Below are 143,369 nucleotides of genomic sequence, written 5' to 3'. Positions count from 1 at the left end.
ATTTACATCCCTGAAGGGGCATCCGGCAGGAGCCCAAATCCAGGGGGAGAGAAGCACTAGGAGGAGCTGAAGCTTAAAGCTACTCTACTTTTCAAAGTTAGCTGAAGAACAGACTCTGGGTGACTGGACGCCTGGGTTCAATGCCTGGCTCTAGCACTTACTTCCTGGGCAGCCCTGGAGAGAGCAGTTAATCTCTTTGGGTTTCTTTTTCCCCACGTATAAAGCAGAAATACAGATATTCACCTCAGGGATGGGCTGCTAATATTTTAACATGGGGTTCTCACAGAAATACCCCACCCCCACTTCCCCTGAGGGAAGTCTAGTGTCCAGTGGGGATCTGTCCATTTTTTCTCCCTCAGTCAAGGAGCAAGGCAGAGCCCTCTGGCAAACAGACTTGAAGTGAGTGGAACGGCTGGAAGTGTTTATACTGTACTGTGCCTCTGAGATGTGCATGAAACAGGTTCTCCTCTAACCCAGACAAGCTTGTGCCCCAGGATAGCCCCACCGGGCCCCACTCACCATTGCCAACGACCATCATTTGCACCAGTGCAAACTGGTTGGAAAGCCCTACCAGAGCAGGGCGGTAACATCTCACTTGGCAAGGTCAGGCTGAAAGAGAGTCAGCCCCATGGACTTCATTGGCATGATGCCCGATTGACACCAGGATAATTGCTGAGATCTGGACGACCATGTACAGCTCAGCTGTACCCCCCTCCATAACACACACATACATTCAGAGTGTGTGTGTGTGTTATGGAGGGGGGTTAAAGACCCTGTGGGGGGATTGGGGTATTTTTGGAGAATCCCCGACCCTTGGTGCCACCAGGCCCCTTCCGAAGGCCCAGATCTGCTCTGCAGTGTGTTTCTACAAGAAGGCCTCTCCAAAGGGCTGCAATGGCAGCCGTCATGCCATCCTAGGCAGGGGAACCCCTCTCCCAACCTTCCCTTCAGTTTGGCTGGAGAACACAGGACAGCCCAGCACCAGGGCGTCAGTGACTCACTGAGCGAGCTCTTCCATTAGCATCTCTGTGAAACTGCTTTAGACGTGACAAGCACTAGGTAGCAGTCTCTGCTTTGTTGGCCTGCCACGGGGTGGCTGGTTGGCCCCTGTGAGGAGAGTCAGGGTGATGGGTTTCATTGTGGCGAACGAGCCCATCTCAGCCCACCTGTGAGCAGCTGCCTAGGTGGCTGCTTGGCAGCTAATTAGCTGAAGAGCACCTGGGCCTGACGCAAGGCTGCCAGAGCTCAGCTGGGGCAGGGTTGCTGGTGAGGAGAGGGAGCTGCCCAGGAGCAGTGCTCCCTGGGGAAGGAGCTCCCAGAGAGCTGCAGGAGGCCCAGCCTGCGACCGAGGAAGGGACAGGAAGGCCCTGGCTCCAGGAGGGAATCCAGGTTGGGAGGGCCTTGTAAACATGGGATTGACATGCTCAGCTGGAGTCTGCCTCCCTGCTAAGAAGCCTGGGTGAGGGGCTTTCTTGTGGTGCTGCTGAATTTTCTGCTAATGACCAAGACCCTCAGAAGGGGGGCACAGTTCAATACATATCAATCTTGCTGACCTTACAGATGGCCGCATCAGGGAAATTAGGGCAGGGTCTCCCTGTAGTGCCGTGCCTGGATGCAAGAGGGTGCGGGAGACTGCGTGTACCTTTTATGCTTCCATTCGCTGTGCGCTGGCAGCAGGGAGTCCAAGCTAGGCATGTGCTTTCCCGCTAGTCGAGACTGCTTCAGCTGCAGCAGTTACACCGCTGCCTTAGCAAATCCCCCTGCCGTGCCCAGGGAAAGGCCAAGAGGCCTTCCTCTTTGTCGTCTTCCTGGAACTTTCTGTTCCATCAAACCTACTTCCCTGACAGATGCCAGCTTGCCTGAGTTAAATCCCTACCCACTTTTATTGGGGAGTCCCCATTCTCCTTTTCCAACCCTCCTGGCAGTTCCCCTGGCTTGTTCCCAGTGAATGCCCTGTTGGGGGCAGTGCAGCCTATCTGAATTCTGGGGGAGGGGTAAGATAAAAGGCCCACCCCCCAGGTGGGGGAGGGGCCACAGGACCCAGGAGCCAACTGATTGCTTGGAACAAAAATTGAAAACATGGGAAGGGGAGTGCAGATGAAAGGTGTAAAACCAGGATAGCAGAGGGGGACCCAGCAGAGAGCCCTAGGCAGCGCCCGCTGCTTGGTGAAAGAGTCCAGGGAGTTAGTGGACGTTGTCCAGAGGAACACTGTCTGTGTGTGTGATACGACCAGGAAATGAGAAAAGGCCCTGCGGTCGCAGAGCAGCCCCCTCCTCCTGTTGAACTGCCTAGTCCTGGGCTGGTGGGTGGCCAGTAAGGGCAGCGCCAGGAGGAGGCCGACGAGGAGCTCTCGTGCCTTTGTGGGACCACAGAGGGGGAGCTGCGTGCACGGAAGTAGATGTGAGGAGAAGTGCAGACAGCGCCTCAGCAGGAGGTTCTGGAGGAGCCAAAAAAGGGGTTGCATCCTGATGCACTGGTGTCAGGCATTTGCCAGGGTCTCCCTCTCGCTGCAGAAGCGACAGGTGTTGGGCACCTCTGAACCACGCCCATGCTCACAGCTCCATGCAGGAGCTACCAACTAATATCCCCAGTGGGCCGAGGTACCAGGGTGGAATAAAGACTGGCCCACGGTAGAACATCCTGCAGTTGGGTCAGGGTGGGACGTGAGGGTGAGGAAATGCATGGTATGGGGTTTGAGAGCATGGAGATGCCCCCTTGGCATGGTTCAGAGACGGACTGACTCGCTATCATTCGGCATGCTCAGGTAGCGCACTGAGCATGGCTGCTGGGGCTCACGGAGCAGGGGCCCAATGGTGAGCTCTGGAGGGTGAGGGGATAGGGGCAGGTTGGGTGCATCCTCTTGCAGGGCCTGCTCGAGATAAGTAAGAGAGGCAGGGGCAGGCAGCCCTCACCTCGTGGAGCAGATGGTGTGAGCAGCCCCACGTGCAGAGCAAGCACCCAGGGTTCAGCCAGTCCTTCCAGATGGAGCCAGGAGGTCTCTGGTCCTGGTGACACCAGCCAGGGCCAATCTCTGGTGTGCCTGCACAGGGAGCTGGGGATTGTGCAGCAGGGGCGTCAGCAGGTCTTCTGCCCCCCTCTGGGAGGCTGCCACAGGCCTGGTCATGGAGATAAGCTTGCAGGTCCTGAGGAGATTCTAGTAAGAGACCAGCAGCTCAGAGGGGCCTAGATGAGAACTCTCATGGTGAGCAGTGCAGATTGAATGCCCCTGAGACTAAAGGCCTCCCTCTGTCCTGAGAACAGGGGCAGCATGGGCAGCAAGACTCCTCCGTGGCTCACTCAATCCTTGGCCCCTGCTGAGGCTGGAACAAGAGGGCGATTAGGGTCCGTGGGCTCCCTGGTGGATGCTGAGCTGTCCTGGGAACCTGGCCCTCGGTGCCCATTGTGGCTGCCCATTTCAGTGGCATCTCCCTATTTGTGCCCCCTCCCTCTCTCATGTTCACACCTGGGCTGGTCTGATCCCACCTTCCTCTTGAGATTTCACCAGCGTCTCTCTTGTTTTGCAGGCGAGACACAGGACGCAAGGCCATGCAAGTGCTGAGTGAGAAGCTGCCACCTGCTCGCCCTACTGTTCAAGAAGTGCTGAGACAGACACATCTGCTCCCTGCCCATTCATGGAGAACACAGGTCTGTGATCACCAGCAATTTCCCTGAGCGGGTGGGCTGAGGCAGCAGGGAAAGGCAAGCTGGCCAAGGCAGCCCTATGCACTTCAGCAGAGCGAGAGGCTGGGTGAGAAATAAGTCCATCTAATGACTAGGGAGGTTGCCCTCCTGGGCTGGTACTGCTGTGGGCCCAGGGAGGAAAGATGGTGGTATGACTAAGGTGCAGGGTTGGCAGTCTAGGAGAAAGGCCGCTTGTAGGACAGGGTTCTAGTCCCATTTCCTTTCCTTTCATTGTACCTCAGTTTTCCCCTGTGTAAAGTAGAGATTACATTTACCTACCTACCTCACAGGTATTAATACACTGTGTAAGCTGTTACTATCTGTGTGGCCGTAGCACCTAGCGGCCCCAGTCGAGATCAGGACCCCATTGTGCTAGGCACACACAAACACACAGTGAGAAGGAGCCTCTGCCCTGAGAGCTCACAATGAAATAGACAAGACAGACAAAGGAAAGATTATTGTCCCCATTGTACAGATGGGGGAACTGAGGCCCAGAGAGACTAAGTGACTTGCCCAAGGTCATGCAGGAAGCCTGTGGCAGAGCAAAGGATTGAACACAGATCTCCTGAGGCCAGCTCAGTGTCTTTACAAGTCCCACTTAGATGCTTTTTTGAGGATGTAAGTGGGACTTAAGTAATTCAAGGGCCTTTTGCTGGCTCTCTGCACAGGGCTGTTTGAGCCTCCAGCTTAGATTCGCCATTCAGATTTTATGATGCTGGTTCACCCAGTGCTAGAGCTGATCACACAAAGATTGCAAACATGGATATTTGTTTATAATGACAAAAATCTCTGGGCGTTCAGAAATGGCTCAACCATTTTTGCTCAGGCTTCCTAAGAAAATTTGCTTTGGGCCCAAGACCAAACATGGAAAATTTCGGCCTGAGAGGTAAATGTTTGACAAAGTTATAAGCATCTGGGAAAGGCCCTTTAGAATGGAAAATGCAGCTTTAATGCCAGGATAGGCGTCGCTCCACACAACACCTGTAATTCAGTTACAGTAACGTGGTACGGTGCAGTTAGCGTTTAGCTATCGGTCAGTGCTATAGCTAGGACAAGGAAAACAGGGATAGAAAATACTGCATAGAGCCAGCTAGTTAATTATTGGCATATCCTTATGATTAACCGGAAAGCAAGGAGTGCACCCCACATCATCCTAGGAGGTGTAGCAACCTTACTCATCCTCCTTAATCGAGGTGTCCTTAATGCAGAACTTCTTAGCAAAGACATCCTTAGCTAAAGTTGGTTGCAGTGTTGTTGTAGCCCTGTTGGTCCCAGGATATGAGAGAGAGGTAAAATCGTTCGGGGTCTGGGGGGGCGGGGGAGGGGGGCATGCCGAGGTTGCTCAAATAGGGCAAACTGCAAAGAATGGGACAGACAATTCCCCAAACTGGTGGATATTTCAATACTTAGATTCACCAAGCCAGCAACAAAACAGCTTCTACAATACCTTATTGGCTACACAGAAGCCAAAACACAGTTCCCTTAAAGCAGGGGTGGGGAACCTTTTTTCTATCGGTGGCCAGTGACCCACAGAAAAAATCAGTTGCAGGCCACACACAGCCCTGGGGGGAGTGGGGGGGCGGAGGCTCGGGGCTTCCCCTAGGCTCCAGGGTGGGGCCAGAAATGAGGGGTTCAGAGTGCGGGAGGGGGCTCCAGGCTGGGGCTGAGGGGTTTGGAATGTGGGAGCAGGCTCAGGGCTGGGACAGGGGGTTGGGGTGCGGGCTCCGGGTAGGGATTGGGATGCGAGAGGGGGTTCCAACCTTGGGTATGGGGCTCGGGGTGGGTGTGTGGTCTCTGGGAGTGGGTTGGGGTAGAGGAGGAGGTGAGGGGTCTGGGTTCCGGCTGGGCGCTGCTTACCTCAGGCAGCTCCTGGTTGGCGGCCCAGCAGGGCTAAGGCAGGCTCCCACCCTGTCCTGGCACCGCACCGCACCGCTCCCGGAAGTGGCCACGATGTGGCCAGGCGGCTTTGCACAGTGTGCACTGCCAGCCAGAAGCGTGCCGGCAGGCGTCGCCCACGCAGCTCCCATTGGCTGCAGTTCCCAGCCGATGGGAGCTGCGGGGGCAGTGTCTGCGGGCGGGGGTAGGCGCATGTGTACTCAGAGCTTCCCTGATCACCCCTACACCTAGCCAGGGCCGCAGGGACAGCCGACCAACCGGCCTGGGACCCTAGCTTCCCCCCACAGCGGGGCAAGCCGGCGCTCGCAGCTCCAGCCCCACGGGGGGAGGGGGCACCGAGGCTCAGGGCTTCCGGATCAAGGGGGAGACTTGCCATGGGCCTGATGAAATAAAGCAGGGGGCCAGATCAGACCCACCCCACCCCTGCCTTAAAGCAACCCAGCCTTGGGCTTCCTCCCAGACAGCCAAGTCATATGTGATGGGGATTACCAAAAATCTTGTTCATCATATAAAAAGTTCTACCAATCCCAAAGGATCGGACACATTACCAACCACGTTAATGAATATTTCAAATCTTACCCAAATACATGCTTACAGCCAATCCTTTAGTATCTAATATCTAAAGGTTTATTTATAAAAAGAAAGAAAGAGGTGAGAGTTAAAATTGGTTAAAGGAATCAAATACGAACAATAATTGCAAAGTTCTTGGATCAGGCTTGGAGCAGTGATGGAATAAACTGCTGGTTTGTTAAGTCTCTGGTTGCTTCCAAATGATTTGGAAGGTCCTCAGTCCCTTGGTTAGAATGCTCCCATTAGTATAAGTCCATAGCCCAGAGCTCAGCGCAGGAAAGAGGCAAAATGGAGATGTTTCCAGGGCCTTTTATAGCTTCTGCCATGTGGAGGGAACTTCACTGTCCCAAACAAAGCCCTCAGCACAGTTTGTGGAAAAATACAGGTAACAAGATGGAATTTAATGTCACATGATCTAGTCACATGCCCTTGCATGCTTCACTGTGACCCATATTCTAGCTAGAACATCCACAGGAAGGTCCATCAGGTAGGGATAAGTCTCTTCTATGGTCCATTGTGAGTTAAGTGCTCTTTGATGGGCCATTCAACTTGAATAGTCCCTTCACAGTGTGCTGGCCAGACTAGAAGTAAGCTGCCTTGTGGGTGTGACCACAGAAGCGAACACATTTGAAATACAGATATATAGGCAATATTCATAACTTTAGATATAAAAATTATGCATGCATACAAATAGGATAATCATATTCAGCAAACAATAACCTTTTCATTGACACCTTACATGACATACTTTGTACAAGAGTTGTTGCAATTATATAACAGTGGTAGCAACAATGATCTACATGGTCGTATTTTAATCATATAACATCACATGTTTAATGAGCCAACTTCTGTTAGTGAAAGAGACAAGCTTTGGTCTTGTTGGTCCAATAACAGATACTACCTCACCTGCCTTCTCTCTCTTAGCTCAAGTGGCCTTATCAACAAAGTCCTTAATTCAAGAGGCCTTAATTCACAGAAGCATCCTTAACCGAGGTGCCCTGTAGCCACTCTGGGGTAAATGGATGGGGAAAGGAGAATGGGAATGTTTGCCAGCTGCCAATGTGGGACTGGGACACCCGATTCCCAGATATTTTATTTTCAATGGGAATTGGGCACCCAGATCCCATTAGAGAGCTTTCGAAAAACTCAGCCTGAAATGTCCAGGGATCTGACTCTCCATTAAATTAGGCTTGAATAAAGACTGGGAGTGGATGAGTCATTACACAAACTAAAAACTATTTCCCCATGCTAATTTTCCCCCTACTGTTACTCACACCTTCTTGTCAACTGTTTGAAATGGGCCATCCTGATTATCGCTACAAAAGTTTTTTTTCTCCTGCTGATAATAGTCCACCTTAATTGATTAGTCTTGTTAGAGTTAGTATGGCAACCCCCATTTTTTCATGTTCTCTCTGTGTATATATATATATTCCTACTGTATTTTCCTCTGCATGCCTCTGATGAAGTGGGTTTTAGCCCATGAAAGCTTATGCCCAAATACATTTGTTAGTCTCTAAGGTGCCACAAGTACTCCTCGTTCTTTTTGCTGATACAGACTAACACGGCTACCGCTCTGAAACCTAAATTTTAGTTAACCTAGTTATGCCACTCAGGAGGGTGAAAAATTCTCCCCCTTGAGAGATGTAGTTAAGCCGACCTACGCCCTGGTGCAGACACCACTAGGTCAACAGAAGATTTTTTTCTTTGACCTAGCTACCACCTCTCAAGGAGGTGGATTTACTACATCAATGGAAAAACCCTTTCTATCACTATAGCAAGTGTCTACCCTACAGCATACAGCGGCATAGCTGCAGTGCAGTAGTGTAAACATATCTTAAACTGATGACAGTTTGTGCGCAGACAAGGCCTATGATGAAGTCCTCAATGTACAGCACCACACTCTGCTGAATGAAGTACAAACTCTCTTCCCCACCACATTGGAGCCAGCTACATTTAGCATTTTGCCTCATTCCTTCCATTTACGAGCCATCACACCTTCCAACTGAGGTCAGGAAACCATAGCATTTTCATGCACGTACAAACCACAAATAGTTCCCTCCCCATTCACAATTCCACCACGCCGACTCTTCTTTCACAAAGCCTGTCCCAGACACTCCGTCACCATTCATTCCACATAAACCACAAAGCGCCTTCTGCTCTAAAAATTAGAAACACCACTGTCACTGTCATCTTAGTCGCCTTCCTGACATGGTTCTGAGACCATGACACCTACACCTGCACACTGTGCTCAGCCTGCCAAAATCCACTCTGCACATTTGGCAGGAAATTTGGTAATGAAGTTAATAATACAGGAAATCCCAAGAGGATGGTCAATTTTGGCCAGGTTGTGTGTATATTTCTGTTAGGAAGAAGGTGGGAATGCTACTTGCTTTCAGTCCCATAATGTAAAATATAGACCTCCAGGGTCATCACAGGCTGCAGTTCAGTCCATATCAGTGGAACTGGATGCGCATGTTATGGTCCAGGTTAAAAGAATGAAACTGTTGTATTCCGAGTCAAGGAATGTTTTGCAAACTCCCTTCTGCATCTTCCTGTAGAGAGAGAAAGTACAAAGGCCCTTTGCAAAGAATTAAACAATGCAAATCTGAATTATCTTTCATTATCTTAATGCATTATCTCTTTTTAATTAATTAATGGATTATTGTAATGAAGAGAAAGGCAAGATGCCTCTGGGGTCCTGGAGCAGGATTTTTACAGCTATGGAATAAATCAGCTTTAATTGTTTCATCTGAAGACTATTTCTCTTCTTTCTCCATGCCTGCCTTCTCCCAGCTCGCAGCAAATTGGATCTAGATATTAATGACACTCACTAAGTCCCTGGAAGCTGGTCTGCGGTTGTCAGACTGACATACTGATTTTAGAACAGCAGAGAGCTTGGGTTTTGATTGAATTTTTGCTGCTGTAGGGCCTGATTCAAAGCCCATTGAAATCAATGGGAATCTTTCCATGTTAACTCCAATGGTCTTTGAATCAGACACCTGGCCCACCCTATTACTTTTACACACTTACACAGAACAGCTGGTCCAAACTTACTATCCTCCTGGAAGTTCCTTGATTATTAACTTGATTACTAGATTTCCTGCCTAGTCTTTCTCCAGTACTTAGCTGTTTTGTGGGTTGCTCCCTACAGAGCCCCCTCTATCATGGCCCTTAGTTCTGTATGTGTCAGAGAGCTGTCCAAGGGGAATTCATTGCTTCTCTATGGTTCCTCTGTGTTTATAATCTGCCTAGGAAAATGGGGCTCTCTGAAGGTCTGAGACCAGTATGTGCAGGGTGGATGGTGCCAGGCTGAGCACAACATATAGCTGTCTGTGAGTGTCGCGGTCTCAGAAACGTGTCAGGAAGGCAACTAAGATGGTGAGGGTGATGTTTCTCGTTTTTAGAGTGGAAGGCAGTTTGTGGTTTATATGGAATGGTGACTGAACAGCTCGGACAGGCTTCGTGGAATTGTGAGTGTGGGAGGGAGTTATTTGTACATAGAGGGTAATATGTGACAGGTTTCTTGATCTCAGTCGGAAGGTGGGTCTGCAGGTTGGCGCATAAATGGAAGGAAACAGGCAATATGCTGAATGTCACTGGCTCCTATATGGTGGGCGAGAGAGTTTGTACTTCACTCAGTAGAGTGGGGCAGTACAGTGGTTATTATTATTTGTATTATTGCCTAGCAGTGCCAGCCCGTCATGGAGCAGAGCCCTGTTGTTTTAGGGGCTGTGCAAACACAGAAGAGAAAGATAGTCCTTCCCACAGAAAGCGTCCAATCTAAGTGAGGTGTGTATGTCTTTTATCTGAAGTGTAGTGGCTACACAGTGCCTGAAGGACATAGGCATAAGGGTAGGGTGAGGAGAACAGAGTTAAGATTTCCTTAACTCTAAATTTCCTGACTTTCAAATATCAAATGTGTTAACGACACCGTTCTGACAAGGTTCCCTACAATGTATTACAACCTGAACTCTGTCTGAACAACATTTTTTTGCTTGTTCCAGCCCACCCCCAAATTCTGAGCAGTTATCATGGTGACCATACTTCCTATTGCTGGCCGGCTCCTCAGCTGGTGCCAAACGGCATTGCTCCATAGAAGCTACTGCTATACCAGAATGTGAAGGAGCTTCCGTTCTTCGTTTACAGATGGTCTGTGGCCAAATCATTTCTTTCCTGCGGACTCTCAACAATTCTTTGAAGAATTTCTGTTGCAAAAACTCTGTATAGACCCTTTGCTTCTTATACTGCTGTATGGCTCAGGGAATTCACAGTGTGGATTTAGCAGTTTAGCTATAGTAACCATGTCTGAACATTTTGGCCTTAGTCTATTGAGACCATCTCTGGGGTTCCCCAGTTCCGTAACCTTTGTAAAATTGTGGCACTTTCTACCTACCCTAAACGAAGGTGATACAAAGTAAGCGCCTTATGCCTATGCAGCGAGCTGGTCTGTTCCACGTACCAGTATTTACCCAAGTATAGCAGAGCTGTGCTGGTTGCTCATATCCTTTTCCTCCCTTTGCACTAGAGGTGGAGTCGGACATTCTGCGCAGTGTGCGTGCCCTCCTTCGAGAACTCGACGGACACCATCATGCCTTCCAGGGTGAGCGAGGTAAGACAGGCCCTATCTCAGCTTCCTGGCAGTCTCTCTCCTGTTCTCTGTGCCTCAGACAAGGTCAGTGTCAGAGATTGCCCTGGCTGTTTGTTCTGATTTTGTTAGGATCAGAGGCCCCAGAACATCGTTGGCCGAGTATTCTCCCACCGCGCTCAGACTGAATCACTGGCAGATGCTCTACATCGTTCTCATCTCCTTGTGTGCACTTGGTTTGCAACGGTGGTCCCAGAGGGACTAAAATTTTCAACCAACTTTTGGTTCTGGGCACCCATTTCTCCTACTGTGAAATCTCCTTATGCCTTCACTATAGCTATTCTGTATGATGCTTCCAAAGCAGCTCTAGCCAACCTCCTCCATTCTCCTTCAGCACAAGGTCTCCAATAACCTTCATTAATCTGCAGGGCTGGATGATTAGACCAGGACACTGAGAGACAGAGATCATGGGTTTCATTCCCAGCTACGTCGCTGAGTCACTGCATGGCTTGGGCAACTCGTGGAACGTCTCCGTGCCTCAGTTTCCCCATTTGTAACATGGGAACAAAACCCTTTTTTGTAAAATGCTTTGGGCTCCTCAGCTGAATGGGGCTATTTATGTGCCCCAGTTATGGAGAGTTGAAACCCTACACTGTCAGTCAAACAACTGGGTTCCAGAGCCTTGGCAGCCTGAATTAAAATTAAAATAGATCTTGCTGGGGATGCACAATGTTACCATTAATTAAAATTAGATCTTATCCTAAATGAATCCTCAATCTCTGCAAAACTGAAAAATGTGGATTTTATCCTTGTTGCTATTGTACGTTATCAGCAGCTAGCATTTCAAAGTCTGTGTGACGTCAACCACGGTAATCTGACTGCTCGATAGACAATGAATCTGTATAGAGATGTGATGATGATAATAATAATACCCCTCCTCTGCCCTTCTGTAGCCCCTTCCTTCCAAAGATGTCAAAGGGCTTTTTACCATGAAATCATTACACACCCCATCTCCTCTGGGACGCGGGCCTGCGTTGTCATCTCTGTTTTATACCAGGGTAAAATGAAGCTTAGAGCCAGAGCACCTTGTTTGCTGTTAGAGACAGAATCAAGTATAGAACCCAGGAGTCCTGATTCACAGTGCACTGCTGTAACCACTAGGCCATGGGCCAAAGTCTAATCTGTTACTCTGTCAGTAACAGAAGTCAGCCCAGTTACTCCAGATTGGTGCTTACATGACTGAGAGTAGAATCGGGCTCCATGACTAATCGTTGCCAGCTGCTTGGAAAATGAAGACCATTACAATCTCCGCGTGCAGCTTTCACAGTGTGACCCCAGGAGTCTGTCTGTTAGTGTTTGTCAATCAAAACGGGTACATGTAATTCTGCCGCTAGATGACGCATGGGGCAGACATTCCCAGCTGCTGCTTGGGAAGGTGCACAAAGGATGCCGTCACATCTCAAGCCGGCAGTCTGAGCCAGTGGGGGCCCAATCACTGCCCTGTCTGGTGCCTTATTGATAATATTCCAGCAGCCTCATTTTCTTACACATTCCCACTGCACATTCCCATTGCCCTCATCTCTATAATGGAGACCGCAGGTCCCAGCATGCAGTGTCGCAGCTGGGTCCAGGTGGCATTCTGCTGGGATCAAGACGGAGCCCTCATGTGCCGTGACCTTTTGTCTTCTTGGATGCTGCTGCCAGTTACAGACCAGGACTGCCAGGGGGTGCCGTGTTCTGTAACACCATGGGGAGAGCCTGGCCGGCAGGCTGCTGTTGAGCCATCCCATTGTTGCTGACCAAACCCACATCTTTGCTATGCAGTGGCTTCTGCCTTGGAGCCGTGAGGAAGCAGTTTTGTTTGGCCAGCCCCATGGAGCATGTTTGATGAAGGCGAAGACTATAACAGGGTTCAAAAAAGAACTAGATAAACATAGGTGCTGGAGCTAAGGGTGTGGGGGGTGCTACCGCACCCCCTGGCTTGAAGTGGTTTCCATTATCTCCAGGGTTTACAGTTTGGTTCAACGGCTCTCAGCACCCCCACTATTCAAATTGTTCCAGCACCCTTGTAGATAAATTCATGGAGGATAGGTCCATCAATGGCTATTAGTCAGGATGTGCAGGGATAGTGTCCCTAGCCTCTGTTGGCCAGAAGCTGGGAATGGGCGACAGGATGGATCACTCGATGATTACCTGTTCTGTTCATTCCCTCAGGGGCACCTGGCACTGGCCACTGTTGGAAGACAGGATACTGGGCTAGATGGACCTTTGGTCTGACCCAGTGTGGCCATTCTTATATTCATGGATTTATCCAATCCCGTGTCAGGGATTTAATTACAATTTTTACAAAGCAAGGCACACATAGCTCCAGAGGGATAGTGGTGAGATGAGGACTCGCCTCCCTCCCCTCCCCCCCCCCCACACCCACACCCACTTTGTGCCTTGGCCCCGGTCACTCGGAGATTGGAATTAATTCCTGGAGGCAGCCTGCTGTTTCTTGGTTTCTCTGACTGGGGCTCCTCAGCCTTCATTTAAAAACCAAGACCAGACCAGCTGTAACCAAGGCGAAGTGTTAGTGCATAGTCATCTCTTCATCACTGCAGTGTTGTTGTTGTTGTTGTTGTTTTGTGTATCTGTAGCACCTATGAGCCCCAGTCATGGCCCAGGACCCCATTATGCTAGGTGCTGCACAAACCAGGGGAAGTAAAAATGACCGTGCCTGCCCCAGGCGCTTACACTCTAAAGTGTTGCCAATTCCCATGATTCTGCTTCAAGTCTCACGATATCTGTCATTTTCCTTAGAGCCCCAGCTTCTGGGATCAGGAAATGGCCATGAGACTCTCTGCTACAATTGTTTTAAAAAAGTCAGCTTCCAGCCATTACGGTGGCAGAGAAAAGGGTGGAAATGGAACCCCACTGCGAGCTAACGGCTCAAAACCCAGCAAGCAAATAAAAAGAATCCACTATTTATCCCTGGCTGAAAAATCATGTGGTTTAAAAAAAATCGGACTTTCTGATGATTTTTGATTGCTTGGGGTTGATGATACTGTCCTTGGCACGAGACTCCGCACTGCTACCAGCTCTCCGGCTCTGATGTGCACATGTACTGACAGCGCTGCCAAGGCTAAGGCGATGGCTCAGAGATAGCATCTCTCATCTCTCGCCATTGAGAAATGTGTGCAGTGTTAAGTGTGGGAGGCTTCCGTTGAAGCCCTGGGACTATAACTTCCCATCAGAGTGCTCAGGGAGGTAAGACTTATCCATGCACAGGAACTGCACTGCTGTAACTAAAGGTTTCTTGAAACTCACCACTATAATTCCAGCAGTATAGCTCCCCCAAGTGGGTTTTAGCCCATGAAAGCTTATGCCCAAATAAATGCGTTAGTCTCTAAGGTGCCACAAGGACTCCTCGTTGTTTTTGCTGATACAGACTAACACGGCTCCCGCTCTGAAACTTGTTCCAGAATAAATGTCCACATGATGAGTTCTACCAGTATAGCTATTGCGGTATATTTGTACCAGTATCTTTATGCCAGTAAACTTCCCCATGGAGGCCCTGTCTACACTTAAAAGGGTTTGCTGGTTATAGTTACAAGCTGTAAACTGGCAAAAACTCCTAGAGAAGATGCAGCTTATACCAGCAAAAATCACAGAATCATATAAACATAGGGCTGGAAGGGGCCTTGAGAAGTAATCGAGTCCAGCCTCCTGCGCTGTGGCAGGACCAAGAATGCACATGCCCTAAGTCAGTGGTGGAGCCAGGCATAGAACTCAGGTCTCATGGCTTAGTTGCCACCCCAGCTACCACGGTGCACTCCCTCCTTAGCACTGCTTTCTGCTGGATGACCTTTCCCTTGTTCTTGGTCTCACAGGGATGTTGCGCTGGACCTTGCATAAGAAAATTGATCGGAATCCCCTCAACAGCGCCATCTTGGTTAAAATCCTGGTGAAAGAGCTGGAAAGGGTAAGAAGAGAGAGCAAGGTCTGCCATCGGTGCCTGGTACCGAATCGGTCTGTGTCTAGCATACCCATCTCACTATGGCTTTATATGGCCCTCCTTAGCATGGCATCTCTGACTGGGTTGCTAGGCCAGCTCTGTGCCTGCAGCGGCCTCTTCCTGCTGTTATGGATGTTGCTGGGAAGGAAGATCCCAGCCGTCTCTGGAGCTCTGACTCTGAGCATGGAGATGTTAACTGCACAGCTCAGTGCCTGGGATGGCCGAACCAGGGGGCAGTGGAGGCTGGAATTATTGTGGAGGCTGATCTGTGTTTCTGCCCTGCAATATTTCCTCTGTTGCCAGGGAGGGTGTGTGGTCACCAGCCTCATTCCTGTAATTTGGTGGCATGCTGTGAACACCACAATTCGGGGAAGCTCTGTAAGTACTTAGCCGGGTGGGTGGGTCCAGATACCAATCCACCAACTGCCTTCCACCACGCTCCTCCCAGGGACCCCTGCTGCCCTCTCAATTACCATGGAACCTCCTCCCCAGCCCCCATGACCTATCTCCCTCTGTGGCTGGAGGAGGAGAGCAGTGGGAGAGTCACCCTTAGCAGATTCACCACACTGCCCCATCCTGGCCTCCAGTTGCTCAGCAGGTTTATCACAAGGACCTGATTTGTTTGGTGTCACCTGAATTGGGAAATACAGTGCTGTGGTTAAAGGACAAATGTCTGAATGTCTGGTAGCTTAGAATTAAGGTGCTACAAGAAGCTGTATGACTATTCTGTGTCAGGGACCACCTATGCCTAGACCACAGACCTTCCCCTCCACCCATCTGACCTACACATTACCACCTCTCCCCACAAGCAGGCTGCTGATCAGATCATAGACTGTATGCCAGTTCCCCATCCTATTGAGGTTGAGAAACCCCGATATCTCACCTCCTGTTTTTCCTCATCTCCTGTTTTTTGGGGGGTTCAAAAAAGAACTAGATAAATTCATGGAGGATAGGTCCATCAATGGCTATTAGCCAAGGTGGGCAGGAATGGTGTCCCTAGCCTCTGTTTGCCAGAAGCTGGGAATGAGCGACGGGGATGGATCACTTGATGATTACCTGTTCTGTTCATTCCCTCTGGGGCACCTGGCATTGGCCACTGTCAGAAGACAGGATACTGGGCTAGATGGACCTTTGGTCTGATCCAGTAGGGCCATTCTTATGTTCTTATATTCATCTTCTGGCACAAAGCCCAGCATACCTATAACATCTCACACTGTGACTCCCGTTTATAATCTGGCTGCTCTAAACCCTCCTGCACCCCTAGCGCGAACCCGGTCTGTCCCGCCTGCTCTCCCCAGGACTGTCTGGACCTGGCATGCTGCCCTACTATGCGGCCATTATCCTCTCTCCTTACGTTACTCAGATACCCCACCTCCAGCTCCAGGGCCTTCGCCTGCCCACTCTGTGCAGTGCTGAAGCCTCTGGGCCAGATTCTCAGTGACGCTGAGGCCTAGTCTACACACAAAAGGTGTATTGCTCTAACTAGTCCGGGGCAGTTAAAGCAGTACCACTCGCCCCAGCGCGGGTGCAGCTATACTGCTATAAAGGTGCCTTATACTGGTCTAGCTTATTTCTGTAGGGAAGACCAATAAGCAATATCAATCTAAGGTACCTTTATGCCAGTATAACTGCATCCGCACTAGGGACTGTACCAGAAAATCTGTATTGCTAAAAAAGCACCCCACTAATTGAAATAGCTATACTGGTAATAAATGTGTGTGACCAGTGTCAAGGGGTCTTAAGTGGGTGGAAATGCCCCCAGAGGTTACTCTCCCTGATGGAGCTCTCCCCAGCCAGTACAGAGCTGCTCCCAGGCCCTGGCTTGGGGGCCCCAGGGTGCTAGGGGCATGGCTGGGGGGCAGTGCTCTAGGGCTATTCCCCCTGAGCTGGGGGGCGGTGCAGGCTGCTCCCCGTGGTGTTCTCTGTCTGCTCTGCAGGCTGGTGCAGAGATGGAGTGAGGCCATAGATCCCTTCTCTTTGTTGCCCTTCTGACAGCCACAAGGCCTTAGGCACGGGGAGGAGGGGGCAGAAATCCTTTGCATCTGCTTGTCCGCCTGCACCCACCCACGCACACACCCACAGTCTGGCTCCGGGTGTTTATCTCTGTGTATAATCTCAGATTTCCGTGCCATGGTCATGTTGCGGTGGCACTGGTCAAGTGCTGCAGTCGCTTAGGCTGGCTGACTGACACTTGATGCCTTCTCTTTAGCAAGGGTTGGGTTCTGGCTCTCTGCTTATAAAATAAAGGTCTCGATCTGAAACACAAACCACCGCATGCTGCTTGCCAGAGTGAATGCAGCAGGCACCTTATCTCAGTGATCAGAGCAGAGCCCTCTCCGTTAGCAGAGGCTAGGTGTGCTTCCTGTTCCCCTCCACCACCATGGCTGAGTTGGTCTCCCAAGGGAAGGCTGGCAGGGGAAAGCAGAGAATGAAAAGGTGTGGAAATGTCTGAGAGCTGGGGAGGTGTAAAGTGAGAGGGGTCAGCTGGAGTTGTTGTACACCTGACTGTTTATGTGGCTGCAGCTGATTTTGTGCTTCTCAGCTGACACACAGAGTCACTGCTCCTTCCAGGTTATTGTGATTTGCAGCACTAGTGCAAATGGCATAGCTACCAGAGTTAGGGTGACCAGACAGCAAATGTGAAAAATCGGGACACGGGCAGGGGGGTAATAGGAGCCTATATAAGAAAAAGACCCAAAAATCGGGAATGTCCCTATAAAATCGGGACATCTGGTCACCCTAACCAGAGTTCGCAGCAAGGATCAAACCTGGGCTCTCGAGCAAGGAAAAGCACAAACTCTTGCTGTCTAAGCAAAGGTGGAACTCCTGTACCTGGCCCGTAGCAGCAGACTGGATGGTTGCTGTGGCAGGATATTAGCCAGAGACATTAGCACTCACATTAGGCCAGGGTGTTATACTTGCATTGGGCACTAGGGTCTGTGAGCCTTTCTAGGCGAAATACAGGTCTGCGATTTCAGCTTTACACGGTCGGTCGGCAAAAACAAAACAAAAACAAACAAAAAAAGAGAAAAATAACAATTTTAATACTGTACCTGTAGTGTGGGCGATTCCGCCCGCCATTACACTCAATGTAATTTTGACTATACGCGATTTTCGCTTTATGCACTGACTGCGGAACCTAACCCCAGCGTAAGATGCGACAGACCTGTAAATCTGTTTTTTTTTCTGGGGAATTTTCTCTTTTGAACCCCTGAGGGTTGGCAGCCCGGGCATTGGTTATTCAGGGCTCAGAGCTATGGTGGGTCTGTTGCGTACTGCTCTGGCCCAGCTGGCTTTGCAGGGGTTGATGCAGCGACCCGTATTCTGTTTCTGCTGTGCAGGATCAGAAACTAAAGCTAGCTGGACATTTTCCATCAAGAAGTTTTCTCAATGGGAAATGGTTATTTTTTGGTGTAAGCAGAACTTCCCATGGGAAATATCAATTTTGCATTAAGTTAGGGGGCGGAGGGGGTTGAAAAGCTAAAAAACAAAGTGCTTTGGTTTTCAGTTGCTGAAAACCCTTTTTTTTAACCAGAAATTTTACATTGTAGCCATTTTTCACTTAAAAAAAAATCCTGACCAGCTCTGTTAGAAACACTTCCCTGCTTCCTTCTTGGGGAGCAAGCTCATCATGCAAAGCTGCCTGAACCCCAATACAGTAACTCCTTGCTTAACATTGTAGTTATGTTTCTGAAAAATGCTACTTTAACAAAACGATATTAAGCGAATCCAATTTCCCCATAAGAATTAATGTAAATAGGGGGGGTTAGGTTCCAGGGAATTTTTTTTTCGCCAGACAAAATACTATATACACACACACACACACACACACACACACACACACATATACACAGTATAAGTTTTAAATAAACAATTTAATACTGTACACAGCAATGATGATTGTGAAGCTTGGTTGAGATGGTGAAGTCAGAGGGTGGAAGAGGGTGGGATATTTCCCAGGGAATGCCTTACTGCTAAATGATGAACTAGCACTTGGCTGAGCCCTCAAGGGTTAACACGTTGTTAATGTAGCCTCACACTCTACAAGGCAGCAGGAATGGAGGGAGGGGAGACAGCATGGCAGAGAGACACAGAGGCACACACTGTGTGTGTGTGTGAGAGAGAGAGAGATGCGCATTGCCCCTTTAAGTACACTGACCCCACTCTAAGTACATTGCCTTTTTAAGTAGATCAGCAAGTTGAGACAGCAGCTGCTGCCAGCAACCTTGCTCTGTCCTGAGCCCTGTTGTGTCTTTTCCCCCTCCCTCTCCCCCCGCTCTGTGGAGATCAGGTACAGGAGCAGGGGGATGTGTGTCAGGAGTGTGGGGGAAGGGAGACACCATGACATTAGCACCCTTCTTCCCCCACTCCCCCCGCACAGCAAGCAGGAGGCTCCCGGGAGCAGCTCCAAGGCAGAGGGCAGGAGCAGCACATGGCAGTGGGGGGAGGGACCGTAGACAAACCAGGCGGCTGCCAAACAACGTTATATGGGAGCATTGCGCAACTTTAAACGAGCATGTTCCCTAATTGATCAGCAACGTAACAACGAAACAACAACGTTAACCGGGACAACGTTAAGTGAGGAGCTACTGTACTGTGTTCCAAACAAAGGAAGTTCTGTCACTGGGCAGTTACAGACCTGGCACTTGAAACCCCCTTAAACAATATAGGAAGGACTGTAACACACACACTGTGTTGTGTGTCTCCTCAGACATTATCTACACTCAACTGAGCAGTGGCATGTAGGGGTCAGGTTGAGACCGACCCTGTCCCTGTCAATCTATTGAAATGTGCTTGGGGGTAGGAGCACAATTCAGTTCCTCATTAATAAAAGAAACATGAATCTCTGCAAATCCTTGGGCCTCCCAGTGACTAGAAACAAATCTGGTGACCATTAGCATCGTTGCAGACTCAGAATGTTGGCCAGCTTGCTGCTTTAAGAGTCTTCCTGTTAAACTGGCAGGCAAATGGGGACATTTATTTGGACTGAGAACTTGGACCAAGCTGGCAGGCCGCTGCATTTCTGTCTTGCTGAAATTCGGCCGTTGTGCCTTAAAAGAGCAGGGTGTGCTCAGCATTTCATTTGGGTTTCCTTCCTCTGATGCAAACACCACTCAATTGCTTCACCAGTCAGCAAGTCGTTAAGCAGCATGAGCTTTAGTTAACTGTTTGGCTTGATTTTGCAGGCAGAAAAAGGAGATTATAGACATTACATCATCCCCCTGCTTCATACATTAATGTACACGCTAATAAAGGTAAGATCTGCAGATGGTATTTAACAATCCAGGAAAATTCAAAGCTATGAGGCCTGGCCCTGAGATCACTTTCTCCCAATTTATAGCAGAATAGGTAGTGTGGCCTCATGGACACTGTCTTAGTAGGGGGCACAAGAAACCTAGGTTTAGATCCTGGCTCTGCTAGTAGGTGACTTTGGGCAAGTCATTTCCTTCTCTGTGCCTCAGTTTCTCTACCTGTAAAATGGGAATAATCATGCTGACCTCCTTTGTAAAGCACTTTGAGATCTGCAGATAACAAGCATTATATAAGAGCTAGATATTATTATTAGGTGACGTTAAAATCAGGCCCACCATTCAGTTAGCCATGTTGTACCTATTTATAGTGTTCAAATACATGTATAACTACATAGAATATTTTCAAAAACGTTGCCTGTGCAATATGGCTGGATCAGTTTTTCTGCAAGAACCTTAAATTTCCCAATGTTGTGCATTTGAATTCTCAGCTTTAACAACATGGGATGTGAAATAAATAGGGTTTAAACAGGTCACGTTGGGCCAGATTTTTAAAGGTATTTAGATGCAAAGGTATAAAAATGCAAATAGGTACATAATGGGGTTTTCTTATGTGCTTATGCACCTAAATGCCTTTAGACATCCAACCCCTGCAGCCTTGCAAGAAGGTATTTCTAGATCTCTGCAGAATTTCCATTACTTTGTCTAGTCTTAGGGTCAGATTCAGGCCTATCGAATTCAGCTAGAGTTGCATCCATTTAAACCAAGGATGAATTTGGTCCTTAACCTTGAGTCCTTGCATCCCTGGGCAGCTTGTTTCTTATGGCTCTCACATATGGTGAAGAGCTTCCCCCACAGGGCCCCTAAGTTTAGGCCGCTCCATCTCAGCTGGGATCTTGTTAACTGTTCCTTTCCCATTCCAGGCTCCCTGCATTTCAGACGATCTCTATGAAAGAGTGTATGACTTCTGTAAAAAGCTACTAACCCTGCCGAAGCCTTACTGTACCATTGGCTTGGACTACGCGTTCCGGTTAAAAATAGAAAGAGTGACACCAGGTTTGTGGAATCTCCTGTGGCGTGGGGGTGTAGCTATGAAATGGTGATGTCTTTGCTTTAGTAATTATTTAAGTCCCCAGAAGGGTGATAGGTATTTTCTGTGCACTGTGTCTTTAAATGTCTAAGAGGTCCTCTTGTAGGCAGCGAGTGCTCTCATTCTGTTCTCAGAGTGGCTGCAGCACAGGAGACCGTCACACCATGCTCTCTTCTCATGGAGACCTCAACCTCACTTTGAGTGATGTGGGGGAGGAAGCAAAAGTTCCTTCTTCACGGAAAGGAGGAGAATTGTGCTTAGAAGAGACCCTCCGTACCCAGATCTCAAGGAGACTCACCATCCCTGTGCTATAACTATTTTGGGGATTACAGTTGTGCCCAGAGGCATTCACTGAGATCAGAGCCGCATTTTGCTGTGTTATTTACTATTATCTGTATTGCCAATAGCGCCTGAGAGCTCCAGTCATGGTCCAGGATCCAGTTGCACTAGGTGCTGTACAAACCCAGAACAAAAAGACAGTCCCTGCCCCGAAGAGCTCAGAATTCCAATAGACAAGATGGAGACAAAGTGGTTTCCGTGAGGTCACAGACATGGAGTCTGGAGCAGAGCCAGGAACTGAACCCAGAACTTCTGAGTCCCATTCCCTAAAACCAGAAATTAACAATGGAAATTGGTCTGCAATGGGCACAGCAGGGCCACTCCAGTGCTCTACAATGGTTACTAGTGACAGACTGTTATTAAACCACACAGTAAAACCATTCTCCTTAGATCTGTATCCTGCCATGAGAAATCTCCATCAAACCTAATCCTGCAGCCTTCCCAATGTTTGCTCTCTCATCATCTCTTTTTATGATAAGCAGGTGCTAAATACTGAAGAGCCAGTTAGTGTCTTCTGGAGAATAGATGTGTTTAGAAACAATACTGCTGAAATCCTGTATTTTCAGTTTTCTCTGCCTTATTTGTTAAAATTCTTCTTTATGTTTTTTTGGCTTCCATCACCATATATTAGAGCACCAAACAGGCCCTCCCACCACGTAGAGGTGTATTATTCCCATTTTAACTGAGGCACAGTCTCCACTGAAGAGCTGGGAAGAGAACACAGATCTCCCAGAGCACTACTTTAACCACAAGACCACTCTCCCTTGGCAACAGTTGAATGGGACTAGGATCTCTGGGGCAGTTTCTCCATTGCCTTACAGCTTGGGTCATCATGGACACCACAGCAATGGGAGTGGAAAGCACCACCATTCCGATGTGGCAGCAGTTTGCACTGACTTTGTGTTGACACAAATGATGACACAGGGTAAAAGTCAACAGAGAATCAAGCCCTTTGTCCTGCATCTGCTTCAGAGTCCACCCTGTAACTTGTAATCTAGTCAGCAAAGTATATGAAATACAGGCAGTGTGTAGCTGGGATTATCCCTAAACAGAAGGTGTTTTCATGTGTTCTAGCCGAATTCCTTTTAGATTTTACTGTCTTTATTCTGGGCTATATGAAACTGCCTGCTTGATTCTCCTCTCACGCCTGCTTTATCGCCGTGTAGCTCCACTGATTTAGCAAAGTTACTCCTAACTCATGCCAGGATGAGAGCAGGATCAGGCCACTCTCTTGTTACTATCTGTTGCATGTGAATATTTTTATTTGTTAGGGGTGTTATACCAAAGAATGATTATTTCTGAACAAAGTCTGAAGAGTGACCCATATCCTTATCAGGAAAGGTACGTACTGCCTGTTCTAGTGTGGCTTTTAAATAGCATTTTAATCTTGCAGCAAAATCTGTGCCTTTCCTGCATACTGGACACAGCATTTAATGGCACCGGGCAATACTATCAAAAATCTAACAGCTGGTAGCACAGAACTGGAGCAAAATTGAAGCCCTGCTAGTGGTATTACAAAGCAGAATACAATAGATGTCAGTGGCATCTCAGGTTTGTTAAAACAAGCTTGGTGTTAGGAAGCCGGTGTTTTACTGAGTATTCCAGCTGGCTTTCCAGGAGCAGGGAGCTTCCCCTAGACAGGTATAGAAGCACAGGAAGTATCTGCAGCAGCTCTGTTTAATTGAGCAGAATGATGCTGACCCAAAATATTCATTCCAGTCTGAGAGTGCAAATAATTACTATGAGCCAAATTCAACTCTTGGGTAAGAGGGTGCATCTCCACTGACTTCACTTGAGTTGTATCCATGTACACCAGGGTTGAACCTGGCCCAGTGGCAGACAGTTTTCTTTTTCTCTGAATCTCTGCCTGCAGGATTAGACCCAACATGGGAATAGACCCAGCCATACCAGAAAAAGCCAATGACCCACCTAGTCTAGTGCCTTGCTCCAGATGGGGAACAATGCTGGCTTCTTCAGCAGGTTTTAATTCCTTCATTGTGCAGTGTTACACCACAGGATGAATTTCTTCCTGACACTGGCTGGTTGACAGCGTAAGCCCTGAAGCATTAAAGTGGCAGCCATGACCTTGCATGTTGGATGTACATTGGCATGCCTTACCTGCCCTCCCAGTCTTCTTTGACTCCTGCCTTTTTGCATACTCTGCTTTGATAACCATATTCATTTATTTTATGCATCTATTTTTTCAACCCTTCATTTCCACAGAGTTTTCATATTTGCAGATCCAGATGTGCTCTCCAAGGCTGTATGCAATTCACTAGTCACTGAAGCCAAAACTGCTCAGATGTATCAGAATCCCAGATCGTGCATGTGCTATGTGATAACACGTGCGGTGCAGGCGGCTCTGGGTGAGGACTGTGATGTTGAAAGTTTCCAGAGGATCCTTCAGGTAATGGCTTAGCTGCAACTTCATATCACCATGAACTTGACCCATGTTTATGTGGGGCCAGATTCTCAAAAGAGCTCTGCTCTCATTTAGGCAACTTAATGAAGCGAACAGATTCTCAGAAGCACGCAGCCCCCACTAGCTTCCACTGACATAGAAAGCAGATTTTGCTACTTTTACACACATTGAACAGCACCTTGCCGCTCAAGTAGTTCCAGTGACGATGCGTGATTTCATACGGATATACGTGTGTGCGCGGCTTAGTGTACTTTGGTAGCTGTGATCACTTCCATTGTGCATTTGAAAGTCGGACAATAGAGTTGGTCAAAACACAAACTAATTATTTTTGCAGGACACTTGCAAAAAAAATAAATGTTAGGGGGGCTTTTTTTCATTTTCATTGAAATTTCTCACATTTGACAAAAACTGAAACCCCAAATTGAATTTTTTTCAGTTTTTGAAAACTGTTTCGGTTAAAAAAAAGTTCACTTTTCATTAAAAATATTTGGTTTTCCATTTCCAGGTTTGCCTTGAAAAACCAGACAGTTGAGTTGAAATCAACAATTTTCCCTGCAACTTTTTGTTTGAAATGAAAAGCCATTTTTTGTGTGAAAAATATGTCTCGTCAGGAAAATGTCCCGCTCTCCTGAGTAGCCTTTTTAAGGGAGCTCTGGAGATCAAGCATGATAGGCGTGGCCAGTTCAGGCACATTAGTGGAGCCCGGCAAGTGCTGTTTATTTGGAGCTCTCCATCTAACATAAACCTGGAGAAGGTCTCTCGCTTAGGGGCACCATCATCCCCTACAGAACCCTCTTCCCTTCATGTCCCAAGAGTCCGTTTCCTCTGCTGCTGAGTATCTTGCGCTCAATAAGGCCTTCAGCATGAATTTCAGCAGCTGCCTCTGCCTTGCAGCCGATGGAGCGCATAGCTGGCTTAGAGTAGGACCGAACACTTTGTCTATCTTCCTCCCAACTTGGCACCCCTGCTGCATTGGGCTGTGCAGCCTGCCAGAACTGGCCCCAGTGTTAGGGCTACAGTGTGTCAAGGGGTACGTCTACATGGAGATAAAAACCCACAGCTGGCCTGGGTCAGCTGACTCAGGCTCGCAGGGCTCTCGCTTTGAGACTGAAAAATTGCTATTTAGACAGGCTCAGACTGGAGTCCAAGCTGTGGGACACTGCAAGGGGGGAGGGTCCTGTCTACACTACTATTTTTAGCCACGTAGTATGAGCCCGAGTCAGTTGAGCCGGGCTCTAAGATTTGCTGCCATAGGTCTGTTTTTGCAGTGTAGATGCACCCTGAGAGTTTAATGCTATTTAATGGTCTCTTTTATTTCAGCAGCTGTGAAATGAGGGGGTTGGGCTTCAGTCCAGCAAAACGTAGTGGATGTTTTTTAGTCTCCCCCTTCCACATGTCTCCTATTCACACCCTCGGGTTATTAATAGCACCTCTCTGTGACAGAATAAGCCCACAGATGAGCTAGAGCACTGTTTCCGGCAAGTGGTGGCAGCCGTCGAGTGTACAGGAAGTGAGACGAATGCAGACCGTGGCCGGCACGCTGAGAGGCTGGAGAAAATCTACAGCATGGTGCTGAACTCCTCAGCAGGAGGTAAATATGCTGTCTACTCCAAAAACATAGGAATCAAGGGGCTGGGAAGTCCAATGAGGGCACAAGTCCCAGGAACAGCTGTGGCTGCCGAGTTCAGGGCAATCTGAGGAGTGTCTGCAGTGGACTAAACTTTCCTGAATCCTAGCAGTGCAGGTTCACCATTTCCAGAGCGACTGGGACGCTAAGGCCTTGCGTACACACTCAAGTGGCACTGCTCTAACTATGTCAGTAGAGTTAAAGCCTACAGCCCTTCTAGTGTGGATGCAGTTCTCCGGGTATAAAGGCGTTTACACTAGTATAGCTTATCCCCGTATGGGACAGGGAATAAGGCTTTGTCTTCACTACCCGCCGATCCGGTGGGTAGCAATCGGTTTTTCGGGGATCGACTTACCGCGTCTAGTCAAGACGCGGTAAAATCGATCCCTGATCGCTCTGCCGTCGACTCCGGAAATCCACCTCGGCAGGAGGCGGCAGCGGAGTCGGCGGCAGCGCGGCAGCGGTCGACTTTCCCGCGTCCTCACCGCTAGGTAAGCCGACCTAAAATACGCAACTTCAGCTACGGTATTCACGTAGCTGAAGTTGCGTATCTTAGGTCGGAACCCCGCTGCAGTGTAGACCTAGCCTTAGATATACTCGTAGAAGGCACGTTAATACCATTAGGCCATACCTGAATCGTTCCAAGATGTACATGGGGCTCTGATGAACTGCCTGGGCATATATTTGAATGACAGTTGATTAATCGCTGTGCACGCACAGTGCTGCATTTCCAATGCATCGATGAGTAATATTTTTTAAAAGAAAGTCTTATTTAAGCCCCCGATGCCATGAGACGCTCGGTTGTTTTGAGCCTGTCTAAAGCTTTATGGAACTGGTGAGAGGGTTAAGCAGTTTTTCCCATTTATGAGTTGGGCCCCTAGACAGGTTGAGCTTTAGAATAACTCGACCTACAGCAAATCATTGGAGAGTTTTTCCAGTGCAGGTGTGTGGGAAAATTGGCTGCTCCCTCATGTTTAATGGGCAGTTTCTTTTCATCTACCACATTGCTGGCTGGGCTGCGCTAAGTGCAAATAAGGACCCCTGTTAAGCGGGTGCTTCCCCTTCCTGCAGGAGGCAGTTCACCAGGAGGGCTCCACGGCACCCCACTGCCCAACCCGAATATCAGCTTCCACTTGTGGACTGACGAAGACCAGCTTTGTGAGTGCCCTTAAGTGACTGAAATGAAACCCTGATGGTGTCTAATTTGCCAAATTAACGGGTTGTAAATTGGCTCAGATGGTTGAGAGGCAAGTTTTATTTCTCCTGGTTCCAGAGCAGGGGATTGGCAGCACAGTGTGTTGGGTTAATGCACTAAGCTTTCCTGTCACAGGGTGGGGTGGCCTTTTAAGAGAGCTGGGCTGAGCAGAGGAGGCCAACAAGCAGCTCACTTAAGGTGAGGGCTGCCAGGAGTAGAGAGGCTCCTACAGAAGAGCCTGGGTCAGGGAGGATACAGAAACGGGGTCTAGGTGGAAGACCTGGCTGGAGATACAGGCTGGGTAGGTAGTAGGATGAGCCAGGTTTACCTGCTTTGATTGATGCTGAACTGTGTGTGTGAACAGTAAAGGTATCCCTGGGGAAAGGGACTGAAATATTGACACTGATGGAGAGTCACTGACACACTGGATGTGGGCTGGCTTGCACAGGAGTGGGGTAACTGAGGCAGAGGCAGAGTCCTGTGCTGGGTTTGGGGTGGCCTTGCTCTCTTTCCTTCTTGAGGATTTGGTGAGAGGCTATTGGATCGTTGATTTTACTGGCAGATTCTGTTTGGGAAAGGCCCACAAGGGGGATAGCAGTGAGGCTCCGCAGGGCCAGATAGCATTATTGGGAGAGATGTCTGAGGGCCCAGGGCTAGAGTAGCAGGGACAGCTACAGATCAGGACTGAGGTGCATTGTCATGCCTGTGTAGGGGTAGCTGGTGTGAACCCCACTTGCCCAGTGCCTGTCTGTGCTGTATGGGGCTCCCCCTGTTTCTTTTGGCCTCTCTTCCATGACCAATGAAAGCACATGCTCCAGATGTGAAAAGCAGGGAGGCAATGGGGTTAGTGGTTGTTATAGTGGAATTTCAGCAGACAGAGGGGCCAATGTTCAGATCATTTGACCTGGCCCAAAGCCCACTGGAGCGAATGGAAAGACTCCGCAGATGTCACTGGGCTTTGGATCGAGGATGCCACTGTGGCTCCCACTGGCCTCGGCCCGGGGATGACTCCCGCCTGCGCACCTGTCCTTCATCACTTAAAGGCTTTCCTCCCCCGCGCAGGGAAGGAGCTGGTGCTGTTCGTCCGCCCGCTGTCGCAGACTTGCGAGCTGGACTGCCTGAGCCAGGAACTGGACAATTTTGAGATCCAGGACATTGTGTCTGACTGCGAATGCTGCGAGCAGACCCGCTTCTCTGTGCTCTCCACGGACAGCGGCATTGAACGGGACCTGCCTGCGGCAGGCGAGGAGCTGCTGCCGCCCAGCAGCACTGACGTGGTGCATGCCAGGCTCCAGAGGAAGGGCGGCATTAAGAAAAAGGCATGCCTTTTGGAGAGCATGGCCTTGCTGCAAAACAGCTGCAATGGCCCAGGGGCAAAGCAATGTGGGAAGCTGCACAGGAAGTCTGACAGCAACATGGTGCCCATGCCTCACTTCCACAGACTGTACACTGCCCGGATTGTGGTTCTGGGGGATGACAGGGTCTTGGGGCGACTGGCCCAAACCTATTACTCACTGAGGTAAGGCTACAGCCTCCTATGAGGGGAGGTGTTTCTATGCAGGGTGCAGTGATGGCTAATAATGGGGAGGATTGTCCGGCACAGGCTTTGCAATGGGGCAGGATAGGTACTGGCTGCTCCCACCTCACGCCACCACCTGTCATGCTGTGGGGTTAACAGAGGAAGGGAAAGAGGGAGCCCAGAATGGAAGGGGTGGGGGGTGGGCTAGTATGAGAGCTTCATGGGACTCGCCTCTCCTGTTAGGTAACACCAAAGGCTCAGGCCTCAGAGGCACCAGGTCTGTGGTGGGCCACAGCCTGGAAGGGGAAGGATGATCTGGGAGCAGCAGGAAGGGATGTGGTGGGATTCTAGCGTTAACATACCACACGCCCCTAGGAACCAGGATCGAACCTCTGGCGTTAAAAGCAGGCTCCACAGCAGCCTGAGGTGACTGGCCCAGCGCCGTTAGTTCAAAGACTACAGCAAAAACGTAAATGCGGCTGGTCAAACATTTCCATGTGAAAACTTTTTTCGATGGAAAATTGGGTTTTTGAGGCAGCAGCAACTGAAAAGTTTTCACTCCTGGCGTTTTTATTTTTTTGATGAAAAGTTGAAATTTTCCACCGGGGACAAACCAAACATTTTCCAGCTCACAGACCTCTCTGTGACCCCCCCCCCCCCCACACACACACACTAGAGAAGGCCACAGCGCCGCACGGTGAGCGTGGATTTACATTAACGTGTGGTAAGGCCCGACATGCCAGCCATCGGTGAGCCTAAAGAGCAGAGCTGGTGGGAAGAGGGGGAGGAAAGATAGTACCATGGTTAGGGCACTTGCCTGGGACTCACGACCCTGTTCCCATTCTCCCCCCCCCCCCCCCCAGGGACATCCTAAGGGACCTAAGGTACCCCACTTCCAGGTCTGTATGTTGATGACTGCACTGCCCTGCCTCACAGGGCTGCTGTAAGGGTAAATAAAGATTGTGACCTGCTCAGATGCTATGGTAACGGAGCCCAGACAAGATAGGAAAGGAGTGTGAAGAGCACAGAGCCCTGAGGGGATTAGTAGTGGAAATTGTCCCCATGCTGAGGGAGCAATGCTGTTGAACTTCAGGGCCCCCCAGGATGCAGCTGTGGGCTCCCATTCCCCTGAAGCAGTCAGCTGTGGTTGGCTTATAGCAAACACTGTAACTTTAAAAACAAATGTATTTTTTGTATTTCAAGGAAACGAGAAACCAGACGTGTTTTCCTGACGCCAAGGCTGAACCTGCAGTTTTATTATGTCCCTGTTATGGAGGGACAGCCAAACACCTGGCCCACTCAGGTGAGCGATCACATAGTGGGGACCGTACCCTCTCTCTGCTCAGTCTTGCAGAGAGGCTGCCAGGGCTCGGATTGAGCTGGTTGGAATGTTTCTCTGGGGGCCCACCAGGTTTCTATAGGATTTAAGATTTTGTGTCTAGCCCTTATGACTCTGAAAAAACCTGCCAAATGGGACCCAATGCAGGGCTGTCTGGCTGAGTCTGCAGACAACCTGAAACCATAGCTCTGAGCAAGGTATGAATGGTTCAGTTTGTCCAAATGGGGTGTTGACTCTGAAACCTAGTGATGATATTTAAGATCTCAACATGACCTATTTTGTTGCTGGTCATTTTAACGGTTGTATCCAGCTACTCTGGGACTGTAGAAGGAGCTGAGGATCATGCATAGGGCCTTTGCAGAGAAACACAGTTTTTCATTTTGGCTGATCCCTGCTTCCAATCAAACGCTACGGCAGTGAAAATGAGTCTGTTTTCCTTTTGAGAGTCTGTGCCTGTACTAGGGAAATATGTGGCATCAGAGACATAGGACCTGATTCTTGCTCTGCCACTGACATGTTGTGTGGCCGTGGGCAAATCACTTCCCTTCACTGTGCCTCAGTTTCCCCATCTATAAAATGGTGATACTATTATTATTTGTAGCACCTAGGAGCTTCAGTCATGGAGCAGGACCTCATTGCACTAGATACTGTACAAATACAGAACACAAAGGCGGTCTCTATCCAAAGACCTGTCGGTCTAACCATCTCCATGTTTGTGAAGTGCTTTGAGTTCTTTGGATGAAAATTGCTAGAAGTGAACAGCATTATTTACTGAAGGCCGGATCCTGCAACAAGCTCCACGCACCGGATCCCTGTGTCCCCACAGACTCCATTGACATCAGTGTGGTCTCTTGGAGACTCGAGGGTCTTTTGGCACAGAGCTCATGGCAGGATCAAGGTCTAAATGAGGTTAGAAGTTGGGACAGCCGGAAACAGGGAGGATACCGTTTGGATCAGCACAAGCCTGCGATGCTATCATGGTCCCCATTGGAAACCAATGAACATTTACAGCTCCTGACAGTCTAAATTTGCCCCAGAAATGGCAGTATATCCTGACAGCATGTGCACGTATTATTAGTTAACTTAATTCATTAACTGTCTTTATTCTGGAGCACCCAGAGCTGCAGAAAATGTTCTAGCTGCTCCACACCAGCAAGCAAAGACACAGACCCTGCCCCCAAAAGCTGACCATCAAAATTTGACACAACTCCATGAGGGTCATAAACCGACCAGTGAGAGTGCACAGTGGAGAGGGGGTAAGATCAGGAGGTTACTGAGGGTCTGTCTACACTGTGTTTGAAAGGTGTGACTGCAGCATGTGTAGACGTACCCGGAGCTGGCTTTGATCTAGCTAGTTCAAAGCTAGCTCGGGTAACAATAACAGCAAAGTTGCGGCAGTACGGGCAGCAGCCACTCGGATATGTACTCAGGGTCCTGTGTGGGCGGGGTTAGCCCAACAAGCTGTCCTTGTTGGCACGGCTTCACTGCTATTGTTACCTGATCTAGCTTTGATCTAGCTAGACTTGAGCTAGCTTTGATCCAGCCAGATCAGAGCTTGCTTGGGAACGTCTACACGTGCTGCAAGCACACTTTCCAATTGCAGTGTGTAGACATACCCTCCGCCAGGTGTGAACCACATGTACCTGCACTTGCATTACCCGCTCTGGTACAGCTAAAAATAGCAGTTTAGATGTAGTGGCATGGGCTTCCACACGGGCTCTACAAAGGACACTGGGTATGTACTAGCGTTGCTGAAGCCACTGCATCTACAGTCACACCTCAGATTGCAGAGTAGACATACCCACAGAGGGAGATGGTTTGGTTAATATATGGAGATATACCTATCTCATAGAACTAGAAGGGACCTTGAAAGGTCATCAAGTCCACTCCCCTGCCTTCACTAGCAGGACCAATTTTTTTTTTGCCCCAGATCCCTAAATGGCCCCCTCAAGGATTGAGCTCACAACCCTGGGTTTAGCAGGCCAATGCTCAAACCACTGAGCTCTATCCCTCCTCCCCTATAATAGCAAGATTGCATCCCAGTAAAAGCAGTCGTTTGCTTAGCTTCTGGTGTCTTTAAACCTTTTCCTTGAGGGATATTATTCTGTGCATAACAAGCAGGTGCAAGGAGCTGACTGTCCTGTGCTGTGTGTTTCTCCTCCTCCAGGATCATACTACGCCTGGCCAGATGGAGCTCTGTGAGTTGGCTGTGTATCTGGGCAAAGCTGACCCTTGGTATGAGAGCAACATCAACACACTGTGTCACATGATCCCCAAGCTGGCCACCATGGTACGTGGGGGAACCCTTCCTTTTGTGCCCTGCTCGTGCCGGGTGCTTCAGAAACCACAGTGGGGCCTCTGAGTGAACTTCTCAGAGGCTAAAAGCCCCCACCTCGTGTTTCTCGCTGAGTTCTGTACTTTCCCAGTCATGTGGAAAATACAGAGCGGCAGCGCCACACATTTTGGGGTGCACGGTTGTGATTGTGTGGGTCTGCAGGGCTGTGATTTCCCAATATTTAAGGATTTGTTCAGGTTTTTAATCATTTTTATTCCTCTAAGAATATTCCAAGAGCAGTCGTGTGGGATGGCTGAATGGTGGTGGAGAGGGGGTGGAAATGGGCTCACGTTGCCCCCACCCAGTGGGTAGACTCTATGCTCTGAAGCGGATAGGATGGAAGGATGAAGAGCAGTATCCATGCTGGGGCACTTCACTGCAGCAGATTTTCTTTGGTCAAACTTAGTAACTGGGGAGGGGGAAGCAAAATAGCGAAATGAGGCGTTTGCTGAAAAGCCTGTCTGTGTAGGGGATTTGCCGCTCTCATTGCCTGGCTTTTTCAAAACGTTGTCAGATCCCCTTTAAACAGGGGCAGTTGGGTGGGATGGCGAAGGGAGGAGACTCTCCTCCCCCATGGTCTTGCTCTGACTGATCTTCATGCAGAAATAGAGTGCTCTCAGTGTGTGTGTGTGTGTGTGTGTGGGGAGGAGGGTGCCTCATTGTGGTAACTTACCAAGAGGGAGTAAGGATCTGAGTGATGATTTCAGAGAGGTGACTGCAGATGAAGCAAACTCTGCTTTCCACACAGCCCTCCTCCCTGAGCACGCACCCCATGTCTGACCCATTCATTATTGATGTGATCGCTTACTACGTGCGCCTGGGCATCCAGCCAGTCTATTTCCAGGTCTATGCTGTTAAGGTCAGTGCCTTGTCTGTCACCCTTTTACATAACACACCAGCCGCAGCCCCAAACCACACCCTAGTTCACATCCCCGATGTGGAAGAGGGCTTGCTGGCCAAGCTGTGCAAAGCTCCCAGGTTTTCCTGGGCTTCATGCAAATATCAGCTTTAATCTACGTGGTCTCCAGCCCCCAATATTCCCTTTGAGTGCCTGGTTCTAGTGATCCTCCAAATCTCATAGGGAAGCTGAGTTGGAGCCATTGGGCTCCATCTGGGTCACCTAAGGGCCATGCAGAAGAGCTAATTTCATGTGATTTTTGGTACTGAACCATAAATCGGTCCCGGGTTCCTGTTTAACTGGACCCAAGTTTGCTCGCGAGGTGCGCGAGTTCCCTTAGTTTAGATTCAGTGATGAAATATGGAATCAGGTGACTCATGGGAGGTTTTGCCAGACTCTACCTGATTGCTGCAGGGTCTTTGGATTTCCTGAAACGTTTCATTTATTTCCTGCCGTCTTCTCTGAAACAGAATCAATGTCAGACCTGACATTCGACATGAGACCAAAACAATTAGCAAAGGACTTTAATGAGACCACCTGGTTAGATCATTAGCAGGAACTGAATCCAGGGCCTCTAGCTCCAAACACTTGAGCTGCCTTTACCACTTTACCTCAAGGACTAGATCCATCAGCTGGGAACAGAACCAGGTGTCTTGCTATTTTCTGTGGGTCAGCCCCAGAGGGGAGCCAGTAACTCATCTTGTCAGTGCCTCACAGGACTTTATCTCCTTCCTATCACTCTGGCATTGTTCCAGCCCCCACCTCACTTGATCCTCATGTCATATAGCTGGTGAGCTTGTTATTTTTAAATTATTTTTATTCCTCAGTTTTTCTCCTCCATGTTGCAGACTCATGGCCAGATGACTCTCTGGGCATTTCTGTCAGCACTCAGGTGTCACAAACAGGAATTTACATGCCTCAGAGCTAATCAGCATACTGGTACAGGGACTGGGGGTCTTGTGTGGGAGTCCACACTTCAGTCAAGATGATACCTGGTGGTGAGGTGTACAGTGCCCCAGGGGAAATCCCCCTTGTTTACATTACTGGCCAATTCCGTGTTCTCTTTCTGGAAGTTCTTGAGCTCCCTGATACTGTGTTTAGGTTCTTTGATGAAATATGGAATCAAGCAACCCTAGGGAGGTTTTCTCAGACTCTGCAGGGCCGTCCTTTCTTCCAGAGCTTAGCTTTCCCCTGTAACGAAGGAGATGTGCATGAAATCACTTTGTTATTCCTGGCGTGTACCTTGCCTCTGGTTGCTTGTTTCACATATGAAGTCACAGCCTCTTTGTGATATCACAACTGGTTGCTGCAGAGATGACTGTGATGTCACAGAGGGTCACTCTGTGGGGAGCAATCAGGAGCTGCTCCCAGAGAAGGTTTTTTCCATTTTCAGATTTTCTTCAGCAACGAGGCTCAGGAGCCAGCAGAGGACGTGTTCCTCACCGAGCTGAGTGCCAAGGTGCAAGATTGCAAAGCTCCCAAAGGTGCGTAGCGGGTTTCAGGATCTCCTCCGCCACCAGGAATTCCCCTTCATCCCTGCTTGCCTCTCTCTTTAGTAAGCTTTCCCCTTATGTAATCACACTCACTTCCATCACCCCTGCGTCCTTCCACACACAGTAACGGAAGCCACAAGGCTCCAAGAGTGTGTGTGTGTGTGGGGGGGGGAGAAATTGGAAAAAAACATTTGCAAGACATTCTGCCTCCAAGTATTGTTGGTAGGTTGGGGACACTTGGTAAAAGAACAGGAAAGGAAACCTCCTAGCTCCTAATTCTGCCGTTAGAACTAACCTACAGCAATATAGCCCAATCCTGCTCCCATTGGAGTCAATGGGTGCCTTTGCATTGCAGCTGGATGTATATGCTGAATGAGCAATGTTGCCATTCGGGCCCTCACTTCCCATTGATTTCCCTCTTCCAGACCATATGCAGACAAAGAAGAAAACAACGCTGGAAGTCCCCGGGGCAGATCTCGCAGTAACGTATCGCAAGGTAAGATGCGACTCTTTGTCCCATGGCCTCACTGCTCACAGGACTCCTTTTGGTGGATCTGGGAGCTCTCTACATGCAGGGGCTCTGGGGCAGATCGCGGCGACAAGGGAAAACTGCCTTTGCTTTTGCCCGTGAGATGCTCCTTTCAGCACGTACATTGCTTGAGGGCTGAATGTGCCAGGACATCATCGTACCTGAAAAGAGATGCCGGCTCCAGGATCAGCCTTTGTAATAATGAGCCAGCTGTTCCTGGGAAATCCGGTCCCCCCTGTCCTGGAAATATTGATTAGGACGCACAAGACCCCTTACTGGTTAACTGTAAAGTCTAGCCTATGGGATTATGACTTCTAATGGGCCCTCTTTTTTCCTCCTATTGTACATCTACAGAGGAGGGGTACTTTTCAATGAACACTTTGATCATCTATTGTAGTAATCGTTTCCCTTTGTTTTGAGTCTCTGAGCGTTGCCCGTGTCCAGCTAATGTGTTTGTAAAGGTGTTCATCCCCCAACACTAGCCCCTAAGCAGTGTTTAAAATCATGTTAGCTGACACTTTTTTCAGAACACACATCTTTTTCCTTGTCTAGACAAAGCCTACAGGCCCAGTTCTGCCACCCTTATTTAGACTGCATAGTGCTTTACTCAGCGGCCAGTCTCACTGAAATCAGTGATGCTACTCACGGAGTAAGACATTATTGAGTCTGAATTAGAGAGGCAGAATCTGGTGCTAAATACGCAGACACATGTGCAAGCGCTGGAATAAATTGCCCAGAGAGGTTGTGGAATCTCTGTTACTGGAGATTTTTAAAAGCAGGATAGACAGACACCTGTCAGGGCTGGTCTAGATAATAGTTAGTCCTGCCTTGAGTGCAGGGGACTGGATTAGAAGAACTTTCGAGGTCCCTTCGTGTCCTACGATTCTATGATTCCCTGTTCTGCCTGAGCAGCTTAGAATCTGTTTTTTTTAAACATGGCCCTTTATATTTATAATTTTCCCACCTTTTTTCCTCTCAATTTAGATGGGTTTTCCCCACTCCTAATCTTATGCTTTTTCTGTCATTAACTGGGGCTGGCAGGGTGTCTTTTTGGGTTTAAGCAGGGGCTGGGTGACCGTGTCTTGCCTCGTTTCAAACCCACCCAAATATTGCGGGTTTGAAAGCTCAACTGGAACATGAATGCTTTCAGGTTTGCTTAGGAGAGGCTGTGAGAAAAGCTGCAGAGGGAGGAAATCCAGTGGGGTGAAAAGTGGAGCAGAAAGTGGAGCAAAGTGAAAAACAAACAGAGGAAAAATGTGACTGTAGACGCAGAGAGGAGGGGGAGGGGAGAGAGAAATCAAATGAAAAAACAAATTTAGCCTGTCCCAGTGTGCTCTGGATCAGGCACCCAGTTGGTTTCATTCAGGCCTAACATGTTAATCCCTAACTTGTAACTGAGTGAAATGTGCCTTTTGTGCAGGTTTTGCTGAGTAATCGGAAGAAGGAGGTAGAAGTCTTGCTGCGATCTACCGGCCTGGTGATGAAAGCCATTCCCTCCAGTGAAACAGAAGGTGAGGATTCTCCTGGTGGGGCACTGTTTGCTGAGCTGCCAACTATTTAGTGTTTTGGGGACTTCTGAGCTCAGCGCATGCTTTGGCTGGGCTGGGGGAGCTGAGTCCGTGCTGCATGCGGACCCATGTGCTGCAGACATGATCACTACAGCTCATGGTCAAGTATCTGGCTGTTGAGTCTCATGCCCCACTTTTAGGGAGCGCCCAGTAACTGAGGATGCAGCATTGGACTCAGTTATGCTTCTTTGTGCCATTATATCCCACCTCTTCTGCATTTGCCTGGCCGAGGAGGAAGGGAGGAAGAAAGAAAGAGATGTCTTTGGGGGATAGACCTTCAGCTGCCATAGCTCCTCCTTTGCGTCTGCCCCATGAGCCCCAGTGGAGATACCCCCTTGGGGTGGCAGAGGATGGAGTCACTACAAAGGCAGCGCTCTCAGCCTTATGTAGTGCAAGGGGATAAGACAGGAGTAACTTGTGTTGCTCTCCGGGGCCCCCGCGGGCTGATGCTAGGAGCTGGACCCAGGCGCCCCAGGCAGGCAGACGCTCATTCTAACATAGTACCTTTGGGGGTGATGGGGAGCACACCAAGAAGGATTAGCAGTGGAGGATTCCAGAAGACCTCACCCAGCCAAGACAAGGCAAGCTGGGCTGACCTGTGCTCTATTCTCAGTCTAATGCCCCGATTTTGTTGCAGATCTGGCGTGCTTGAATGTAAATATTGCTGAAGTCGTCAAAACCTCCAACCTGTCGGGAAGATCATTTTCTGTAAGTAGCTGTGACCCCCTGGCAGGAGTGGTGGAAGCATCCTAAAAGTGGGGGGGCCACAGGCACCTGAACCATGGCCCCGCCCCTCACACTGCCCCTTCCCCCTGAGACCCTGCCTCCCGCTCACTCCTCTCTGCCCCTTCCCACCCATCGCTCGCCCTTATGGCCGGTAAAATGTGGGGGGACTCCCGGTGCCCCTGTCCCTTGGAGGTGGTGATTCAGAATCACAAGCTGAGCAATGTTGGGCCAGGCCAGTGCTTGAATGAGAGGTCTCCCAGGAAATCCCAGACGGCTGCAGAGGAAGGAGGACCAGCCAGCCTGGCTACACAGACATGGTGTAAGGGTCCTGTCCACATGGCAGAATAAGGGTGTTAAAAAAGGAAGACTGCACCCCAGACTCCCAGTGCTCTCAGTGATGGGTCCACCTGGGATGCAGGGCAGGACTTAGAGTGCCTGACCCTGCAGATGCTACTGAGGCTACTGCTTACTACTATGAACAGCCTATTATTGGCCAGGAAGCTACTCACGGTAGGAAATAGTGCGCTCAGCAGGGTTTGCAGGATCTGGCCCGTTGCTCAGGATCCTTTGGAATGAATGAATGATGTAGGTGGAGAAATGTAATTAGAAGCTTGATTATTAGAGATTTTACTTATTGCTACAGCAAAGACTGAAGAAGGAAATCCCCCATTGCTCTGCAAAAGGAGGAGGAGATACTGCACAGAGCTGCTCAGAAAGTGGTTTCAGTTTGTTTTCTCCCCTGTCAAATTTCAGCTTTTTGCTGGAAACCCAAGCAGTTCTGTCACTGCCCCTCAGTACTGCCCGGATGGAACACCATGCATTAGCATTTCTCCTCTGCAAGACTCTGCCATTGGAGCAGTGTGCCTTGGTGTGTAGTAGATATTATGATCCAGAGGACAAACATCCACTAGATATAGGGTTGGATCCTTGTTTACAGGTCCCTTTGCCCCGCCAGAATGGTGCAAAGAGGGCTTGGTATAACTGAAGTTATGAGGGCAGCTTGTGTGGGCTCCCCGCTGCTAGCTCTAATCTAGCAGTGCAGATGCAGCGGCACAGACCCTGTTGTGAGCTAGGCGCTTGTACAGCCAGTGCCACAAGATCTTCCCTGCTACTTTGAGCTAGCTTAAAGCTAGTTTGGGTGTGCCTACGTGAGTGGCAATCACACCTCCAATTGCAGTGTAGACATATCCTGAGAATCAGATCCTTTAGGGCCAAATGGACCAAGGGCCTGTTTCTTTATCACCTATTCCCACATATTTCAGGCATCCTGGGTGAGATTCAGTGACTCACAGCCCAAGGGGAGGGGGGCTATAAGCCACCTTTGTGCCCTCCCAAACCTGGGCTGCTCTGGGGACTCCAGTGTACTTTAAACAGCCCTAGGGGCCTGTCAAGGTTATGGCAGCCTCCCCCATCTCCGCTGTGCTGCCTAGAATCGCTGCAGCACTGAGCACTGTAGCCCTGCCCCTGACTCACCCTTCCTGCCCCACCTCCAGCATGACCCCAGGCTACACCAGGGCTCGCAAAGGGGTCCTCAGAAAGCAGCTTTGCAGTGCCTGTGTCAGGGGAAACCTTCCCACGCTGGCATAAAGGGTCTAGAGCGGGGGCTGGGAGATCTCACACCAAGACTCTAACACTAGCAATCCCTTGTAAGGCTGCTTGAGCACCAGGCCTCCCCGGTTACTGTGGACTCTGGCCAGTGATTTTGGAGGCCTAATTTGGGACACCTTAAAGGGGCCTGATTTTCAGAGGTATTAAGTAGGGTTACCATATTTCAGCAAGCAAAAAAGAGGACGGGAGGAGCCCCGCCCTAGCCCCGCCCCTGCCCCTCCCACTTCCCGCCCCCCTCAGAACCCCCAACCCTCCCCCCGCTCCTTGTCCCCTGACTGCTCCCTCCTGGGACCCCTGCCCCTAACTGCCCCCCAGGACTCCACCCCCTACCTAAGCCTCCCTGCCTCTTGTCCCCTGACTGCCCCCTCCTGAGACCCTCCCCCCATCCTAACTGGCCCCCTAGGACCCTACCCCCTACCTGTACCCTGACTGCCCCAACCCTTATCCACACCCCCACCCCCAGACAGACCCCTGGGACTCCCACGCCCCATCCAACCACTCCCCACCCCCTGACAGTCCCCCCAGAACTCCCGACCCATTTAAACCCCTCTGCTCCCTGTCCCCTGACTGCTCCGATCCCTCTCCCCACTCCTGCCCCCTGACAGCCCCGCCCCCAGAACTCCCAAACCCCCCCCCCCGTTCCTTGTCCCCTGACTGCCCCCTCCTGGGACCCCTGCTCCTAACTGCCCTCCAGAACCCCACCCCCTACCTAAGCCTCCCTGTTCCTTGTCCCCTAACTGCCCCCTCCTAAGACCCCCCCACCCTAACTGCCCCCCAGGACCCTACCCCCTACCTGTACCCTGACTGCCCAAAACCTTATCCACCCACCCCCAGAAAGCCCCCCCCCGAACTCCCGACCCCCCATATCTTGTCTGCCCCCTCCAAAACCTCCCTGCCCCTTCTCCGACCCCCTGGCCCCCTTGTTGTTGGCCTTCGCCTAATGTCTCTGTGAACTTGCTCATGAACGGCCTGAGCCGTTTGTCCCGGCACGCTCGTCCTGGCAGGCTGGGTAGCAGGGGAGGAGGAGCCGGGGAGGAGCTCCAGACTGCCGGAGGCGATCTGCGAATGCAGGGAGGGAGGGACGGAGTGATCTCTGCTGCAGGTGAAGTGGAGGAGGGGCTCTCTCTGGCTGTCGGAGCCCTATGTAAGTGGCACCATCCGGCCTGCTGCCCTGTTAGCCGCGCGTGCTCTGCATGGTGGGGGGGAAGTCCGGACATTTACAAATTCCCCCCGGACGCTATTTTTAGCTCAAAAAGCCGGACATGTCCGGGGGAATCCGGACGAATGGTAACCCTATATTAAGCATCTGCATCTCTCGCTGACTTCAACTGGGGCTGTGGGTGTCCTTTAAGGAGCCTCAAGTTAGGCACCCAAATCACTGGCTGCTTTTGAAAATATTGGCCAATTTGTGCCAGGGGGAAATAAAAGGAAGGAGCCAGTTCCCTCTTTATTCCAGCAGTCGTGTCTTGTGTTCCAAGGTTCAAAAATAGATGTGTGCACACACACACATTCACCATCTGTCTTGGTGCAGCCTTGAGAAGGTACGTGACAAATTCAGCAGGGCTTTTTCTTCCCTGTTGTTCCAGTCAGCAACAAACAAGATCAGAACACGTAATATCAAAATCCAGAGCATGGAACAAAGGACCTTCAACCTATGCCTGGACAAGGACTTCAGAAGGACCTACACGAACGTGGTCGGGTAAGGCTACTTTGCTGTAAGGCTTTAAACAAGCATCAAACTATTGATTTAAAGTTAGACTTCCCCGGAGACACAACATGTCTTTTCACAAGGGTTGTCAGGACTACAGAGGAAGTGATGTTGGCTAGTGCCCAGGCCTGGAAGTCAGGAGATACAGGTTCTAGTCCTGACTCTGCTTCTAACTTGGTGAGAGGCCCTGGGTGAATCACATGGCCTCCCTGTGCCTGCTATCACCAGAGTAAAATGAAGTCAGTGATATTTACCTTCCTTTGTAAAGTGGTTTGAGATCTTTGCCTGGAAAACACTATGTCAATGCAAACTATTTTATCATATATATCGTAAATGATAAAAGAGAGTGGCTCAAGCAGATGACTGAGGGTTGGGAGATCTGGCTCATTTCCCAACACTGCCACAAACTTCCACAATATCTCAGTATTCCCACCTTCCCATTTGTAAGGTGCGGATTATACTCTCCTAGTTCCCATAGGGGGGTTCTTAAGCCTAACTCATTAATGCTTGTAAGAGACAAGGTGGGTGAGCTAACATCTTTTATTGGACCAACTTCTGTTGGTGAAAGAGACAAGCTTTCAAGCTCCACAGAGCTCTTCTTTGAGATTCATGGATAGAAAGCATTATCCAAGTGCGTGTTTGCACATGATGCACTGGATATGAATACAGGAATCTTCATTTCTTGCTTGAAACTGTCGTAGAATGTTATTTACTGTTAAAGAGTTTCTTGAGTTCTACCCCAGCAGTGGCTGCATTTCTGTGGTGGTGGAAATGATTCTTCTCTACAGCTTGTAGAGTGATTTGGGATCCTTCAGGATAAAAGGCACTGCAGAAATCTGAAGGTGGGAGGGAGTAGTCTGTGTGAGCAGCTTCGATAATATAGCAGCAAAAAATGAGGTTCTTTCAAGAATTTGTGCAGGCTGGATTTGTATTTTAAGAACCACAATTTCATAATTTTGCCCCAAGTAGCACCACCAACCAAAATGTATCATGTACCAATTCATATGCAGCCACCACAGTCATCTGCAGGGGTTTGAACCCAGGACTCTAAGCCCAAAACCGCAAGCTACCACTTGAGTAGAGCCGGTTGGAAAATGTCAACAGTCAAAATTATTTGACAAAGAAAAGGAAGATTCTTTTTTTGTATGAAGATGTGTCCCTTTTTTAAACTGGCTCAACAATTGAGCTGAAGGAAAAGCCCTTTGTGTGACAGAAGTTGGCTGTACAGTCACAAATCAGCCACTTGGAGGAGATGTGATCATACACTAGACCAGAGCATTACACATGCTCACATAACTGTGCACATAAATGCTGCATATGCAGCTCTGATAGCCGGGTGTGCAAACTGGTATGGGTGCATGAGTATTAGTGCATAGAGATTGGCAGCTTGCATGCAAACAGGCCAGTTTGGGTGCTCACAATGTAAGGCCTGAAAATGAAGCTCCATTTCTTATTTAGGGCAAAGGTTACTGAAATCTCTGATTTTCCTAGTTTCTGGCTACCCTCCTCTTTTGCCCTCTCCTCCCCTGTTTTCTCTCTCCCTCATTACACATAGCCAACAGCGAGTCTTATTCTATTTCTTTCTATCTGTGTTTCTTTTCCGCTGTTGAAGAGGATTTTGAGGGAACTGCCTTCCAAGAAAGCTGTTTGTGATTCTGGGTTGCCCATCAAGGGAACAGTTGGGTGTAAGAGACAGGCCAGTGATCTGTAAACAGCCCTGTGGGTGGGATGTGCTTCCCTCCAAGCCTGGAGGAAGGGATTTCCAATGGCAACAGCCAGAGGCCACCAAAGACAATCTGCTGCCCTAGGCAAAACTTCAGTGTGCCGCCCTCTCCTCCCTGTAAGCCTAGGACAATAGATTTGGCTGGCTGCCTCTCCATGACAGAGGGGTGGCTGGGCCAAATCTGATTGAGTGGCATTGCGACCTGGCATTCTCAGTCACAACCCCACTCAAATTTGGCCCAGCCGCCCCTCCGTCATAATGGAGGGGCGGCTGGGCCAAATATGTCACCTTAGGCAGCTGCCCAGAAATCTGATGCCATATGCAGCTGCCTAGTTCACCTATAGCCAGTAGCCTCTGGCAGCAGTGTAACCTGAAAGATTTGGGGCCCAGCAGGTAAAAAAGACTTAACAGCAGTTTCTTACAAACCTCACCAAGGGACACATTGTGTGAAGCTCATGGATAATGGTGCAGTGTGTGAAACGTTTACAGAGACCACAAATGAGGCCTTCAAGAAGTCGGAGAGGAAGCAAACTGGTTGCTGTGAGAAATGCAATTCATAGATGGTGCTTTTTCCCCCTGGGTAAAAGCTTGTGCTGGGGGAGACTGCCATCTTTTGGATGAAGTGTAAAACCAAGGTTCTTGCTTCTTGTCTTCATAAAGGTCCCATGGCACTTTTTGTGCAAACAGCAGGGTGTTAGCTTTGGAGTCGTGGCAGAAGTCCACTCTGAGTAATTACATTCCGCGTTAGTAAATTTCCTCCAGCAGTTTCAAATGAGACAGTTTTCTCCTTTGTTTTCTGTCCTAAAATCACTGGGCAGTGTTGTGGGCACCATTAAAAGCTGCCACATCCTGCATCAGCAGTGGCTGCCTTTCAGTGATGGAGAAGTGAAGTGTTAATGTATTACACAGGCTCAAGCCTCAACATTTGGATCTGGAATTTGAACCTCCCAAAGTTCAAGGGAATTGGATTAAAGGATTTTGGCTGGAGTCAAATGCAAAATTTGGATCTGGGTTTGGATTTCAATTGCCTTCAAAGTTCTGGGGAGTTTGAAGGTGGAGTTTTGATTCAGGCCCATCTGTAGTCCATACAGTTTGCATTCCCCTGAATCAAACTAAGGCTAGCCTAAAGCGCTGTGTAATAACAATAATAATAACAATAATAATATGAATTAGATAATCTTTCTAGCAAAAACCAGTGCAAGATTACAAACAGATTATAAATCTTAGTTACATGGATGTAAATCCAAAGCAACAGCCAAAGCCAATGGAGTTACTCTGGATATACACTGGTGTAACTGAGATCAGTATTTGGCCCATGATTCGGCATGTTTAGTAAAAATATCTTTCTTCTCTTGCAGTGTGGAAGTTTCTCCTTGCCTGGAACCCAGCTATTGCTTGCAAAAGACAAGGACAATGAAATTCAGCCTGCATGAACCGGAGGATGTGGGACTGGCCAAATACATGCCCAAATCTTTGCTATTGCCCATCAACACATTTGCAGGCATCATCCAGTGAAGAAGATAAGAAAAAATTGACATGAGAGGCATTTGTAAGAATCCCTGGTTGGGTCACAATAGAACGAGGACCGAAGAACACACTAAAAGCCACCTACAGTGACTTCACAACAATTTCTCTTGTAAAGCTACAACTGTACGGGAAGTTAGGGCTCAAAGAAGAAAGTAAAAATCAGGCAAACTGTTATAATGCCTTGGCTTAGGTCTGAGCCAAGGAGCAGAGCCTGGGAGAAGGTGGAAGAGCAGGAGTTCCTGTAATGCTGAAGAGTGGAGCTGGGCTGGGGAACTGAGGACGGAGGGAGATAAGCAGGAGTCAGACCGTTATTCTTCTTTGTGTGTCAGTAAAATACCTTGAGAGGGGAGGAGGGGTTTCTTCGGGAGAAGGATTGGAGACAAGCTGGCAGAGTTTGGCTTCTGCTTGCTTTAGGTGTGGCACAAGGTGCAATAATTATTTAATATTTTATATTACAGTAGTGTCTGAAACCCCTAATCAGGGATCAGGGCCCATTGTGCTGGGTGCTGCAGATATACCTGAAGCCACGGTCTCTGTTCCAAAGCAATATATTTGAGTCACCTTGGGCACACAGGCAATTGCCTCCAAACATTCACTCAGCAAAGAAGAAAGCTTGTAAGGGCTGATTGGAATTGGGTAGAACATGTGCATCACTAGGGTCTGCCGAGCTCCCACTGAGGTCTGTGGGAAAAACTGCCATGGACTTCCATGCTAGTGACTTTGGCTAGGATCAAACAAAGCTCCCATAGCAGCAGGTGCACAAGTTCCTATCTTCATTCTTGCTCGTTGCCAGCTGAAGTCATTTCAGATACCCCGTGCAGATTCATTAACTTGTCGGATCTAATCCCGAATGTCCAGAACAGCGCTAACAAGGCTTCCCTTAAATCCTAATAGATGTGATCATTAGACCTTCCTTGCGTGAGACTATCAGTGTCTGCTCCTAAACACTGGGTTACACAAACCCCAAATTGTTCTCTGCTCCCACACCTCATTGCCAGTGTTGCTTTGTCACAAGGATGCAAGAAACAGCTACCCAAAGAACCCATCAGTGGCTTCTCTAGTTTCTTGGCCTTCATGTGCTTTCTGTTTGGTTCACATGCTATAGACTGGTGAGGAGTGCCTGAGAGCCCAGAGCAGTTTACAGGTGGTAATGCGTTTTAGTGTAGTGCATATTGGGCCAGGTTAATTTGCAGTTCCATAAGGTCTCAAGTGCAGCACACGCTCCCCAAGAGATTCTGCTCATAGCCAAAGCAGCCCGAACAGGGGATGGTGCTGTCTGATGAAGGTGACCGTAGGGGAGTGCTGAGTCAGTGCATCCCAGCTGAGGGGTAAGCCAGCAAGACTCCCACAAGAGCTGCTGGTGGGACTTCAAGCTGCACCCCCCAGAAGAATCCCTACAGGAGTATGGCAGGGAAAACAACATCCCCCCTGCCCCCAGAAGTGACTCCACACTCTTGCCATGGAACTGCTGGCCAGGCTGGGATGTGATTTTTATCTGGCCAGTGGGAACTGTTCCTCTGACAATCGGGATACTTAATTTAGTGCCTGCATGTGGAATAAGAATGTATCCAACCAAACTTTAGGTATCCAAGTTTGAAATGTTGGGCTGCAATGTTTAGATCGGGCCCCTCTAAATAACCCTTCACAGAACTGCCTTGATTAAGGCCCAAAGATTTTGATGACGTTAGGATTTCTTGGACATTTAGGCTCTGTGGACATTGGGGAAGTTTGGGTTAAATTTTCCCCCATGTAGGCTTTATAGATTGTCTCAACCCTCCTGCAGCTCCCATCACTGCCCTGCTCTGCGATTTTTAAGATCAAACAACCACTTACTCTCTCCCCTCACTGCAAACGTTTTTATCTTTTACTTTCTAGCTAAAGTTTTACAAACTCCCAGCTTAGCGTATTGCATAAAACATAAACATAAAACATAAACATAAAAACAATTCCCTGGGAAGCTCTATTGAAATAAACTGTCTGCTGGCAAATCACCTTTAAAACTGATGGCAGGTGAGAGGCTTCCTAGCAACAGGAGAGCCTGGCAGCCCCCCAAAATCATTTAATTACAAAAAAAGTAAATGTGTGTATGAGAATCTCACACACACCATGGGGCATCCTCACTTATTATGAGACACTCATGGCTTGGGTGTGTATTCACTGTACTGCCAAGTGACTCAAGTACTCGAGAACTGTGATTTCACGAAGAGCTATACTCCCCAAAGTGTGGTATTCCACTTATGAAAATTGTATATTGGACTTTTTCCTCCAGGGGAAAAAAAAGCCAAGCCCTATTGTTGTTCCATAATCAGTGGGGTTACAAAAATAATCCAAAAGTTTAATTCAGGAAATTTCCTTCACCTCTACTGCACTGCACTTCCTTGTATTCGGATCTCACCAGAGCCACTGAAGGAAATATTTTTGTTATGCTAGAAGATTTAGCCACCTCATTCCAAGTTCAGCTAACCTCAGCCTCCTGAGCCGTAACGAGGGGATACAAGATAAACAAAGCCAGAAGCATTCAGCAACAGGGCTTTCATTTCTTCAGCATAAACAGCATTGTCTTTAACCTCAGTTTACTCATGGCTTATTGTAAATTATTGACAAGCAAGAACATAAAGTTTATGTGGAAAAGAGATGAATTTGGCCCCAGGAGACACATACAAGAGAGACCCCATGACTAATGATGGCAAAGGAGGTCAAGAAATGCCTGGATGAAGCCAGCACTTCTCTTCCTATGAGCTGCTATGTAAGGCAGTAATTTGAGAGGCTGACAAACAGCTCCTCACATGTTCGCCTGCCTTGGGATTTAACTATAAGTTCAACTCGCCTGGCACTCTAGACATAACCAGAGACTTGTGTGGTAGCATTGAATTTGTACTGATGTATATAGGTATTAACTATGTATAGTTGTATATGATGTAGATAGATTATAAATTATTTGTATAGGTGTAATGGATTATATATACTGGAAAGTGCAATCTTTTTACCTGTTTGATTAAATGACATTAAAGAAACCCAAATGGGTGCTAATGTGTGTGTGTGTGCGCGCATGTGTGTGCAGGGGGAGATGGTCTGGGTAGATCAGTGTTTCTCAAACTGGGGTCGCCGCTTGTGTAGGGAAAGCCCCTGGCAGGCCGGGACAGTTTGTTTACCTGCCACGTCCGCAGGTCCAGCCGATCACGGCTCCCACTGGCTGCAGTTCGCTGCTCCAGGCCAATGGGAGCTGCTGGAAGCGGCATGGGCTGAGGACGGGGCAGGTAAACAAACTGGCCCGGCCCGGCCCGGCCCGCCCCGCCAGAGGCTTTCCCTACACAAGCGGCGACCCCAGTTTGAGAAACACTGGGGTAGAAAGAACTGGCTCAACAATTGAGCTGAAGGAAAAGCCCTTTCTGGGCATCTCTGTTAAATCTCCAAAGTAGAGAGATGGGGGCGGGGGGGGAGGTTGGGGTTGGTATAATGGAGTGCATACCCCACACAGGCACTGAAAGGGTTAAGGGGAGCTGAAGCGCTCAGTTATGGCACCTGGTGGCAACTACAGGATGTGTCAGACTCAATTAAGGATGAGACCCAATGGGCAGGAACTGGGTGGCTAATTAACATAAAGGAAGGGTTTCAGGGCAGAAGAAGGAAAAAGGCTACTTGGCTTTGGGATTCTCTCCTGAGAGAGAACTCTGCTAATAGGCTAGGAGAGCCATGGAGAGATCACGGGGGTGGAGCCGCAGAGTAGCCTGGATAAAAGGGCAGGTGCTGGATCGTCATGAGGAAAGCATTTGCTTGCTACCAGAGCTGGAAAGGATTCTACAGAGCCTGGAAAGGTGCTGGGGGAAAGGGCCTAGAGGCAAGCCAAGGTAGGAAGAAGTCTGGGGAAGTGGCAAGGGGTCAGAGTGAGCAGACTTGGCTGTTAGCTTTGTTTATCCAGCCTCAATTAACAGGTAACACTTTCAAAAATGCCTAAGTGACTTAGAAGCTTAAGTGCTATTTTCAAAAGTGACTTAAGAGTCTGTTGACCTTCAGTGTGACTCACCCTTCTAAATCACTTAGGGCTAGATCCACAAAGAAATGTAGGCCTGGTGATGCTGAGCTTTGCCACTCCTACCTTTTAGGTGCCCAGAAATTCACTGGGATCCACGAAGTCTGAGTTTGGCACCTCCTCCCCCGTACAATGAATGGGGAGACGGAGGTGCCTCAGAAAGGGGTTCACAAAAGCCAGCATGCTAGGTGGCTTCTTGCCTAAATGGGAGATGCCAAGCCAAGGGGTGTGTGCTAAGCCTGGGCGGCAAGGGAGGCACCTCCCTCTGCTTGGGATTCTCAACCCTCTCTTGGGGCTAGGTGCCTAGGCTGTTTTTGCAAGAAGCCTGGGAGGAAGGGGGGGGAAGGAGGAGGATGACCGAACCATTGAGCTATGGGATATTCCAATGTGGGGCTCCCTCAAGCTCTCCTGTGGGTAAATAATGAAAGAATGATTTGGAGAGAGAGAGAGAGAGAACACAAGCACGAGTGATTCTGGAGCGTAGTGGTTAGAACACTCAACTGGGAACCCAGGAGCCAGGCCCCTTGCTCCGATGAATTTCTGAAATTTATTCAGTGTGACAAAGCTTCGACAGGAGAGACTGAGGGACCGCACACCAGAATATCCCATAGCCCAGTGGCTTGGGCACTCACCTGAAAGGTGGCAGACTCCTGTTCAAATATCTTCTTCCCCACAGGGAGGGAGAACTGGGTGCTTCCCACATCCCAGGTAAGTACTCTAACCACTAGGCCAGGGCTTCTCAAACTGGGGGTTGGGACCCCTCAGGGGGTCGTGAGGTTATTACATGGGGAGGGGGGCGGGGGGCGCGTGCTGTCAGCCTCCACCCCAAACCCTGCTTTGCCTCAAGCATTTATAATGGTGTTAAAAATATAAAAAAGTGATTTAAATGTAAAAGGGGGAGGTCTCGCTCAGAGGCTTGCTGTGTGAAAGGGGTCACCAGTATGAAAGTTTGAGAACCACTGCACTAGGCTAAAAGATATGAGAGAGCTTCCCGTGCCCTGCTTTTTTGTGTATTCTCGCCTATAGGGGGCTGATCCAGTAGGTGAGCTCTAAGCATGCTTACTGGCTAGGGCCTTGCAGGCGAGTTAAGCGGAGGAATGCCTATCTTTCCCCTGGGTTTTGCTTCGCTCTAGGATTTAGACATCCAGATGCCTGCACACGCACAGAGGCACAAACATAGGTGCCTAGGGATCTTTTACTGCAAAAATGTAGGTGCCAAGCAAGTTTAGGCACCTACAGACTTGGCAGCAGCTGAGTGTGTGTGTGGGGGGGTGGTGCGTGAATTCCAGTGGGGCCTGACTCTGGGATTTCAGCACCTAAGGTGGGAGTTAAGCACCTAAGTCCTTTGGTGAATCTATCCCTTAAGTAGTTTTGAAAATATTGCTCAACATCTTTGCTTGCAAATTCTGCAACATGCAGGCAGCGAAGACTACACTGCCAAAGAAGGACCAGGCTACGTATGAAGACTGTTTCATTTATGCCTTAGGGGTCTCTGTACAAGTGGCCTTGAATATATATATATTTTTTAAAGCTCATATGTTCCCTTCAATCTTACAGCCTTCTGTAATGTCTGGATACCTTGGAGACTGGTGCCCTGGAAATACGAAGATGTAAATGAGTGAGTCCGTATCCTGCTCCCAATGCAGCACACACATATAATGGATTATAGTCCCAACTCACCCATATATTTAATTTATTTACACACTCACTGGGCAACCAAAGAGAACATCCTGTTAGCAGCCCCTTCTCATTTAAACAACAGGGCATTAGCTCAAGTGCCTCTGTGGATCTCAACTGTGCTAACACCGCAGAGAGAAACGATTCTCTGGTACATAGCGCCTAATTAACGGTGGATGAAAAATGGAACTTCTGTCCTGTGGGAAATGTTGAGATTTCAAACTTTTGTTTTGTTCCAAATCAGAACAAAAAGTCAATCTCAGTATTTTTCACTAAACAAAATATACTGAATAGGGCCGTCCTTAGGATTTATGGTGCCCTACACAGTATTATTAAACTGGTGCCCCTATGCTTCACTGAAGGTGGTCCGCAGCTGGCACCACTGCCCTGGTGTGTTGAGGGGGCACAGCCACCACCCCTGCCCGTGGACCCCCAGAACTCTCCCCCACCCCCATTGCTGACGCACACCGAGCTCTGTACGCAGCAGACGCTGCGGCAGTGGCTCAAGGCAGGCTTCACGCTGTCACAGGGGGGCTGCATCTTGCCAGAGCCCACAGCCCTCTTGCAGCCCCTAGTCACTCCTGGCTCACCACGAGCATTTTGACAGGAAGTTCCAGTCAGTAATAACAACAATAATACGTGTGTGTGTGTGTGTGTGTGTGTGTGTGTGTGTGTGTGACAGTGTGTTGGGGAGTGTGAGAGTGTGTATGACACTCTGTGTTGGGGGGACTGTGACTCGTGAGAGGCAGAGGTATGTGTGTGTGAGGGCCAGTCTGTATGTGAGAGACGGTGTGTGTGTGTGTGTGTGTGTGTGTGTTAGGGAAGTATGAGAGACTGAGCGCCTTACTGAAAATACTTCATTTTGATCTTGTCACTTTCACTTTTTTATAAATGACACGTATTGATAATTTCCCATCAAAAATGTTAATGAAATTAATACATTCCCACAAAATGTTTTGATTCTGTTGAATCAGCATTTTCTAATGGAAAACTGTTCTGTCAGAAGATTGACCACCTTTACTTCTAATCCATTTAGGGGGTTATAGGTTAAATTTTGCCTGGAAACCACAGCCAGCCAGTGCAGATTCTGGAGCATCAGTACCATAGATGCTTATGGCAATATACTCTGCTTAGCAAGCAAGCTGCTGCCTTCAGTTTCCAGGCAGTGTTAAGGTGAAGACCAACATGGAGCACATTGCATGGTGACAAAGGCATGGATGACTATTGCAAGGCTCATAGTAGAGCGTAATCCTAGCTATTGCAACTACTTGTCTTTTAGTAGCAGATGGGAATCTGACCAGATTACTGGAAGGTGAGCAGGAACAAATGGTGAACACACACACTTAGTTAATGGACCAGATATGTAATAAAGCCCTGAGGCAGGATTGTACTTACAAACATAAACCTCAAAGTGCATTACTGCTTGAGATGGCTGATCCTAGAGTTTCACCTACCAGGAGTTCCTATCATTCCTTCATTCCAGCTGGGAGAGAAACAGCCTTTTATACTCCTACCTATCTGTTTAGAACTTTATACCATGCTCACCACTGTGGTGCATGAGCATCTTGTCTAGAGATGAAGATTAACAAGGCAGGACAAGGTACAGTATCAGAGGGGTAGCCCTGTTAGTCTGTATCAGCAAAAACAGCAAGGAGTCCTTGTGGCACCTTAGAGACTAACAAATTTATTTGGGCATAAGCTTTCGTGGGCTAAAACCCACTTCATCAGATGCATGGAGTGGAAAATACAGTAGGCAGGTATATATACACAGTACATGAAAAGATGGGAGTTGCCTTACCAAGGGGTGTGTGTGTGAGTGCTAACGAGACAATTCAATTAAAGTGGAAGTGGGAGGAAAAATCACTTTTGTGGTGTTAATGAGGCCAATGTAATCAGGGTGGCCCATTTCAAACAGTTGACAAGAAGGTGTGAGTAACAGTAGGGGGAGATGTCAAGAATTATAACATTCAAAAACCAGTCGGAGAACACTTCAGTCTGCCTGGACACTCAATAACAGACTTAAAAGTGGCAATTGTTCAACAAAAAAACTTCAAAAACAGACTCCAACGAGAAACTGCAGAACTGGAATTAATTTGCAAGCTGGACACCATCAAATTGGGCCTGAATAAAGACTGGGAGAGGATTGGTCACTACAAAAACTTATTTCCCCATACTAATTTCCCCCTACTGTTACTCACACCTTCTTGTCAACTGTTTGAAATGGGCCACCCTGATTACATTGGCCTCATTAACACTACAAAAGTGATTTTTCCTTCCTTGGTATTCTACTGTTGAGAATAACCCACTTCCACTTTAATTGAATTGTCTCGTTAGCACTGATCCCCCACTTGGTAAGGCAACTCCCATATTTTCATGTGCTGTGTATTTATACCTGCCTACTATATTTTCCACTCCATGCATCTGATGAAGTGGGTTTTAGCCCATGAAAGCTTATGCCCAAATAAATTTGTTAGTCTCTAAGGTGCCACAAGTACTCCTCGTTGTTCATTCAGAGTGGATTATTCGATAAATAGAACAGTTACATCAGTATTGTGATTTTTATTTCACCTCCCACCAGTGTAATTCCCCTGCTATCCATCAGAACAATTAGTCTGGAATCTGAATATTCCTTCTGTAATTATTTCATAAAAACCACCTGCGCCTTCTTTAAGACAGGACAGATTTGGTTGGTTGAAAGACTAAAAGCACAGGCTCATGAACCGTGAATTATTAAACAACACATGAAAGAGTCATCTCTTTCCCATAGAACATCCTGCCCCCAAAAGCCTCACTCCTGAGAGAAACTAATCACTGAGGCAGTCATGTTAGAAATTACACAAGGCAATACAAATTATTGCGTAGAACATTTTCACAGCGGAGGTGGAGAATTCAAGCATGCCCCATGTTTTCCATCAGCTGTGACATTCCACATGTGAACTGGATTTACCAGCAGAAATACATGTAGTAAAAGACTTTGCAGTTCCAGAACACGGTTACAGCTGGATGAGCTTGGCATCTAAAAGATTTATCACCAGCAGCATACTGCACAGCTCCTTAAATAAATCAGTGACATCAATGTTAAAAAAAACCACATCAATATTTAATACTCCCACTGAAATGATGCTCAGCTTTCTCCTACTCAGCCAGAACTCTCCTTCCTATTTCAGGGAAGCTGCCTGAACTTGCTACGTACATACACCACCCAAAGCAGACAATTTTGCACCTATCCGTTCAACAGGCACCTTAAGAACAGTCAAATACTATGATGATGAGCTCAGCATCAGACCCTAAAGAGAACAGAAGATAATAATGGTCTCTCAAAATGAGTGAAAGTGTAATGCCACCACAGCCTCATTTCCAACTCAATCAATTCTGATGTTCTGCTGGGTTCTAAGCTGCAAGTCAATGATGAGGGATGGCGTGTGATTTTTGTGGTTCTTCTTTTTAAGGTGACAGGTACTTCCCTCTGAGTCAGTGCTGGTTCAAAACACGGGCAAGCTGTTACAGAATGCTGTTCTGTGACTCTTTGTGGTAACTGAAAATTCCATAGCACTAAACCTGGGATGCTGGTCAAATTTCAGTTTGGAGTAGCCATATTCTGTCTGTCTTAATTCCCTCTGTAATTTCAATTGGATAGGCTATTCCTTGTTTCCTGTCTTAAACAGCTAGATTGTGTTGTTTTGTGCTTTTTAACAGTAGCTGAAATTCTATCCTAGAGGTAGCTGCATTTCAATAGTGGATAAAGTTACTCTTGTAAATACAGTTTTGTATAAACAGCACAATATGCAAAGCACTTAGGGGTCCAATTGGATGGAAAGCACTGTAAAAATGCAAGATCACTTTCTTAATACGCAGCGTATAGTAGCAAAAATAAGACTCCTATATGAAAAGTATTTTCCAGTGTTGCAAATACACTCTCTCAAATAAAAAAAAAAGATACAAGTGTCTTTGGGTGAAATTTATTATAATTCCATTTATCTGAGATTTCTTTACATTGCAAACACTGTGTGTGGGGGTGAGTCATGAATCAATGTGTAGAGGGGTAAGTGGCTCTGATGGAAGCCCACCACCCACACCTTCAAGCTGAAAGAAGTTTGCTGCACATCCAGCTAACCTGTGACATGATTTCCACAATTATCCTAAGCCAAATATTTAATTTGACTTCAGAATTACCCTCTGTTGGCCAAGGCAATACTTGCTTTTGTGGGTTTTTTTTATCCTCATCCAGGAGGGGAGGAGATTGAGAGTGTGAGAAATTTTCAGGGAGTCAGGTAAGATCAAAGCCCAGTCTGCCTTGTTATAGGATCAGAATCTCTGGCCTATAGCTGATAAACTCTGTGTTCTGTTCAGCAATCTCCATTTGTGATTGCTGTGTACAGCAGACATATCTGTGTCAAAGCATTTCAGTCACTGTGGAGGAGAGGACTAGTATAGAACCTAAACCAAACCTGGGGGTGTTGGAACTTTACAATGGTTTTGTGAAAAGGTGTGTGGGAGGGGGAATATAAATCCTGATTCTCCTCTCATAACGGCATAAATCAGAAGTAACATCATTTACTTATTCTGGTGTAAAAATAGTGTGAGACCAGAATCAGGCTTGTAGGATCTAGCAGAGTAGTTTTGTTCATATTCACACAACAAATAAAATGTGGGGGTTTAGGGCTTTTTGGCCTTGACCTGAACACGCACAGCATATGCGACTCAGTCCAAGTTCCAAAGTAAAAAAAATTGCTTGTTGGAACATGCTTGTGCATGTGTGCGTCTTGCCGACCTTGGGCATTTTTTCAGGTGGACAGCAAAAGGAACATCCCTGACGCCAAGGTGACCCTCTGGACAAATTCCAACTCCCTGCTCCAAAGAATAGAAGCACTAGGATTTCTCAACAAAACAGTTTTCAGAATTTTTCAACATGGGCAAAATAATATTTTTCCCTAAATTCTTTCTGAGAAATAGGTGAACTATTTTTGCTAAAAATTTCCAAAAAATCTTCAGTCTTAGGCAGACAGCTAGCATGGAAAAAGTCAGCTCACAATTTCAGCTAAATGGTTAAGGTTGGGCAAAGTTATAAGCGACAGAAAACAGGGTTTTATAATCAAATGCATCAAACCACCTTTAACTATAGGCATCACTATTTGCACTACCTCAAATAAGATCTTAATGTGTTTAACTGTGTTGAATAAGTGTCATTATCCCCATTTATACAGTTCAGGAAACTGAGGCACAGAAAGATTAAGTGACTTGCCAAAGGCCACCTAGTTTTCTAACCAGTCCTGGGCCTTATCCAGCAAGCCAGCCAAATACAGCCTCCAAAAGGGTGAAAAAAGCTGGTCAGAAAATTATAAGTATTGTTCAAAAATTCAGCTTCAATTTTGTTTTTGAAAATCAACTTTTCATCTTAAATGAAAAAATTAAAAAGCAAAAAAAGGTTCATTTTCTAAATGAAAAATTTTGACCAGCTCTAGATAAAATGTTCCCAAACCAAAGAGAGCCTAATGCCACTAGAATCCCAGTTTTTGGTCATGTGCTGCTAAACAAGAATACAATTTAGTAGCGCTAATCCTAGCAATGGGAAAATGGAGAGATCAAAAGATAAGGAGGTAAATAAGTAAGAGTAGCAGGGTCTCCCCCAAGCGCTGCTTGTCTAACATGATGGGTTTGTCTATTGTAGGGGTGGCTAACCTATAGTCGACAAAGTTGTAGAAAGGGCCCTCCTCTTTAACCCAGAAGTAGAATCTGCAGCCGCTAGAGGTCCCACCATGCAAGAATACATGCTGATCCATGCAGAGACAGCGGGTCCTTGCACGTGATGGTCTGCGTGCTGTCACTTATGGGTTACCCTCATTTATTAAACATATAGTATGGATCACAAGGTCTCAGTGAGTGTTGGGACCTGTCCTGTTGTGTCTGTGGAATACACAAAGCTGCTGTCTCTGAAGAGGCCACGCTCAGTGCTTAATATGTGTGTAGAATGGGAGGGAAGAGGCACAAAGGGTGACAAACCCAGCAAAAAAATATTTTTTAACTGAGCCAGGTTGCTGAGGGTTGCACTGTAAGCACTATCTTACCAAAACTGCTGCTCCCAGATTTTGACAGGCATCCCACTTTTAGCACTGGCCACGCTGCATTGGTGAGCCTGTCATCTCCGCCCCTGGAGGGGGGCCACCCGCTGACCCCACAAAAAGATTGCAAGTGACCGCTGGGCCTATCATCACTCAGGCTACCCTGCCATACCCCCGAGGTGGGTACCTGTTGCTCTCCCCTGTGTTTGGTATGGTTCCCTGTCATCCCTCAGCATAGGCCAGGCTAGCTCCTGGCCTTGCCCCTGCTTGAAGCCAGTGGGACAGTCCCAGTTCAAAGGGGGTTAACATCACTACTGGCCTGCCTGTGGCACCACTCCTGCCCTTGGTGCTTGCCCCTTCCAGCACCTCCCCCCAGCCACGGGACACACAGGTGACCCAACCGAGAGAGGGGCAAACACTGTCCTCCGAGCTGGCTTGGGGTGGGGGTGATGATGGCCTGCAACACCTCCTTCCATGCCAGGCCCCAGCTGGACTGAGGGAAGGGCGGGGAGGTGTGAGATGGGAGGGGAAGGGCTGTGGATGAAGGGATGATGTGATGGGAAGGGGAAGGTCCTGGGGGGGAGGGGAAGGAAAGGGGGAGGGGCGATGTGAGGTTTAGGGGAAGGGCCGGAAGGGGGAGGGGCACTGTGATAGGGAAGGGAAAGTCCTGTGGCGAAAAGGGGGAAGGCCTGTGGAGGAGGGGAAGGGGCGATGTGAGGGGGAGGGGAAGGTCCTGTGGGGGAAGGGAAAGGGGAGGGGTGGTGTGAGGGGGGAAGGTCCTGTGGGGGAAGGGAAGGGGGAGGGGTGGTGTGAGGGGGGAAGGGCCTGAGGGGGAAGTGGGGAAGGCATAAAGAGGGGGAGGGCTGCAGTTCGCTCTCCCCTCCAGCAGGGGGCGCTGCGCTCTCCCATGCCCCTCACGCTGCCGGCCCCTCCAGCCCGCGGGAGCCGTGCAGCTCGATGGTCGCTGGCCGTCTCCTAGCAGCAGCCCCCTCGCTGCCGAGGCCGCCGTGCGTTGTCCGTGGGGTCGGGCGGCAGCCGGGCCCGGCCCCCTGGGTAGGTGTCGGGAGGGGCGCGAGCGAGGGCCCGCCCTCCGCAGGTGCAGGAGGCGGGGCCACGCCCGCGCAGGTGACGCGTGCGCAGCCGGGGTGAGCCCGTACGGCGCAGCGCGTGAGGAGCTGGCCCCAATCCTCAGGTACAGGACCGGGGGTGGGGGGCTGCTCTCTATGTGGCTGCCCGCCGGGAGGGGAGGTCGCCCAGGGATGAGGAGCCGTGGGGGGAATCCCCCAGTCCCACCCCCACCCAGGTAGTCGCCCCTCCCGTGGGGCCTGGCAGAGCCCTCTGCTCCTAGCCCAGAGCAGGGCCCGGCTGGCTGGCGGGGCTCTCCCTGGTGACCTCGTGGCACAGTGGCCGGGCTGACGATGGGCATTTGTCCCTGCAGAGCAGGGACATGGGGGGCAGCCATGGTGCCCCTGCCCTGCCCCGACCTGTGGGTGGGTTGAAGAGCCGCCATCACACAGCATCTCACAACCAGAAATGGGGGTCTGGAAGGGGCCTTGAGAGGTTGTCTAGTCTAGCCCCCCACGCCGAGCAGGACCTAGTGACATTGGACCATCCCTGATGGTGTTTGTCCAACCTGTTCTTAGAAACCTCCAGAGATTCCCCAGCCTCCCTAGGGAGCCTTGGTCTAGTGCTTACCTGTGTGCCATATCCCTGTATAATTCTCCTTAGAACAGGAAACCGATTAGGGATTTGTGTTCCCAGTATCCAGCAGCAATAGTCTTGGAGTACATCTGGGCCTGAGTCTGGTCTCTCTTGTGCACGCAACTGTATAACTCTTTGATTAATGGAATTATTTCTGATTCACAGTGATGTAAGTGTCACCAGGTTCAGACTCTGTCACACACACTCTGCTTCCTGATCCCAGCACCATAGAAATATTGTGTAAGTTGCTTACTCACATGCGTTCTTATCACTTACCAGTTCAGAGTCTTTGTGCCATTCATTTACCATTTTGCCTTGGAAACCTTCATGCTGCCACTGTTAAACAAATAGTAAATACTATGTTAATAATCCTCTGTACTCTGAAATCTAAGTATACCTCCATCTATAGTATCATTCTGCCCTGCTAGCTGCTGGGTGTGGAGACTTTAAAACATTTCCAGATGCATCTAATCCCCAGCAGAGCTACAGAAATATGTTGTCTCCTTTTTTAGGAAAATTCAAGACAGTGTACGGTGAGGATTTGTTAAAGGAAATTTCAGAGTTTACATGGAGCGCCAGGTATCATAAATCTATAAACAGTTTGAAAAGTGCTTCTGGCACAAAATACAATGAATTTGAGATGATTTTCCTCCTCACTGATGTAGAACAAAGTACAGTTAGTGGAGTTTTTCAAAAGTGTAGCTGCAAAACTGGCTAGATCACAAATACTAGATATGGTGATAACATTTCTTAAGTGTCTTTTATCTCTATTACAATAAACTGAGGAATGGGGACAGCACCTGAACTTTGTGCTGTTTTGTTACCGATTGTTTTGTTAGAATTGGAAAAGGTACAGAGAAGGGCAACAGAAATGATTTAAGTGTATGGAACAGCTTCCAAATACGGAAAGATTAAAAAGACTGGGACTTTCAGCTTGGAAAAGAGACAACTAAGGGGAGATATGATAGAGGTTTATAAAATCATGAATGGTGTGGAGAAAGTGAATAAGGAAGTGTTATTTACTCCTTCACATACCACAAGGACCAGGAGTCACCCAATGAAATTAATAGGCAGCAGGTTTATAACTAACTAACAAAAGCAGTTTCTTCTTCACACAACGCACAGTCAACCAGTGAAACTCATTGCCAGGGGAGGTTGAGAAGGCCAAAAATACAATGGTGTTCAAAAAATAATTAGATAAAATCATGGAGGACAGGTCCATCAATGGCTATTATTAGGGCGCTACCAAATTCAAGGTCCATTTTGGTCAGTTTCATAGTCATAGGATTTTAAAATTAGTCAATTTCATAGTTTCAGATATTTACATCTGAAATTCCACTGTGTTGTAACCATGGGGGTCCTGACCCAAAAGGGGGCCATAGGGGGTTGCAAAGCTGTTGTAGGGGTGGGTCACTGGATTGCCACCCTCACTTCTGCATTTCCTTCAGAGCTGGGCTCTGAAGGCAGGCACCACGGAGCTTCCTGCAGCTGGGGGAGGTACCCAGAGCTGGGTCTGATCTCCCCCCGAAAGCGGCCGTGCAGGGAAGAGGAAATCCTGTCCCTCCCCAGCCCTGCTGAGACTAGCAGGTAGAGCCTGGTAGGAGTCCCCGGCTGGGGTGCCCCCCGCCCCTCCCCTCCAATAGCTAGATTTTACGGAGGAGATTTGATTTCACGGTCCGTGACTCATTTTTCACAGCTGTGGATTTGGTGGGGTCCAACTATTTGATGATGATGGTCAGGGATACAGCCCCATGCTCTGGGTGTTCCTAGCCTCTGACTGCCAGAAGCAGGGAGTGGATAAGGGGATGGATCACTCGATGATTGCCTGTTCTATTCGTTCACCTCTGAAGCACCTGGCATTTGGCCACTGTTGGAAGACAGGATACTGGGCTAGATGGACCCAGTATGACCATTCTTATGTTCAGCCTTTTCATTTGGACTAATATCTCTAATGTCTGTAACTTGAAGTCTTTAAACTATGATTTGAGGACTTCAGTAACTCAGCCAGAGGCTAGGAGTCTATTAAGTAGGGGAGGGGGGAGGTTCTGTGGCCTGCAATGTGCTGGAGGTCAGACTAGAGCTAGATAGGGGGACCAGATGTCCCGATTTTATAGGGACAGTCCCGATTTTTGGTTCTTTTTCTTATATAGACTCCTATTACCCCCCACCCCCTGTCCCTATTTTTCACACTTGCTGTCTGGTCACCCTAGAACTAGATGATCACGATGGTCTCTTCTGACCTTAAAGTCTGTGAATCTAATCTCTTTTTGTGAGCGCACTTCATTTTTAAACTTTTCAATATAAACATTCGGAGCTTGGCATTTGAACTGCCAGGCTTATAAGTAGTGAAATATTTGACGCTTTCTGAAAAGTCTGTTTCTCTTCTAACTTCTTACCTGTTATTTATGAAATACTCAAAAAGGGTTTGTTTTTGTGTCTTATTTATTTTCAGGTCCCTTTCGGAAAGCATGCAACTGAAGCCATGAGTACAAATAAACAGTGGGATGTTAACAAAGCACTGGCTGTTGCCAGCCTCTTCCATTTTCTTTACAGTGCAGGAAACGCCTGTGTGATTCCATTTTTAACTCTTTACTTCCGGCAACTGGGGTTGACTGCCCCTTTAGTAGGTATTATCATTGGAATTAAGCACTTAATATCATCTCTCTGGGCTCCACTATGCTCCTACTTTGCAAAGAGCCACAGTAAAAGGAAAGTTCTCATTACTGGATCATTGCTGTGTTCAGTGGGAACCGGTTTGCTGCTTACACTTGTCCCACCTTTGAGCAAGGATGTCATGTACAAATATTGTAATATAAGCCAGCAATCAAGTAGCTTATTGAATGCAGTAGAGGTCCCTGACATGAGTCTGAACAATCTGAGTGCTGTAAATCCCAGTACTGTTACCAATAAAGAAATGGTGTCTGCAGAAACACTAAGAACAGCTACAAATGTTTTGGTGACGAGTGGAAAGCCACCGCTAACAAGTACAGCTTTCCAAGAATTGTTTACCTTTACAGATGCACAGAAGAAGAATGGTAAAATAACTGGTGAAGTGGGTATAACTGCAGACCATTACAATAATAGGTCTTCTGGCAAGATAGTTTCTTCTATGAATGCAATTAACCAGATGATACAAGAACTTGAGACACTCACTTCAAATGAAACACCAATCCATAGGCTTGAGAAGGAAACCAAAATTCCAGAGGTTGGGCTGCTGAATGTGAATAGTAATCCTGAGAAAAACCTTTCTGTTGGTGGAAGTACTGAATTTTCTTTACTTCAAACAAACCCTCACCCTGCTGGTCAAGCTTCTTATGTTTTTGAAAATCTGTCGAGTCACTGGGAGAAAGTTCGGGATGTCAACTTTGAGCTCCTACAAGATATTAACTTTCTTGACCGTAAGCACCAGATTTTTCTCATGGTGCTAGGTGCTGTTGTGTTTTGGGAGCTGTTGGCTGCACCTCTTGAATGGATGGTTGATGACAGTCTTTATGAATATCTTGACTTTGTTGATGCAACTGACCGATATGGGAAGCTTTGGATTTGGAGTTATTTGGGTGCATCTGGAGGAGCCTGCAGTATCACCATATTTGTAGATCAGTTGAACTGCTTCCTCAGTGCTAAAATCTCTCGTCTCGCTGTGCACTTCTATGGCTATGCTGTACTGATCACACTCACATTGCTCATCAGTGTCTTTCTTCCTATCCATGTTTCCAAGAAAACAGAGCATGTGAACAAAACTGTCAAAGCTCTGAACCTCATTGGAAGTGATGGCCGAACAATTCTCTCTGCTGTCACCGTCTTCCTTACAGGAGTCATTGGATCTACTGTGCAGAATTTTCTCTTCTGGCAAATGCAGGACCGAGGCAGCAGTGAATTATACATGGGTCTCTCGGTGGCTATCGGACTGATTGCTGAAATTCTGCTTTATGTCTTCAAAAGCAAGTTACTAAGGGCTCTCTCAAGTAGTGGTACTGTTGCACTGAGTTTAAGCTGCCTTTCAGCACAGCTTCTGTACTATTCGTTCCTATGGAATGCATGGTCAGTACTGCCTATTCAGATGTTGTGTGCCTTCAGCAACGGTGCCTTATGGTGGGCAGTTAATATGTTGGTTGACGATGTAGCCAGTCCTGGGACAGAGAGAGCTCTGCACGTCGTCCTCCAGGGCCTCTCATATGGTTGTGGAGCTAGCCTGGGAAGCTTTGCCGGCGGATTTGTTGTGAGCAACTTTGGCTTGGCAGTTCTGTACCGGGCGTGCTCTATAAGTTTGGCACTGTGGTTAATCTTGTTCCTAATTGTCCAGTCTAAGTTGCCTCGGCAGAAAAAAATTAATTATTCTCGTCTCCTGGCTGCAGATCCTAGTGATGAGAGTGACTCTGACGAGGAGAAGGAAAGGGACTGGCTAGTGAAAGCTATGAAAGATGAGAACTTCAGTAGGAATTGGTAACGTAATCATATTTGATCAGCTATTCTGCAGTAGAACAAATTCAGAGTACAAAGGTGAAATTATTAGGCAGGAGGGAAAGAAATGCCCAGGAATGACTAATAATTCCTAAGTGGTGGAATATACAGTGTACATACTTGCTTGGAAAGCTGTGTATAAAGACCATGTTTTATACATCTTTTATTTTCTTAAGATTAATTTATAGTAAATATTTGTAGCATTTTTTAACTTAATCATTACGTTTCCCAAATCCAAGTGGAAGGCCTTTTGAGATGTGCATTTGCTAAAATAAATGCAGTTAAGTTTTTAATCCAAAGGCAGAATTTGGATGCACGTTTCTCAGAGCTATAGCTGCTGACATTGGGAGCTGTACCTTAGCACAGTCGAAACAATTTAAAAAAAAAATATTTACAGTGCACTAAAGTCAGTAAGGAACCATCCCTCCCAGGCTCAGTCTTCAACAAACAAGGATTATTAATGAAAGAAACACCCTGTTGGCTTTAGTTTGACCTCTAAAATCAGTCTTGCTATTGGCTTGGTCAGCAGTGAAAAATTATATTGGCATAGCTACGTCGCTCAGGGGTGTGAAAAAACATAGCTCTGGCGACACAACCCCTAGTGTGGATGCAGCTATGTCACCGGAAGTGCTTCCGTTGATCTAGCTAATATGTTTGGGGAAGTGTTGTCCCTACATGGTCAGAAAAAACCCTTTTGTTGGCATAGGCGGCATCTACACTAGGAGCTCTGCTGGCATAACGTCCATAGTGTAGACACAGCCATAGACTGCACCTGTTTATGATGGCAGTGTAGTCTAGTGGATAGAGCACCAGATGGTCTCAGAAGACTTGGCTTCCTCTGCCACTGGTCTGCTGGATGACTTTGGAAAAGTCACTTTCCCTTCCTGCACCTCAGTTTTCCCCATCTGTAAATGATACTGACCTCCTTTGTAAAGGGCTTTGAGGTCTATGGATTAAAGAGCTAGGTATTTATGGTTGTTGTTTAGCTAGGGGTGTAATTGTTGAGGTGGCTGTGAAGACAATGTTGACAAATAACTGGGCTTTCTTATAGTCAGTATTTTTAAAAAGGGTGGCTGGAGTACACTCCCAGATGTTGGCTCACTGAATTCAACAAAGCATCATGTGGCTTATCTTTAATATAGTGTGTCCTTGGGCCTCTGAGGACCATCTGTTTCATCTTGATCTGAGTAGCCTCTGCTTGGCTCAATATGCAGTAATGCATGCTGGTGATCTATGTGTACACTTGTAGCACGGTATTCACAAAAGTGCTTAGCACTGGACTGAACTGCTCCCATTTAAATCAATAGGATCATTGACTTCTGTGGGAGCACAGTTAGGCCCAGGCTGAGTGCTTCTGAAAATCCCACCCATACAGTCCCCATCACTGGAGTATTACAAACCTTAGTAAATCATCCTTGTAAGGTTGGGAAGTAGCATCATCTGCACAGAAAGATGGAATGACTTGCCCAAGGTCACACAAGGTGTTTGTGGCGAAGCTGAATCCAGCTCTCCGAAGTCCCAGGACACTGCTATAACCACAGTGCTATCCTTCCTCTACCTGGACTCTGTGCAGACTGCATCTCCATATTAAGGATAGAGATGGATAGAGCACCATCTTTTATATCTTTCAAAAGATAGCTGCTACCTGCTTTATTTTGTGCAAGTTAAACATGGCACTTTTTACACCCCTTTGATTGGGGTAAGTTTCGGCAACCTGTATTTTTAGAATACACTATGCTGTGCATTTGGACAGGAATATATCTTCAGTTCTCAGGGGTTGGTAAACGAGTAACTTTAAAGAGCCCCTGAGATTTGTCCAATTATAATCTCAAAAGCATGTAAATTCCAGCATAGTTTCTTCATAGGCACTTACAAAATAAAAATGATTTGGCTGACCTCACCAAAAGGTCCATATTAGACCTCATTAAAAATGGCCCTGAGTCTTTTTGCCCTTCAGGCTAAGGTTGAGTGTAGTGCCAGTGTAGTAGTTATATCATCTTTCAAAAGTTTATATCCTTCCTTTTCAGAGGAATGGGGTTTAATACTTAGTGGGTGTTTAGATATAGTTTGCTAGTTCAGGCTTAAAGTTTTACAAACCATGAGAGTGGTAGCTGCAAGCAAACTAAATATTTTGGCACATTTAACATGCAATAGAAGCAGGGCTTATAAAAGAGCTGTAAATAAAATATGCACTTGGCTTAATGAATGCTTGACCTAACACCTTTCTAATTCAGTAGGAAGTGGTACAGAAGTGACCAGCAAGGAAAGGGGATACCATTGAATGGTATTTTATTGCTAATTACACATCAATAACAACTGATCTGCATGTCAGATCATTTCAGCCCAACAAGCTGCCTTCAACTTGCTGGCACAAATCCACTTTGCCTTGCAGTATACTCTACTAGAAATGCTTTATATAGAGAATCCTAGTGCCAAGAACAGCTATAAAACTTATTTTATCTTGTCCATCAGAAGGGAAAAAAAATGTTACTATCTCATAGGAATTCAAACCAAACAAGCTGGTTTAGCGCTAATTACTTATTTTTAAAAAGTTAAAAGGTATCTGACAGCAACCATAATAAGTAAAATAAAGAAGTTGCAAATGCAGTATTTAAAGGGACAGTGTCTGTTAAACACTCTGATACGTGGGGATGTTTAGAAAAGTGAGAGAACTTAAATTTGGCCCCAAATTTAGTAAAAACATGCTTTTGTAAAACCTCAGACCAATGGAAATGTACATTTTTAAAGTCCATTGAAAACAGGTTTTTTAAATCAGAAACAGTCCCGTTCAGTGGTTGAAACTCTAGATTTTACAAAAAATCTGGAAGTGAAACTGACTCAGTGCTCTTCTACAACAGACCTTAACTATGTCTGTTTCTACTTAAATCTGTGCAACACCCTTGTGTAGACACTTCCTCACCCCTTTCTCTGCTTGAGGCTGTGTCTATCTCTGCAGTACTCTCAGCCCCAGCAATGAAAAGTGTGGGGCTGTTTGCAGAATAATAGGCGATTCTCCTGCCCTTTAGAGGCTCAACTTGCTGGTTCGACAGCATTCCCAGGCCCTTCTACCCAGCAGAGCAAGGGGCAAAATTTAATTGTCCTTGACATTCACTTAACTCCTTTTAGTTGTTTTTTCTAGCTGTATTTCCATTTGCTTTAGTTGGTTTCTGTCATATCCCTTGCATTCTTTTAACAACTATGAATCTTGTCAAGGCTTTTAATGCTATTAGGACTTAAAAAACAACAACCCCATATCAACTAAACTGCCATTGTGTAGAGTAGGTATTCAGTCTCTTGTAAAATAAGTGATGAATGGCTACGCTTGGTGGATTTAGAAATACACCCACATCAACAACATGTACTTAGATCACCTACTAATAGCCCCAAATTTTTAATGAAATTCCTGCATGGATGTTTTCCTGTTGCACTATCATTTATTATTATTTACAGTATTAACAGGAGTGTCGTATGTAAGATATGGGAGCTAATTGTTGTGCTCTACTTGGCACTGGAGAGGCCTCACTTGGAGTACCATGTCCAGTTCAGGGCACCACACTTTAAGAAAGATGTGGACAAATTAGAGAGAGTCCAGAGGAGAGCAACAAAAATGATAAAATATTTAGACAACCTGACGTATTGGGAAAGGTTAAAAAAACTGGATGTGTTTAGTCTTGAGAAAAGAAGACTTGGGGGCGGGGGCTGTGGAGACCTGATAAGTCTTCAAATATGTAAAAGGTTGTTATAAAAAGGATGGTGAACAATGGTTCTCCATGGCAACTGAAGGTAGGACAGGAAATAATGGGCCTAATCTGCACCAAGGGAGATTTAGGTTAGATATTAAGAAAAAAATTCTAACTATAAGCATAGTTAAGCACTGGAATAGTCTTCCAAGGGAGATTATGGAATCCCCGTTTTTTGAGGTTTTAAGAGCAGATTAGATTGATTTTTAGTAGGCAAGCCCTCAGTCACTAAAATTAGCAGATTGGTTGTATAAGAAAGTGCCAACATAGTCACTTTGCTGACCATAACTAATCTTTAAACGCTGCAGAACACTACACAACTCTGATTCAAATAGCCGGAATTTAAAGAACTGGTTGCTTCATCTTATATTTTGATTTTTATCACTGAATCCTAAGAAAACTACCTTCTACAACATTCTAGGTTCTAGCTTTTTCATCTGTGTCCTATACAACAAGCATTGTAACCAGAGCTGTTTGTAGCAGGGTGGCTTCATTTCACAGTGTGACGTTGCAAACTTTTCCCTTAGTTTCTATTCATGTGTGGTTCACATTCTCTAAGATTTCCTGTTCCAACAGAACTACAATCTCAAAGCAAAACTCAGGTGAAATTGTAAATTTTTCATGCCGTTGATTCAGAATTGTAAGAATTGTCCTGGGTGCTCCAAAAAGATTCATTGGACTCAGCAAACCTTTCCACAAAGCTTTTTTCACTCTGGAGTTCGTAATGAAATATAAAGCCAGGTGAGTTTCTAGAAAGGATTTCAGGTTTTGTAATGAACACTTTCCCCAGCTCTGCTTGTAACAAATACATCTTTTCTAGTCCATTTCCTTAGGGTGGCTCCAGTTAGCTGTAACTTCACAAGAATGTCAGATATTTTCAGCAATGTTATATTACAAATAGGAATATTTTGCATGTTCCAAAACTTAAAAAACTGGAGCTCTCCTGAATCTGCCCTCTTTTATCATGGAATATGCTGCCTTTCAGGCATCATGTGCACTCTTTCAGACACCACTAAGACTTTCCATATTACTTTACCATGAAGTCAGCATACAGTATATATTGCTACATTCATTCAAATGGACACATTTTTAAAGAAGCCTCAACCCAGTTTCTATTTGTTCAGGGGCTGAGACTAAGTTTTCCTATGTGTGTGTACTCTGCTTAGCTTAACTGGCCTCATTCCTCATTGGGACCTCTGGACACTACTGTAATAGAAATACTGTTATTGTGCCCAAAGGCAATGATGCATACGAATTAGGTAAAGAAACATCTAAAATGCTAGTAGTTTTTAACCCAAAAATAGAGGCTAGATTGAGGCACCTTTACAAATTTAATCTTAATACCTTCATCTGTAATATTTAGAAATGTTTCTGCTATGGCTGTAGATTTCTAGTATAACAGTTTGCTTTCTCCATCTATCCTAACTTCCTTCCTCTAGGGTGTTTATAGTGACGATCACTCTAGTATCTAAAACTACTCCCTTCTATTTGGGCCAGCAGTCTACCGGGGAGATAATGTTAGATGGCTAGTGAAAAAGTATAGTCATGTGATCCAGCCAGCCAGGTAACAGAACTTTGTATGTGTGATTTGATTGGACATAGGATGAATTCAAAAACATCTGTAATTGACTTCTGAGCCAATCATGTTGCTGTTGTTTGCATATGCAATCTAATTACACCTCTACCCCGATATAACGTGACCCGATATAACACGAATTCGGATATAACGCGGTAAAGCAGTGCTCCGGGGGGGACGAGGCTGTGCACTCCGGCGGATCAAAGCAAGTTCGATATAACGCGGTTTCACCTATAACGTGGTAAGATTTTTTGGCTCCCGAGGACAGTGTTATATCGGGTAGAGGTGTATTAACGATGATTCCAGAGTTCCTACTGTTGATCCCTATTGAGTTAAGCAATAGAAAACAGCTGAATTATCACATGACTTGTCAAGCAGTCAGGAGCCAAACATTCATTTTATAGTTCTTCCACAAGAATAGGATTTCAGGTTCACCAAGCCGAACAGAGCTGGTAAAACCTGGATATAGGAACCTAGATTTTGCAGGTAGCCATCCACTGCCTTGTGTTGCCCAGTGATATATTTGAATGTGATGATAGGCAGAAGTTTAACAATGTGGTGGTTAATTGACAGTACATGGTCCTTGCTTCATCATGGAAACATTTTTGAAGGCTTTGATTCTTGTGTATTGTGTGTGCGCCTTGGAGTTGTATGAAATTTCTGATTGTCTACTCAAATAATTGCCTTTTAAAGAGCTCTAAATCACCGTATCTGTCTTAATGTTTTCCCACGTGCAGTTTAATATTTTTGGCATTTGTCAGCATATCTCAAATACCATAGAGACTGTGTTACTGTTTTCTTGAATTGGGCAATGCACTTTAATATTAAGCTTTTAATATATGTACCCTTTCTACTGGATATCAATGTACATGCACCTTTTGGCTTTTTATAGAAATAACTATGTACAGAGAAATAGTTGGGCTTTTAAAACATATTCTTCAGTTACACTGGAAGTATTGCTATTAGTAAATCTGTTCTTATGCAGCTTAATCTAAAAATCCTTTTAGAACAGGGCCCATTAAAGACTTTTAGTCTTGAATTCTAGGACTTTGGGAGGCTGTGCATGTAGTCAGACTTACACATTTATACTTGAGAATTGATTTGCAGAGGGCATGCTGACTGGAACATAAATGTGCTGGCCTGCTTGCTATTCAACTTCCAACCTTACCATGTGGAACGTCCAACACATCTGAATGCAACTTTTTCATTTGAAATTACTTCTGCCTTCCGTTTTGCAGTGATTTTATTTGATGACGACTGGAACAAACTGACCTTCATGCTTTAATTGGATCATAAACTCAGCCATGTGATTCTTTAACTGTTGCTAGATTAAATCCTGTATTTTTAATAGCACAATATAAATGTCTAAAATATTCTCATTTTGGCCAATAGTGATTTACAGTCCTGAAGATGAGAATATCCCTGTAAATATTCAACTCTTCTGTTGATTAAACAGCTTACACTGTTGTTTTTCCCTGCAATGCAGAGCAGTGAAAACAGATCTGAGGTGATTTTCATTGAGAGCTCACAAATGGGTTTTATGGCAGATGCTCTTCATTTAATGAGTTGAGTCACAGTCAGATGCTGGGATTCTTTTACATTTTACATGTGTAATTGAGGTACAATAATAAGCTGCTTGATTTTAAAAGCAAATTGAAGTATAAATAAACCAACAGGTGTTTGTACTTGTACAGGAAACAGCCATTTCCTGCCTCTGCAGAGATTTTGTTTGCCTCATTAACAATAAATGATTTGACCAAAAGTTGAAAAGTACAGTGCAACTTCTAAAAACTTTTAGTGCATGAACTAGGAAGCCCAAGATACTCTTGGGGCTGAACAGCTCATGAAAATACTGAGGTTATATATTTTCCAAAAAACACAATCTCGTCAAGTGCCAGATACTGCATTCCTTAATGCCCTAAATTACGGCATTAATACAGTGCAGGTGATGGTACTGTATTTGCAAATCATTGGTTATTAAGAGAGGGAAAAGGTATTCACGTCAACTGCTGTGAATAATCACAGGTCATCCATGCTGGGTTCTGCTGCTGTCTTTCAATTTGAAATCAACATTTCCAGAATCCTCTGCCTTTCATAAACACCTCTTCATTTGTCATCTGTATATTTTTGCTGCCAACCTCTGTTTGCACTGAGTTTACAAGCAGAATAAATACCTTTTAATTAATCAGAAATGCTGTGGTATTTAAAATCCTTGACTGACTCAAGACTAGGCTGTTTCTCTTTGCTCTTAGTTATGGGTGACTTGGTATTTCTGGTTTACTTTCATGACTTGTGCCCTTGGAACCTGTGACCACCTCATGACTCCTAATGGTTATCATTGCAGCCATAGGGTTGTGTTTTCTCCGTGAGTGAAGTTCGCTCGTGGTATTTTTGATTCATCCACAGTAATGTTTAAAATAAATAAAAAATCCATCTTTCCAGCTGAGCAGAGGGTCAGTGTTGTGCTGGCACTGGGCACCACTCCATCCCATACTGAGCTGTACAGCCCCTGGGTGGGATTATCAAAAGCACCTACATGACTTTCCCTGTCAAGTGTAAGGCGCACTAGTCCTGTTGACTAAGTCACTTAAGATGCTTTTTAAAATCCCAGCCCATGACAGCTCTCATCTTCAAAATCTCACTGAAACCAATGGCAACTGTGGTCAATGTTTTCAAATGTAGGCACCTAACTAGGAGGTCTCAAGCCCCTGCAGCTCCTATTGGCACGAATGGGTGTGCAGCACCTCTGAGAATGTAGACACTTATCTATGTGTCTAAATATGTATTTAGGTACGTGACTTTTAGGCACTTGGGTTTGAAAATATTGGTCCTAACTTGGTAACACTGCATCTGGATCACTGAATCTTTTCCTATGATGGGGCCTTGTACCTGTAGGACAGATCATTTCACCCTCTTGTGCCCCAGCAGTACCTGCAGCGCCTTCTGCAGCACTGTTTCAGAGGGGAGACCACACTGCCTTCTCTTTCCCCTTGACCTGCACGTGTGCTGCTGTCGTGTTCATCTTTCTCTGCCTCCCTTAAGAGAGTGGAGGTCACTTTCCTCAAGAGCCCCCATCCAGTGGTTTCCCCAGATGAAACAGACCATTACAATTCAATTTACATTGAACTAAACAAAAGTATTTATTGTAATAAAAAAGAGTTTGATACTAAATGCCTGAAATTTAGCTGTAATGGATGTTTTCTTGTCTACATCTACCCATTTATTCACTCAAGCTTTTCTATGGCACTCTCCTCACTGTTGTCTGAGTCCTTTCAAACACTAATGGATTTAGCTTCACAATATTCTTGAGAGCTAGGTCAATATTCTCCGTGCTTTACAGAGGAAACGAGACACACAGAGGTGAAGCAATTAAACCAAGGCCACACAAGGAGTCTCTGGCAAAGCCTGGAATTAAACCCACGGCTTGTGAGATCCAGTCCAGTGCCAGATCATCTTTCCCTCACTCTTAAGTTAGAGAACATTTATAAAATGCTGACACATCTTCTTTCTGCACATCTCCCTGTCTCCTGTACTGAGAGTCATGCGCCTCTGGGAAGGAATGGTTCCCAGAACACCAGCTTACCTATTGACACTCCCCATACACACACCTGCCTTTGAGGTGCATTGTAAATGTAAACACCAGCATTTGATTACAAGAGCCTCCCTTGTTGAACTTGGCTGGGACACAAAAGCAGAATTCCCTTGTCTCCTGTTTTTAATAATAATAATAATGTGCCTTCATTTTAAATACATCTTTTGGGCTCAGCTTTACTTTGTCCTCCATTGTCCAAACAGAATATTGGGGCTTTCCTAAACTCTAAGTTAGTGTAAGAAAAAATCCTTTCCAGTGTGGCATTACCTTGGGTATGATCTGGAGCAATGAACAGTTTCCCCCCCTCAGTTCTCCACCCTGGGGTGCCTTTTACACTGCTTTGCTTTCACACAGCCTTCAGCATGTGTGTTACTCCCAGTTATGTTGTATGAGTGTTGTGGCCAGCCACTCATGAATTACACTGCAGAGCAACACCAGTAAATTCCCAGTCCCAGACTTTCCCCAGAAATGTACATCTTGTACTGCCCAGCTCTCTCCTGGACAATACAAGCTCATATAAAATCTGTGATTTTATTAATAGAAAATGATATGCAGAAATCCTATTATCCCAAATGGAGTTTCCCAAACACTTCAGTCCAAACACATTGGTTTAGATAAAACAATAAAACAAATTTATTAACTAGAAAAGATAGATTTTAAGTGACTACAAGTAATGAGGCATAAAAGTCAGAATTGGTTACAAGAAAATAAAAATAAAGCAAAACTAATACCTAACTTAACAAGCTAAGTGAATTGAAAGAAAAAATCTCTCTCGCCACATGTTTCAGCAGTCTTACTGGCTGAATTTCTTTCGTTCAGAATCCCTCCCCAGTCCAATGCTGCTTCCTTTGTTCTTCAAGTGTTATTGATGCTATGGGTAGAGAGAAAGGGAGAGAGAATTTGGGTTGTCTGCTCTCCCTTCTTATAGTTTGAGAATAATCTCCAGCTGTTTCTTTGTCAAGATGTAGATTTTTGCCCATATCCTCTTTCCTGCCAAAGATTGGCCACTTAATTGGGTGATGGTCCATTTGATTTTGTTGACACCTGGCTGAAGCACTGGCTAGACTTTCGTTTCTGGGAAACTGGTTTGTGGCTGCTCTCCCAGACTTGAAACATGTCTTAGTAATACCATACAGAGGAATCTTATAACTTTACATGCAATGTTTCCACACGTATTTTACCAGGACAATAATGATCAGCAAATTACGAGTTTTCAAATGATACCTCACAAGGCATACTTTGTACAAAATTTATCATTGTCCTGCAAAAGGGGTAAACATAGGAGTGCAGACTGTCACATCCATATCTCTAAACAACTCTTTCCTGTATCACAATTAACTCCTAACCATTCCTCTGCAAGACAAAGTCCAGCCCAACTGTGGCAATGGAAGGTGCAGGGCTTTCAAATTGTAAACTTGTCAGGCTGTCTCTACCAGTCTACACAGGAAATTGGTCTTTCTCATTGCTTTCTGCAAGTGTAGGAACACAGCTTTACCAGAATTAGAGCTGGTTGAAATTTTTTTTTCCCCCTTGTGGAAAAAAATTTGGGGCAAAAAATCAATCACCAATCTTTTTGCCCAAAATTGAAATATTTTGATTCTGAAATTCTGCTGTGATGCCTCATGTTCCCATTCTCCTCCTTAGACTGGGCTCCCCACTTGGCCTACATTTCCCATGATACATCATGGTTTTCCCTCTTGGTGAGGGGAGGTAGTGCATCATTCCCATGACGTGGCTGCCATGCATCATAAAACGTGGAGTTCAGCTTGGGAGTCCAGCCTATAGAGAATGGGGGAATGAGGCAACTGAACTACAACTCCCCTGAGGCACCGCAATGCGATTTTGGAATAAAAATATTTGGGGTTTGGGCCAAAAAACACAAAATTTTTCTGGTTATCAGTTCAGTTTTACAAAAAAAATCAAAAGAATTTTCCAGAAAGCCCATGCTTTTTGCCAAAAAACTTGGTTTGTAGAAAGCCCCATTTTCCATGGAAAATTTTTGACCAGCTGTTATGGTTCCAGTGTGAGTTTTACAGTTGAACACTCATTCCCTCTGTCCATGGGCACCCTTCCAAGTGACTAGGACCTACACCTATATTTCTTTCAGGGTCGAATTCCATGATTCATCCCACTTTTAGACTTGAGTCCCTAAGTCACAGCACCCATATTCACCAGTGCTGTGTCCTCTGGGTTTTGGGCTCTGTCATAGACTTCCTTTCTGCGGTATGAAAATGCAGTCTCTTCCAAATAAAGTATGTATTTATCCATAGGAACATAGGGATGAAAGGGTTAAAACAACAAGAGCTCTATACACACATTATCTTACCTAAACCTGAACCTTTTCCAGTTTCAGTAGGTCCACTTGTCCTAGGCACCCCACAGCACTGGAGCTGGGCAAGATGGTGCCCCTGCAGCTGCTGCCATGGTCTCAGTGTGATTCTCTGTCGGTGTCTCACCCAGTGAGTTCCAACACCGTCTTTTGATCCATATCAAAATGCCTTTGCCTGTCCTGGGACCCCTGAACTTGGTCAATCTGATTTATGCATCTCTCCAAGAGGATCAGAGGCAGCCTTCCAGCAGTGAATTTGTTTGCTAAGACCTGCAATTGAGAGAGAATCACTATCTGCAGTCCTGGATTGCAAGCTATCACTTTAAGGGCGGGGAGGTTTCCTGCTCCATCTTGCAGACCGAGGTGGTTCTGTATCAAAGTGTGTGAGCAGCATCAGTCTGGAAAGAATTAGCTTAAATCAATTAAGCTCCCTCTCTGCCTTAGGGAGCAGCTTGTTTTCTCTCTGTGTTTCGAGGTTCATGTTTGTTATCATTCTCAATTTTACAAAATCCAGTAGTTATGCTGCAAACTTCTCTCACTTCTCTAGGTGTATGCTGTGGTCATAACACTGGAGAGGTGTAAAACAACCCACAATTGAGTTAGCTCTTTGCCTGAATGCACCAGACAGCACAATAGTAATCCTAGAGGCAGAAATACGTACAATATTTATAAAATATAATACAGATATCTCCAATGTTCATCACACCAGCTCTAGCCAGGATGATTATCCTTGCATATGATAAGAGGTGGAGAACTGAAGTCCCCAGAGACTCTTATTGAAGTTTCTTAGCTCACATATGTGGTAGCTTGAAGCTACAGGGCATCCAGACAGAGAGGGCTGAGGTCCAAGCAGTGGGGTATGTACTTGTTGCTACTTTGTTTTCTGTGTAACACTCCTTTACAGTTCTAGGAATCCATTGTCTTCAGGAGGCAGCTGCCATTTTCTTTTCAGTTCAGATGCATGTGCCCCAGGAGACCCACACATTAGGGACTTCTTTCTTTCGTGTTAAAGCATAACCAGAGTCCTCGTGTTGGTGCTCTGAGAAGAGAACTTAAAAGCAGACGAATGGTAAAATGACCACTTATGGGACTTTGAAGGGCCTCCAGTTTAATGCAAAAGAAGAATCTGGCTAGAGTTTTGCTGTCTTTCCATGCAGATGCTGTTGAAGACAGTGGCATGAAAAGATCTGTTTTTCTAACTGTGCTGGGAAAGGTGCCTTTGGTAGCCCCTAATGCCTACCATGTCCCACAGGACCCAGGCACAATGGGGTTTAAGGACTTAGAGGAGGTTTATAAAGGTGTGGTGTGCCAAAATCCTAATAGGCCCATAGTTCTATTACACAAAACACAGGATAGGCTCAGGGGAGGGACTGTAAGTGGCACGAGCCTTCCTTGCTGTAGAGGCATGGGGAGGAACTGGGCAGCAGGCTCAGTACCTAGAGATCCCATTCGGAAGCAACAGGAAGCCTGGGGCCAGAGAACTCAAATGGGAAATCTGTGGGGATATGCTGGGAAACTTACAAGTGTAAGAATCTGGCCTGGGACCAGCAAGTTAAATAGGAATCTGCAGGGAGGCAGCCGACCTTTAAGTTAGCCTGAGTCTTGTGCTCTGCAAGCCAGAGAGGCACCAGAAGCTGGTCACCTGCTGAAGGCACTGGATCTCCAGGAGAAGGAAGGAGGAAGAGAGGCTCCAGGAGGGAGGTCACAGGCCATGCTGCAGTTCCTGGCCAATGTGGAGTTGGCTCTCGGGGTGGGGGCAGTGTGTGGAGACCCCCTGCTACCCTCCCTTCCCCCCCGGGGCCGCAGGGATGTGCCGGCCGTTTCTGGGAGCAGTGCAGAGCCAGGGCAGGTAGGAAGCCTGCCTTAGCCCCGCTGTGCGGCTGGACTTGCCGGGAGGAGTTGAGGAAGGGAGTGGGAGGGGTTGATCAGCTGGGCCCATGGACCCCCTGGAGTACCCTTGGGGACCCCAGATTCAGAAACGCTGGATTGGAAGGATTGTGAGCTGCAGATGGAAGGAGCAGTCAACAGACATGGGTACAGAAGCCAGCACACTTGGGGTATTCGATACTCAGGGTCTTTTGGGGAGGGTATATGAGGGGCACTGGGCACTTAACAGATATACAGGAATTTCACAAATAAAGGGCAGGGACTGTTTTGTGTCAGTATAGCGCCTAGTGCAGTGAGGTTGGTTTGTGGCTGAGATGCCTATTAATTATTAACAATAAATGAAGGTCGCCATGCTGTGAGGAGCAGTTGGGGTGGGAAAAGTCACAGAGAGACCTCGATGCCATAGGGTGATGGGTGGGGCAAGTGAACTCGTCGTCTCTGACTGGAGAGTTACTGTACAGCAACAGGGAACAGATGATTTCGTGGTGGGATTTCTCTGGTTTCCTTCTGCCCTTTACAAAAATCCCTGTTTGTGTGTCAGCCTGACTCTCCACACAGAACTGCCTGGCTTGCCTGCACATCAGCACTAGACTAAGAACCAAGCACGTTTGCTATTGTGTCGTGGGTAGAGCTGGTTGGGAATTCTTGGGCAAAACTTTTTTTTATTGTGGCTGGAAGGCGCTGATTTGTCATACCAGTTTTGATAAAAGTTTCCTCAAGTCGGGATGGAATTTCTGGTCAGAGAGACAGACAGACAGCTTGAGTGACTTTCCCATATTTAGTGTGGTCTTGTCCAGGGAGGAGATAACTCTGGAGTTGATAGCAGAATGGTTACTGCTTCAACTCGGCCTCTGTTGGATGTGTCTTGAGGTGAGTGGTAGAAGTGTAGGAGCACAGGATGGCCCAGTAGTTAGGTTAGCTGGCATATTGGGAGACCTGGCTTCAAGTCCTTGCTGTTCTACAGGGTTGGGTGCGACCTTGGGAAAGCCAGGTGCGGGGAAGATTTTCAAAGTCACTTGAGCATGAAATTCCCATTAAAACAACGAGGAGTCCGGTGCCACCTTAAAGACTAACAGATTTATTTGGGCATAAGCTTTCGTGGGTAAAAAACCTACTTCTTTGGGGTTTTTACCCACGAAAGCTTATGCCCAAATAAATCTGTTAGTTTTTAAGGTGCCACCGGATTCCTCATTGTTTTTGTGGATACAGACTAACACGGCTACTACTCTAAATTCCCATTGACTTTCAATGGGAGGCAAGTGCCATTTGTGCCTTTGAAAAATCTCCCTCTTTGTCTCTCTGTGCCTCAATTCCCACTCTTTAAAGTATGGGATAATAGCACTGCCCAACTTCACACGGATGTTGTGAGGACAGGTACGTTAAAGATTGTGAGGTGCAGCATTATAGTAACAGGGGTCCTATATGTATAGAAAGGACTAACAGTGTTCAAGAAAGCTTCTTGTCCTTGCTTCCACCAGAGGGAGCCCCTCTGTCCAATAATGAACACTTATATCTCGCCTCCTGCTGCTTCTGGTCTATTTCATATTCGTGCAGCTTTGCAAAAGCATCTCAACGGCTAATCATCAGACAGCAGCTGCCAGGCAGGTGTCAGGCTTCTCTTTTCTTTTTTGATTTGATCTCTCTCTCTTTTAATACATTTCTTTTCAAAGGGTGGGCTCTGGCTTCCCTCTGGAACTGGCTCCTTAGAAGTGCATCTGCCTGAGGAATTCTGGGCTCAGGAGGATTTGTTTTTTTTTTAAACACCTTTTCTTAGGGTCTTATTAAAAATAAGAAAGGTGTTAGGATGGAAAAGGAGAGCAGGACGCCTACCAGGTATGGATCATTGGAGTCAACCAAGTGGACAGCTGCAGACCCAGCCAAAGGTGAGAGCGCTTTGCATGCATGTGGAGCAGCCAGGCATCCCCTGAGATCCCTGCCCGATAAGAGAGCTCAGCCACCTCTCCAGGCAACGGACTCAAATCCGCACTCAGTGCCTGCAGAGCCTGCTGCTGAATAACACACCGTCTGAGCTGGACCTCAGTTGGACTGGTCTCCTAGCTCCCTTCTCTACGCCCACCCCGGCTAGTGACTGTGATGGGGGTACACAGCAATCAGAGGGGGATGGGTGTTTAGAAATGTTCGGTGCCTCTGATGGTTTTTCTCATCACCTTGAAAGTTTCACAAGGGTAAGTCAGGGACTTTCCCATCCTCCCCCCTAGGGCTAGGGGGTTGTTGGTGGCCCGGGGGGAGGGTCTCGGGGTGCCCGCATAGCTCATTGGCAGGGTGAAGGCAATAGGCATTTTCAAAGCAGTCCTCTTCTGCTCAGCTGCAGGGACATAATAGTGGCAGGCACTGGAGGAAGCAGGTGATCAGGCTCATGAGTAGGAAAACCTGGCTGGGAACCAAGAGTTCTCTGTTCATTCACAAAATCAACTCACACCAGCTCTTCCAAGCGGGAGTTTGTGCTGCGAGAGCACAGAGGTGGCAAAACTCCAGCACCTTTGGGGACGCAGATGAGGGAAGGGATGGATGACGGGGTTAGAGTAAATGAGAAACGTCCTAGCTTGTCTCTCTGGGTGGAGAAAGTATTAAAAGATAACACATCAGTCCCCAGAGCCCCCCAAAGCTGTGACTGCCTTTGAAAAATGATCCCCTCCTGGCTCCAATGGCTCATTGTTAATTTGATTCTTGAGAACATCATGGTGAATAATGAAGATGAGGGCAAGATTCAGGAATTTACACATTCACGATGCTGCTAAATATTATTAGCTTCTGCTTTACAGTTCCCCAAGTGTGCGTCTCAGGGCTGGCGGTTCCGGCAACAGCTGTGCTGGGGAGATTGATGGTTATCCATTTATCCAGAATATTTATGCCGAGTAGATGGTGTCTATTGATTCAAGTACGCAACTGTGTGATCAATGCCACCACAGAAATCTACATCCTGGGAGAGGTAGCTGGGCTTCAGATACACAGCAGCAGCTCTTTTATCGGCTGCTACATAACAGTGTGGGGAGTGTGGGCTAGTGGTTAGAGCAATGAGCCAAGGGGAGGGGGCAGGACTCCAAGGTTCTCTTCCAGATGCAGCTGCTTGTTTGCTCTGTTTTCTCAGGAACCTCATTTCCCCGCTCTGTACCTGTTTCTCCCCCTGTGAAATGGGGATGATCACAGAACTGTAGGGCTGAAAGGGACCTCGAGAGGTCATCATGTCTGGCCCCTTGCACTGAGGCAGGACCAAGTAAACCCAGACCATCCTGACAGGTGTTTGTCCAACCTGTTCTTAAAAACCTCCAATGACGGGGATTCCACAACCTCCCTTGGGAGCCTGTTCCAGAGCTTAACTACCCATAGAGTTAGAAAGTTTTTCCTAATATCTAACCTAAATCTGTATGCTGCAGATTAAGCCCATTACTTCTTCTCCTACCTTCAGTAGATGTGGAGAACAACTGATCACTGTCCTCTTTATAACAGCCCTTAACATATTTGAAGGCTGTTATGAGCTCTTCCCTTCTCATGACTAAACATACCGAGTTGTTTCAACCTTTCCTATAGGTCACATTTTCTAAATATTTTATCATTGTTGCTCTCCTCTGCACACTCTCCAGTTTGTCCACATCTTTCCTAAAGTGTGGCAGCCGGAGCTGGGACACAGTACTCCAGCTGAGGCCTTACTAGTGCTCAGTAGAATGGGACAATTACCTCCCATGTCTTACACACAACACTCCTGTTAATATATCCCAGAATGACATTAGCCTCTTTTGCAATGGCATCACGTTGACTCATATTCAATGTGTGATCCACTATGACACCCAGATCCTTTTCTGCAGTTCTACCACTTAGCCAGTTATTCCCCATTTTGTAGTTGTGCATTTGATTTTTCCTTCCTACATGAAGTACTTTGCACTTCTCTTTATTGAATTTCATCTTGTTGATTTCAGACCAATTCTCTAATTTGTTGAGATCATTTTGAATGCTAATTCTGTCCTTCAAAGTGCTTGCAACCCCTCCCATCTTGGTGTCCTGTGCAGATTTTATAAGCACATTCTCCACTCCATTATCCAAATCATTAATGAAAATATTGAATAGTACCAGACCCAGGATCAACCCCTGCAGGACCGCACTAGATACACCCCCCCAGTTTGATGCCAATCATTGATGATTACTCTTTAAGTACAGTCTGTCAGCCAGTTTTGCACCCACTTTATAGTAATTTAATCTGGACAACATTTCCCTAGTTTGCCTATGACAATGTCATAGGCGACTGTGTCAGGAATCTTACCTCCCCAGGGGCGCAGGTGGGCTTGTGAGGCTTAATTAATTCATGCTTTCCTTGTATGGAAGGTGATGCAATCATACAGTGGTAATGCTGTACTGTTCATATTGTGCTTTCTCTACCTCAGTAATGGGCAGGGAGTGAAGCCCAAATCTAGGGCTGAACAGAAAACAAAAATTCTGATTTGTGGGAAATGTGGAGGTTTTGACATTTGTTTCTGTTCCAACTAGAACAAAACAGAGACCTTTTGAAATTTTCCGTGAGTCAGAGAAACACACCCAAGAATAGCCAATAGCCCAGTGTGACAGCAGTCACCTGGAATGTAGTAGAGCCAGGATCAAGTCCCTGATTTGGAGCAGAGACATGAATCTGGGTTTCCCACATCCCAGATAGTACTCACACCACCAGGCTGTTCTGGGGCAGGTCTCTGTTTGGTTTTGACCATAAGATCCCCCCCTGGACCTGATAAACCTTTCCTGACCAAAGTGGCATTGCAACCAATATATTTCCTTGAAAAGTTTTGGTTTGATGAATCAGCATTTTCCAACAAAAAATGTATCTCTGCAAAATTCCTGACTGACTCGTCTTAACTTTCCCTCTCACAATCCTGACATCACACCTGGCTCACACTTTGCTCCTTTCTCTGGAGCCTTCCATCCAGCCATTCTCTGAGCTCCCCACTTCCGCCTTCTGCCAATTACATATCTTCCCTTATTGAACTAATTACCTTCTTAGCCCAGCCATTGCCCCCAAGTGTCAACAATCTCCACCATAATAGGTTAATTTCTCCCAATTAAGCCAGTATATATTCTCTGTTACACAAGTGACCAGGGTTCTACAGCTAGCACTCTGTCGCAGAGATCACAGGATCCGGCTGTGCTACGAGTACCCGGAGGAGATCACGTGAATCCAGAGGTTGACTGACTTCAGAAAATGCTGCAAAACCTTTCTCCTCAACAAAGCCTTTGCACTTTGAGACCAACACTCACATACAGATATCCCCTTCCCCCCCCAAACCTCAACACTGACCTTCCCTTCCCCCCAAACCTCAACACTGACCTTCCCTTACACCTCCAAACCTTCAACACTGACCCCCTTCCACCCCACACCCCAAAAGTGACCTTCCCATACACCCCCAAAGCTCAACACTAACCCCCTTCCAGCCAACACTGACGTTCCCTTACACCCCAACCTTCAAAACTGATCCCCTTACACCCGACACCCCAACACTGACCCCTTCAACTCAACACTGACCCCCCCTTCTGCCCAACAATGACCCCCAAACCTCAACACTGACCCCCCTTTGATCCAATACACCCCAACATTGACCCTCCTTCTATAGCCACACTCCATCGCTGAGCCCCCTTCTATCCAATGAACCTCATATCTGACCTCCCTTCTACCCAATAAGCCCCAAACATTGACCCCCTTCTACTCCAAACACCAAAAGCGACCTCCATTCTACCCCCAAAACCCAACACTGACCACTTCTACTTCCCTCAAATCCCCCAAACTGACCCCCTTCTCCCCTTAATTCTCACAACACTGATACCCCCCCAACCCTTAAACTCCCAATATGACCCCCTTCTGCACCAAACCCAAACACTTACCTTCCTTCTTCCCAATAAACCTCAACCCTGACCCCTTTCAGCCCCCAAAACGCCACCCATTGGTCTGACCCAGTATGGCCATTCTTACATTCGTATGTGATCAAGTCATCCCTTAACCTTCTCTTTGTTAAGCTAAGTCTATTACTATAAGTCATATTTTCTAATCCTTTATTGATTCTCGTGGCTCTTTTTTGAACCTCTTCAATTTGTCAACATCCCTCTTGAATTGTGGGCCCCAGACCTGGACACAGCACTCCAGCAGCGATCACACCAGTGCACAATACAGAGGTAAAATATCCTCTCTACTTCTATTTGAGATTTCCATTTATGCATCCAAGAATTGCATTAGCCCTTTTGGGTCCCATATTTCTAGTCATATGTAATCACAGTAGCTTTGGGGTAGCAGTACTGCCTGCCTAGACTGTGCCAGCATTTCAGACTGCTCTGCGGGCTCCTGTTGGCTCAGTGCCACGGCACCAGCCCCCAGCACACACACGCTCACCCTCCCTGACAAACCACTGGCTCTGGCAAAGAGATTGCTTGCTGAGCAACAAAAATGATTAAATTTGGCAGCTCTCAAGACTTCTGGAGAATTTGACTCAGCTTTTGCAATTGATTCCACCCTCGATAGAATGTGCGACCTCCCGGGACATTGGTGTAGGCTTAGCCACATGTCACCGGGGCTGTTTTAAGTAGAGGCGTGTGGAGTTCTTGCATCAATGTGTGGGAGTGTCCAGCTTGGGCTGTAGATCTGTTGTTAGGTAGGAGGCCTCTAAGGAAAACCCAGGGTGCTGAATCAGACCTGGAGGTAATGCCCCTGCAGGGCACTAGGGGGTGCTGTGCTACCAAAGGATGAGAGGTAAAACTTTGCCCCTGATCATTTTTGGTCCTTAAGCATCCACTAGCCTTTGCTGCAAGCATTTGGTTGTGGACAATGATTCCCTGGTTGCTGCCTTCTGCCTCCATGGTCTCTCCCTGGGGTTTCAATAGGAGCAGTGTGACAGATCCAGGGTGGCAGATGGGTTGCACCCCAGGAGTTGTGGCACGGTAGCAGAGGGTGAAGCGATGCCAAAGAACCACAGAAATCAAACAGCTGTCGCCGGTAGATGACTGGACAACTGGGTTGTCCCACCTGTGCTCCTTATGATGGGCCTCCCCATGCCAGGAGGTCTCTATGAGGCCAAATCTGTGATGGGCTGAGCACGCTTGGGCCCTATGGGTTTCTCATTCTCTTCTCATGGTTAAGTGGTGGGATTGTGACTGAGGTACATCACTCCTTCCCCCTTATGATTATTTATATTACAGCAGTTCCTAGAAGCCCCAACGGAGATCAGAGTCGGCTGTGCTAGGTGCTGTACAAACACATAGGGAGCAATGGACCCTGCCCTGAAGAGCTTACAGCTGAAATAGACAAAAAGAAGCATCATTATTCCCATATTACAATTGGGGAAACTGAGGCACAGAATGAGGCAATGATCTGCCCAAGGTCAGACAGGGAAATTGTGGCTGAACTGGAGTCACCTGTATCCAAATCCACTGCCAAAACCACAAGGCCATCCAGCTAGGGATGCATGCAATGACCTCTCAGTGGCTGCCTGACACCCGCTCCCCACCCCACCCCCATTCCTACCCATGGTTCCTCTAGGGCAAGGCTGTGGCACAACACTGTAGGGGAAGGGGAATGTATGCTGCTTATGCTCCCTGTGGATGTGGATAAAGGGCTGATTCCGCCAGGTCTCCGCTCTTACTGATTGCAATGGGAATTGAAAGCACTCAGCAACTCTCAGCAGCTCACAGTGTAGAGAGAACCTCAGTCCCTGGGATTGCCAATCAATCAGGCATCTTTCATCATGACCCCAGTAGCAGTAACTGTCAGCATGGATTTGTCAAGAACAAATCGTGTCAAGCCAAACTAGTAGTTTTCTTTGGCAGGGTAACAAGGCTTGTGGATGGGAGGAAGTGGTAGATGTGGTATATCTTGACTTTAGTAAGGCTTTTGACAATGTCTCACATGACCTTCTCATAAACAAACTAGGGAAACACAACCTACTATAAGGTGGGTGCATAACTGGTAGGAAAACTATTCTCAGAGATTAGTTATCATTGGTTCATAGTCAAGCTGGAAGGGCATATCAAGTGGGGTCCCACAGGGATCAGTTCTGGGTCTGGTTCTGTTCAATATCTTCATCAGTGATTTAGATAATGGCATAGAGAGTACACTTATAAAGTTTGTGGACGATACCAAGCTGGGAGGGGTTGCAAGTGCTTTGGAGGATAGGATTAAAATTCAAAATGATCTTGACAAGTTGGAGAAATGGTCTCAAGTAAATAGGATGAAATTCAATAAGGACAAATGCAAAGGACTCACAATCAGTTACACACATACACAATGGGAAATGACTGCCTAGGAAGGAGTACTGCAGAAAGGGATCTGGGGGTCATAGTGGATCACAAGCTAAATATGAGTTAACATTGTAACACTGTTGCAAAAAAAGCAAATGACATTCTGGGATGTATTAGCAGGAGTGTTGTAAGCAAGACATGAGAAGTCTTCTGCTCTACTCCATGATGATTAGGCCTCAGCTGGAGTATTGTGTCCAGTTCTGGGCGCCACATTTCAGGAATGATGTGTAGAAAGTCCAGAGAAGAGCAACAAAAATGATTAAAGGTCTAGAAAACATGACCTATGAGGGAAGATTGAAAAAACTGGGTTTGTTTGGTCTGGAGAAGAGACAACTGAGAGGGGACGTGGTAACAGTTTTCAAGTACATAAAGGGTTGTTACAAGCATTAGGGAGACAAGAAGTAATGGGCTTATATTGCAGCAAACGAGGTTTATGTTGGTTGGACATTAGGAAAAACTTCCTGTCAGGGTGGTTAAGCATTGGAATAAATTGCCTAGGGAGGTTGCGGAATCTCCATCATTGGAGATTTTTAAGAGCACGTTAGACATACATCTGCCAGGGATGGGCTATATAATACTTAGTCCTGCCATGAGTGCAGGGGACTGGACTAGATGACCTCTCGAGGTCCCTTCCAGTCTTGTGATTCTATGATGTAGCTCACTAGAAACACAGATCTGCTCCCAGCGCTGTTGTGAGTCATACCCAGCTGGCTGATGGCTGTCTAAATGTTTCCACCAAAGCTGTATGCTGTGAAAGTCTGTAGCTGTTACACTCCTCATTAGTGATGCTCTCTTCCCCAGGACAGTGTGTGATGATCAGATTGTCTCGGAGTTTAAATCAACACTCTGTTCTCTTCTTTGGGTTGCATAGTTGAAATGGGGCCTGTTGAGAGGTCGTTTTGCTCCAATAATACATTATTGATCTTGCTGTCTAGCTCGCTTGTCATGTGCGAAGTGCCTTGGGATGTCTGAGCAGGATGCTGTGATCACAGGCCCGCTGATGGGGCCATCTCTTTTCCCATCAGAAATGAAACACAGGAACTGCCCGGTGGGATCAGACTGGGGTCCCTCCAGTCCAGTGTCCTGGCCTAGACCACGGCCAGTACTAACTCCACTATTTTAAACCTCCGTACATATTCACTCGCTTCTCCTGACTGAATCACAATTAAATGGCACAAGGAGACTTTTGTGGAATAACAGGGGTCTGTGTCCTCTCATCCACAGCTCTACTCTCCACTCCCCTGGGATGGGTCCCCCCTTCCCATCATTCGGAGCCAAAAGGAAATTCTTTGCTTGCAATACCATGTAACAGACACTCAATCTTGCTGGACAATTATTTTCTCTGTGTCCCTTATTGTCCAAAGAGCACTGGCACAACTCAACGGGGACTTACAATCCCTTGGTCCTTATCTAATGCTCACAGGAGCCAGGAGCGACAGGTTGGGGGCTGACTGGAACAATTTTTAAAGTAAAGTGTTTTCAAATGAGGTGAGAAATGGGTTATTCTTGTGTCTGGAGCTCCATGAAGCAGCCCTGTTCCTCTGTATGTCATTGCTAGTGAATGTCACCTCTGTATTTTCCAGGTACACTAAATAACAGGGAATAAGAGGGCGAACAAAGCACCAAATAGGAACAAAATGAAACGTATTAAAAAAACCATGCACCTGCCAGCCAGGCTACATTGCTGGATGCGAAATTACTGGTACTCTCAGACCAGTACTGCAGTAGATACATTCTTAAATGCAGTGGAGATTGCTAAAGACAAATAATGCCCAACTAAAGCACAACAACCAGGAAAAACCCATACAGCTACATGCATCACACACACACACACCCCGCCCATCCATTACCACAACATCCAGACAACTGTAACTTTTCAACCAAAGCAGAGGCCAGTTTGGAAAACTGGCGGCTAAGGGCCAGATCCTCAAAGCTACGTAGGCATCTGTCTCCCATGGAAATCAGTGGGACTTTCCCAAGGTTACAGAGGGAGTTTTCATCAGAGCAGGGGGTTCTTTTTCCAGGAATTTCTGCCTTCCAGTGCTCTCCTCAGATCAATAGGCCATAGGTAAGATTTTCAAAGTAGACTTAGGAGTCTAGCTCCCATGGACTTTCATGGAGCTTGGAGCTTTAAACTTTTCACTCTAGAAGTAGCTCCATTTTCTGGCCATGATACTTGTGTCCTCAGCTAATGAAACCTGCATTAAGTCCAAGTCGTTACTTATCAGAGCAGCTATAAAACCATCAGCCTTGTCCTTTTAGTCTGGTGCCAGAAATGACACTTAAATAAATGCAGGATTTCATGACTGATTCAGGGCTGCATTTAAAATCTATAATATGAGTGAATGACAGCCGAAGTGGATAAGCCATTCATACCATTATTTTCATTACTCGCCCCATTATCTGGCAGTGCAGTGAAACCATTTGGTGAAAGCGGAAATTAGCGGCAGGCTCGACCGGAGCATCATAATAAGAGTAATTACATTTAGATAGCACATGTCCTGCAAAGAACAAGACCCCAAGTTGACTGGGTGTGCATGTGTACTGCATTGTAACAAATCAGTAGTCACTTATCACTTTGTGGTGGTCAGTAATCCTAACACCATGGGCAGAAGGCCCCTAGCAATGGAACTAAAGGAAGATCTCCCTTAGGAATTAGTGGTAGAGGGCCTGTCGTACACAGCAGAGCATTTCTGATTCCATCTGGTAGAGGAAAATGGCTCACAGACAGACTAGCCAATTCCTTAAAGTACATTGGTACACTCATCTCTAAGGGGGAATGTGGCAGTCATTATGCACTAACAGCGCTGAGCTGCACGTTAGGGCAGGAAGTGATGAGGAGTCCTGTGCCCAGTTGCTGGTGAAATATAGCAGGATTACAGATAATCTCCTCTTTGCCCCAGATACTTAGGGCTGATGGGTCTGCCCGTTGTCAGGACTCATGGCCAGCAGCAGAGCCAGCCTCTGAGCAACCTAACGAGCACAGCTGGCCTGTAGAAGGCTTCCTGCTTGGCTACACTGCCTGATTGGTGGGAAGAGTCAGCAGACCGGCTCTTAAACCCAGCAGCACCAGCAATGGTTTGGTGAATGCTCAAAGCGTTTGCTCATGTCTGTGATACTGCCCGCCTTGGCCCCAACCCTGCTCCTGCCTTGCCTCACTCCAGGTAACCTGGCTGTGACCCTGGGCTCCTATTCCTGACTTCTGGGCTAACCACTGGGCTTGACTCCTGCACTAACCACCCACATCCCAGGCTCTGACACCCATTGCTGTGGTAATGTGCCTTTGAGAGGCATGCCTGGGGCCAGCACCCCTGAAACACAGTGCAGGGAAAAGCTGTTACAGCTGTAGCTCATTTTACACTATTAGCAAAGCCAAGACACGGTAGAGGAACCAGAGAAATAACCCTGGTTGTGCAGCAATCCCAGGACTGAGCAATCAGCTCGTAGGGAGGTGATGTTAGCAGTTAGCTGTGTGACAGACCAGAGCTTGAGGGTGACTAAGGAGGAACAGGGGAACTAGAGACGAGGACTCCTGTTGGTACAGGGGGACTTTAGCCCATGCTGTCTCACAAACCAGCTCCTTTCCACACTGCGTGGGGCTCTCCTGCGGCACTTCGTATTTATGAATCAGGAGTGAGAGTAGAGGCGAAACCTCTGCAGATCATGCTGCAGACACCCACACCAAACCCTTTGTTAACTTACACCTGAGGCTGCTCACGTGTACTTCCCCACAGCCACCCAGGCGGTAAAAGGCCAGGAAATCACAAGGCAACATTCTCAGCCAATACAATCATAGAATCATAGAATACCAGGGTTGGAAGGGACCTCAGGAGGTCATCTAGTCCAACCCCCTGCTCAAAGCAGGACCAATTCCCAACTAAATCATCCCAGCCAGGGCTTTGTCAAGCTGGGCCTTAAAAACCTCCAATGCCAGTCTCCAGGTTTTAGCCCACCCTCGTCATGACACTCCAGACCAAGGGCATGACCTGGAGCCCGTTGGAGTCAATGGAAAGCCTTCCATGGGGTTGAGCGGGTTTTGGTTCTGGCGAGGCCCATGTCTAGCACATTCACTCTCAGTGCAGCAGTGCTGTTGCCCTCCGCACACACATCTCAGAGCTGAAGAATGAGGGTCGTTCTCCATTAAGACCTTATCCAAAGACCACTGAAGCCAGTAGAAAGACTCCCATTAACGTGACTAGGCTTTGGAACGGTCCCAGGTAACAGGGACAGCAGCATGTGAGTCATGTGTCCATTCAGACCGACCCAGGTTGATCACATTGCAGATATCCAGCCCTGCCAGCCGCTGGTCCACACCCCAAGAATTATCCTCCTAGGTTAGTCACGGAATAATTGTGAATACACAAGGAGGGCTGAGAAAATCCTCAACTGCTGGCAGGTGATTGTGGGACGTGAGAGAAGGGGAAAACTGGATGATCCATTCTTCACGACACATTATCCATTCAGCTCCTGTTCAATGGGTTTGAAATTAACCTCCCAATAGCAGATCTGCTGAGGCCACACAGATGATAATACTTAGCACTTTCCACCTGAGGATCTCACAGTGTTTTGCTAATGCTAATTGTGTGCTCAATAATCCATCTTTAAGCCTCACCGGCAGCTAGTGCAGATGCCCTGTAATATTACTTCTAGAGCAAAATTCTACTCTCCGATCTGGCCTGTGGATTGTAGCTTCATTTTCTGCTTTCTCTGCATGGACAGAGCTCCCAGAGAGTAGGGAGAGCAGGGTATCAGAGTTGGGATCTGCCCGTGGATGATAGGAAAGTAGAATTTGTCCCTGACACTTGATGCTTTTTAAACGTTTCTTATCTAGTCTGGCCTTGCTATCACTCATGAGCTCCTGGCACTTCTCCCACTGTTCGTACATTGTTGGAAAGATGGATTATTGAACCTGCCATACATTTGTCGCTGTGTATCATTGATAGTGAGCAAAAGTGACGCACGTCTGATAACTAAAGAGAGCTTTGAAGTGGAAGGTTATAAGAACTGGGACTGGAAAAGAAAACTTTGACACACCACATAAAAAATGGATTGGAAGTGTCTGCCGTGGTAAGAGATTCAGGCTCTGTTGCACAGCCTAAATCAATGAGATGTCTTTCCAGGTAAAGTGGCAGGGAGGAGGTGCTGTCTAGTGAGTAGAGCAGACAAGTGGAAGCCAGGATTGCTGGATTCTGATCCTAGCTCTGTCACCGAATGGCTGAGGAAGGCACTTCACCCCCCGGGAAATGTGAATAATAAAACGCACATATCCCAGAGGAGCGCCGTGAGGCTCAACGAATGTTTATAAAGTGCTTTGAGATCCTTGGATGAACCGTATGAAGTATCAGATTATAGGCTTTTCAGGGAAGGAATGGCCTTTCTGTTATGTTTGTCCAGTGCCTAGCACAATGGTGCTCTGATTGGGGCTGCTAGTCGCTCCTGCAATTCAAATAAGGATTCATTTCAGTGGTCCCTGAGGGAGAGCTAGCATCGTGTTGGTGCCCTTTTGTCCCAGGAGGAGACAGCTGTTTCCTAGCCACTCACCAGTCTCATTTTCTGATAATGAAGGTGAATTATAATGAGGCAGCTGATATATTAGGGCTGTGAGAAAACTTTGAAGAACCAGGGGACTGGCTGATCTCAGTGGGTCTATCTGCACTGCAATAAAACCCCACAGCACTAAGTCTCAGAGCCCAGCTCAGCTGACTCCAGCTAAAAATTGCAGTGTCAATGTTCGGGCTCTGAGACCACCCCCCTTCACAGGGTCTCAGAGCCTGGACTTCAACATCTACACTGCCACTTTTAGCCCTGCAGCCCAAGCCCTAGTCAGCTGACCTAGGCCAGCCACAGCTGTGCCATGGGTCTTTCATTGCAGTGTATATATACCCAGTGTTGCAGGCAACAGACTTATCACCATAGAGCTTACATACATGGGGATGTGAGACTAGAATCGTTGTCCTGAAGCTCTGACAAATCAAGCCTTTCCCATGCCAGCACTCCTTTAGCTGGCTGTAGAAACAGGTGCTTTAGTCTGTCTGCCTCAAGCACCAGAGGGCAACATCACTCATTCTCACTTACAAAGCCAAGACACTGCAATACACTGTAGCTTTGCTGTTCTGACCCTGCCTGAACCCTTGATATATTTTATCTTGTGCATCGTGCACTGCCAAGATTCTGGTTCCTGAATTATGGTTCTTGAACACAGTGAATCAAAACTTCATCAAAGGGGGTTGGCTCTGGTGGGATGGTTGGTTGTTTTTTTGCCACTTTGCAGCAAAATAAACAGATGGGGAGAGAGTGCAAGCCAGGTTTAATGGACCCCCTGGCTGCGATCTCATGCACAGCACCAGGATTTAGTTGATAAATGTCAGATAATGAAAGTTACTAACCTGTTCTGCAGGAATGTTGCTAGGGCAGATCCGCTCCAGCTTTCTTCGTTACTCCTGGGGGAATTCTGCACCAAAAAATTAAAAATTCTGTGCACAATATTTTAAAATTCTGCACAGTTTATTTGTCAAAATAACACAATATAATCAAGCCAGTTTCAATTATTTTGGTAATTTGTTTCAAAATACCTGTCAGCAAGTCTGTTTGTAACAAGACAGACCCCCCCAAAAAAGATTCAGAAAATGTTTTTGATTAATAGATTCCTTACTAGGAATTAATACAGAACTTTGAGTAATAATTCATTTAAACTGCAATACAGAAGCAGTGCAAAGAACTGGGGAAGTCAGGGGTAACAGAGGAGCTGAGGGAGAGGGAAGTAATTGCTGGGAAGCAGGCTGGGAGTGAACCTGGAGGGTTGTTGGGTGTTGATGGGAGAAGTATGGAACAGGTTTTTGTTTGTTTGTTTGTTTGTTTGTTTGTTTTTGAGAGGAGGAGGGATTGTTAGGGAGTTGGGGAGCCTCCCCCATTCGGACACTGGCTGACCCTCTAGCCTCTCCCATTCAGACAGGCACATCTGCCCCTGTCTCCATGAGGCCCTGCACACTCACTCAGCCACCTTCATCCCCTTTCCCCATATGTCCCTGCAGCCCCACTCAGCAACACCTCATCTCCCCATCCCCATGTTTCCCTGCACCCCCACTCCCATTCAGCCCCTGATCCAGTCTGTCCCCCCCACTAACTCTTCTGAATCACAGTCTGTGTGCCCTCCAGAAGCCCTGTGTGCCCCACACTGTCCCCCCCCCATATCCCATGCCTCCTCACTTGCCCCATGGACAGGGCGCTGTGGGGTACATAGCCTCTCCTCCTCCCTATCTGCAGCTTGCTGCTCCCACCCAGGAGTGGCTTCCCTCTGTTCTGGCACCACAGTATCCTCTAGTGGGAAAAAGGCGTCACTGCAGCACCTCTCTGGCAGAATGTATTTTCTGCAGAGAAAAAAAATTCTGCAGGGGACACGTATTCTGCATTTGCGCAGTGGTGCAGAATTCCCCCAGGAGTACTTCATACAGCTGTGGTGTCCGCCCATAGCCAGACCGTTTCTGCATCCCCTGTTCAGCGGAGTCCCCAGGGAGGGACAGAGATTTTGATTCATGCAGAATATAAATTGTCCAACAGGTGAGGTCTGGGCCTGCAAGATGGCTGGGAGGGAGTCTCCACCAGGAACCCAATGGCCCTCCTGTCCTGGAATGGCAGACTCCAGCTAGCTGCACCCTCGGTGGGGTGCTGTTAGGAGCGAGATTGGAGGAACACAGTGGGAGGCTGGGTTATGTAAGCATCCCTGTTGGCAGGCCCAGGCCCCTCTCCAGCCAGAGCACAAAACGGCGGTGGGGTGGGGGAAAGTTTAATCAGTGCGGATTCCTCTCTGTGAGAGAGGAAGCAGCACCCTGCACTGGGGGCTGAGGGTTAGCGATGGCACCAACTGATTCTGGCTCAGATCCTGGCAGGTAAAAGCCTTTCAGGTCTTCACTCGGGGGCTGAGCATTTTGGAGACAAATAGAGGGAAAGGGTTTTTGGTTTTCTTAGAGGGGTCACAAGGCACTTGACAGCCGGGAATGAGGAGACCCAGCCAGGGCTCTGAGCTGCACTCTGGAGCTGAGCAATGCTGCAACAGTGAAACCTGTGGTGACTCTTCACCACATCCCTACCCTGGCCTTAGGAGACCACTTGCCACTAAAGATGGGCCCAAGATGTGGAGTTCAGACCTAGCAAAGTCCAGAAGGAAGGAGTTTGGGGGTGTGGGGAGAGGTTGGAGCTAGGATCTTGGGCTGGGCCCATCACTGAGGCATCTGGTGCTGGCCACTGTCAGTCACTGGATTCACTGGTCTGTGGGTCTGATCCAATCTGGCAGTCCCTATGTTCTCATGTAAAAACAGCATGTTGAATAGAACTTGATTAACGACATGTACATAACAAACAGTGCACAACTGATGTAGACCTTTAAACTGGAGGGAGGGTCTTGCAATGTGCAGATGTTTTTCACCTTGGCTTGTAGGTTTAGTCCTTGGAACAGTAAGTAACTCTTCATGTTGTCCCTCTCTAAACTTTATGTTGCGTATACAGCTGCTCAAACGCTCCTCATGCCCTAACAGTGATCTAAGCAGATAACTGAAGGCGGGGTGTGTCCCTGCTCTTACCATGTTTCATGGCAAAAAACATGGTCTATGCGCCTGCCTCATCTCCAGCAGGCAAAACACAAGCACCTTTGAATTATCAAAAGACTCAGAGATGCAGATTCATTTTCCCCCTCCAGCAGTTTTTATCTCATTTATTCTCTTGCTGCTTTATGGAGGATGAGGTCTCTGATGTTTCTAGTATTTATCGTCAGAGTAAAGTCTGGTGACTCATTGGCTTTGAAAGAATAATTAGCGAATCTAATGAAAGAAGGGGAAATGACAGAGCTTACTTAATGCTCGGCCTCTCTGGCTTGCCTGCTTCAGAAGCGTTCTGTCGCAGTGGGCCTTTCAGGCATATTGCATGCTAGTTAGGAGGAGAGAATAGCTACCTGAGCCAGTCTTGATGGTAATGCGGGTGCTGAGCAGAACCGTTCCAATGAGGGGAACATCAGGCAAAGTCCAGGAAATAGAAATAAAGGAGAAATCCAGCCGCCCAGCAGCTTTCCATGGGTACGTTGATCCTGAAGCTGATCACGATCTAGAGTGGCACCACTGAAGTAGCACCAGATTTAGGACTCCGGCTTGCAAGCTGCAGAACTCTCTTGCCCCAATCCAGCAATGAACCTGAAGCCATAAAGAGCTCCACTGAAAGCAATGGGCCAGATTCTCAGTTACACTAAGGGCTTGTCTACACAGGGGGTTTATTGTGCACTAACTGGCCAGCTGATACGCCTTCTTTAGTCCACTTTAAAAGTGTAGAAAATTCGTTGTGTGCTGAGTTAGTGCAGACTCATGTTTGTGTGCACACACTGCTTGTTCATGCTCGCTTGGCAGTCCTCCAACTGCTATCCCACACTGCTTTGCATGAGGCCAGGACCGGCTGGGCTGTTTACCTGTGTGCCTTCCACTGCACTGGGGTCAAGTTGACTGAATGTCACTTCGCCATTTAAAAACTGGTGCGAAGCCAGGGGTGGTCTCCTTTGCAACACTCTGCCAGAGTAAAGGGGGCTTCCCATGGCAATATATGCTATTGACATCACAGAACGTTGCAAAGGGGCCTTAGCGTCAATGAGAATCGGGCCCAATGAGCTTGAAGTCAGCATGTGCGTACGTGTGCTTTGCTGGCTTGGGCAAGAGTACGCTGCACTTTGCAGGATTGAGCCTGTACTTGGGTGTCCTGGGATCAGCGTCTGACCCAGTCTCTCCATGAGTTGTTTTCATAGATCTATAGGTTCATAGACGATACGGCCAGAAGGGCCCATTGTGATCATCTAGTCTGACCTCCTGTGTAGCACAGGCCAGAGAACTTCCCCGAATTAATTCCTGTTTGAACTAGAGCAGATCTTTTAGCCAGGGGCGGCTCTAGGCACCAGCAAAGCAAGCACGTGCTTGGGGCAGCCCATTTGCAGGGGCGGCAGGATCCAGCATGGGAGCTGAGAACCAACAGGGGGCCCTGGGAGCTGTAGTTCCTTGGTTAGCTCCCTGCCTATAGAGCCAGCCCTGGAGCAGGGAAAGAACTACATTTCCCAGCATTCCCTTGGCCACTACCAACAGGAAAGAGGGGGAGGGAGTGAGGTAGCTGAGACCTGATGCTGCAGCCGGCTGTGAATGGAGAGCTGCGCTGTGAGTAGGGATACCATATTTTAACATTCAAAAAATAGGACACTCCACAGGGAGGGAGGGTAGCCCCACCCTGCCACCATCCACTCCCTCCGACTGCCCCCCACAGAAACCCCAACCCATCCAACCCGCCCTGCTCCTTGTCCCCTGATCACCCCTAATGCCCCCCCAGGATCCAACCCCCTATCTAAGCGCTGCTGCTCCTTGTCCCCTGATTGCCCCCTCCCAGGACCCCACCCCTTATCTAAGCCTCCCTTCTCCTTGTCCCCAACTGCCCCCTCCTGAGACCCCCCCAACTTCTGCCCTAGGACTCCACCCCCTACCTGTCCCCTGACAAACCCCCGGGACTCCCATGCTTAGCCAACCACTGCCTGTCCCCTGACTGCCCCCCCCAACCCCTGACCCATCTAACCCCCCCTTCTCCCTGCCCCTGCCTGCCCGACTGCCCCCCCGAACCTCCGCCCATCCAACCCCCCAGCCCCCTTACCATGCCACTCAGACCAGCGTGTCTGGCTCCGCGCAGTGCCAGACACACTGCTGCATACATGCTGCCGTGCTCCCCCGCGGAGCAACAGTCCCCCCGCCCCCCCAGCACCTGCCTTCCAGATTTGAACACCTCAAAATTCAGGAGTGCTCAAGCTCAGTTTGGGCAGTTGTTACTTCATTTCTCCCAAATCAAATATACTGATCCACTGTAACTTGCTGTAGAAAAAGTAGGATAAAATTGAGCAAGAAATGCTTCCCAGTGGTTATTAGGACTGGAATTGCTATTTTCAACAGCCATTGCCTTTTTTGTTTGTTTGTTTGTTTAAAAGGAAGACAGTGATATTGCATTGGCAAATTCCCCATACAAAGAAAGAGTGGAACAAAGAGTGGAATAATCCTTATTAAAGAATAATAAAGGCACCTCAACTTTTCCTCATTTATGTAGGACAGTCTTATAATATGCATCCAGATATCCTCCAATCACACAAGCTGAAAATTGTTCCACTTTACTGCAGTTCTGTAACCATGCGGGAATCAATCCTGTCTGTGTTCTGTGCACATCTAAAATTCCTGCTGAATGACTTGCCGTGGGAGCGAGTTACCAGTGACCCAGGGCTGCGGCGGAAGGAGGGTGCAGGTGGGGGTGGGAGAGAGCCCAGGGCTGGGGCGGCAGGAGGTGTGTGTGTGGGGCAATGGTGGGGGGGAATGAGGGAGCCCAGAGCTGGGGTGGCAGGGGGTGTGTGTGGTGGGGAGAGCCCAGGGCTGGGGCAGCAGGGGTGTGCGGCGAGGAGCCCAGGGCTGGGACGGGGGGCAGCCAAAATTTTTTTTGCTTGGGGCGGCAAAAAACCTAGAGCCGGCCCTGCTTTTAGCAACACAGACAATCTGGATTTAAAACTTGTCAGTGATGGAGACTCTACCACAACCCTCAGTACGTTGTTCCAAAGGTTAATTACCCTCACTGTAAAAAAAATGCACCTCATTTCCAGTTAGAATTTGTCTTGCTTCAACTTCCAGCCACTGGATCTGATTTTACCTTTGTCTGCTAGATTGAAGAGCCCATTTTCAAATATTTCTTCCCAATGCAGGTACTTACAGACTGTGATCAAGTGGCCCCTTAACTTTCTCCGTGTCTTTGCAAGGGCTTTTCTGGGATTTGAACAAGAAACCCTTGTGCATCCAAAGCAAGAATCAAACCCCTAGATCAACAAGTCACTTTTATTTCTTGTCTCCTGCTTTCTAACTCAATTCATTTCATGTTTCATTTGCAGAAGAAATTGTTTCCATGGCTGATTCGACTACAACCGTGGGTGACATAGAAGGGGAGCTCTTTAAAATCGAGAGGATCAGAGAGGTCCTGGTGAGAAGAGAGTCAGAGCTGAGATACATGTGAGTAGGTTGCCAGCTTCCTGTCTCCTCCTTTGGATTTTCCTGTGAGTTCTTCTGGCTCCTGGGTGGTGCATCAGCCATTAGAGTGAAAAGCATCCCCAGGGAACTGCAGAATGAGTCACAGCTCAGGGGATTTTTCCCCACTTGAAAAGGAGCCTGTCTGGGAGCGAATCTGGCTCGACATTCATCACTTGTGAGCAATCCCATTTGAACAGGTTTTGTTACAAAACCAGCCATTTTGTCAAAATTAACAAAATTCCTGCATTGTGAAAAACACCCAGCGGAGTTGGTGAAAAATGTCACTGAGAAATTCTCCCACCTGTGTCTCGTGTGACTGGTTCAGTGCCATAGCCAGTGCCTGGTGCAGACTGGAGCAGGAGTGAAAGCAAGTTGTCTGGAGCTCAATCCAGATGTGACTGAGGTTTTCATAGATTTAAGCCAGAAGAGGCCATTATGGTAAGCTAGTCCTGCATGACACAGGCTGTAGAATTTTACCTAGTAATCCAGGCATCAAGGCCACCACTTCTGGTTGAGGTAGAGCACATCTTTTAGAAAGAGAAACCCAATCTTGCTTTAAAGACGTCAACTGGTGGAGAAAACACCACATCCCTGGTGAGGTGATGGTGGTGGGTTGGGGGAAAGCAGCCAGAGGAGAAGGCTGAGGTCATATCAGCCCTTTGATTGAGGGAGTGCATCCACCATAGGCCACCCAAATTGGCAACTTAGGGGTGAATTTTGGCTTCCGGCCACAAACTCTAGGATCCCCATGAGACTAGATGTTTTGTGTTTTGGGTGCTTTTGTTTCTGCCACAACTCATACATCACAGTATTGGTGGCTAGAGCCATTCGTTGGGTCCCCATGATTTGCAGGAGCCAGGAATGTAAAAGGGAGTTTCATATTTTGTTTTTAAGTGTAACCCTTCTGCCAGATGGAGCCAGCAGCAACAAGGGCCGGGTTCAGTATCTAGGGGCTCCTTTTCAACAATACAACACAAAACCAACTCGAGCCCCCACCCAGTGACCTGGGACAATGACACACCACCCCCTGGGCGCCTCTAAGGGGCAATACTTCCCCTCTCACAAGTACAGAGTCTGAGTGTATCAAAAACTTTTAATAAAAGGAGGGAAGTAACTCAGCATTAATTTGGGAAAACACCGCAACTGGGGTTCATAAACATAAACCATGAGCAAAAGACCCACCCCCAAGTAAGTTGGGCAGTGTCCTTTTCACCTCAAGTTCTTAAGTCCAGCAACCCAAAAGTTCCTTTAACTTGCCCGTCTCTTTTCTGCATCCCCCTCACAGTTGCTGTCCTTGGCCAGTGCAGCCCCAGAGTTCAGAGGTTCATCCGCAGAGTTCACCTTCCACCCTGGGTGGAACGGGGGGTAAGGAGGCACCTTACATGCTCTGCTGCTCGGGCACTCACTCGTTGCCCCAACGGCCAATTGCCATGCATCTCTGTGGGACTTTGCTCTGGCCCTCTCCACCAGCCATCCTGCTGGCCACTTCTTTCCACCAACCACCCTGCAGGCCGTGCCTCTCCACCAGCTGCCCAGCTGGCCAAGATGTCTTCAGGGCCCCCCCACTTAACACAGCTCTCAGTGATTTCAGCTGTTAGTGGGGGAGCCTCACTGCTGGTGCACACTAGGCAGTTTCTTGCAATAGAGACACTGTACCAAAGTAGATCTAATACTTAGACCTAGGTATCACTGATTTCAGCTCTGCAGCATGTAACAAGACTCTCAGCTGAACCTAAATTAGCTCTTTTATTTTACTGTGGAAAGAGAAAGGGTCAGATGGTGTTTAAGACCCTTAAACAAAGCCCACTCCACCACGTACCACTATCCCAACCCCCTCTCAACTCATTGGGCTTTGGAACCCATGTCCCCTGCCTAGCGACTGCCATTAATTTGAGGGTGAGTCTCTCCACCCGGATATGCCAGGTACAATTCTGCTGCCCTCGGTTCACACAACAAGGATAACAACCTAGAGCAACGAGAAGTATTTGTTTCAGAACCTGATATGACAATGAACCCACTAACTAGCCCAGAGGTGGGCAAACTACGGCCTGCGGGCCACATCCGGCCCGTGGGACTGTCCTGCCTGGCCCCGAGCTCCCGGCCGGGGAGGCTAGCCCCAATAACAAGGAGACTGGGGATCCAAGACCAGCCACAAGTGATCATTTGGGCAAGCAATCCCATCATGCTGAGCACCTAGGCAGGGTGGGTGTGTCCATGCAAACGAGAGCAGCACCTGAAGTCCTTTTCCACAACTCACCACTAGATGTCAGGGGAGAGCTCATTCAGACTCTGCTTACATAAGTTTGTAGCCCTTCCCCTTGTGAAGACCCTTCAGCGTGTCATTGACACAAAGCAATGTAGACCAGTCACTAAGACTGAAAGGAACAAGCAGCTGGGCCCTATTTCTGCAGCAGGAGGCTGGTGTGGGGAGTGAAATATTCACACACACAGTTCATATGTAAATGGAGTCAGCTAAATGTGGGGTGACCAGGCCCAGAACCTTGACACCAGACCTGTGCAGAGCAATGTGATCAAGGTGGCCAGGAATGAGTTTTGACTGGTGGAGGTGCAGGATGGTAAACAACACAATTTTTCAGGCCCGCCTCTCAAAATGCTAAGGCTGGTTCTGCTGAGGGCCCAAGGCCTTGATACTCAATGATCCAACTGAACCTGGCAGGGTGTGACTAGAGCACCGAGAAGTATTTGTTTCAGAACCTGAAATGACAATGAACCCACTACCTAGCCCAGCCCGTGGGCCACATCCGGCCCGTGGGACTGTCCTGCCCGGCCCCTGAGCTAGGGTTACCATACGTCCGGATTTTCCCGGACATGTCCGGCTTTTTGGGCTCCAAATCCCCGTCCGGGGGGAAATCCCAAAAAGACGGACATGTCCGGGAAAATCGGGACATGCGGGGCCGGCGGTGCTGGGCCGGGGGCCGGGGCTGGGGGCCGGCGGTGCCGAGCTGGGGCCGGGGGCCGGCGGTGCGGTGCCGGGCCGGGGGCCGGGCCGGCGGTGCCGAGCTGGGGGCCGGGGGCCGGGCCGGGGACCAGGCCGGCGGTGCGGTGCCGAGCCGGGGGCCGGGCCGGCGGTGCTGAGCTGGGGGCCGGGGGCCGGGCCGGCGGTGCGGTGCCGAGCCGGGGGCCGGGGCCGGGGGCCGGGAGGTGCTGAGCCGGGGCCCGGGCCGGGGACCAGCAGTGCTCGGCGGGCCGGGGGTGCTCGGCCGGGGGCTGGCCCGGGGCCGGCACCCCAGAGCCCGAGCCGACCCAGGCTGGAGACGCCGGGGGGGGCAGACTGGGCCGTGCCTCCTCCCCCCACACCCCCCTTACCTGCTTCAGGCTTCCCGCGAATCAAATGTTCGCGGGAAGCAGGGGAGGGGGCGGAGTTGGGGTGGGGACTTTGGGGAAGGGGCGGAGTTGGGGCGGGGGCATGGGCGGGGCTGGGTGCGGGGCCGGGGCCCCGTGGAGTGTCCTCCTTTTGGAGGCTCAAAATATGGTAACCCTACCTGAGCCTCAGTCGCTGCGCTGACAGCGCTCTGGCACGCTGCTCCTGCTGGACAGCGGGGCGGCGTGCTGGCTCTGGCATGGTAAGGGGGCGGGGAGCGGGGAGTCCCGGGGGGCAGTCAGGGGACAGGGAGAGGTTGGATGGGGCTGAGGTTTGGGGGGGAGCGGTCAGGGAATGGGGAACAGGAGGGGCTGGATAGGCGTGGGAGTCCCAGGGGGCCTGTTAGGGAGCGGGGGTGTGGATAGGGGTTGGGGGAGTCAGGGGACAGGGAGCGGGGGGTTGGATGGGTCAGGGGTTCTGGGGGGGGCAGTCGGGACAGGGAGCAGGGGGCGGTTGGATAGGCGTGGGAGTCCCGGGGTGCCTGTCAGGGGGTGGGGGTGTGGATAGGGGTTGGGGCAGTCAGGGCACAGGGAGAAGGGGGGGTTGGATAGGGGGTGGGGTCCTGGGGAGCAGTTAGGGGCAGGGGATCCCGGGAGGTCCCTAACTGCCCCCCAGGGACCCCACCCCCTATGTGGCCCTCGGGCCAAAACGTTTGCCCACCCCTGACCTAGCCCAAGGTCATTGGAAGATTTGCTGAGATTCCCTGCAACTTTATTTGTAACTATGACTCATGTAATCGCTTGGTGTCTGAGCACTAAAGGGGAATTTAAACTGCCTGTATCAGAGACACAACAGCTGGAAGCTGAGATATGACTTGGATAACAGCAGGGATGAGCCTACCCTTCACTTCAGAAGCATGACTCACATGACAGGATCTTAACTACACAAGCAAGTTGCATTGCTATAGTGTGAGTTGAGAATTTAAACCAATATAGTTAAAGCTGTGCAAAAGGCTGAGGAGACATGCTTATTTCTCGAGCTTGTCAGAAGGCAGAATTTCCATTCCATGGGAAATTCTGAAATTTAAAAAATATAATTCCAAATTGGAACAAAAAGCCAAAATCTTGAAATTTCCCATGGAATGAAAAAAATCAAAAAATTTCCATTTGGTATCATTGAAGTGTTTTGTTTCAGTAATGTCAGAACATTGAATTTAGACTTTTATGTTATACTGAAACATTAAATCTAATAGATTATGTGGGGTATGAAATGTAATATTAAAACAAATGTTTTACTGTAATAAACGCTGAAACAAACCATTTTTACTTTATCAGAATGACATGGTTGACATCACTGAAACAAAATAAGGAAGTCAAAATTGTTCCCTTTGAAAATTTCAGTGAAATTTGACATGTTCTTGCAAAATGTTTTGATTTTGACAAACTGCATGTTCAGACCGATTTTTTCCCCCACAAACTACCCATTTTGCTGTAGGATGGGATACTATTTAGCTTAAGTTGATTTGGAACAAGTTTAATTAAACCAATATAAGCCATTCTTACACCAAAATAAAAGTGCGCATACAGCCTTTGGTTTAACACTATCAGTTTAAAGGCCAGTTCATGTTATTTCAGTATAACTTTCTCATGTAAACAGGCCTTAACCCCTTACTGAGATGCATGGTCCTTTACAGCAGCAATGGGTCATGGGGACATATAAAAGGGTAGGTAAATATATTTGGTATTTCCCCCTTCTCCCCTCTCCACTGGTCTCTTCAGTGCTTCAGAGTATAATTTCCCCTTTCTTCAAGTCCTTCCCCAGAGGAGGGAGCTTTCCATGAGGCCCCGGCCCGTGGGATGCAGAAAGATATTCTGAACTGGCCGGTGATGAGGGACAAAATGCCCCCACCCTGTTGGCATGTCCACAGTGACCCTGGCTGCTGTCATTTGGGGAGCATGAGCTGGGGCTTGGGACGGGAACCTGAATCTAGTGCAGAACATTACTGGTCAGCCAAGAAAGAGGCACTCCCAGATATCCGTGTCTGTCTACATGTTGCTCTCAAATAGCCGCATGTCTCAGACATAGCTGTTTCTGCACTGACCTGTAGCGTCATTGTAAAGCCTCTTCCTAAAACTCTCCTATGCTTCCCCTTCCCAGGGCCTCCTTGGGGAATCCTCTCTGATCAAATCAAGACAAAGGGGAAACACTGCACATGAAAGGCTTGATTAGCATCAGTGCCTGATCCCCACCTGCGCCATCACCTTTCCCTCACTGACTCAGCACAGTGACTGCTGCAGCCTTTGCAGCCAGAAACCAAAGAAGGGGATTTTCCCTGGGACTGATTTCACTGCTGGACTCAACAGTCTTTGTTAGAACAAAATCCTGAGTCACGTAATGACTGAGACAGCCGAACTGCAATGCACAGAGTTCTGTAGCACCTGAGGTAGCTGCCCACATCTTTAACAGGGAGGTGTGGCCTATGCAAACTGCAGGTCCCAGCATGCAATGCTCCAACTTGATCTGAGCGGTGTACAGGGGCCTTACAGAGGTCAGAAACAGTTCCCTAAGAAAAAGGCCTCCCCAGCTACTCTAGAGCTGGCATATGGGCTCTGTGTCAGCCCTGCTCCCCACCGCTCACACAGAATGGGTATTGGAGGTGGGAAGTGGGAGGCAGTGAGCAGGATTAGGGAGGGGGTGTAATTGGTTTGTGCTGCCCTGCATTTATTCCCCACTCCTAGAGGACCATGGAAAATAGACTATATGTTAGAGCAGCCTTTAGGCTGTTCTAACTTATATCAAAGGCTGAGCATGGCCCCAGGATATGGGGAGCACAAAAGTGGTTTGAAGCCACCTTAACCCACCCACCTTAACTCCATCTCTGCCCCAAGCACAGGAACTGAGTAAGCACAAGTTGGAGTCACGGAAGGATACCAGCCCCTCAGTCTGAACCACTCAGGTTTTGATGCCTTGTGTCAAAGCTGGTTATTTCACTGTAATTTAGCTTTACTTTCATTTTCTTTGCTTTTCTGCAGCACATTTCATCCAAGGATCTCAAAGCACTCTTCAAACTACATCATTACAAATGATCAATCTAGTTATGCCGTCCTACACTCTTCTGTAGGATAGGTATAATTCTCCCTATCTTACAGATGGGGACATTGAGTCACGGAGAGGTGATGTGATTTGCCCCAGGTCACCTGCACGTCAATGACAGTCAGAAATAGAACTCAAGTGAGTCCTAGATACAAGTCCTCTGCTCTAACCAGTAAACATACTCCCTTCCTCAGTGGGTTTTAAAACTTGAACTAACTCCCCAAGAAACAGTGGCATCTCCTGTGTGGCTTCTCTGCTATCTCAGAAGCGCAAATAAGTCTGAGTTCATTTGATTTGGTTTGCGAGTTGCTCACTATCCAAATTCTAACAGACTGGCTCATCCTGCTAGTGGAAGATTGCAGCATTGGGCCCTAGATCCAGTAGAAAATAACCTTATGTTCATTCAGGAATCACTGAAGTAACAGCTATGAATGGTACATGGCTATGAATGGGAGGAAGGTCAATGCATTTCATTGTGACTTTATTTGCTTATGTGCCTGTGTGAGGCAGGATCCTAGGGGCGCAGACACCACCGATTTAGGTATATAATGCAGCAGCCCGTGTTTGAACGCTGGCTTCCCCTATTTTTATGTGATAGCTTCAAAACTCCCTCCTGCGTCCTGTGTTCACACTGTGTCGCACACTTGTACCGGTTCCACTAGGGGATTCCAAAGCAGCACCAGCCGCTGGACTTCCGCAGACTGCCAGGCAGTCCCAGCTGAGCACCAAGGGCTCGTTCAGACACGTTCCCAAGTAATGAACTAATCCCACATGACTTGGAGCTGACACGGCAGCCCGGATCCCACCCTGGGGTGTTCCAATGGGCACCTGGGCGTGTAAGTGCCACTGATGGTATCAGCATCTTTATGTGGGATCTGGACATCACATCCCTCCCTCTGTGTTTGAAAACTGCCCTGCAATTTGACGGGACTAAGAGGTGAACTCAGAATCCTCATTGCAAACAGCTGCTGCTCAGCTCATGAGGGCCCCGTTTAATGGTGCGATCTATCAGCCATACGACTCACGTTACCCAGTGCACCCTATGGCCACTTTGCAGCTTACACTAGTCTCTAGTTGGGTGCTTCAGGCAGGATCAGAGGAGCTGCTGTTTCTTTGGCTGCCTGAAAACCACTTGACATGGGATTTGTTCTACACCCTGTGGACAGATCATTAAACAAAGCGCTGAAGGTGCCTGATAGGCACCCGCCACCAACAGGATGTGCCAAACGAAGGACATGACCATGCTTGTATTGGCACAACCTGCAAGACTTTATCCCGTTGCAGTCCTAATTCCGTGTGCAGACGGATCTTGGTAGTGCAGCGAGGGAAGGGGTCACAGGCCCTGACTTGCATTTTTCCCGGTGGGTGCTCCACCTCTTCTCACCCCTGCTCCTCCCCCAAGGCACCCCCTGCCCACCCGCTGCTCTCTCCTCTCTGCCCCCCGAACAGCTGATCAGCTGCCAGCCCTGGGGCTGGAACCAGTGTGGCTGGTGGGTGCTGAGCACGCCCTATTTTTTTCCATGGGTGCTTGAGCCCCAGAGCACTCGTGGAGTTGGTTGCACGAGGCTGCCATTGCAGCATCCCTCATCTCCACCCTAAGCGAAGAGGCAATGAAACGTTTCTTCCACTCAGCCCAGGAGGTTTCCTTTGCACGTACGCCTGTGACCCAAAGCAGAGCTGACAGCCCTCGTTTCACAACAGCCAGGGTGAGTGGGAGCTGGTTATTTGCAATGCTAATTGGCCCGTGAGTGAGGAAGGAAGGAAAAGGCAGCCAGAGAATGGGCCTTTCTCCTGGTGTCTCTATTTCTGTTGTTAATTTCAGCACAGACGATTGTTCCTAAAATCAGAGATTACCTGGGAAATAGGGCGTTGCATCTCAGCATCTTTCATTGGCTACACTCTAAAGCAGCAGGGACCAATGGAAAGTGGGGCTCCAGGGCACAATCCCTGCTGCCCAGTGAAATTCATAGCCTCGAGTGAGGCCCCCAGGTCCCCATACAGTGCCTGGGGAGTCAGTCACTAGGAATGGGATTCACAGAAGCTGGCAAGCGGAGTATGTGTGTGTGGGGGGTAAATTATCCAGGAGTGAAGTGCGGAGGAAAGAGGAGCAGCCTAAGCCCTGCCCCTCAGAGGTAGCTGGGTGCCTACGTCTGGGCTGAAGGGAGGCACCTCCCTCTGCTCGGGATTCACAGCCAGGAACCCTCTCCTGGAGTCAGGCTACGGCAGGCCAGAGCCAGGAGCCTAGTGCAGGGGTGGCCAGCCTGCGCCTGAGAAGGAGCCAGAATTTACCTATGTACATTGCCAAAGAGCCACAGTGATACATCAGCAGCTCCCCATCAGTTCCCCCCCGCCTGCCAGCAGCCCTGCTGATCAGCACCTCCCCCTCCTTCCCCATGCCTCCTGCGGCATGCAGGAGGCTCTGGAGGGAGGGGGAGGAGGGAGGGCGTGGCAGGCTCAGGGAAGGGGTCAGGAAGGAGTGGGGGCCTTGGGGGAAGGGGTGAAGTAGGGGCAGGGCCTGTGGCAGAGCCAGGGGTTGAGCAGTGAGCACCCCCTGGCACATCGGAAAGTTGGCACCTGTAGCTCCAGCCCCGGAGTTGGTGCCTATACAAGGAGCCGCATATTAACTTCCGAAGAGCCGCATGCACCTCTGGAGCCACAGGTTGGCCACCCCTGGCCTAGTGGTTCGGGGACTCAGCTGGGAGATGGAAGACCTGGGTACAAAGCCCTATTTTGCCTAGCTTGGAGCAAGGACTTGAACCCTGAACCCAGCTCTCCCCCGTTCTAGGGGAGCACTCAAACACCAGAGAGCTGGGTATTCCGGGCTGCGCTCTCTCAATCTCGCCTGTTGGAGCTGTTCCACTTTGAATAAATAACTATTCATTGGAGCAGGGACTTGAATCTAGTTTTCCCACCTCCCAGGTGAGTGCCCTGGCCACTGGCTATTGAATGAGACCCATACCCAGCCTGCCCCCCAAATTCCTGACCTGCCCATCGGCAGCTGTCCTGTGTGCTCAGAGCACGCTGATCGGAGCAGGCCCTGAAGGCGAGATAGGCAGGAGAACGCCTAGGTTCTGAATCCTGCCCGGGCTTTGCCATGAATAAGGGCACTGAGCAGTTCAGTGGCATCAGGACTCAGGGCTTGGCCACATGATGTGGCAGTGCACATCAGAGCGGTGCAATTTCTACCTGTGGCATGCTGTTTGGCCTGTGTAGAACCTGCTAATCTCGGGTGGTTTTCCACATGCTCACCAGTGGAAATGTAAGTGCGTAGGGGACTTTACTGGCTGGATGTAGGTGCCTACAGGATTAGGTGATAGCTGAACAGGGGTTTAGAGGATATCAGTGGCACCTAAATGTTGGACTTAGGCACCTATCTGCTTTTTTAGGTGCCTAAATCACTTTGGGTCTGTCTACACAGCAACTAGACACCTGTGGCTCACCCGTGCCAGCCGACTTAGGCTCAGGGGACTTGGGCTGCAGGGCTGTTTCGTTGCTATGTGGACATCTGGGCTCGGGCTGGAGCCCGGGGTTTAGGACCCTGTGCGGGGGGAGAGTCCCAGAGCTCAGGCTTTAGCTGGAGTCCAGACATCTACACTGCAATGAGACAGCCCTACAGCCCGAGCCCCGCGAGCCATAGGTGCTGACTCTTTAGGGGCTCCAGGGCTGGAGCACCCATGGGAAAAAATAGTGGGTGCTGAGCACCCACCGGCAGCTAGCCTCCCCCACCCCGCAGTGCCTCCTTCCCACCGGCGGCCCCGCTGATCAACTCCTCTCAGCGCCTCCTGTCCCGCCGCGATCAGCTGTTCCACGGCATGCAGGAGGTGCTGGGGGGGGGGGGAGGGAGGAGGACCGAGGGCTGGGCATTCTCAGGGGTGGGGGCAGGAAGAGGTGGGGCGGGGTTGCGGGCTTGGGGGAAGGGGTGGAGTGGGGTGGGGTGAGGCAAAGTCCCTGTGTGAGGAAAGGTCCAGATCAGACTGGACCTGGGCACAACCAAAATCCCGTGATCCTTTGGGTTTCATTGAATCCACTGTACACCATTTTGACACTCCAAGTTGTAATGATTCCCAGAAACTCTGCCATCTTCCGGCTCACCATCCAAACAGAGGCTCATGGCATGGTGTGCACAAAGGCCTGCAACTGCCGAAGGGTCATGTGGGTGCTGGCAAGATTTCAAACACATTTCTGCCTCAATCGTTGGGGTTTTAACTGCCTTTTCCTTCCAAAATGACATCTGCAATCAGAGCTGAAATCTCCCATGCAGCTGCCCACGCCAGCAACTCTCTAGGTGACCCCTTCCACCTCGTCTCCACAAAACCTTTCAACCCCAGCCTCCCATCAGTGGAGCATTTATGAAAATTACAGTGCCCCGCACCTCCCAGTACCGAAACCCAACCAACAGAACTCCTTCCCGAAACCAACAAGACCCTTGCTCAGTCCCATCACTTTCCATTGCTCCCTCACCCACCTTTCATCCCTCTGCATTTTGTCTGCTCGGCTTGTAAGCGCCTTGCCATCACACGAGGCTTGTTGCCGGTGCCCCTGAAATAAGCCACACGGTGTTAATATGTTGAATTGGCCTTTCTCAATGTTTTCTTCAGCTTGCTCATAGACTCATAGACTCATAGACTTTAAGGTCAGAAGGGACCAATATGGTCATCTAGTCTGACCTCCCGCATGATGCAGGCCACAAAAGCTGACCCACCCACAACAGAATATTCCAGCCTGCGAGCCCTGCCCTATGCTGTGGAGGAAGGCGAAAAACCTCCAGGGCCTCTGCCAATCTACCCTGGAGGAAAATTCCTTCCCGACCCCAAATATGGCGATCAGCAGTACCCCGAGCATACAGGCAAGATTCTACAGCCGGATCCTCATTTTACCCGCGATGGCACGTTAATGCCTAATTGACTAAAATCACGTTATCCCTTCAAACCATTCCCTCCATAAACTTATCAAGCCTAATCTTGAAGTCAGAAAGGTCTTTCGCCTCCACCGTTTCCCTCGGAAGCCTGTTCCAAAATTTCACCCCTCTGACGGTTAGAAACCTTCTTCTAATTTCAAGCCTAAACTTCCCCACGGCCAGTTTATATCCATTCGTTCTCGTGTCCACATTACTACTGAGCTGAAATAATTCCTCTCCCTCCTTGGTATTAATCCCTTTGATATATTTAAAGATAGCAATCATATCCCCCCTCAGCCTTCTTTTGGTTAGGCTAAACAAACCGAGCTCCTCGAGTCTCCTTTCATAGGAAAGGTTTTCCATTCCTCGGATCATCCTAGTGGCCCTTCTCTGTACCCGTTCCAGTTTGAGTTCATCCTTTTTAAACATAGGAGACCAGAACTGCACACAGTACTCCAAATGAGGTCTCACCAGCGCCTTGTATAACGGAAGCAGCACCTCCCTGTCCCTACTAGAAATACCACGCCTGACGCATCCCAAAATCGCATTAGCTTTTTTCACAGCCACGTCACATTGCCGACTCATAGTCATCCTACGATCAACCAGGACTCCGAGGTCCTTCTCCTCCTCCGTCACTTCCAACCTATGCGTCCCTAACTTATAACTAAAATTCTTATTAGTCATCCCTAAATGCATCACCTTACACTTCTCACTATTAAATCTCATCCTATTATTTTTACTCCAATTTACAAGGTCATCCAAGTCTCCCTGCAGAATATCCCTATCCTTCTCCGAATTGGCAATACCTCCCAACTTTGTGTCATCCGCAAACTTTATCAGCCCACTCCTACATTCGGTTCCGAGGTCAGTAACGAATAGATTGAATAAAATCGGACCCAAAACCGAACCTTGAGGAACCCCACTGGTGACCTCCGTCCAACCCGACAGTTCACCTTTCAGTACTACCCGTTGCAGTCTCCCCTTTAACCAGTTTTTTATCCACCTCTGGAATTTAATATCGATCCCCATCTTTTCCAATTTAACCAATAATTCCTCGTGCGGGACAGTATCAAACGCTTTACTAAAATCGAGGTAAATTAGATCCACCGCATTTCCTTTATCTAGAAGGTCTGTTACTTTCTCAAAGAAGGAGATCAAGTTGGTTTGGCACGATCTGCCTTTCGTAAACCCATGTTGTAATTTGTCCCAATTGTCATTCACCTCAAGGTCCTTAACTACTTTTTCCTTCAAAATTTTTTCCAAGACCTTGCATACTACAGAAGTTAAACTAACAGGTCTGTAGTTACCCGGGTCACTTTTTTCCCCCTTCTTAAAAATAGGAACTGTTTGTCGCTAGAAGCAGTGACAGCAGCAGTCAGAGAGGAGAGGAGGAGGAGGAGGAGGAGGAGTCATAGGGGGACAGCACAGGGAGGATGGAGAAGAAATGGGGCAAAGAGGAGGTAAGGCTAGATGAGATGGAGGCAGGGAGGAGTTTACCACGTTGCAAGAGTGGGAGAAGAAAGGTGTGACATACCATGGTACAATCCAGACTAGTGAGTAGCTGTGTCACCCCTGCCTTCTGACCTGGGATGCCCTTTATAATCCTTTACGGCTGTAGCCTCCAGCCTGGACTGCTCCCAAACAGTCTCCAGCATGCAAGTCACTCCCAGCTACATCTGGGTGTGCTGCAACCAGCCAGCTACACCTTGGCTCTTATCAGCCTGAGTTATACTGCAGGGTGACCACAACACACTCCCACTCCTAGATTTGCCTCACCCCTCTCCTGGACAATACAGGTTTATATAAAGTCTGTTCTTGCTTTAGTAGAAATAATCTGTACCCTGCCAGTCCTTAGGCAGGGTGACGACATCAGCCCCCCCTCCCTCCCTGGGCTCTCTGCACAGCAATCTCTCTCTCTCTCTCTCTCTCTCTCTCTCTCTCTCTCTCTCTCTCTCTCTCACACACACACACACACACACACACACACACACACACACACACACACACACACACACACACACACACACACACACACCCCTGCCTCTATGTTCAACAGCACGAGCATTCTACATTAATGGTTTGCTTTGTGTCCCGGAGCAGATCAGCATAGCACGCAAGGGCTGTCAGAAACAGTGCTTTGAAACAGGAGGGGCGCATGTCTCCAGGCAGCCGAGTTCAAAACAATGAGCAGAGCAGTCACTTGAGGCATTATGGGAAAGCTCCAGAGGCCAGTCACAGCACAGAAAGCAATCAAGTGCCTACACTGGCAATAGAGCGCTGGAGTCTCTGTGCAAATAGCCTTATGACTTTTGTCAAAGTGTTTTTTTTGCAGCGCTGCAACTGAGGAGTTTCTGCGCACAACGTGACTTGGCAGTGTGCACACGTCTGCAGTTTGAGCGCAAAAAGCTGCTTTACTGCGCAGAAACTTGCCTGTGTAGACAAGCCCTAAGTTTACTTCTTAAGTGCAGTTTAAGCAGAGCACACATTCCTTTGTTTGAGACAGACCTGTTTGCCAGCCTCAGTTTGGAACATGTGTTTACAACACCATAGAGGGGAATCATAAAACTTCACATACAATATTGCCGCATGCATTTTATCGAGACAATAATGACCAGCAAATTATGAGTTTTCAAATGATACCTGACCAGGCATACTTTGTACAGAGATTATTACAATAGCGTATAGGGTGTGGACACAGGGTACATTCTTTCACTGTTGGGGAGATGGACATTGGGGCAAAGCTTAAGGGGAAAGGCCAAGAGAGATGTTTGTCCTAAACCCTAGCTCCTTTCCCTGAAGGCTGCACCTATCTCCCTTATAGCAGGGCGGGTTAACGAGCTAACTACACCAGTGAGTTAGCAGAACCCACTTGCCCTTTTCCAGCCAGAGCAGCGCTTGCTAACAGGGAGGGGTGTTTCACGCAAATTTTGGCCTAACTTTGAAAACTGTGGCCAGGAAAACTAAAGACTCATCTGTTCCATTACTTTTCATGTTTGCATGAGAGACCAAGAACGTTTGCTTCCTTCACTCTCCACCTTGATCTGCCAACAGACCCACCAGCTCAGCCATTAATCTAGTACAGACAATTGAGTCTCTTTAAATCATTAATGCCAACGCTAGCTTTAATGGTGTAATTGATGGTTTTGTCACTCTGTCATGAAGAGGGGCAGGACCCAGTGCATGACACCGGCAATTGGCCTTGGCTGGCTCAGAACATGGTTAGAGACCTGGACACCAAATCAACTTACATTTCTTCCTATTTATTTCCCCTTCCGAAGATCTCACATTCTTTAGTGCTTTCCACGACCTTCCTTTGTGATCGTCTCACTGTAGTGACAGTGGACTTAAAAACAAGCCCAACCACTATGAACCAGATTTCCCAGTGTAGCCCCATCGACTTCAGTGGAGCTACGCTAATCTATCCTAGATGAGGATGTTGTGGCTGTGTCCTAGTGCTGACCCTGGTCTCAGGAGACTGAGGTTCTATTCCTGGCTTTGGCTGGCCAGGTGCTCTTGGGCAAGTCACTTCACCTCTCCATGTCTCAGTTTCCCCATCAATAAAATTGAGATAATTATGCCACCCTCCTTGGTAATGCACTTTGAGCTCTACTGATGAAAAGTGCTGTATATGAGCTAGGGATTATTAGAATAACTCACTGGGGTGAAACAACAAGGAGTCTGGTGGCACCTTAAAGACTAACAGATTTATTTGGGCATAAGCTTTCGTGGGTAAAAACCTCACTTCTTCAGATCTGAATTTGTAAAATAAATACTTACCATAGAGTGAGTTCTAATCCCCCAAGGGTTGATTCTCTGTTACACTAAGGCCCCTTCACACCACTCTGGCAGTTTAGGGGGGGAGCTCAGAGAGGGGGCGTAAATTTGTGCCCAACTCTACTGCCTGAGTGGTGTAAAGGTGCCATAGTGTAAATGCCAATTAGGCTCCCAGTGTTTTGCCATCATGGAAAGAGCCTCTTGCGATACCTGCGGGCCAGGCAGTCAAGCGAGGGTTTCTATGGGGCATTCACAGGGAAAAAGTCAATGTAGTCCAGGAGCAGAATGCAAGGAGCCAAATCCTGAAGCCCTCTTAATGTGTCCTCAGTCCATAACCAGCTAAACTTCCGAAAGTCAGCACAGTCACAGAGCGGGGTGATGATGGCCTTGCCTCCCCACCACCCCCTGCTCTGGGGCAACTGCATTGGAGAGGCCAAGTCCAGGTCTATTCCCAGGAAGCAGTGCACTGCTGACTGCATACAACACAAGGAGCGTTGGGCCAGTAAGTTTGCCTGAATGGGGCCTGAGCCAGGACAGGACTTAACCCACCAGGATTTTGTGGTTTAATTTTTATTTCCACTGAAAAGAGTTTTTTACGGTGCCATTTGGCTGCAGCTTTGGGATCCTGGATGAAGATACCTTGTGCTAGTGCAGGAAAGGTAGGAAGCAACACTTGCTAGGGCAGGAAACCCCAGCAGCCTCGTTTCATCACTCTGGCTGAATGAGATGTATTAAAAGAGAACTGAACCTCTGTGGTGAGAAGCATTTAGGCAATGCCCCAGTCTCTGCATTACAGGGTGTGGCATGCACAGTGGGGGTGCAGGCAGTTATGTAGGGGCAACAACCACCCTCTGATTGAACCAGGGACTTTCAGTGCTGCAGTACAGACGTCTACCACTTGAGATAAAGGAACAATTTCATTAGCTGATAGCAGTAGTAGGCTGTTTTCCTCTAGTGGACTAGCCACTAGAAGGGGATGCAATACACACTTTGCCATTGTCTTACATGGGCATACCTGCAGCTGAAAATCTGATCATCGTCTGTGGATCATGCTTACCATTCAGTTAAGGACAAGCCTTATGCATAAGCTGGGCTTCAGTGGCTTGAATATGATAAAGAAGTCAGCAGACTGGGCACAGCTCTGTAGCCATGAGGTGATCAGCATATGGGCATATATACTACCAAGATACTCATCACCATTCCTATCAGGACTGTAATGTACCAGTGTGCATCTATGTGCAACCCTGCCCTCCAATGGAGGGAATGTTATTGACTGTGTGTTTGGGCCTGGTTCTGCATCCGTGGAAGTCAACAACAAAATTTCTAGGCCAGGCCCTTTATTTGTGACTGTGTCTTGTCCGTGGTATTTTACCAGCCAGGAAAATGGATTTCAGTGACAGCAAATAGCATTTCCTCTGTAGCTCAGCTGCTTGAGAGGTTTGTGGGTGGCAGTGTCCTCCCCATATACTGCTTCCCTTTTTCCATGTACTCCCTTCCCTCTTCTGCATGGTTGTAGGAAGCTGGCCATGGTGCTGTCTGTGTGTGTAGCTCTCTGGTACATTGAAGCAAAGCCCTGTGTGGGGGACGGAGGGTTGCGGTAGTGCACTGAAGCATTACAAAGTCTTTTCATTCTAGGTCTAATCCAAAAATGTGCTCCTTAGCTGCAAAAACTGTACAGCACCGGATTAAGCAACACTGACTGAACAACTTCCCAATGCAGCTGCCACTTAGACTCTTCTGAGAAGACATTTCCAGGAAGTTAAAGATGTTCTAAAAGCTTTGGTCATTGCAATCTGTCACCTATAGCATCACCTAGGCATGGAATGACCGGAACAGCTAATGGCCAACATAATCAGCACCAGGGACGCAGGTGAAAATGGGACAAGTCTTTGCAGTATTTAAAACAGAAGCAGCATGATTCTAAGGGAGGTCAAAGTCTTATCTCTTGTGTAGTTATTACCATGGTAGTCTCCCACTCTGGTTGGAGCCTGGTTTCCTTGACAGTGTAGGAGACTGGACAGCATTTTAATTTAACCATGTTTCAGAACCATCCACTAGCGTCATGTAAATGTCCAAGCCTCTGTCGTGTTGCAAGGACATACTTAAAACAGAGTTAGGTGAAACTATACTGAAGACCAAGCTGTTGTAGCAGTATAGGGGGACCACTGTGTTTTTTCAGGATCCTCCAGCACAAGAGGCACTCCATTATAAAAGGTAGGTACAAACCTTTCACTTCAGGGGGAAGAGGGTTCAAGTCCTGTTACAGGTGATGGTGAAACTCATGCAACACCACCACCATAGGAAAAAGGAACTGAGTCCCACATGGATAAAGCATGCCAGCCACACTGCAAATAACGTATGAAGGCAGAAAAGTTAGCCCCAATGTGCAGTAATAGACAATGCTCCCTAAGAGCAAGAGGGGCATGTTACAGTCGCTATGGAATCCATAACATTGGGGTTCCCTGACTTTTGGGCATGTACACACTCAGCCATGATATTGTATGTACATTGTTTCAGAATGGTATGTTACACCTGATGCTGTGTATATCATAGTGTTGCTGTGTGAGTTGGACAGGTGAGACCAAAATGGCTGTAAAGAGAAGACCAAGGGGTTACATTTTCAAAAGTGCCTTAAGTGCCTATTTCAATGGGAGTTAGGCACCTAAATATCTCTTAGGATCTGGGCCTAAGTGTATACTCACTTTTGAAAATGGGACTTAGCTGTCCAAGTCACTTAGGCCAGCCAATGCTGAGCAGAGCAACACCTAAATACCTTTAAAAATCTGGGCCTAAGTGACTAAATCCCTTTTGAAAATGGGACTTGAGCTCCTAAACCACTGAGGTGCTTTTAAAAATTTTACCCAAGGACTTTTGGCTCAGCTATACCAACAATGACACGGCTCTTTGTTTAACCAGACAATCCTGAAATGACAGGAGATTCCAGCAATGAATATACAGTACTAATGCACCAATGGGTGTCTTAATTTTTCATTTAAAGAACCCAGAGATTTACCCAAATTTTTGCAGAAATTCCCCCATCGACAGTCACACTGGAGCATTCCATACTGAGCAGGGTTAGGCAGTGATATCACTGCTTATTGTGAACTTTGTTATCATGAAAACCTGCTAATACTTGTTTCAATGCATTTGAATAGACCTCCGTTCTTCTAAGAATATGTCTATACTGCAATCACGGGATGTGATCACAGCTCATGTAGACGTACCCGAACTAGCTTTAATAGAGCGAGGTCAAGTCCCAGGCCACTGAAGCTGTGGCAGCATGTATTTCAGCACAGGCTGTACAAACCCACTGGAACCCTGGGTAATTACTGGCTGGACTAGACTGTGCTGAAGCAAGCGCTGCAGCAGGTTTACTGCTCCATTAAAGGTATCTTGAGTGTGGCTGCTCAAGGTGTAATCACACCTTGTGATTACAGTACAGACATACCTTAAGAGAGAAGCTTCACCTTTGCCTGTGCTAGTTACACTTGCTAACGTCAGTTCAGCTTCACTAATGTTAGCAATGCGGGGAGCTAGCGTGGCTAGGTTGCTGCCAGCATTTTAAGTGCCATGTCAATTGCATGCATTTGATGTGCTCCTTTATTATACGTATGATTGGGGCCTGGCTTCTCCCTCAACCCAAATGGCCATCAACTTCCAGGCAGTTATTCCTGATTTGCACAAGTGTGAGTGAGAGACCAGGTCATGCTCATTGGTCCTTGATTGCAAATCACACTAGAAATCAGCAGAAGTTTACACATGGACTTCTTAAGGCGACAAGTTAAATTCCAGTCATGTTTGCTGGGGGTGGGATGAGAGAACGTTTCCTGGCCATGCCCGTTTACATCCTGCAGAACTAAAAGGGTTAATGCATCACCGATCAAAAAAGAAATGGAAAGCCGCTGGTACCTAGAATGACAGAAGAACATTTTTCATAGATGTGTTGAAAAGAGCCTTGGGGGTCTGATCTTCCTGCACAGTCTCAGACACTGTGCCTACAATTATACATTATGCACTAAGCCATTCCTTTGTTATTTATTGAACATAAAAGATAAAAGCGCTTTCCCCTTCATTGTGCTCCCAGAGTAGCATTAGTTCTTCGGCCTTCATGTTCCTTTAGGGGTCAGCCAATGGTACAAAACAACAATCATTCCTTTTGTGAGAAAAGTAATTGAATCTCCTTAACGCCACGTTACGTACAGAAATAATCTCGCTGAGCACTTACCTTCCTGATTCTAAAGGACTAAATACAGCAATGCAGAACATGGGAGTATTTCCATCAATAGTCACCTTCTCTTCGACTTAATTTTGCTACAATGAGGTTAAGAATCCAAGGTCACCTCTACTGGTGTGGCACAGAAACTGGGGACAGCATGTGGGCTATAGGGAGCCTGCTTAAAGATCATAAAAAAGCCAGTATGAAATTGGGCCACATATATTAGACACAGAATCATGGAGGAAGGAGGAAATAGTGCCAATCTGTTTAGCTCTGTTGAGACTGCCCCAGGTAAACCGTCTTCAGCAAGAAACAGATCCTCAAAGGTATTTCAGTGCCTTGCCCATTAGTTTGAGGATCTGGGTCCTCATCACTAGAAATATATAAACTAATAAAAGAGAACTGAGAAAAGAGCAAGGGAAATGTTTAAAGTGCTGGAAGAATTCATTTATGGGGGACGATAAACGTCTATAGCTCCCTCCCACTGTAAATACACGGTTCTAAAAATTAAAAAGACTGCACTGAGCGTGCTCCAGCCCCACAGCCTGCCCCCACTTCTTCTTCTTCTTCTTCTGGCTGATGGAGATGTAGAGCAACAACTATAATTCTACATTTAGGTGGGTAAGCCAGATAATTGCGTCAGGAGTAGCGGAGTGTAACGCTCCTTCCTATTTGTGAATCGGGCATTGAGTCGTTATATGTTCCACGGTCTGTTCTGGGTGACCACAGTGTGCCACTGGAGAGTTTTTAATTTTCCATTGGTGCATCAAGTAGCCACATCTGCCATGGTTTGTGCGGATGCCCTTTAGGGTTTCCTATAAGTTTTGTGGAAGATCAAAGCCAGGAATCTGAGCCCCACGGAGCCTCACACATGGTAGGCATAGCACGAGAGCCCCAGACGGGAGCATGTACCAGCAGCAGCCAACACTGTATTGGGATTCAGTAGGAAACCGTGATTTCGAATCCCAGCTCCTCAGCTGGCTGGTATTAATAAATGTGTGCCCGTCCCAGCCCTCCAGGTATCATTCATCCCTTCTACAAATAAGGTAACTGAGAGGTTCGACAAGGTCACTTCTGACAGAGCTGGGCATTGACCTTAGATCTTATGGGCATTTGTACACAGGGATGTTCAGCAAAGTTAAAATGAACTAGGAGCTGAAAGCCTGTGCTGGCACATGAGTGTAATTCATAAAGTCATGCAGCCAAAAATGGCGGAGAACTTAAAAAATTGGTTGGTAAGAGAATGTGAATCCCAGTGATGCCTGAACGTGGTGATATTCTGACCAAAAAGAGCTCTCAGCCAGCTTGCAGCTGTTTTTATTGCTTCACGCTGACTCAGAGGACTAGAATGGCTATCAAGTGATGTCTGGGGTTACTGTGTCTGCTGGTTGTGTTGCTGTGTGGATGCTTGTGTTGATTTGAGTGTGGGTTGTGTAGTGCTGGGAGAGTTGCCTTGATTTGTGCAGGTGGTGAATGAGGAATGTGTGCTGTGGTGAGGGGCTACGTGTGTTTGTGGTTATTGTCTGCTGGTTGTGTTGCTGTGTTGGTAGTTGTGTGGATTTGTGTCTAGGGTGGGTTGTGGTGGGAGATTGTTGCTGCATGCAGGTGGCGGTTGGGCGTATGGGTGTGGCAGTTGGGCTAAGTAATCCACCATCTGTGCAGTCTCTCTCCTACAACCAATGAAATTGCTGTGTGCAAATTAAGTGCAAAGTAAGGGTGGTGATTGGTTGAGTCACCTCTGATATCACAATGGTCTAGGAGTCTTGGCATGTCATAGATACACACCTTATTGTAGCTGGCCACCTCACCATAATTCATAAAGGCAAAATGCCTTGGAACTTAAACATTGGCTGGTAACAGACAGTGAAACCCAGTGATGGTTCAACCTGGTGATATTCTCAAAAAAGAGCTCTCAGCCATGCTTGTAGCTGTTTCTAACACTTCACACTGACTCTTCATACACAATAGGCTTCAGTGTGACAATCCTGGAATCTTATTATGTAGATTACCTAAAGGTGTGTGTGGCAGGGCAGGGGTAAAACCCCCTTTAAAGCCCTGCCAAAATGCTGGCTGCAGTCTGCTCTCCAGCCAGGAGGACAGGGTAGAGACACAGGTATTCAGCAAGCCCTAATCAGAGGAACATGCTGAGCTGAGTGCTGACAGCTGGGCTGAGGCAGGGGCGGGCTATAAAAACCCTAAAAAAAGTTCAGAGAGGAAGCTAGACGGGGAGGAGACGGGAGGGTAGTATTGCTGTCTCCTTACCAAAGGAGGAAGCCACAAAGGCCGGAGACCCTGGGGAGGGTCTGTGGGGCACTAGTTGTTGGGAGACCAGGGAACTGCACAAACGCTGTAAATAGATACTTGGGTGATCCAGCAAAAGAAGGTGTGGAAGTCTCTTTATTACACCAGCCTAAACACAAGGTGCAGGCGGAAAAGTGGGAGAGCCTGCACTGAACCCTGTGACAGTGTGCAGTTAATGTGTGAAAATTAAAGCACATTAACCCCCCATGTGGAAGCTCTCCCTCAGAAATAAAATGTCCTTACTTTGCTGTGGCTTCATGTTCTGATACTTAAGCTACAGCAAACTAAGGCTACTTTACCATCACATGGGTGGTGGAGGGAGTTCATGCACTTGAATTTATGTGCATTAACTTCCCAGCTTTAATTAATTCATCTGAGTGCCCTCAGAGGGCAAATCTCATCCTCTCAGCCACACTGCCTATCAGAACCAATGTGCCAAATCTATGTGATTGGCTTGCTGTGGGTAACCACTGGACACTGCCCTCCGGAGGCAAGAATAGGACAGTAAGACCCAGGGTTCCTGAGTCCCAACACTGCTCTGCTATCTAGCAATTAGTTGTGTAAGCCACTGGCAAAGCATGTGTCATGTCTCCCTCTAGTGACTGGTCCACATGGAGGAAACAACCTATTGCTGCACAAATAAATCCTTTATCTCAAGTGATGGAGGGCTTTGCTGTGGATCTAAAGGCTTGGGGTTTTAGCCGAGCTGATGGCCTATGCAGGGGGATTGGCACGATTCCACAAAATGGAATTTCAGGATGAGATATTCAAAAGCACCCAAGGAAATTAAGTGTCCAGCTCCCATTGGCTTTCAGTGGAGGACAGATACCTAAATCCCCTACTGCTTTTGACAATGCCACCCTCTGTTTTTTGTTTTTTTTTCTGTTTTCTTTTTTAAAAACATAGGAAATTACAAACAAAAAACTACATTAAAGCATGTTAAGATTGTAATCTCAAACACTCCAAAGTTAGGGAATGCCAGAATGAAGGTTGCCTGTTCAACCTGTTCATTTGACTTATTTGTCCTTGTGCGTTATGATATAAGATTGGATTTTCAGAAGTGCATGAGTGACTTAGAAGCACAATTCTCATGGCAAGTCAATGGAACTTCAGCTCTCGAGTCACTTAAGGTTCTTTTGAATCCTGCCTACAGTCTTTTATTGCATGACTGTGTGCTATTTATTCTACAGGAGTCCTTATTCATGGCACAGGATGGTCAGTGAATGAGTCAGAGGGTTGCAAGAAGCCAACGGCTGTTCTCTGTGTTTAAGGCACTGGACTGGGACCCAGAAGAGCTAGGCTCTATTCCTGGCTCAGACATAGAATTTCCCATGGGACGTTGAGCAGGACCGCACTACAATGCATGTGTAACTAGAGCTGGTGGGACTTTTCTGATAGAATGATTTTCTGGTGGAGAACGCAATTTCTGCAAAGTCAAAATATTCCACAGAAAAATTTTGATTTTGCTGAAAAATTATGAAATCCAAATGATTTTTTTTCATTTTGGGTTGGTTTGACCCAAATCAGAATATTTCATTTTTTGAACTGACCCGAAACGTTTAGTTTCTAATCAAGTTTAACAAAACTTTAAATTGCATTTTACTGTTCATGGTACATTGCCTTATGGGAGTTGTAGTTCTGTCCCCCATTCTCTCCTATGGGCCAGACTCCCTGGAGGGCTACATCTCCCATAAGGCTATGTGCTGATTTCATTCTGACAGAGATGTGTGGTGAATCATTGGTATCACATGACTCTGGGTGCATAATGGGATTTGTAGTCTGACTGGGGGTCTGGCCCATAGGGGAAACTGGAGGCATCAGGGTCCTGACAACTCCCATAAGGCTCCAGACTCATGTGACTCCCATGATGCATCACCATACAAAGATGGAGTTTAATGTTGACATGACTGAAAATGAAACATTTTGAGTTATTTCAACAAACCCAAATGAAACACCTTGATTCTTGCAATGCTAAAATGTTACGTTTATGTTGAAAATGTCGGAATGACACATTTTGACATTTCTGAATCGAAATACTTCAGAATTTCTGTACCAAGGAAACTTTTGAAATTTCAGCTTTTCATCCTGTTTTGCAATGAAAAGACAGCGTTCAGCAGAGCCCTCACATGCTACCCTTCATGGATAAAGACCACACAAGTGGTGTATTGGTTGTAGTGAGTTTGTCGGGTCTGAGCCAAGAGTTGCTTGTAAAGAACAGTGACCCCTTTTGCCAGCTGGCACCACAGCTTGCAACCTAAATAGAAGTTACGATGTGACAAGAAGTGGAAAGCAAACAATGAGGCTTGGGGAAATACAGGAAAGGAGGGCAAGGGGTAGAGAAATAAGGTTATGAGCGTACGTAGGGCTTGTCTACACTTAAAACGCTGCAGTGGTGCCACTGTAGCACCTCACTGAAGATGCTACTTATGCCAACCGGAGGGCTTCTGTCAGTGGAGCTACTCCACCTCCCCGAGAGGCAGAAGCTAGGTCGATGGGAGAATTCTCCTGTTGACCTAATGCTGTCTACACCGGGGGTTGGGGTTGGTTTAACTGCATCGCTCGGATTTTTCACACCCCTGAGTGACGCAGTTATACCAACCTAATTTCCTAGTGCAGACCAGGCCTTAGCTTAGCAGGATTCAAACACAGAATTTATATAAATAGTGAGAACATCCTGGGTTTTGGTAGTAAGGAATAATAAAAACAAGAATTTTAGAAGGGATATATACACACCAGATTCAGGGCACAAGCTAATTTCTAAGGGGACTGGAATAAATTTTCCCTGGAGGCAGGTTATCCCGTATCTGCCTACTACCTTGCACCTGCCTCTGAAGCATCTGGTACTTTTCTCTGTTGGAGACAGGCTGCTGGGCTAGATGGACCCCAGATCTGATCCATTCTGGCAGTTCCTATGTTAAGGTAGCTCTGTGCAATGTCCTCCTTCCCACCCCCACCTCCAGTGGTCTGTTTCTTTGTTTTTCCCTAGCAGCAATTATGTTTTGTGCATTTTGATCTATTGACAGTACTTTGAAGGCACCTGTCATCATTAAGTGGTCATGGCAATCAGGGCCGGCTCCAGGCACCAGCCCACCAAGCTTGTGCTTGGGGCGGCACCTGGAGGGGGGCGGCGCGGCGCTCCCGCCGGCGGGGAGAGCGGGGCCACAGCCGGGCTCGCCGCCCTACCCCCGGCGCTCTGGCCGCCCTCCCCCCCTGCGCCCTCCCCCCGGCCGCCGCCCTCTCGCCGCCCTGCCCCCTACGCTCTGGCCGCCGGGGGGAGAGCCGAGCCCCAGCCGGGGCTCGCCGCCCTCTCGCCGCCCTGCCCCCTACGCTCTGGCCGCCGGGGGGAGAGCCGAGCCCCAGCCGGGGCTCGCCGCCCTCTCGCCGCCCTGCCCCCGGCGCTCTGGCCGCCGGGGGGAGAGCGGAGCCCCCGCCGGGGCTCGCCACCCTCCCCCCCGGCCGCCGGGGGGAGAGTGGAGCCCCCGCCGGGGCTTGCCGCCCTCCCCCCGGGGCTCCAGCCGCCCTCCCCCCCGGCCGCCGGGGGGAGAGTGGAGCCCCTGCCGGGGCTTGCCGCCCTCCCCCCGGGGCTCCGGCCGCCCTCCCTCCCCCCCCCGTGGGGGGGGGGGGCGGCCGGAGGCTTTTTTGCCTGGGGCGGCAAAAAAGCCAGAGCCGGCCCTGATGGCAATGCAAAGTTTTTTCATGCAACCCTAATTCTGGGCTTAGCTAGTACGTAAATGAGTGGGATGAGATGGAGAGATGATAGAGAGCTGGCTTCCTGCTCAACCTATGCACAATTCTGAAATTAGCACCTCTGCAGCTAGTCAATGGCTAGCACAGCAGCTGGAGAATACTGTTTAAAACAAGCTTAACTCCCCCCCACACACATTATTTGCTTTGAGCTTGTTGCCATCCAAAGAAATCAACGAGCTGCTGGACTCAGCAGAAGCTGACAGAGTCCAGAGGAAATATATATATTTTCTGCAGCTGGTATATTTTGCTTGAGCAGCTCCTGCAGCTGGTATATTTTGCTTGTACAGCAGAGCCGTGCAGCTCCCGGTCACTGTAGAGGCACCACTAATGCTCTTCTACTTTCTATTTATTTATTTTCCCTTCCCGAATTAATATTTTGGTGTTCTCCGCTCAGCTGACAATGCTGCAGCTTCAGGCAGCTCTGTCCAAACATGACTCATTCCCAAAGGGGTGAAGGATGGTGAATCACAGCCGACAGCGTTGTTTGAACTGCAGAATGGATGCTTAGCAACCCACACTTTAAAGTGAACTAAAGACATATCAGTTGAAGGCAGCACAAGCTAATAAGTAGCGGAATCTATACAGCTGCTTGTCACTCAGAGCACTGGGCCTGGATACCTAGAAATGTCAACAGCATTCTCACCAATTAAAGGCTTTTCTGGGGGACTTGCAAAACATTTAATGGGCTTGAGCATATTCCAGTGAGTCCAAACCATGATAGGATTCTATGGCATCAGTAGGACGTTGCAAAATTTACAATGCTCAGGTTTTGTCTAGACTGGGAAAACGAGCTGTGTTAGTAAATGTGTCAGCTCACATCCTTTTATTAGCACTGTTTAACATCACTTTGTAGTGCAGACAAAGGCAGCTACCTGGACTGGATTGGCTATCCTAGGTGTTGGTTAACATCCTGCTAATTAAAATATTTTAGTTAACATGTTTTCTAACACACATCATCTGCCCAGTTTGAGCAAAGCTGTGGAGGAGGGGGCGAGTCCCAGGTTCAGGTTCCTCTGTGTCAAGTTGGGTCCCCAACTCAGGTGTTCATGAGGTGGGCTCTGGCCCTGACCTGGGTGTAGCTGCAGAAGAGGTGGGCCCCCGTCATGATGGTCTCTGAGGTGGACTCCAGTGCAAGGGGACTTTGAGGTAGAGGTGGGCCCAGGCCTCAGGTGTCTCTGAGGCAGAGATGGGCCTTGGTGACAAGTGTCTCTGAGGTGATAGTGGACTTGTTAAGTGAACAGGAATTGCAGGTGCTTAGCACTTCTGAAGATAAGGCCCTTAAATTGTATGCTGCTTGGGGCATGAACCTTGCAAGTACTGCTTTCTTACAGACAGGCACAAGACTCAAGCTTTAGACCTGGATTCAGAGATTGCTAGGCCAGAAGGGACCATTGTGATCATCTAGTCTGACCTCTAAAGCTTGCCCAAAGGCTGTGTGTCTTCAGATCATGAGTTTTAGTTTGGGCTCGTATCTACTCTTCACGTGTCAGTGAAATGCCAGGCGTACCAACAGCACAGTAGAAATAATGGCAGCAGAACAGCAGCCACACCATACTGTTACTAGCAATTATTCCAAACGCTGGCCAGGTCTGCAATACCATGTAGTTCATTGTGTCCCCGGGAGTCCCTCAGTGCCAACTGGCAGAGGGCACACCAGACCATAACTCACATCAGGCCTAACACATTCAATGCCCCAACTCACTGTTCTCATAATCGGTATGTAAAAGGTCTTATGTAAAGTATCCTATGCACACTGGTAACACACTTGCGTGACATATGTACGGGATGTGTACAAAGAATTATAAATGTTCTTAAAATGTGTTTGGCAGGCAGCGTATAAAGCCCAGCCTGACCTAGACAAAGGAATGTCTGTTTACCTATCTGAGCAGCTTGATCCCAGAGGACATATAAGGTAAACAAAGCCATCAAGCTAGAAAATGGGGGAGATGAATGCTTAACAGCCTCAACAGGGGATGGAGTCTGCACCCCCAGGAAGCCTTCCTGGTTCTTGAAACAGAAAGAATGAACTTTGGAGTAATATTAAGGGGGGCAAAAAGACATTTGAGTCATCCATCACCTATGGTACAAAGGGGAGCAGCCCCCTTTGAGTTCATGAAAAGTGGATCCTCTTGGCCTGGGAGGCAAAAGTAGCTGTAAACTGACTATAAGTGAGAAACCTGCTTAGACAGAGACTGTAACTTGCTGAAATTGTTTTAGTCGCTAGAAAGGGTGTTTTGTTTTGTTTCACTTGTAACCATATCTCTCTCTTTCACCCATACCTATTATCCCTTACATTTCTCTTCTTTCCTAATAGACCGATTCTTGTTTTATTATAAAATGTATAAACTGGAGAGTGAGTTCTCAGCTAACCTAATAGGCTGGTGCGTGTACTATGTACTTAATAACTAAGCAAAGCTCTTCCTTGCTGAGGCCGAGAGGGGTAAGACAGTGGCTCACAGTTCTGGGTACCCCAAGAGAAGCATCCCCATTATACCTGGATATGTTCATTTCCTGACCTGCATGAAGTGCAGGGACATGGATACAATTTTTTAAAATACTCCAAACAAGCGAAAACCCCCAACCGCAGTGCGGAGGCAGCTCGGCTCCATTCACCTCCCAGGTGAATGTCTGAGTCAGCTCTTCTGCTAACCAAACTCGCCATCTGGCCATAGTGATAGATTGTGGCTATGAGCAACTGCCTGGCTGGCGAGGCTGGGAGCCCTGGGGGAATATACAGTGATGGCTTCCGTTAGAGTAGAACCATATCTGGTCCTGGGGGTTGCCCAGCACACAGGACTGCATTCCTTCTGCCGACGGAGTTGTTCTCTGCTCAGAGTTTGAGCAACCCCTCCCTGACTGTAGTGGGCTTTCTAGTCCCTTTATCAGCACAGGACTACTCGGGGCCACATACATCAAGAGCACAAGAACCAAGCTATGCAGTGGCCTGTGGGGAAAGGGACCTGCTCCTTGAGGCACCCCAGGAACAAGACGCACAATCCAGTCCCTAGTGTGCATGTGTGTTGTGACACCTGTCACACCAGAATGCCACCCCTCCCTGTTCCACGGCTCTCCCATTCCTCTGCAATCACCGCCTCTGATGCTGCGCCCAATCTGGCCTCACAGAAAGAACTGATCATATGGCAGATGGAGCTATGCAAGAAAAAAAACTGACAGCTGTTTTGTTGGGAAATCAGGCCTGAAGGTCTGTGAATATGGAACTAACCAACCCTGGGGAATTCCACTGTCATTCAGCAAGAGTCAGTGCGGAATTAGAACTAACCCTCTAATTGTCAAAGTCTATCAACTAGTTCTTAATTAAAGGGAAATGTCTTTGGAAGCACATCTTCAGATAGGCATGGAAACGCAGCCAAATATATATGCAGTCAGCATCACTGCTGCTTGGCCAAGGAAATTCCCAGGGGAGCTGGTCTCCAAATGAACTGTAACTTGCTATTCCTTAATTTGTTATCATAAAACTGAAAAACACATTGTACTGTTTGGGACAGCACTTTACATGCAAATCATGGAGGAAATTAGATGCTGCTTGGTTTTGACACCTCAGGTGTGGAAACTGAGGTACAGAGAAACTAAGTGATTGGGCCAAGGTAACAAACGGCCAGTCACAGACCTAGGAAACAAAACCAAGACACCTGACTCCCAGGCCTGCGTGCCAACCCCGAACCACGAGTTACATGCCGATCAGAAGAGTCACTGCCCTGTAATTTGGAAGCACTGCAAGAAGGATTCACATTTTCCAGTATAGATCTATATTTGCAGATTTGAAAAATCCATACAAATAAATGTACAGTGAAAGTCTCCAACTCATGGACCTAGATGCCATGGAACTTAGATGCCAAGAAAGGAAGGTGCCATAGAAATACCATTGGGACAGATAGGGCCTGATGCAAAGGCCAACTGAAATCAACGAAAAGACTCCCACTGATTTCTGTGGGCTGTGGATCAGGCAATGAAGAGATGTGGTCTTGAGAAAGCAGAAGCTGGGAGTGCTGGAGGAGCACTGTTATGATTATTGGACTTTAAAATTCACCCCAATTGTAAGCTTAAATGTAAAAAATATGTGCAAGTTCATAAGATGTCCCAATAATCTAAAACTTGTTGCTTGTTTGGAAATCAACCATGGAAAATATGGTCAGGCTGTTTTTAATAAATGGATATTATGAACAAGTGCAAGAGGCAGACAGAGAAGCTGGATTAGTGCAAACAAAAAGGGCCTGCTAATATCGTTCAAGAACTGTTGAAATCATGCTTGGTAAAAGCAGAAGACGTGGAACCAGAAGTTAATGGACCAAAATTGGCACGATGGACAACATACTGAGGGGCTGAGTTATGCCGTCCACTTTTTCCTTTTCTGGTTTTCTTAAAAAGAGACTTTGAAAAAAACCACTTTTTCATCTCCCATCTCCCGCCCCAGCTGGCATCTCCGCTCATCTTGTCTCATTTTCTCTGACCCCAGGACAGAAGGAACAGACCAGACTGAAAGGCTTTCTTCCTCCGACAGGGAGGTCATTAAGCCTTGCTCTTGTTCAAAGAACTTTGTTTTTCGTTCATAAGTTCTGAAAATCATCACATCATCATGACATCCTGTCCTCAGCCCATCAGCAGGGATACCTAATTGCCAGCACTGCAGAGTCATGTAAGATCCAGTTCTGTTCCCTTGCTTTTGGGCTGCTTTTCATGCTCTTCCCTTCTTCCTGTTCTGTCTCTCATTCTCTCGGCTTTCCATCCAATCCTGAAATCAGCTGCATTGCATCAGCACAGTAAGATGAGATGACCATAATCTTGCCCTGTCTAAGGAGAAAAAAAACCCAATGGGATGACATCCCTGGGCTGAAGGGGAACCAGGGTCCAAGCAAGATCTGCCAGCCAAAGCATCCATTCGTAACTGACCTGCCATCCAGTGTTCCAAAGACACCAACAAAAGCTGTATTTCCCCCACATTTTCTATCCTACCTCTCCTTCACCTTTTGTGTGAGTGTCTCTGTTAGAAACAGGAGAAATAAATACCTTTCACCCATCAGGACTGAATCTAAAATTAACCCACTTTCCTTTTCATCAAATGAAGGTTGTTCTGAAAATAAAAGACACTGATATTTTGCCTCCAAAAGGAGAAACACCTGACAGGTTTTGATTGTGCAAAACAAACAATCATTCAATATCAGTTTTAATATAAATGCTTGTTTTAATTTCTTGTTCTTTCTTGTGTTTGATCCATAAATTTTCAACTTCACAATGAATGCTTTTGGGTGTTTGCCAAAGAACTGAGAAAAACCAAAGCCTCTGTAGAAAGCCCCACCCCTCACACCTAAGTATCACTGTTCTAATGTTGGACAGTGAAAGAGTTTAGAAACACCTTTAACTCGTTTGGCCCTTGAGATTAGTACAATAGTAACAGTGTCACGGTTACAAGGCTAGCTGCATCTCTGTCCTCTCACTGGTCTCTGAGTGCACCCCCACAGGTATCAGGCATTGGGACTTTACCTCTCCTGGGCTGGAATCATGCGATTCTCCCAGTCTCAGACCAGGCCCTGTGCTATGAGACCCTGTGGATCAGCCATTCTTAGTCAGCAAACCCAGCTGGGTTTTGCATCTGTGGTTCTTCTCCTAGGGAGTCTGTGACCAGTGGTGAATCTGGTGACCGGTCAGCCTGCTTACACCACCGTATTGTTTACTCTTAACAGTAGGAACAAAGCATAACATAAGAGAAGACAGGTTTTAAAACAGCAAAAGATCTACGTGCATGTCTGTCTTACCTAATGGCTTCCCATCCTCCAGCCAGAAGCCTAGCAAGGCCTGACTTCTTCAGACACCCCATCTGTGTGGGTCAGTCTGGTGCCCTGAACAGCTCCCCCCACCCTATAGCGTGAGTCTCTTCTTATCCAGCCCGAAGTCCTTCCACTGGCAATTGCCTGGGCTGAGATCCTGCTGCCCAAAGCCAGCTTGGTGAGTTCCATGGGAGCTCGAGCCAGCCTTCTCCAGGCCAATTGCTTCCCCATCATCTTGCATCACCCCCCTCAGTGTTTGCTGGGGGGGATGGCTCATCTTTGTTTTGCCTTCCTGTTTGCTTCCCACGAGTCCTATTGATTTAACCCAATACAGTCATCCAGGTACCATCCCATACAACAATCCGACAGTCATATAGCACATAGAGCATTCATAAATTATTACAGAGCAGCCCCACTTCCAGCCCGCACAGCACTTACAGTGCAGAGCTACAGGAACACTGGCTTTCCCCTGCGTCCTCCAGCCCCCTTCTCCACTGAGTCATTTGGCTCCTGCTGGGTGCTGGGATCCCCACTTCTTGAGTCCAGCATGAGGCTTAAGATCTGAGCTACTGCTGTTCTTCAAGAAGCAGCGGAAACTTTTTATTTCTAGTCTTCCTCTGCCAATGCTTGGTTATCGATTCTTCTTTGGTCTTCGTTAGCGGTTATTGCTTTGTTTAGTTTGTTTTATAGCTATTAAATGAAGAGCCTGAGAACTGATAACTGTGTGTAGCTAGGCAACTGAAAAGAGATGTTACCTTTCTGGCTTCTGTGAATGCACCTTGCACAGTAGAAGAGTCTACCTGCTGCAGGGACAGCTGTGAGGCAGCTGGCATTTGTGGTTCAGGTCAGGTGCAGAATGTCACACAGGGAGTTGCTGTGATGTCTCCATCTTTCAGTTGTATAACAACTTTATGTTTGTTCTTTCTTTGTTGTTTTCCTTAATTTGAAATAAGAGTCATGGTGACAGGAATATATGGGGTTCGCTTATGTGTGGGAGACATAACACAAGCACAGCTCTATAGAGGGCCCAGAAAAGGTGCTTTAGGAGAGGATACTCTCAGGGGGCCTTCCCCCATGGTGGCTGTGCATTTCCCAACACACAGAGAGAAACTCATTTGGCTGAAGGCCATTCTTCTGCAGCATAGGCACTGACTCCGTGGGTGCTCCAGGGCTGAAGCACCCAGGGGAAAAAAATGGTGGGTGCTGAGCACCCACCAGCAGCCCCCCTATCAGCTCCCCCCTTCCTCCCAGTGTTCGCTGCCTGCCGGCAGCCCCACTGATCAGCACCTCCCCCTCCCTTCCTTACGCCTCCCACCCACCGCGATCAGCTGATTTGTGGCATGCAGGAGACTTTGGGAGGGAGGTGGAGGAGCGAGGGTGCGGTGTGCTGGGGGGAGGAAGCGGAAAAGGGCGGGAAGAGACGGGCAGAGGTGGGGTGGAGGGCGGGCATTGGGAGAAGGGGTGAAGTGGGAGCAGGGCCTGGGGCAGAGCCAGGGGTCGAGCACCCCCTGGCACATTGGAAAGTTGGTGCCTATGTTCTGCAGTTTCAATTCTAGAGGTCACAGCAAACATAACCTTGAAGGCTAAGACACCTCCACAGTGGATAGATGCTGAGCCTGAGCCCTTTCTGCAGGAAAGTCTAAAGAGGTGAATCAAATACAAGCCAGCCTTATAAGGATAGACTCAGGGAGCTCAATCTGTTTAGCTAAACAAAAAGAAGATTAAGGGGTGACTTGATCACAGTCCATAAGGACCTACATGGGGCACAAAAATGTGATAATAGAGGGCTCTTCTCAGTCTAGCAGACGGAGGTATAACAAGAGCCAATGTCTGGAAGTTGAAGCTAGACAAATTTAGACTGGAAATAAAGAGTACATGTTTAACGGTGACCATACCTAACCACTGGAACAACTCACCAGGGCGTGTGACGAATTCTCCATCATGGGACATTTTAAAAACAAGATGGGATGTTTTTCTAAAAGAGCTGCTCTAGTTGAAACTGGAATTAATTCAGGGAAGTTCTCTGGCCTGTGTGATACAGAAGGTCAGACTAGATCAGGGGTCGGCAACCTTTCGGAAGTGGTGTGCCGAGTCTTCATTTATTCACTCTAATTTAAGGTTTTGCGTGCCAGTCATACATTTTAACTTTTTTAGAAGGTCTCTTTCCATAAGTCTATAATACATAACTAAACTATTGTTGTATGTAAAGTAAATAAGGTTTTAAAAATGTTTAAGAAGCTTCATTTAAAATTAAATTAAAATGCAGAGTCCCCCGGACCAGTGGCCAGGATCCGGGCAGTGTGAGTGCCACTGAAAATCAGCTCGCGTGCCGCATTCGGCACACGTGCCATAGGTTGCCTACCCCTGGACTAGATGGTCACAATGGTCCCTTCTGGCTGCCTAATCTATGCATCTGTGTGTGAGAAAAATCATTGAAACTATAAGTAATCAATTCGATCATTTGGCCCTCGGGCTGGACAGCACGCAATATCCCAGTGCTGTTTCAGTGAAAAAGTGTTCCAGCGTCACTGCACTGACATAATTAGGTTGACATAAGTTGCCTTACGTTGACCTGTGTAGTGTAGACCAGCCCTAAGTGGTTTTGTTTGTGTCTCTGCAGGATGGATGACATTCAGCTTTGCAAAGAAATCAGTTGGCTGAAAAAGGAGCTCCAGAAACTCATCGCAATCCCAGGTAAGGCCCAGATACTTTGGAAAGCTTCTGCGGCTTGATCCAGAAGCCCTTGAAATTGATGGGAGTGCTTTTGATCAGGCCCTTTATTCCTGGATGTGCTCCTACTAGGTAACAGGCAGGACTCCAAAAGTTCAGGCGATCAAATCAGATGAGTAACCAGACATTTGGATCCAACTCTGAACCTCTCAAGTCTGCAAAGTTGGCCTGGGGCTCTTTCACAAAAGCAGCCCTTCTTGCAATGTTGCTGGGACTTTCTTTTCCTGGCTAGGCTGGAATTATCCCCAGATCATCTCTTTCTGTGGCTCTTTGCCTCTTCCACTGCTTGTCCTGGTCCAAACAAGGAAATATCGAGAAACAAGAAAAGGAAAAGAAATAAGGAAATAAAAATTGTTACCCAAATCTTTTTGTAAGCCACTGGTGAGTGTGTGTTACAGGATCCTCTTCTGTGCCTGATCCACAGAGGACAGATGAGTCTGTTACAGGCTCAGCTACCCTCCCACATTGTGCAGGGTTTCTAGTTCACACCAACCACTCCAAATGGCACCCTAGGAGCGGAAGGAGGAGAATTCGTGGAATCCCTTGGTAGAGGGCCCCTTTGGAAGTTTTCTATTGGTGGTGGGAGGGGAGGGAGGCCTTTAAAAGCAGGGCCAAGCATCTAGAGTCATCAGATGTTGGTGTTGCTGGGGAAAACTTTCCTCTTCTTTGTGTGTTACCACAAAACACAGCAGAAATTTAACACCAGCCTTTTGACAGCGAGGGGATGGGGCAGATGGCAGGCTGGCCTTGAGTTCATAGGAAATGCTGCAAGCCCTGGTGGAGGAAGCCTGCCAGAAATCACAGGGGGCTAGAGACAGTGAGCAGCTTGGCACATGTGAGGAGCTTCACACACCCTTCTGTCTTGGGGAGGGCTGTGCATTTCAACACCTAAAACCTCTGGTCCAGCCCAAGTTCAGAGAGGCGGAGATAACAGAACCACCAGAGCCCCACCTTGTGGCAGGTATGTCCTGGGAATCTAGCTAGTCTCTTTGTAAATAAGGGTTACAGCTAACAGATTCATATTCATAGCTTGACAATTTCAGAAAAGCATCTCACTGGGTAACTGGAGTAAGTGCATCCGCTGAAAGGAGAGGGCCTTATATTCATTTACACTAAGGCCTGTTTACACTGGCAGAGTGCAGTACTGGGCCCTAACTTGCGTGAGGATCCAGTCCAGACAGTGTGGCGAGATCCCCAATACGGACGTACCCAACATTCAGGTGCCCTTTGGAGAAGAGAAAAACCAGCCAAACAGAAAATCAAATCTTCCTCGGAAAGGAAATTCTGCCCTTTGCTCCCTATATCATGCAGCACCTTAAAACGGTGTCGTCTCCCTGTCCCCATCACTCTGCCAAGTCGCGCGCCACCTCTTCCTTCGCCCCTTCTCTCACTCTGGTCTTCAAGCTTTCTGCCCTGCCGTCTGGAATTCCTTATCCAACCCCCGGATGCCCAGATTTCCCCCTTTCAAATCCTTCCTCAAAACTTTGACCTCTGGCAGATGCGCCATCCTTCCACAGAGGGAAAGAGAGCACTGGGGGAGAAACAAAGCAAGACAAAGCCACACCCCACTCTCTACAGGGCGTCTCCAAAGCCCATTGAAGTAAATGGGAATTAGGTCCAAAGGCAGGACCTTCCCCTGCGTCTCCCAGTATGTTGTGTGTGTTGTCCATCTCTGTAGACTGAATCCAATATGGACAGCAGCCAGATCTTCTAGGCTACAAACAGCAGCAGTGCACTGTGAGTGCTTAAATCATAATGAGTAAGAATAACTTCATCGCAGAGCTGGTCACGTCACTGTCATTAAGGAAATGGCTCCCGCCAGGAGTTCCTAATTCAGGTCCCAATTAAGGAAACCACTTCATCATATGCTTTCCTGGATGGAATGGGCCTAATACATGCTGAAGTGTTTCCCTGTATTGGGGCCGCAACCAGTAGGGTCTGGGCTTAAGTTTGTTCCAGCCACAAGTCTCACTCTGCAGATCTGACAGGTCCCAGGAGCTGCAGTGGAGCATTAGAGAGCGCGGTGCTGTGATGTTTGGATCCCTGAAGCAGGAAGGGTCTGAACATTCGTCTCCTAGAACAGCATCTCAGCTCATTTACAAGACTCTGTTTGTTCTCTACCTGGAGGGCAGCTCGAGATCAAGGATGACTTGAAGCCGGAGTCTTTCTAGTTCCCTATCGCTGCTGCTCCAGGTGTGGCTATAAACCAGGAACATGCAGATTGATTTGGGTTAGAAGTGGGCTCAATCCACAAAATGTAGGTCCCGATTCAGATTTTGAACCTGATCCTGTAACTGAGGGATGTTCAGACTGGGGCTGGGGGATATTTGCAAAATTTGGATCCAGCGAGTCAACTCAGGACGTGCTGCAAATCTCATGAGAAACACTGAACTTGTGAGACTCCCAGTAGAGTGTCAAAAGACAGATCCAGCAGAGGTTAGGTTCAGATAAGAACCCCAAACATATGGGTGCTTGCCCAGGGCTTAGCCAAACCTCTCTAGGCTAGAAAGCTCACATGGCCAGGATATCTTTGACATACAAAGGCATATCAAGGTCGAGATGGAATCTGAAGCCATCAAAGTTCAAACTACAAACAAGAAGCATATTTTTAAAAGTGAATATGCCTCACTAGAGCTTTTAACTCAAGTTAATTGACTGTCAATTAACTCAGATTAGCTAACATGTTTGGACGTCTATCTACGGTACTTATATGGCCCCCATTACTGGAGTATCTGAGCATCTTACAAACTCGAATCATTTATACGCACAGTGCCCCTGTGAAGTAGGGCAGTGCTATTAACTCCATTGTACAGCTGGGGAACTAAGGCACATAGACTAAGTGACTTGCCCAAGGTCACACAAAAAGTCTGTGGCGGAGCAGAGAGTTGACTGGAGACCTCCCAACACCCAGGCTAGTGCCCTACACACTGGACAACCCTTTCTCTATAGAGACATGCTAATTTGGAAACCCCACATATGTTTCCTCCAGGACACACACGTTTGTGGTTTACCCTTTGAACTGAAGTAGGATGTAAGAGAGGCCTGTGCTGATGGGTAAATTTCACCCGAGAAGTAGGACAAACTTCTGTGCTCTACAGAGGCTGCTAATACTGTAGAATAATGATGACAATTCCTCCCATTCAGCCCCTAGCAGCGGCGTCTCAGGTCGATATATAGAAGGCTTTAAACTGCAAGTGAATACCCAGTTTAGGCGCCGCTGGGATCCAGCCTACAGGTTTGCTGCAATCGCAGATTGCACTTCGTATTTACTTAGCTGGAGGAGGACTGCCAATGGAAAGCCATGTGGTGCTGGATTGTGTTTGGAAGTGGTTGCCTGAACTCTGGGGTGGTCTTAAAAAACACAGCTGCATACAGCCAATCTCAGTCTTTCAGTAATTTATCTTTAATGTTGCATAAATCATCTCCACATTTCTGTGTATTTACCAGTATTTTATATACATGGGACTTGAAGGTTGCCCAGATTTTGTGCACAGTGGAAAGGGACGCAGGCGGTTATCCACGGTGCTGAAGGTCAGGCCACCCTTTGGGATTTCAGTGAGGATTTTAGCTAAGACTTTCAAAACTGCCTGGGAGATGGACATACCCAATCCCTGTTCATTCTAATGGGAGATGTCCCTTTAGCACCATTGAAAATCAGGGATCACTGAGAGCGATTCGATGTCCTGCGTTATGCAGGGGACCAGACTAATTATAATGGATCATTCTGGCCTTAATATCTTTGAATCTATGGATTTTCACTTAAAGTCAATGGGACTTGTGCAGCATGGGAGGCAGCTCAGGCTGTACAAACGCTGCTGCAGCTTCACTGCTATTGTTAGTCAAGCTTAGGGTGACCAGACAGCAAGTGTGAAAAATCAGGACGGGGGTGGGGGGTAATAGGCGCCTATATAAGAAAAAGCCCCAAATATCGGGACTGTCCCTATAAAATTGGGACATCTGGTCACCCTAGTCAAGCTAGCTAGATCAAAGCCAACTTGGGTGTCCACATCATGTGTTGCAGTCACACCTCTGATTGCAGGGCAGACATATCCTAAGAAGCCAACCCTGTCTGCAGCACAGATAGAATCGCAGGTTTCTATATTTCGGTTCATTAGAACAAACAGTGGTTTGTGTTTTCCGTGCTGCAGAGAAAGAGAAGTCCAACGAGGAGAAGCAGAGGGAGGAGGAGCTGGTGCAGCAGATACACAAGCTGGTGGAAACCCGGGATTTCCTGGTGGACGACGTGGAATTTGAAAGACTGAGGTAGCTGGATGAGCCGACTCGAGTGTGTCTGAAACTTGCAGGGATTGGCAGAGCTCCAGCATGTCAGACTCCCGGCTTCTGCACTGGGGGCAGGAAATGCACAGAACAGCTCAGAAGCTAGGGAGCTGTGCAGGGTCGGATTAAGGCAGCCCAGGACACTAGACACATCATAACACTGCCCCCCAGGGGACTACTTGCACAGCCCCACCTCTGCACACTGTGGCTCCACCCCCCACATGGAGTGGCTGTCAAAGGGACACCTCCCAGAGAGGTAAGGATAGTGGCATACCCTTATCTTTCCCCAGAGCAGCAGGGGGGCAGTAAACCGGCTCCCCAGGACTCACTCCAGCAGCCAGGTGTATCTGTTTGGGTGGGCCAGCCCCACCGCACTCTTCTCCTCTTGCCATGCACTGAGCCTTCTATTGGCAAGGTGTTGGCAGGGGATCCCCAGAGCGGTGGGTCCTGGAGTCAGTACCCCATTGAGCTGGTATGGGGCAGTTCATGCCTCTCAGAGCTATTGTTTCAAGATGTCTGCAGACTCAGGCAGACAATGCAGCATCGATTACACTCGGGTCACATTTTTGAGCTTTTCTTCAGACTCTTTATTAAAATGAAAGCTGAGATTCCGATGTAATCACATGACTAGGAACTGGGACCACAGGTATACGGTCTGCAGTGCTTATGCCATAAGCCAGACCTGGAGGTGTAGAATGGGGCAGAAGCAGGGGGAAAGGCAACATGCACTGGTGGTGATAGAAGGAACATAAGAACGGCCATACTGGGTGAGACCAAAGGTCCATCTAGGCCAGTATCCTGTCTTCCAACAGTGGCCAATGCCAGGTGCTTCAGAGGGAATGAACAGAACAGGTAATCATCAAGTGAGCCATCCCCTGTCACCCATTCCCAACTTCTGACAAACAGGCTGAGAAGTATGTGGCTTTAAGCAAAGGGGCAGCTGCTAGCTATGGAAGTTGAGCAGGGGGTTGGACTAGATGACCACCTGAGGTCTCTTCCAACCCTAATCTATGATTCTATGGTTTGATGACATGCCGAGTCTGTGCAAGAAGACGTCCTGAAGTGCAAGTCAGGTCTGTCTGCACTAGGGGTCATGCTGCAGCAGGCAGGAAGCAAGGTCAGTCAGGCCCAGTCAGCCGCTGCAGAATGAAACCATTCAGGCCTATTCAAAGCTGAGGCAGCATGTGCCTCTGGCTTTCCCCTCTCCGGCGAGCACAGCACCCCTGCAAGCCTTCGGTTAGGACTCAAGCAGAATGTAATACATTCTTTGGAACACATCTCTGCTTGCAGACACCAGTCACTTTAGCTCTGCCGTCGCATGGGTGTTGTGCTGGGGGCCTGGGGCGTTCCTGTTCAACATGCCATCTAGACAGCACATTGCAGCCCCTTGCTTGCATTCTGCTGAGCCGTGCTCTGCCACCTGTTGGGCAAACTGAGATTTCTCCTTAATTCTGCCACCTGCTATGCATGCCTCCTCAGGCTGGTGCCTCCACCCCTGCTGGATCCGTTCTCCAGGGCTTGGGGGGCTGTGGTCGCTCGTTGGCACTGCTGGCCCCAGTTAACCTGGCTGGCCGTGAGAAGTGAAGGGAGGGCCGGACAGTTGCTCAGGTGTGTGTGCGAAGCGGCGAGGTGCTGCAGGTAACTCCTGGGGACAGGCAGCGCTGGAGGTGACTCCTGCAGGAGTTATGCTGCGGGTGGTGGGACTGCCTCCTTCGCTCTGGGGTGCAGTGTCTACAGAGTAATAGTCAGGGACAGGGGAACCAGTTAGGAGATGACCCCACACCCTACCCTGCCCCACCAAGCAAACATTTTGAAAGATCCTGAAATGTTCAGCTGACACCCCCCTCATCTCCCTCCATGGGGATTTAGATCACAAAATGGCCACTATGCCTTCTGCTTTCCCCGCTCCATGCTTCTGCGAGGCAGTGTAGCTATGTCTGTCTGTCTACCGCATGAATAGTACTGGGCACTGTATCTCAGCATCAGATTCATTTTCCAAGCTAACCATCACAATGTAATTTGACATGGCCTTGGGTGGTGCCGTCACAGGGGCTGGGGCTTTTGCTTGGAGAAATATTTGTTGGGAGGAGGGGAGTTATTTTGTTTTGCTGGTTCCCCTTCCCTCATTGTCATTCTTCAGCTTCAGTTACTGCAGGCAGGCTTCTGTGAAAAGGGGAGGTTTGCAATGAGCACTTAACTAAAACCCAGGCTGATCTCTTCCAGTAGGAGCCAGATTGCTGGGCTGATTTTCCCACAGTCTTTGTGGAGCTGGCCAGTTCCCTATAAACCTTTTACTGGCTGTATTTTAGGGGCAGCCCATCTTCCCTTCCCCCAAAACACCCTTCTAGCCTCCCTGTCAGTTAGCAGTTAAAGAGCTCTAAAGCTGCCATGTCCCAGAGTGTACAGGGCCAGTGGAAATCCACATTCTCGTGCAATAGGTCTGGTAAACCAGGATGCCTGGTACTGTGCTGACATCATTTCTGGCAGGACTGTGGAGTGCTCTCAGTCAAGAGCTCACCAGCTCCAGCTCTGCCTAGCTTGTGAAATCTGACCAGATCACAGCAGGTAGCATGGGCCTGTGACCTGGTCAGATTTCACTGGTGACCTGCAGCAAGAGGTGAGCTGATGGGTAGACTCTGAGAGGAAGGTGTTTCCTTTTACTGCAGGTGGTATGCACGAGGGTTGGTTTATTATTTGTATAATGGTAGAGCGGAGGTGCCCTAACCAAACTCAGGGCCCCATGGTGCTAGGACTTATACAAACATGGTGAGAGACAGGCCCCGCCCCAAAGAGCCGACAATCTAACTAGACAAAACAAAGAGTGGGAAGGGAAATAGAAGCAAGGAGAGGTGAAGTGACTTCTTTACATTCATACAGCAGGTCAGCCAGGAACAGAGCCCAGGTCTCCTGAGTCCCAACCCAGTGCTCTAGCCACCGGGACTATACACAGATATGAACACTGGGCTCAGCTTTGAAGAGCGCCCTGCCAAGTGGAAAACATTTAAGAGGTCCAGGGCTGGGGTGTTGTTGGATTATTGTGGGAGTGGGCAGATGGCTGAGAAGTGGGGTGAGGGAGAATGACACCCCAAGAGTCCAGAGGTGTCACGCTGCAGGCTGTTTAGTCCAGAGGGGTCACGCTGCAGGCTGGTTTTCAGAGGGGGAATGTCTGAGACTTCAGCTAGGAAACATTAGAGGTTGGGGAATGTGGAGGTGTCTAAGCACTAGGCAGAAATGAAGGATGGGAAGAGCCCAACCCGGGGAAGCACAAGACACCCCCTCCACACAAGGACCTTGCTTTTGAGGTTTAGCAGACAAAGGATTTGATGCATATTCAGGTCTGAATGTGAATTGGGCCTGGCAGGTCATCACTTCTGCCCATGTACTCACACCCATGTAGGTGCAGAGCAGAGTTCTGAGCTTTAGCATCCAATTCCCTCCTCTGTGCGCTGTTAGGAGTATTGCCGATCTATCACAGCTAAGTGGAGATCCAGTCACTAACCCCCACCCCTACATGGACAGGCAAGTCCTAAAGCTGTCTGATCAGGAGGTCCAGCTGACATCCAGTTCTGCTGGGCCAGGCCCCACCCTGAAACGCCAGACAGGCAGAGAACCCTGCACTATTGAACACACTGTGTGTGAGAAAGGAAACCAACTGAAGATGTGAAAGTAACGGGCTAATTCTAATGTGTTGACACCAGTATCTCACATGAGAAGGGGGGTCACCTGGAGAGAACAGAGGCTAGATGACTTATCACTTAGGTTCATGCTGGGTCAACAGAAGAGGGTTTATGATACATTGGGGAAACAATAGCTCTTAGCACCTGGAGGGCAGTCTCCATCTTCAAAGTGTAATCCACTGGTCGTGTGAGTCACAGGTGCCCCTCTGAGCTGATCCACACAGGCTTTAGCTCAAGCTGTGTAGCAGCTCCTGCTTTTCGCTCTGGAGCAGTAGCGTAGCTAGCGGGGTGCAGGGGAAGCAGCCGCTTCCCCTCAGCACATTTTCCAAAAGCGGCGCCTGCCGGGCCGGCGCTGGGGGCAGCACGGCCGGAGGAGAGAGGGGGACGGCTCCTCGGCCATCGCGCCCCACGCTCAGCGCGGCCCCAACATCGCCGCAGCCACCTCCTGCGGCGGCTCAGGGCTCGGCGGCCAAGCGCTCCCCGCCCTTTGCTAATGCGGCAGCAGCAGCATCTCCCGGCAGCGGCTCGCGGCCCAGTGAAATATTATGCGGCCCCCGCATCCCATCGCGGCGGGCGGGGTGAGGCGAAAGGGCCCCTGTGCCTTTAAGGCTGCCTGGCTGGCGAGCCCCGCGTGGAGCGCACCCAGCGCCGGGAGTGGGGCGAGCTTGTGGATCCGGGCTGGCGTTTACCCTGGACAGTGACGGGAGGGTCAGGGCCCAGCCCGGCCTGGCCCAGCAGCGCCATGGAGTGAGGCTCGGCCAGCGACTCACGAGCCGGAGCCGGAGCTGGGATTGGCCGGGGACAGGGCTCGGTCCCCCCCTGCCCCTCCCCAGCAGGGACACACACACACACACACAGAGCTGGGCTCACACACCCACGCGGGATCCTCCACAGCCATGCTCCTGGTTTTCTCATGTGCACAATGCTCCTGCCTGGCCCGGCGGCGCAGGACGGAAGGTGAGCGGCGGGGGTCCGGTGCCTTGCACTGGGGGGTCTGGGTGAGGGGCTCCCCAGGGCCGGGCCCGCAGGGCAGGGGCGCAGGCCGTGCTGTCTGGACGGGGGGCCCTGGTGCGGCGCAGGAGCCTGGAGCCCAGGGCGGGGGGGACGGGACCTCGCGGGTGGGACCGGGCGGCGCAGCCTGGCGGGGGACATCTGCAGAGCGGGCTGGGCAGGAGAGACTCTCCCGGGACCGCGAGGGGATGGGGGTATCCCCACCCCTGGGAAGCCCGCAGGCATGGCCGGCTCCAGCATTTCTGCCGCCCCAAGCAATTGGCGGCAATTGGGGGGGGGAAAAAAAAAGCCGCGATCGGCGGCGGCAGTTCAGCGGCAGGTCCTTCGCTCCTAGAGGGAGTGAGAGACCTGCCACCCCCGAATTGCCGCAGGTGCCGCCCCTCTCCCTTGGCCGCCCCAAGCACCTGCTTGTTAAGCTGGTGCCTGGAGCCGGCCCTGCCCGCAGGAGTCCTGAGCCGGGCCCCGGGGTTAATCTGGGGGGGAAACGGGAGGAGCCAAGGGGTGTGTGTGGCCAGAGGAGGAGGCAAGGGGGGGCGCCTTTTTTATGTTTGCTCCCCCTACACTTAGAAGCTGGCTACGCCACTGCTCTGGAGGTCCCTGGTTCGATCCCCAGTGCATTGGCCAAGAAGGCAGCTGTCACAAAAAAAAATGGGATTTTCAAAGGCGCCTAGGGGATTTAGATGCCAATCCCCACTGAATGTCACAGATAGTAGTTGAAATCCGCCCCCTGCTCTCATACACTCACGCCACAGAGAAGTAAAGAGACTTGCCTGTGATTGCAAAGGAAATCAGATGGTGAGATGGGATCAAAACTCAAGATCTCCTGGCTCCCAGTCCTGTGCTCCAACCAGACAATGCCTCTCTGTCTCAAAACCGGGGTGACTGGACATCCCGTTTTGGCTGGGACAGTCCCGTCCCGACTTCTTTGGCAAAAGTGGGCATTTGTCCTGTTGGCTCTTGTCAACTTGATCAGTTGGCAAGTGCAAATGGGACAAATGCCCACTTTTGTCAAAAAAGTGGGATGTGGAGGAAGCTGTGTGGGGGGGCGAGCGGTGATGCCAGCCCCACGTGGGGGGGGGGGGGGGAGTCAGGGCTCGGGCAGGAGGCAGGCAGGGCTTGGGCAAGCAGCGACCCCAGCTTCGTGCAGGGGGGCAGGCAGCGCTCGGGCTAGCGGCTTGAGCCAGCCCCGTGTGGGGAGGGGCAGGCGGGGGCTTGGGAAAGCGGCTCGGACCAGTCCCGCACAGGGGCAGGGGTGGGGGCAGGCTAGCCCCACGTGGTGTCCCGTTTTCCCTTTGGGAAATGTGGTCACCCTACTCAAAACGAGCATCTGTGGGTACGTCTACATGGCAAAAAACACACCCACGGCAGTGAATCTCAGAGCCCGGGTCAATTGACTTGGGCTTGCACTAAAAAACAGCAGTGTAGACGTTCCCGCGCAGGCTGGAGCCCAGGTTCTGAAACCCAGCTGGGGGAGGGGCTCAGAGCCAGGCTCCAGCCCGAGAGGGAACGGCGACACTGCTGCTTCCAGGCCAGTAGCACAAACCCCTCAAGCCCATGTCAGTTGACCCGGGGTCTGAGACTGGCTGCTGCGGGGTTATTTTGCTGTGTACCCTGAGTGGTTCACTGGCCCATTTACTAAGCAAGAACCAATTTCCACCTGTCATAGAGAAAAAGAAGAAGACAAGGAAATGGCTGAATTCCTGCAAACAAAGCTCTCCAAAAGCTGCCTCCAGAAAGCAAGTAGGTGCCTGATTTGTATTATTTATCGCACAGACATCTCTTTGGCACTTTCTCCTGTTTACAAAACTGGCTAGTCCCAAGAATTAATTGCTATAAACAGACCAGCGATTTTCACACTGGGACCATATGCCACCAGAAGAAAGAGGGGGAGGGGAGCGGCAACTCAGCAGAGGGGCTATTGCCTGTCTCTGATGCCTAAGTGTCATATCCCAGGAAGATGACAGGTTGATCTACATGTCATGGTTCTGCTTCTTGCCTGGCTTTTCCACAAAGATGCTTTGGGGGCTGGTTGGGGTGGCTGCCCCCTTTGTGGTTCAGGTATTTACCATGTCTGCTATTCTACCCAGCTACTTATGTGACCCCCATCACCTTGTTATCTAAACTTGGTCACCCTACTCAAAACACTTATCATAGCCCGTCCCCCATGTTCCATCCGTGGTCATTCAGAGCATATCTCCTCCTTCTGGGGCCCTTCCTTATCCACAAAGGAGGCAGATCATTGACCAAGTGAGATGTGTACATCCCTGGCAATAATAAAGACATGTTCCATCCACAACTGTTTGGGAGGCAAGTCCAGTCTGGGCCCATTCAGTCGCATCTGAGATCACATGGGACATGTCTCATGACTCCTAGGGACATATGTCTCAGCCCTGATCATTTGGGAGGTACATCCCAGCCCTGACCTCTTGGGACCCAGGTCCCATCCAGTGAGGGAAGCCCTAAGAGGTGACACTGACACTAGCCCTCCTTCTGCTCTTTTGTTGTTGGCCATTACAATAACAAGATCTTTTTAACAGCCCCTGTCAAAGAGAAGAAGATGATGTCCAGAGGGCAGCAAACCTCCACACCGTACGTGACCAAAACAGGCCTCACCCTGCTCAAGGAATGCTGCGGTTTCACCTGTTCCATTATGTAGACTCTCTCCCAGGCCTCCTCTGCACAGGACAAGATCATGGGTAACATAGACCTCCCTGCTCTCAGAGAAGCCAACCATGAGGCAAGCAAGATTTCCTCATGGTCCCGCCCTTTCCGTCATTCTCTGGGGAGCACCATAGGGCAGGAAATGGGTTTCCTGCCTATTGAAATATTTTGAGAGATCAACAAATATTCCTGTCCTGAATCGGGAACCAAAAAGCAAAATCTCTAGATTTTTTGCAAACCAAAAGTGTGGGGGGAAAGCCACTTTTGGATCGATCAAAACATTTCTGTTTTTTTAAAAAACTTTTTAAAACTATAATTAGCTTAAAATTTCAGAATGAAAAGATTTTTTTAACTTACATTAGCTTGCATTTCTAAACACCAACCAGAGTTTTACAGATTTGAAATGAAACGTTTCAACAATTTCCAAATTTCCCCCTCCGCCCCCCCAAAATTTTCAAATTAAAAAACTTCATCAAAACCGTCTCACAAAAAGTTGTGGTGTTGACGACTTGGCAGTTTCTGATGGAAAAAATCCCTGACCAGCTAAACAAGGGAAGGCCTGTGCTGGCCTGACCATTCCTCTTCAGTACACTCCCACCTCCCCCTGCTTAGATGCCACTCGACTTATTTGCGTGTAAAGAAAGCTTGGGTGCTGGAACAATTTGTATATTGGGGGCACTGAGACCCATTGAACCAAACTGTAAACCCTGGATATAATAGAAACCACTTCAAGCCAGGAGGTGCTAGATCCAGCACCTATGAAAGGAAGGATCTAAATTCATCTCGTGCGTGGTGTAACTGAGTTAGATGGCATTACAGCACAGATGTATCTGGCCCTCTGTCTTTTTCACCTACATGCTGAAAGCTTGAGAAATCAACCAGACTTTCTATCCAGTAAATCTTTCTGAACAGCCCAAAAAGCACTCTAGCCCTGTCCCTCCCATCTTGCTCTCATTAGCAGGTTACATATAAGCTACCAAAATCTACAGGAGTTACCTAGCATTGGCAACAACAGAGTGCACAACCGTAAGATGTTAGAGACCTTATTTTACAAACAATCAGAGTTTCTTAAGGACAGAATAAAGGCAATGCTCTGTAACACTGCTCTACCCCAGGGTATGTATATGCATAATTCCTACTGATGCTGTCAAGAGATTGATACGCCAAGGAGACTAGCCCTGTCCAAACACCGTACCTTCAAACTTTGATTATTTGTGTTTAGGAAGTGCCCAGAAGCTCTGATCAGGATCAGGGCCCTCGGGCTAGCCACCCGAGCTCAGACCCAGGGGGTCAGGTGGGCTTGGACTTGGGTAGCTAGCCTGAGCCACTCCCATGTCACATCGATCCCTAGACACCAGGCTGTCCCGTCATTCTCGCTCGCGTTCCCTGGCCCAATGACTAGTCACTGTCCTTATGAAGGACTACGAATTGCCACTGTGAATGATGAACAGTCACTGAGCCAGGGAAAGCGCATGAGGACAGCTCTAGAGCCGGGTGTGCGGGCGGTGGTTTGATTCCTGTGTCACATCCATTTGCTCTCTCTGCTCCTTTCCCAGCAGGCCTCCAGGCAGAGTCTGTGGCTCCTGACAGCTTCAACCTCCCTTCATTGCTCATGCTTCCCACAGCAGCACAAAGACGGAAGGACATTTCCAAGCGGGCCGGTGCAAGCTTGGACGTTGGCTTGTTTTCTTGATGCCACTTAAGTGGGAGTCGCCTTCATGACATTAAAAACAAATTCCATCTGATCTCAGCATGGACGGGGCTTTTACAGCAGCAGATCAGGTGCAACTGAAGTGGGTTTGTTTGTTTTTCTTAACTGAACTGGATCAAAAAAGGCCTTGGAAAGTTTACATTCAGTGACCATCGGGCCCCTCCCCACCCACCTGAAATGCTGTGATGCTGTGGCTGGGTGTCGAGCACGCCTCTAGCTTCATACCATTTCCCGGCTCTTTTGCTCTATGGGCTGCCTCCAAAGGACACGTTCTAGGAAAGCCTAGATTTTATAAATATCTGCACTCTGTTTTAGTGTCACAGGCTTTGTGGTTATGGGTAGGGCTGCAGATTTGTCACGGCATCTTTTATCAGAAATCACAAATCAGGCATGGTAAAGTTATAAAAGTCACTGGTTTGTGATTTTTGATAAAAATTGCCATGACAAATGAGGAGGAGGGGTCCCGGGTGGAGTTGGGGATGGAGTAGGGTGACCAGATAGTAACTGTGAAAAAACGGGACAGGGGGTAATAGGTGCCTATATAAGAAAAAGTCCCCAAAAATGGGACTTTCCCTATAAAAATGGGACATCTGGTCACCCTAGGATGGAGAGTGAGCCCACCCCACCTTTATCCCTCAGTCAGTGGTGGCTCCTGTCCCATGGGGCTGGGCCCTGCTCCCCACACTGGGCATTGAGACTTGGTGCACGTGGTCTCAGCGTTGTTCGGGTTTGACCCGGCCACGCCTCCATCATGATAATGGAGAGGCAGCCGGGCCAAACCTGAGCGGTGCTGCAACCCATGAGCCTGGTCACAAGCCTCCGAGCAGAGAGCCAGGCCCAGCCCCACGGGGCAGGAGCTGCTGCTGTGGGGTGAGTTTATTAAAGCCACAGACACAAAGGTAAGTCACGGACTCAGGAAGATCTTGGTATCTGGGACATTGTTCCCACCATGCCAAACCTGTAGTCCTGGTTTTGGGTAATGCTCTGAGAAAGGTCAGAGTTCAAGTCCAGGAGGGATGTCATATGGGTTTGAATGATAATATAATAATACCTAGCTTTTATACAGAGCTTTTCCTCAGCAGCTCTCAGTGATTTACAAAGGAGGTCAGAACCATTAGCCCCATTTTAGGGGTGGGGAAACTG

At 48.2% G+C, this 143,369-nt stretch overlaps 3 protein-coding genes across 3 annotated transcripts; all 3 read left to right on the top strand.

Annotated features, from left to right (window-relative positions):
* The first annotated feature begins 22,681 nt into the window (after positions 1–22,681).
* On the top strand, positions 22,682–43,613 carry PIK3R6 (phosphoinositide-3-kinase regulatory subunit 6). The gene is made up of 14 exons (XM_065416069.1): positions 22,682–22,749; positions 23,632–23,815; positions 25,274–25,421; positions 26,529–26,615; positions 27,715–28,171; positions 29,375–29,474; positions 31,678–31,800; positions 32,594–32,704; positions 34,137–34,227; positions 34,662–34,732; positions 36,186–36,276; positions 36,971–37,041; positions 40,254–40,366; positions 43,457–43,613. The coding sequence occupies exons 1-14, from the start codon at positions 22,697–22,699 to the stop codon at positions 43,611–43,613; spliced, it is 1,857 nt and encodes a 618-aa protein (XP_065272141.1). The 5' UTR covers positions 22,682–22,696.
* Positions 43,614–59,574: 15,961 nt separating this feature from the next.
* Positions 59,575–61,539, top strand: MFSD6L (major facilitator superfamily domain containing 6 like). The gene has a single exon (XM_065416266.1). The coding sequence runs from the start codon at positions 59,575–59,577 to the stop codon at positions 61,537–61,539; it is 1,965 nt and encodes a 654-aa protein (XP_065272338.1).
* A 14,942-nt stretch (positions 61,540–76,481) lies between these two features.
* LOC135888470 (bMERB domain-containing protein 1-like) lies at positions 76,482–140,510 on the top strand. The gene is made up of 7 exons (XM_065416278.1): positions 76,482–76,560; positions 94,890–95,007; positions 128,779–128,852; positions 133,037–133,151; positions 137,738–137,800; positions 139,521–139,594; positions 140,392–140,510. Exons 1-7 carry the CDS (start codon positions 76,482–76,484, stop codon positions 140,508–140,510), a joined length of 642 nt encoding a protein of 213 aa, XP_065272350.1.
* The last annotated feature ends 2,859 nt before the right edge of the window (positions 140,511–143,369 follow it).

The sequence above is a fragment of the Emys orbicularis genome, chromosome 13 (genome assembly GCF_028017835.1).
Source record: "Emys orbicularis isolate rEmyOrb1 chromosome 13, rEmyOrb1.hap1, whole genome shotgun sequence".
NCBI lineage: Eukaryota > Metazoa > Chordata > Testudines > Emydidae > Emys > Emys orbicularis.
This window is presented reverse-complemented; position numbering and strand designations above follow the sequence as displayed.

What these genes read in the sequence shown, in the direction of transcription:
- LOC135888470 (XM_065416278.1), top strand. Translation starts at nt 76,482, where the DNA reads ATGGAAAAGGAGAGCAGGACGCCTACCAGGTATGGATCATTGGAGTCA. An exon ending in AGCTGCAGACCCAGCCAAAG is followed by an intron (nt 76,561 to 94,889) that starts GTGAGAGCGCTT and finishes TTTCATTTGCAG; the next exon opens with AAGAAATTGTTTCCATGGCT. An exon ending in GTGGAATTTGAAAGACTGAG is followed by an intron (nt 133,152 to 137,737) that starts GTAGCTGGATGA and finishes GATCCTCCACAG; the next exon opens with CCATGCTCCTGGTTTTCTCA.
- MFSD6L (XM_065416266.1), top strand. Translation starts at nt 59,575, where the DNA reads ATGAGTACAAATAAACAGTGGGATGTTAACAAAGCACTGGCTGTTGCC.
- PIK3R6 (XM_065416069.1), top strand. Translation starts at nt 22,697, where the DNA reads ATGATTATTTCTGAACAAAGTCTGAAGAGTGACCCATATCCTTATCAG. An exon ending in CAAACCTATTACTCACTGAG is followed by an intron (nt 28,172 to 29,374) that starts GTAAGGCTACAG and finishes TTGTATTTCAAG; the next exon opens with GAAACGAGAAACCAGACGTG. An exon ending in TCCCCAAGCTGGCCACCATG is followed by an intron (nt 31,801 to 32,593) that starts GTACGTGGGGGA and finishes CTTTCCACACAG; the next exon opens with CCCTCCTCCCTGAGCACGCA.